Source organism: Cyrtonyx montezumae, unplaced genomic scaffold (assembly GCF_038088225.1).
Source record: "Cyrtonyx montezumae isolate F1298 unplaced genomic scaffold, pur_monq_1.0 scaffold_30, whole genome shotgun sequence".
Taxonomy (NCBI): domain Eukaryota; kingdom Metazoa; phylum Chordata; class Aves; order Galliformes; family Odontophoridae; genus Cyrtonyx; species Cyrtonyx montezumae.
This window is the reverse complement of record NW_027072035.1, coordinates 4,201,937-4,346,115: the sequence shown is the minus strand read 5'-3', so window position 1 is coordinate 4,346,115 and position 144,179 is coordinate 4,201,937. Positions and strand designations below refer to the sequence as shown.

The 144,179-nt window shown below is 39.1% G+C and overlaps 3 protein-coding genes across 5 annotated transcripts; all 3 read right to left on the bottom strand.

The window, feature by feature from the left end:
* Nucleotides 1-9,189: 9,189 nt before the first annotated feature.
* On the bottom strand, nt 9,190-11,410 carry TMEM174 (transmembrane protein 174). The gene is made up of 2 exons (XM_065744155.1): nt 10,766-11,410; nt 9,190-9,644 (listed from the first exon to the last, which is right to left on the bottom strand). The coding sequence occupies exons 1-2, from the start codon at nt 11,392-11,394 to the stop codon at nt 9,545-9,547; spliced, it is 729 nt and encodes a 242-aa protein (XP_065600227.1). The 5' UTR covers nt 11,395-11,410; the 3' UTR covers nt 9,190-9,544.
* A 6,706-nt stretch (nt 11,411-18,116) lies between these two features.
* On the bottom strand, nt 18,117-24,377 carry TMEM171 (transmembrane protein 171). Its single transcript, XM_065744131.1, has 4 exons — nt 23,766-24,377; nt 22,565-23,270; nt 20,330-20,471; nt 18,117-18,436 (listed from the first exon to the last, which is right to left on the bottom strand). The coding sequence occupies exons 2-4, from the start codon at nt 23,193-23,195 to the stop codon at nt 18,214-18,216; spliced, it is 996 nt and encodes a 331-aa protein (XP_065600203.1). The 5' UTR covers nt 23,196-23,270; nt 23,766-24,377; the 3' UTR covers nt 18,117-18,213.
* Nucleotides 24,378-41,585: 17,208 nt separating this feature from the next.
* FCHO2 (FCH and mu domain containing endocytic adaptor 2) lies at nt 41,586-132,979 on the bottom strand. 3 transcript variants are annotated; one of them, XM_065744199.1, is made up of 26 exons: nt 132,821-132,979; nt 122,110-122,201; nt 119,605-119,679; nt 117,808-117,949; nt 117,565-117,717; nt 113,221-113,325; nt 106,297-106,395; nt 104,920-105,016; nt 84,537-84,581; nt 82,191-82,263; nt 78,577-78,601; nt 71,566-71,620; nt 69,330-69,508; nt 68,796-68,810; nt 68,369-68,393; nt 67,382-67,424; nt 66,676-66,770; nt 60,007-60,110; nt 58,560-58,689; nt 54,641-54,752; nt 53,853-54,008; nt 51,933-52,065; nt 48,997-49,196; nt 46,168-46,232; nt 44,644-44,808; nt 41,586-44,438 (listed from the first exon to the last, which is right to left on the bottom strand). In XM_065744199.1, exons 1-26 carry the CDS (start codon nt 132,851-132,853, stop codon nt 44,416-44,418), a joined length of 2,439 nt encoding a protein of 812 aa, XP_065600271.1. In that variant the 5' UTR covers nt 132,854-132,979; the 3' UTR covers nt 41,586-44,415. The 3 variants fall into 3 exon arrangements, with proteins under 3 accessions (XP_065600271.1, XP_065600273.1, XP_065600272.1); XM_065744201.1 differs by having other exon boundaries at nt 48,997-49,055; nt 132,821-132,978; XM_065744200.1 differs by lacking the exon at nt 68,796-68,810 and having other exon boundaries at nt 69,318-69,508.
* Nucleotides 132,980-144,179: the final 11,200 nt, after the last annotated feature.

Genomic DNA, 144,179 nt, shown 5'->3' with positions numbered 1-144,179 from the left:
CCTCTAGATGCCTCCCCAGCTCCTGGCTCAAAATGAGGCCAACCATGTAAGACATCATCCAAGCTCTTCTGCTTAAAATTACCACCTGCACTTTTCTGCCACTTCTTTTCAACCTGTCCGACATTGTTCCTTAGTCTGCCCTTGCAGGTCAACCTTCATCACTCCCCATCCCACCAGTGTGCCCATCCCTGCACTGCTCCCAACTGCTTGACCCATCACATGCTCCATTATGCCTGCTGATGTGGGAGGGAACCTTAAAAAATGACACTCCAGGCTCCAGTTGCTCTTGGCTGCCTCAAAGATCTTATTTGCTCAGCTCACAGACTCATTACCCGTCACAAAAATTAATTCCTGGCCAAGTTTTATTCGCATGCATGTGCGCATCACTATTTTGTCTAAACAGCGACATCTCCTGACACCCAAGCTGCAGCTGCATGAGTATGTTACTACCCCTATAAAGTTGTTGTTGTTGTTACACACAATAAATGGCCTCCTGAGGGCCACCCTTAACAAGAACCATGTATGCTCCTGTGTTTTATTCTGTGCCAAGCATGCTGTCAGCACTTAACAGCTATTAATAAAAACAGAAGGAATTACAAATCTTCATGGGACAGAATAAAGTCTGCTTATAGGTAGCTCCTTCTTTGAGCTCTGTCCTGCTTTGCTTGTATACATACATTAAAATGGGATCTATTGAAGATGATGAAGTTAAAATTACCAATGTAATGTAGTTCTCAGTTTGGAGCTTTGCCAGTCATTAACTGCTAAGACTATTTCTAAAATCAAAATAAACTTTCTAAAGGAACATTAACTTTAGAATCCAGTTTTAACTGATTACCTGGGGAAAAGAATTAAGCTGGTGACAATTCATATATGTAGTTTGTTTGTATGTTTATTACAGGTTGTTTACAAGAGCAACAAGGATGTTTGTTTGGAGCAATTTCTGAAGAATATTTGATTAAATACTGGTTTGAAGAATTTATCATTGTCTTCAGCTCTCATAGCTCATTGGTGAATGACTAGGAATACTTGAAATGAAGTTTTATTCTGATTTCAACTGGCATTATTTTTAATGGGTGCACCCAGGAAACCACAGCTGAATTAGTACCAGTATTGTAGGTAATCAGCATATAAAATTCTCCATGGAGAGGTCAAAATGTATTAATGTATGAAATACGATGGGCAATGTGCAATTTTCCCCTTTTGAAACAAAAAATATATCTCAGTTCTCTGTGCCAGGCTCAGCAAAGGCAGTGAGGGGCTCGGGGGCTAGGAAACACACAAAAAAGTTGCGACTGGAAAACACGAGAGGATACTTCGTTCAAATATTTCTGTTCTTATTTGTCAGTCTCCAGCTACTAATGATAGTCATGAGTTACTAGGCTTGCCAGTGAGTATGCACATCAGCTATATACACTCTGCACCCCAAATTGCTCTAGGTGAGCACGTCTCTGAAATCACACAGGCTGTTTTCTGTCCTCATCACTCATTCTGTGCACAAAACTTGTCTAAAACACAAGTTCCACTGCAGCAGCAAAGGCTAACAGCAGAGACATTATTCAGGTTCAAGTTATCAACTTTCTGTCTCCAATGGAGATCTTCTGAAGTAGACTATTTGTCTTACTTTTCCACATTGCTTTTCATCCTCTGTTGAAACAACATGGAAAACATCAGTAAAACTATTTATAACCAGTTCCTCTTCACAGATATATAAAAACATAAAGGGTTGTGGTCAGTGGGACAGAATCTAGTTGGAGGCCTGTAATTAGTGATGTATGGGGCTCATGCTGGGTCAGGTCTTGTTCAACATCTTTATCAATAAACTGGGCAAAGGGATTGAGCAAGTGTGTTCCTATGGCCAAGAAGGCCAGTGGCATCCTAGGGTGCATTAAAAGGAGTGTGGCCAGCAGGTTGAAGGAAGTGATCTTCCCCCTCTATTCTGTACTGGTGAGGCCACATTTGGAGTACTGTGCCCAGGTTTGGGCTCCTCAGTTCAAGAAAGACAGGAAATTAATGGAGAGTCCAGCTGAGGGCAGAAAAGATGGTTGAGGCCAGGAGCATCCCCAGTATGACAAAAGGTTGAGAGGTTTGTGAGTGTTCAGCATGGGGGAGGGAAGACTGAGAGGGTATCTTATAAATGCTTATAAGCATCTAAAGAGGGAGGTCAAGTGGATTGGTCCATGTTCTTCTTGTCCAAGTGACAGAACAAGTGACAATGGGGACAAACTGAAACACAGGAAGTTTCATATGGATGTGAGGAAAGCTTTCCTTACTGTGAGGATGATAGAGCACTGCAACAGGCTGCCCAGATTGATACCGGAGTCTACCTCTCAGGAGATAATTCAAAATCCACCCAGATGCTTTCCTGTTTGACCTACTGTAGGGAACCTGCTTTAGTATGGGGTTGGACTAGGTGATCTCTAGAGGTCCCTTCCAACCCCTTCAGTTCTGTGATTCTCTGAATCTGGTAACCATAATCATTTCTCTTAGTTGTTTTATGGCACCTAAGAAAATCTCGGATTTATGTTTCTCTGTGGAAGTGTAATTTTGTTGCCTGTTAAGAAAAACTGGGGGACTTAATGCTCCCAAATACCAACATAAGCAGATTAATGCCAGATAAAATGAGCCTGAATTCCTTAAGTTACACCTGCACCAACAACACATGCTGATTATAATTTTGATATTATATTATTAGTGAAATATTATCCAATTAAACCACAAGCCTGGCTCTGATGAGGAAGGTGTGCTTATAGAGTAAAGTTTCACTATTCATTTTGAAGCAGGGGCATAGTTCTGCAGTTCATTTGGATATTTTTTCTGTACTAAGCAGATGCAGGAGTGCTTGTTTTTTATGAAAATAGTGAAAAAGTAACATAAAATACTTGAACATGTAACGTAAAACCAAAACATCTTAGCAATGCTGCCCTGTGGGTCACCACCTCCTGTTCTGCAGGGCTAAGTAAACATTAAACATTAACACATTTATTGCTTGGTTTTGATTTACTGTCAATATTAAGTGCAACACACAGAGCGCAGGCTGAGAAGGTGGAGGATTTTAAAGCAGGTAGCATCAAGTGTAAAAAGGAATTTCTTTTCCCCTAGGTTTTACCCAGTTCTCTCTTTTCTGCATTGCTGAGATTTACTTTATTTTCTTGACTTCTTCTTATCTTCTAGAAAAAGCAGGGAAAAATCCTGACTAATATTGACATAGAACTTGAACAATTCATGGAAAGGATGGTGCAGTTGCCTATCCCAGCTGGAACTGTGCAAATCTTTTTCATTTCAGTGCTCTCAGTGCTAGAGCCACTCATCAATTGCTGCGTTAGTTCAGTTCCCATCAGCAGAGCCTTTGTTGTGTGATGTAAGCAAGTTATTCTGCTCTGTGAGTGTTTTTGGGTCTGTGTATATCTGTGTTGGCATAAACTGCTGCTTCTCATATCCATACCACAAGTTTTTTTAATGTAGTGGAATTGGCTGTTTCTCAGTCCTAGGAGGAAAGCTCAAACATGTCTGTTTGCAAGAGTTCAAGAAATTTTGCTTAAGGAAGTGATCACTTGCATCATTTGGGGCTCCCTTTCCCATTACCAATTTGCCATGCTTGTTTTGTTTTCCTATCCTTCCTCCTCACTGTACATGTGTAAGAAGACAAACCATCTTATGATGGCATTCCTGCAATTCCGCATTTCTCTGTCTTTTGGCTTTTCTGTCCATTTGTGCCTTTGACCAGTGGGTTTCTTGATGCTGGATAGAATTTGAGGTTGCTAAAGTTAAGGGAAAGATCTGCAGAAAGAATTGATACTGTTTCTCCATACTTCTTCCTGCTCTTTCCCAGCATGTCCAGGTTTCAGCAGGCTGCAAACACAAACATACAAGAAGCATTAGACATTTCACAGTCCTGCCCTTACCCATTCTGTCAAGAATTATGTGATCACATCCCTCTCAAGATTTGTCACACACAGGTGAGGTCCACAATGAAGAATTACAAAATACAAGAACAACTGATTTGCAAAGACGATGAAAGTACACTTTTGCATAGGTAAAATGGTGTGCGCTCTGCCTGAGAAGAAAGGCTCCTGGTCAAAGCAGCCCTGACACAGTCCCCAAGCCCTGATGTGCTCGCCTTGCAGAGCAGGAGTGAGTGCTGTGTGCCAGCACAAGAAGACAAAGCATGCTATAAGGGCGCAGATTGCTGGCACACCGCAAAGAGCTCAAAAGCCTCTGCTTTCTGGGGAACATCTGGGGAAGGGGAATGTGTAAGCCTTATTTGAGCAAATGTGGTAAAAATAACCTTTCTTTTCCCCTTAATGCTTTATTGAGATTAGTAAAACCACAGCGTTAACGTATTACACATTTACAAATTTGGAGATACGTGACAGCGCCATTTACAATAATTTGTTTGTCCTTTTCAATCCCTTTCAATTGAAAATGCTACACTGAAATGTTTTTCTGTGGCATGAACAACAACAACAACCACCATCTTCATGGTTCTGCAAAAAATAATTTTTGCAGAAGTCCTGTTTGTTTCAGGCTGCAGCCTGCTAAGATTTGTGCTCTGCTCTTGGGGAGCCACTGGTGTGCTGTAATTGCTCTCTACATGGGTGGCCACACGGCGGCAGCTCAGTGGTGGTGGGGATGCTGGTGGCTTTCCCAGGTCCTAGATCATGGCCCACCCTGCCTGTGGCCTACGCCCTGCATCAGACCATGTAGTGGGCATGGCCAACCCTGCACCAGGCCATGAGTGTGAGCACAATCTCATGTGGGATCTGGCGGCTCAAAAAGCACCTGCTGTGTTCTAAACAAATCTGACACAGTATAATCCAAATGGTAGAGCAATAATCTCATCCTGGAACTGTTAAAAGATGTACAGCAGCTGATCTGCTGCAGCGTGTCCTGTGGTGTTTGCTAAACAGCATATGTATGTGCAATCAATTGCTCATTACAGTTATCACACGTGGCACAGATGCAAGCAGCTGTGGCGTTACTAATTTCCCCTTGACCCCGTGCTGTTGTTACATGGTGGCAGTGAGAGCAAGAATGGCATTTCCTGATTCATTGCTTGAGTGAGGGAGACATTTTGGTCTGTTCCCTAAGGAAAATACTCTCTATCGCTTTGTAAATGCTGTTCAGAAAGACTCAGGCCTACGGCATCTCAAAATCAAGCTCTGAGTGACTCTGGAGGAGGTAATACTGTGCCCTGAGATGTCCCAAAGGTGTTCTGACAGCAGCAGTAGCAAACTGGGAGAGGCTGCCGGGAGCCAGCTGGCCTGTGTGGGTCTGCCCACCTTGTACAGCATTCACAAGGTAGTGGAAGGGGCAAGGAAGGCTCTTGTGGGCAACCCCAGCCCCCAGACTACAGGGCACTGCTGGGCTGACTGCCTCCAGTCCCCCTACATTGTAGGTGGCTGCAGGTGAGACAATCAATGCCTATTGGGCAAGCCAGAAAACTGTGGGAGAATAGCTTGTGAATTTCAACCACGAGCAGGCACCCAGCTCACAGGACAGAGTCTGACAGAAGCTCTCCAGCATGCAGTGAGTGCACACTGGGCTCTCAGAACCTGGTGCCCTGCTTTTCAGGCTTGCCCAGCCGGCTCAGTCCCACCTGTTCTGCTGATGGACCTGCTGCTTCCTGCCCAAGATGGGGTGACCACAGAGATGCTCAGCATGTTCTGCTAACATTTCTTTGCTCTGACAGTTAAAGTGGAGCCAGGAGTGATACTTGCATCAGGTGCAGACTATAGCATGAGCTGTATACAAACATGCCCTAGTTCTTCACACTCAAGCTCCTCCTGCTCCTTCTTGCTGAGAGAGGCAAGGAAGAGGAGGACAGCTGCGAGAAAGCATCTCTCCCCAGGCTGAAGTCCTTACAAAAACCCATTCCTCCAGTGAAGGCCTTGATACCCTGTCCTTTTTGGTTTTACCTTGTTTTCCCCCATGGGGTATCATTTTCCCTAACCAACTATCAGTCTCAGGAGAGCTCAGGATGCTTTTCTTAAGGCTTTTTTTAGCTTTCATAGCAAAGAAGAACCTAGCCCCGGTGCCCCGAAGCAGACCGCCCGCACTCCCCGGCCGCGCAACGTCGGCTGAGGCCGCACCGGGCGGGCAGCGGCGGAGCTGGTGGCGCCCTCTGGCGGGGACCGCGCCCCGGTCGGCTGGGGACGGCACGGGACGGGATGGGGCACGCTCCGCTCAGGCGCGGGGCCGCATTGGGCTCCCCGCCGAGCTGCAGGGTGCTTGAGGGGAAGCAGAACCACTCATGGTTCGGTTTTACCCCTCCGAGACCCCAGTTTCTGAAATCCCGTTTGCAGATAACGCAGTAAAGGATTTCAGCTCTTCTCCCTTGCTCTGAGCTTTCCTCTAGTGTTACGTGTGCACGCGCGTGGACAGTCGGTGGAAGAGAGGTGAGGACATCAAGTGAAATTAGGGTCTTGTGAGAAAGCAATCGCTGGCTCCTGTCGTCAACACAGATAGAACAGATGTGACATTAAAAAGCAGAGCTATGAGTCAGATTTTATCTGAAAAGAAATTGGCAGCCTGCAGCTGCATTAGGCGTGTACTGTTCAGCACAGTGAGGCAGGTTCCTCAGATGCTCTGTGCAGAATTTCAGCTGTTAAAAAAATACATCATGCCCATCTTCCCTGCAGTAAGAGACACATCAGCACCGATTTCATGTATTAGCCAGACTATAGTGGAAATACTGGAAATGGAATTGTACTGGGGAAAATCCCAATGAACAATTGCATCAAAGTGTTCTGATCCTGTGGCTAAAATTCAAGACACATCTATCATTTTATTAAAGTGCCGTTCTGTAGTGTGCAACAACAGCACCGCAGGTGGTTTGAGGAAAGCAGTAATTTTGCTTCAAAAGCAATAGTATAAATGAAGAGCGTAGTAAGTAAAATCTCCATTACAGCTTCCTGGCTGTTCTGAGGAGTAAGTTAGTGTCATTTTTTACCTTGGTTTTACATCATCAGTTTTGCAGGTCTGGAGAAATGTGTTTATTGTGTCACTCTGTCTAAGGCAGACATAGACCATAGTGCTCAGAGGAGAGCTCATATTACTAAAAGCAATAAAATAAAATCATTTAAAAATACCATTAAGAATAAGAGTTGTTAAATTAGAGAAAACATGTAAGTAGAAGATGGAAAGAAGAGGAAGAAGAAAAGCCTTTGTAAGGTGTTTTCCTATTATTAAATAAATAGAAATAATAAAAGAAGTCAGTCAGAACAACAAGGAAATGTCCCCAGGCTGGAGCTTCCCGGATAACCATGCAGCAGTAAAACCACAACAGAATCCAGACAGAATCCACCTTATGGATCATTTTAATACATAGTTATTACAAATTATTTATTCAGCTTTCTCTCTCTCTCTGTCTCAAAAAAAAAAAAAAAAAAAAAAAAAAGAAAAAAGGAAACCCAGGAGTCTTCCAATGAGCCTTCAAAAATAAACCTTAAAAATTCAGTCCACAGAACAACCTTATGGATTTCTCATATTTACTCTGGCAATGCAATCTGATGCCATGAAAATAAACCCTCAGATTTCCCTGGGTAACATGCCATGTATGTGGGGAAAGCATGTAAAAAAAAGAACAGCAGCAAGTCTGTGGTTTCTCACTGAAGGTATTTTCTTGTTGCAAAGGAGAGAGATCAGGCAGGAATGCTGACCACAGTCCTTCAGTTGGACCCGTTGCACCTGACCTCTGTGCTCCAGCAGTGCTTCTGGACTCAGCAGCACTATGTGCTAAGCACAGGCATCTGTTCCTGGAGACCTGGGAACGTCCTGTTTGCTGCTGCAGAGGGTGAGTTCACTTCCATGACAGGGAGCAAGAGGTTTCCACAGGGGAACCTTACATTTATTTTTAGACCTTCTGTTCTCTCAGTCCCACAGAGGCAGTGTTGAGCACAACGCACCGGCCTCTCGCCAGCTACCTGCTGACACTAGGCTGCTGAAAGTCAGCGTGCTCCACATTGCTCCAGTGAGAAAACCTCATGCACGGTTTGCAGCCACTGTCTAGTAGCTGGTTCTGCTGCTGCTAATCCTGCTTGGAGTCAGTTTAAATGTTGCATTCCAAACATAGCTTCTCAGTGCCATTTGCAGCTCTTCAACCACAGATTTTTTCACTCACCTCTCCAAAGGGTTTCATAGACTCATGCAAACACAGTGTGTCTTGGGTTGGAAGGGACCTTAACACCCACCCAGTCCCAGTCCCCAGCTGCCACCCACCAGCTCGGGATGCCCAGTGCCTATGCAGCCTGGCCTTGGACACCTCCAGGGATGAGGCACCCACAGCTTCTCTGGGCAGCCTGTGCCAGCACCTCACTATCTGAGTTAAGAATCTTCTCCTAGTATTTAACCTAATCATCTCTTGGCATGCTCAAAGCATGCAGGACCGGGAGGCAGGTGTGTGCCTGAAGCTTCACATAGATGCGCAATGTTCTGGATCACCTCTCCCTTCAGAGACATGTCTTGTCATCACTAGTGAGGCTCTGCAGACACTTCTCATTGCCCCAGGGGTTAGATGGCTGCTGAGCTTGGCTTTTCAGGATCTCCACAGTGATCAGCAAGATTCTGTTGCTTGCAAACCTCCACCCATTGTTCGACCTGAATACTGATCCATTTGTAGACACAATGCCTTGAACTCTCTTGAACCTGAGCAAGAAAGTCCACTGCAGCATGCAGCTGCCATGTGGTGCTCTCAGCCTGAGCTGCCGTGCTTCAGAGCCACCTCTGAAGAATTCCCCCTGCAGAGAGGTCTCCTATGGGTCACAGCACGGACTGCTAATGCCTTCCATACTGATAAAACCACGTATTTCTGCCCAGCCTCCAGAACAGTGCCTTTTGCTTTTGTGGCATTAACCTAGTCATCACTAGGCTTCGTGGTGAGAGACAATACTTTGTGCCCTACTGGCAGGGAAAGGAACTGAGTGCAATGAACTCTGGGTCTGTGTAAAAAGATGGGCAGATATTGCTGGTTGTGTTTTCTGCCATCTGGGATACTCTGATTCAACAGGGTGCTCTGAAAATACCTATGGGATTGGGTCAAAGCAGAGGAAGTCAAATCTATGGACTGGGCTTCCAAGTGAGATACTAGAAGTAATCAGGCTGAGTGAGGACATTATGGGCATTTCTGTGGGTCAGGCATTTGGGCACTTCTGGAGTTTCCCAACCAATCAAGAGGCAAAATACACAGAGAATAATTCAAATGTTTTCTAATGATGCTAGAAGTCCAGTAGTAATAACAACATCTTGTCCATTCACTGTTCACACTGTTTCAGTGAGTCTGGAATTCAGGATTGTTGTTGGGAAAAGCTTGAATGAATTTAGATCTTTTAGTTTAATAGATTATGATATCAAACTTCATAACAAGGCAGAAAATAGCATTAGAAACAAAAGAAGGGGTTGGTTAAATATTTCCAGTGATACCGAAGCACATTTCAGTGCTAATATTCTGCTCACACCTGCATATCATGCAAGCACTAAAGGAAAAGTTTATAAGAATTAAGAAATTGGTGTCTCTCAGAAGCACGGTCTGTTGCCACTAGTTACTTTATGAAGACAGTGGGTATATTTCCTCATACGGGGGAGGTGACAAGTCTTCGCAGGGGTCTTCCAGCAGTTCTTCTGGCTCATCAGAGCTGTCCTCTAACCTGTTAATAGGAAGAGAAGCAGGTGCAAAAAAACCCAAACAATGATAATCAAACACAAAGCATGAAGTAACCTCTGTTCTGTGTCCTGTCAGCCTTATCTGGGCAAAGAACTTCGTGATCGCAGTGGGAGTTTTGTTTGGGAAAATGCTACGAGATGAAGTTTTACCATGATTCAGCAATGGGCTGAGATCTTTTTGTGAAGTACAAAAATGTCAGGCTGTGACCTTTGTTTTCCTGCTGATAGTGTCTGCTGTGCATAGTTATGAGGACAACAGGCCATCAGCAGTTTGCAAACAGACTTTGATAGAGGGACAGGATTACTTACTTTGTAGAAAGGATATAATTCTGAGTAAATTCTGTAATTTGAATGTTTTCCTTTAAACTACAAGATTATCCTGTGACTGATGAAAGCAGCTGTAATACCAGTGACGTTGTATATACCTAAGAAACTAAGAAAGTAATAGCAGCTGTAAGATTGCTGTGGGGGTGACTGGTAGGAAGAATGCCTGGCACTGCAGTGAAATCCTTCCATACTCACTAAAATGCTGTTTGTGGGCTTCTCCTGTGCTGTGATTCTGCCTGTGCAGGACCCTCTGCCTGAGCATAGAATAACAATCTTCTGATGGTAGGAAGAGAAACGCTAAGAACAAACAAACAAGTCACTGGCACCAGAAAAGCTATGGGTGCCCATCCGTAGAGGTGCTCAAGACCGAGTTGGGTGGGTTCTGGGCAGCCTGAGCTGGGAGGGGCAGCCCTGCCCGTGGAAGGATTGTGGAACAGGGTGGGCTTTGAGGTGTCTTCCAAATCATGTCATTCTGTGATTCTATAAAAAAAAAATCCACATGTACAGGAGGGTATATATGAATATCTTTGAAAATAACAAGATATTCAATAGATTGAAAATTGAAAGAATTCTTAAATGAATTTAATCTGAACAAAAATGCTTTCCATAAAAAAATATTTCTCCATATTCTTTACTCAATAAATACTCCTAACAAATAGAGAAAAAAAAAAAAAGGTCTGAAGGAGAACACACAGGATGCACCTTTTGCTTTGAAGGCATACTCAACACCTTAAAACACACACAGACCAACCATGATAAGACTTTTCAGAAGATGTACCTGTGGTTCCGTATGTTCTCTGCGTAACTGGCACAACTCTCGTCCCAGGTGAAAGAGGGGTTGTCCAGAGAGTAAGCAGGGCAGAAATGAGCAGAACTGGGGCTGGGGATGGGCGAGACCCCAGGGGAGGCAGCCCCGCAGCAGCTGAGCACAGGGTGCAGGTAGCCAGGGCTGGTGGCCGTGCCGTCCTGTGCTGGGTAAGGCGGGGGGATGTACTGCACCACTGTGGCACCATGGAAAGTTATGGGCTGGTTGATGCCGGTGAACACGAAGGACTGTCCGCTTGTGCCCTGGTCGATGTCTAACATGTTCTCCTCTCTTTCTTTGCAGGGCTTGCACGTAAGCATGTTAAATTTGCAAACAGCAATCAGGATAAAAGTTACTCCGACAGAAAGCAGGATAGGCCCTAGCAACTGAGTCCATTCCAGGTGAGTAAGGCCGTCATACTTTATCCACCCCATCACGGTGAATGTGATCCCCACCAGTCCCAAGAACACACCTGAGAAAAGCAGAGTGGCACCAGCTTTGTCCCCATCTGACACCAGGGCATCAGACCGGCTTGGTGGGTAAGGAGTGACAGAAAACACATTCAGGGAGAAATCCTCTAAATTGCTGTTGTTCTGCTCCATCACCAAGTATCATGAATCTTTCTCAGCAGAAAGGGGTTTGCAAGGTACTGTGCAGAGCATTAAAAGTCGAAGGTTCGGGTTAATTATACAAGGACACTCTGCGTGTATGGTTAACAGAGTCCATCATGTGAAAGAATAAACTTTGCTTATGAGAATAAAGGTCTGGGAAGTGGAGCCTGAAGTGACCACTAAAGACTTCTTGCTTTACCACCATTGCTTCCGAAACAGCTTCACTCTTGCATGGCTACTTATCTTCTTGTTTATCTCCTTCTTCAATTTGGCGCCCACGAATACTTCCTCACCCTGCCTGTGCCAGATGGGACAGAAAGGAAGCTGAGGTCCCTGCAGCTTATCCTGGGCCCCCTGCCAGCCAATGCATCCAACATATGGACAGCATTCATTACTCCACAGCAGTGTGGTGACTCACTCACTCTCCTCCGGCCATCCATTTGGCAGCCCAGGTCTGCAGGAAGATATGTGGCCTTCGCTGCTGCACTTCAGAGCACTGTGAAGAGTGGTGGTTACAGCCACGTCCGGACCATGCTGCAGCTAGTCCTGCAGTGCAGAGCTTCTGTGGTTTATACAAATATCAAAGGAAGCTTATTGAGAGTTTGCAGAGAGGGGGTGGTAGGGAAGTTGGGGTAAGCAAGATTAGGGTGCTGAAAAGTCTGCAGAAACTGCTGGTTGTGGGATAACTGTTCTTTACCTCTAGCAAAAGCCAAGGCTGTCTTTAAGGTAGTGTAATTATTCTGTAATTTCCCTTTAATTGTGGACATTTTTTGTTGTGGAATTGCCACCCCTTCCTCAGATTTTAGACCAAGAAAAGCCCACATACACTGTAACAGTTATGGGAAAATGTCTCCTGTAATGTGGCAGAGCAAGGGATCTTCACCTGTAGCATAAACATTGTACCCAGAAATACCCAGAATATTAATTTTTCTCCAAAATTATTTATTAGTTGGAATCCCCTTCCAACAGCATTGTGTGGCTGGTATATCCTGCCTTTTTTCCTGAATACTTGGGCCTTCGTGACCGAAGCTGGCACTGCAATAATGACAGGATAATGCAGTGTCCTGTGGCAGCAGTTTTGCACCCTGCAAATACCTGTACTGTAAGCAGAAGCATGTTCCCAGATTCTCCCACTACAGTAAATATCACAGCAGGATGGAGCTCTATGCAAGAAAGCACCAGAATTACTTACCTATCACCCATATATTAAACAGATGAATGTGAAGTGAAAGCTGAGACTTTCTGTTTCCTAATGATTTCAGACAAAAGTGAATGCTGCCAGAGTGCTCTGGTAGAACATTTCTGCATAATTCCTTATGGAGGAAAAATCTTCCACTACTCAATCTGTTTTCATTAGCATAGAAGGGAAGCACATGCAGTACAGAGATTACTCCTCAGGAGTTAGAAAGTATAATGCCATTTCCTGCTACCAACAGCCCTGGGGAAGCAAGCTTATCCTGAGGTTTATGGAATAAAAATAGCCCTAGAAAACTCACCTTCTTTCAGATTGCTTCTTCAAAACTAATAAATGTGCCTTCAGTCTACAATGCTTTAAGATTAGTTCTGAACGTGACTGCTCACCAAAACTTTCCAAACAGACACTGAGTACAGTTACTGATGTGTATTTCTCTTCTCATTTGTCAGCAGAGAGATCCTGAGAAATATTAATGCTGAATTCCCTTAAAATGTCTGGGAAATTTCCAGAGTCGTTATTATGGCTCTTCTATTATCGAGGGTGCCAATAGAATTTCTGATAAGATCACAGACCTGTCCTTCTCCCAGCACCAGGTCAGGACTCAGGAAAGGGTCAGGGTTTGCAGTGCAGTGTAAACTACAACCAAATTAGAAACTGCTGAAATATTAGATAAGCCATAATTGTACTGTTAATTATAGCTAAAACTGAAATAAACTTTAACCTTATATTTGGTAAAATAAGTGCAATGAACCTCTGCTACTGCTCTCTGTGAGTCAGCTTTTTCCATACCATGAATCATTCTTGCCTCTGTTTGCTCAATCTTCCAAGTTTTCCAACATCCTCTTTAAATCAGTCTATTACGATCACTGTCATAGTTTGCAGAGATGTAGTATCACACTCCTTAAATTGTTCAAGAACTCTGCAACTGTCATTTGCAACAGAGTTGTCCTGGAGCCCCTCCTTGGGCCTGTGGATTGGTTCTCAGATGCTTTCTGGAGTCAGACGCCTTCTGTCCAGCAACATCTCATGGGTTATGTTCCTCGTCTGTGGCCTAGGACATGGCATATTATTTGCTGAGGATGTGCACAGCAAAGCTGGAGAATGAGTGATTTCTTCCAAGACTGACTGTCACTTCAGCTTTGACAATGGGATGCTTGGTACACAAAGATCTAAATGAAAATTCACTTTTCCTTGTAAAGAGCCATCTCTTTGCTTATGAAATACAATTTTTTCTAACCCTCCCCACATTTTTCCCTGTTTCCCCAGAGAGTGCCAAATCTGCATTCAGGCAGCTGTCAAGGTCTTAAGAAATTACCAAATCATATTATTGATTTTTTAAGGCCAATACTTTCCTTTTCCAAGTAAGTGGATATTCTGGGAACTTAGTTACAGACATTGATTTACTAAACACACTTTTAACTGGAAAATCTGCTTAAAAAATGGTGGTGAAAATGGTCTGGTGAAACCCAGGAAACAGGCTTGAGTATGCTTTCTAAAATCCTTTTGATTTAATTACAGTAGAGCATCATGCAGAATATTAGTATCATCAAGCAGAGAAATGAAAGACTATATCTCCTTTATCTCCAGGTAACTCCAAGTCTGGCTCTAGGATCCGTTTTCAAAATGGATTGTTTTCAGATTTCACTGCAGCAATACTCCAGTCTGCTTCACGGACCTTACTCCTGAACTCAGCCACTGCTTTGCTTTTTATCCTTCTACAAAACTGCCTTCCCCTGCAGTGCTTGCTGTGGGAAGAAGTTTTTCTGCTGTGTCCTCTACCTTCTTGATTCTCTAACCCATTTCAAGAGTCTTCCTAAGAAATTCTGATGGGTCCTCAGGTCATCTTCCCTTTCTCCTCTCTATCTGCTATCAGTTCTTGTGTGGTTGTTCACATTATTAGCCTGTCACAGTAAGGATTTATTTTCTTACACTTCTCACGTAGAATCAGGGACTTAGCTATAGAATTTCTAGAAGATGCCACAGAATAAAGCTAAGCTTTATTTTGAAAGAGCTTTTAAAAGAGAAGGCACAAAATACATAGTACATAAAAAATACATACAATTTTCAACTGCAGCAAGGCTAAGGAGCTGGTGGCTGGACCAAAATAATTCTTTTTCCTAGACAAGGGAGGCTGTACTTGGCATTCAGTGAAAAACACGAATTACGTTAGACTATCACTTAATCATAAGTGAGCCTCATGTGGCCTGCCCCAGTGCTGAAACATACCAAACAGATCCAGTCCAGCCAGCTGTCCACAGTAGTTTCAATCTACACAGGGGGTTTATATCTCCCAGGGAATGCTGCCATGCCAGATGGCCAACCAAATCAAAGGTGTTTCTGTACACAAACACATAGATATATGTATGTATGGTTGAAGAGAGAGCACAGGTCTAGGTGAAGGCTAACACATCAGCTGCAGAAACATGGAAGTATTGGCAGAGATGTCTGCCTGGACTCAGATGTGACCCACAAACACTGACCTTAAGAGGTAGGATGAAAAAGGGATAGCAGGATATGGTGCTATAAATGACAGAGGTCAAGGACAGGGCTATCCTAATAACATGCAACCAATAAAAAAAATCAGTGTAATTTCAGTTTTACAGATGAGATTGTTTTCAGTCTTTCTGGGTGCTGATGACACAGGTTGAAAGACTTCTCCTTGGAAACTTATCCCTTTAGCTATTTGTGAATCCTTCTCATATCCAAAGGGTTGTATTGATCCAGTTAAGCAAATGCTTAAGCAAAAGCTAAGCAGTAACAGTGCAAACAGACCTTAACTTCACTTAGAGAGGGTAAGTAGTCCTTACCTCCCACTTTGCCTGTTTAAGTACATGTGAATCAGTAACCAACTGGATTTCCTTGCTAGAATTTGCATGTCAAGCACCTAAGCTAACCGTAATGCATTAAGGGGGTTATAACATCACTACTGTGACAGTAAAGTAAGTGACTTCCTCAATAAAATTGCTGTTCTGTATTATTTTAAGCTGCTTTTATAGTTTTACAAGGTATTGCTTCCTTTCTTACACCTACTCCCCACATCAAAAAATTCTTCCCAGTAAAGTTCATGCAGTGGTGGTCATCAGTGTAGGACACAGATCTGCCATCCTTTTTCTCACATTTTCTGACCCTGCTGAAATAAGTTTTGACGATGCAGCAAGCAAATACTCCTGCCCTGGTGGCTTTGATAGCTGTCAGTGTTGAGATCAAGTCATGGAGATGCACTCAGCACACCCAGTGAATTTGAAAGGAATGACCAATCAACGCAAAAATAGAAGGTGCTTGCACAGCTGTAAGATGAATTATTTAGTGGGCATCCTTCCTAGGACAGATAAGAAAATTCTGTTTTCAAGTCTCATTTTTAAGAGAAAGAAAATCCATCACTCTCAGGAAATTCAGGTGTATTCAGCTGACACTGAGGAGCTAGGCCAACAGCTTTCTTTGAAGCCCAGCTTTCAGAAATTAAGTGAACCACAGAGGAGAATCTGCAGTAGAAGATCAAAGCACAGTAACTATGAAGAAAAGTAGTAATATTACATTTCACATCCTGAGGACTCTGCTCAGAGTCATTATTCTTTCTTGATGTGCCTGATCTCTTTGATGCGTTGTGGGAAAACATGATTGAGCTAATTGCAGATAGCATACAAGGCTAATACCTTTACAGTTAGAAATCAGATGTGCTTATTTTTTTTCCTATAGGAAGAAAGAAAAGGATTATGACACAATTAAAGATATGTTTCTGTACTAGATTAAGCACTCTTTGACTTTCAACCTCAACAGAAAATTAGTGTTCATTTGTACCTAAAACAACAGGAAAAAGCCAACATGGGTTTTTGCTTGCATAAGATCCATAAAGCAAAACACCTCGGCTTCTACATTCACTATAAAATAGCATGACAGATCCAGAGACAAGCTGCTTTGACATACACAAGGTTTTATATACAGGCACATGCATATAAAGGAGCAGGACAATAGGCACCACTGTTAAAAACTGGGTTTGAAACACAAATTTAATAAAAAAAAATTAAAAGATTGAAAAGGCATCCAAGGAACAGCATCCTTGAAAAGCCCACTGCATAAAAACAGAGGGAAAGAAGGAAGGACAAAAAGCTTGCTGGCTGTGTGGCTCTTCTTCACACGGACATTTCCTATGGCTGAGACATGCCTGTTTAATCGGCCCCGGCACATTCCTTTCCATGCTTGCTCATTACTATGCATGTGTAAGTCTCTCAGCTCCTTTGCTAGTTAGGTATACCTCCCTCACCACTAGCTGGTTCTCCACTCTACTGCTGACTGAATGTAGCTGCACATCACTGACCAGTTTGTATCTGCATGTCGCTGCAAAAACTGCTGCTGAAGCAAGACTGAGAGAATAACACATAAATGGCCAAATGCATAAGTTACTAAACATCTCTCTGCAGTACTGCTGGTGAGCAGAACACATTCATACAGAATACGAGGCAAATAAATGCCTTTCCCTAGGCACAGGGAGGAATCTGATTAATTCAAAACTTAAGTGTTCCGCTCCTTGAATTCATTATGACAGGAAACACGTCCTACTGTAGTTAAGGTCCCATAGCATGCAGATATTCAGGGACTCAGCTGAAGACAGTCCACTTCTGTGAGGTGCTCTGACACCACTACAAGTTCCTACCAAATCTAGCAGAAATAGTATCTCTGTCACACAGGTATGGATGAGCCGAAACAAAAAGAAAAACAGGGAAGTGTAGGAAATGTTTCAGCAGCTATGAACACATGCTGTATGCATTTCCATCACATAGCATCTCTTGCAGAAGGTGGTAAATAATGTTTGTTCCTGGAAAATACTGTTATTAAGTGGATCTCATTCTCAAAGTTAATTGGTATTGCTTGATAAACCACAAACAATATACAACAGTAGCACAATCTCCCTAAAATCAGCCATTACCAGAGTTAAACTGTTAGACTGTTAACTATCCTAAGTGTTGCCACAGGACTCTTCTGCTGGATAAAACGGATTTCTGTGGGAATTATACTTACATAAGGACTAGAGAGGGTCTAAGTTAAGCCATGCAGTATTCACAGCAGACCAAAAAGTAATCACCTAAGCTCTCCATAACATATTAGCTTCCCATGATGTTACGTATTTTAAGATCCCTATCACTGAAGCTCTCAAAGAACATATGAAGTCAGTAACTGCAGACAAGTATTTTCCACAAAGTAATACAAAAATAAAAGCACTTCCTAATGGCTTCATCTTTGAAACTCCAAGCAGGTTTAACTAAAACTCCAGTTACAGTTAAACTTTCTACTCCAACTAGATTTAACTAAAATAACAAAAAAAAAGTCTCAACTTACTGTATCCATTATATAAAGGACTAAATGTAGAAAGTGAAATTGCAGAACAGAACAAGATGAACACTTAACATCCTTGTAGTGAGCTGAATCCCTTCTTACTACTTATCAGAAGCCCAACATTATCTCATATTTCTTAAAACCCAAGCTCATCATTTATTCTTGTTAATGAAAGAACAGACAAAGCTAGTATTACTGATTTTATTAGAAAATGTAAATAAATTTAAAGATCATAAATCTGAGTGTACAATTTAATCTGAAAATGCAGTCTATCTGACAGCCATCTATGAGCTGGTGTCAGAAGTCACTAAGGAAAAAGATGAAAGAGAAGAAGAAAGGGAATATTCATTACTTTCTACTGATGCTTTTTCTTCGTAGTCTGGAGGTGGTTCAGAGGAGAAACACCTCACTGGGGAGATACCCAAAGGTGAACTGCACCCAGAAATTGTATATATAGTCTCGTCGTCTCTAACAGCAACTGTTCTTTCATCATCTGTAAGCTGTGCTCTATAAAACAGAAAATTGTGTATTAATATAGTTCCATAGCAAATGAAATTTACTCTTGACTTACATAAATGTATACAAACTCACAACTCCTAGAAATCCCTGGAATGAAGAACTTACATAGTATGAAATTCTAATGCCTATGTGCTATTTTATGACTTAAAAATCCTATTATTTCAGCAGGAGAGAGCAAACAAGCTCCCTTCCAATTCATATCATTCAGTACTTCTAGGTATTAGCTGCTTCTGGCAGGGCAATGTTATTAAAGCCTCTGAAACGTTGCTCCTAACGCATCTTCATTTTTGTAGTCTACCACAGTCTTTTCTCCTCTCTTTGAAAAATGGTTACTAGACTTAGAACTGGATAATTAAAACAAAAATTCCTAGCTGTCCAAGATCTTAAATTACAGGTAACTTGAAATTTTTGTAATCTTTCCAGCAATGCATAAGACATAAGGAATTGCACTGCGGTTCGGAGACAGAGAATCAGAAGTAACTGGACACCACAGTGACTAAGCTTACAGGGAAAGTCAAAGTGAGCAGTCATGTACTCACAATCTTCCTCTGACCATTACAACTGGATCTCAATCAATTGCACCAACACTTTTTTTAGTACCTTCCTCATCTCACCTTAGAGAAAAGCAAAGAACTCATCCTTTATGTTTTACTTCCATAGCCCAGTCAGTCATACCTGTGTGTACAACTGTACACCCAACAATTCTGCACGAGGAACAGTAACACAGCATAGTCACCTCACCCTCAGTAACAGTACTGAAGTTATGTATTTACAGTAGAAAAGCACAAACATGGATTTTAGTAGTATGATAACAGGAGTATGCACCATTGCTAAAACAACCCTCCTCCTGTGGCATTTAAGTCTTTGAGTTTGTGTTTGCTTGTTTTGAGGGGAAGATGATAGAATTCTGAAGTACTGACATGAGGCACACAGCTGGTATGGCTGCTTGTGGAATTTACCACCTCATGTGAGCAGAAGAGTCTGGAGTATAGTGGAAAGCTATTACAGAAATGACCCTGTAGCTACTACCCAGCTAAGCAGCCTGGGGTTCTTGCTGCAGTGACAGTGCTTTACATGATACTTGTCTTGTAGACTAAGGACATCCTGATAAACAATTACTAAAAACTCACAATAAACCTCCCAAAGGATAAAGCCTACTCAATTCTGAATCATTAAGAGCAAGAAAATAAGCTGAGGGCTCTAGGGACATTGGTATCTAGCTCCTGACCTTATCTAGCTCTGGTATGTAACCTCTTTCACCCATTGCTTGGATCCCACAGGGAGATATCCCTGCAAATTCTTATGATGCAAACAACACTTCAGTCAGAAAATCTTGCTGCATAAGCTTATTGGTGGCAGCTTTGAACACGTCAACTACACTCAGGGTGTGCAAAAGCAGCTGCATGGGACAGCCATCTTCATCTTGAGACGAAGCTGGGTTTGCAACCTCCCCATTAAGCTCCCTGAAACCTTCTCTGCTCTTCTTCCACAGTATTGCACCACACTGTCACTGCATGATCATGGAAAGCCAGCACAGAACTTTCCAGAAGAGTCACAAAGAGAACAGGACACAAACTAAAGTAGCACTCCCAGCGTCACAGGGGGTCTGGATAGGTATCATGAAGTGCACTGGTTTTACAGAGGCTCCCTAAGATCTAGCAGCAAGGATATCATGTCACTGAGGCACTGCTGTGAGGAGTACCTTACCTCAGACAGTCTGTGGAAGAACTCCAATCCAGCAATATCTAAATAGGGCCACAGATTTAAGACTTAAAAGAGTTAATAGTGATTATGTAAGAATACCATCTTGGATACCTTGAAAAACCATCTCAGATTTAAAACAAACAAACAACAACAAAATAAACAACAAAACAATCTTACCCATCACTGAATATAGAGTGGTATGGTGGAGGATTTCTGCTTGTAAGCAAACCACTCGACATAAGACAGTGTGTCACAGGTGGAGACAGAGGGTCAGCAAAATAAGGTGGTGGTGGAGGTGGGAACATCAACACAGCATCACCTATATAAAAGAAAAAACAATTACTACCTCTGAAAACTGAGTTCCCCTGTCTATTTTAACAGCATATCAGAATATTTCCTGCCTTTGGAATTACAGTATCGGTACTTGTCCACCTTTTAAGATAAAAAGCAATGATCTTACATAAAGATCTGTTATACTCTGCAATAAAGAAGTACACAGAAGTTGCATTCTAAATCAGGACTACATAAAAAAAATAGCAGCATAATCATAAAAGGACTATTTCATTTTTCATTCAGAAAATACCACTAGATGGGAGGAAGCAACCCATCTAGCTAAGAGACAATGTTGATTGTCCTCAGAAACAGCAAGTACAAAGACAACAGCTCCTGATGGTGTAACTTAAGGGCAGGCAAGTACTTGGTTTTTCCTTGTACATCTCAAACAGGGATTTAGTAAGTATATCACTGAATTAGATATGGATAAAATAAAAAACATTTGAGTTATGGATAGCTCTGATTACTGAGTACACATTGAACATCTTCATCAGAGACCTGTGTGAGCAAATAGAGTGGACTCTCAGCAAGTTTGCTGATGAAACAAAGCTGGGAGGAGTGGCTGACACAACAGAAGGCTGTGCTGTCATTCACCAAGATCTGAACAGGCTGGAGAGCTGGGCAGAAAGGAATCTAATGGAATTCCACAAGGGTAAGCACTGAGTCCTGCACCTGGGAAGGAATAACCACATGCATCCGAACAGGTTATGGGATGACCTGCTGGATAGGAGCTCTGCAGAGGACCCGGAGTCCTGGTGGACAACAGGCCGATCATAAGCCAGCACTGTGCCCAGGTGGCCAAGAAGGCCAATGGCATCCTGTGGTGCATTAAAAAGAGCGTGGCTGGCAGGTTGAAGGAGGTGATCTTCCCCCTCTACACTGTCCTGGTGAGGCCACATTTGGAGTACTGTGCCCAGGTCTGGGCTCCTCAGTTCAAGAAAGACAGTGAAAGAGTCCAGCTGAGGGCTGCAAAGATGGTTGAAGCCTGGAGCATCTTTATTATGAGGAAAGACTGAGAGATCTGAGAGGGTGTTCAGCCTGGAGAAGGGAAGACCAAGGGGGGATCTTATCAGTGCTTATAAATACCTAAAGGAAGGGAGAGGGGGGTCAAGTGGATAGGCCCATCCACTTTTTGGAGGTATAAAGTGATGGGACAACGAGTACAAACTAGAACATGGGAGGTTCCATGTGAACATGTGGAAAAAATCCCTTATTTTGAGGGTAACAGAGCACTGGAACAAGTTGTCCAGAGAGACTGTGAAGTCGTCTTCTCTGGACATATTTTAAACCCACCTGGACACTTGCACATGCATCCTACTGTAAAGAACTTGCTTTAGAAGGGGGTTGGACTACGTGGTCCCCTGAGGTCCCTTCCAACTGCTATGATTCTGTGATTTTGAATGCTTTGACAGTTTCTCTACCAAATTATTCAGGCTACTACTAACATGAGTACCACAAAGCTACAGATAAATAATTCAGTTTTAAGTGTACTGTGTTGCTTATCTGTCAATTTCAATTTTGTATCAGAGGAGCTTCCATTTTTGTTTCTTAAAAATAAAATTTGTATCAGTCACCGAGCTTGAATAATTCATATAAACATTCATTATTGCCTGGCACCTCTTTTTTTTTTTTGCAATTTGTACTGACAAGTCACAGAACACAACAGATGCTGAGTCAGGCAGAGCATGTTCTAGCACAGTGGTGACTGCCATTAAGTCCCCATTCTTAACCTTTGAGTTTTACTCTTCATGGTGGAATTATGAAAGGAAGGAACCATGAGACGTGATTAGCAGTGTCAGCAACAATTTCTGGGAAAGGAGGTGAAACTGGACTCATTTGTCCCACTTTATGTGATTTCTTTCACACAGACAATTAGATGCTGCCAAAAGAAAGGTTTTCTCCATGAGAGAAAGACAACTGAAGTGATCACACAGAAAATGTCTATGGCAAAGCAGCCTTCCCACTGGCTTGTCTGGTGGCAGATGACAGAACCAACATGTTTACTGCCCAAACAAGAAAAGCTCAGAGGCAGACCCCTGATGAATACGAAGTTTAAAAGTTCTCACATTATTTACTCACCTAGTGTAACCTGAAAAAATTCAGGGCTCTGAGGATGTTCTTCATTTTCCAAAGGTTCGTCATTAAGATGTAAGTTTTGCTTCTTTTTAACATGAGCTATCACGAAGAAACACAACCCAGTAAGCACTATCAAAGGCCCCAAGATTTGAAATGACAGGAATCCACAGCCCTGGAGGTCCACATCAGAACTGCTAGTCTGGTTGAGCTGTGTACTGGGCCAACCAGGACTGCAGCCAGGGACCCAAATGCCCAGGATGCTAATTAGCATTCCACTTGTCAAAAACAGGAATCCAAAGATGAGAAACTGGGCAAACTGACAGTTTCCTCGACCAAAAAAAAGGCTACACATTTGCTCATTTTGCAACTGTCTTTGGCTTATATAAAGCCTGGCCCTTGATCTTGCAATTAAAATGCAAAACAATCCAGTTATAGCTAGCACAGGCCCAGAAGCCTTCAGGACCCCACTACAGTCACTAAAGGTTTCAAAAGGGCATGACTGTAGAGTAAAAACTGAAAGCAGGAATCCACCACAGAGCAGTATGGCCCCAAAAAGAAAAAGGAAAAAAGTAGCTTTTTTATGTTGTCCATTATTTCCTTCATCTCCTGGTATAGGAATGGTCACTGAATACATTACAACTGAATGTCCTCAAAATGATGCGTTATTTTTTTTCCTGTTAGTATTCAGTAGCAGAAATCTACAGTAGACCTGTGAATGTGAAAATATGGGAGAAAGAAGACAAACAAAGTCAAAAGAAGAAAAAAAAAATCGCAGGATGAATTACATTGCAATTTTTACTGCTACATTTCCTACTCAGCCTACTGGTATTGCTAGCTCTTGGTGCATTCTCTGTTTTGTGCTTTCTTATTGAATAAAGGGCCTGATTAAGTTTGCTGCCCTTGAATACAGATGACAGGCCAGTTACAGACAAACTGAAAACAACACAACTGCTGATGTACTACTCAATGAACTGTGTCTTTGGAAACACTGTTGTATGATTAACAGGACATTAATACCAAAGTCTGAACGTTTGGAACAAAGAGAGGCTAACATTACCCTTGAAGAAAGCTAGGCAAAATTTCTGTAGTAAAGAGTAGGAAAGGAAAACTATTGAAAGAAAGAATCTGAATGCAACTGGGTATAGTAACTACCAGGCTTTTTACCAAGCAAATCTTCCAACACACAAATCATTGTAACACATACCTTTTCAGAGTGTATAAATCTTGTTTCTCCTTTCAGAGGCACGAGAGAGTTCTCAGCTTCTCTCCTGTCAGCTTCCTGTCCTACATAACTACATGAGCAAGTACATGGAGGATTTCTGGTTTTATTCTGTAGGGGGGAAAAAAAACCAACAACAACAACAACAAAAAACATATGCAAAAGATTGTACTCCAAGTTTCACTGATCCTGCAGTCAGAGTTGGTAAGACCATTGCTCCCACACTTCCTTTCAACTTAACTTCTCCTGTTCCCAAACCTTTTGTCTGTGCTCCAAGAAAGCCTTAAAAAGAATAATAAAGGTGGTCCCAGAAAGCTTTGAGCCTATCGGCCCACGGAAGCCCAGATTCAGAAGCAAAAAAGAACAGAGACCAGTGCTGAGGCCAGTAGTAGTTTTGTGCATATGAACAACCAATCTGCTGATGTGGACATACCAGGGGCAGGGAAAGCCTTTCTGAAAAACCATGACAGAGTGCTATTCAGTGAGCTCTAGAAAAAATTAATTTCTGCCATTACTAACAAGGAAGTTTGCACTGCTCTGACATGGGGATCAGAACAATACCTGCAATCACAACAGCAATCCTCTGCACATGGAGCTACCTGAAAGCAAAGAGAAGTTCAGACTGGAAAATAGCAAGACCAGATGCACCTTGGTAAAACTTGTCCCTCGCTGACGGCAGAAGGCACTCAGGCGTGCACACACTGCAGTGTTTTAATGGCTTTCTTCTGCACACCAACAGACTCCCAAGTAGGTCTTCTTTGCTTATGACTTGGAAATATCACAAAGGACATAACTACCAGAGCAGCTTGTCACAGATGGAAATGGGGAATGGGTTTAGTTACAGCTGTTAGTTAGTTAACCATCAGCCCTTCTTCTACCAGCTTCCACTGCCCTGCACTGAGTTCAGCTACAAGTCAAGCTAGATCAACTCCTCCTTACACATGCCTCAACAGAAGACATTCCACAAGAAAAACAAAGTATTCTTTGATTTCTGGAAGCAAACTGTTGAACATGTGTCAGCCACAAAAAACTGTGTCACTTCCCAGTAACTGCAGTGCCCCACTGGGATGAAAACAAAACAGAACCATAAAACCCAGTAGTCACTTACATACATAATTATCTAATTATCTGTCTGCACTACAAGGCAATACACTGAGTCACCAGAGACTCATAGGAGCAGGGTCCCATTTCAAGAAAGGGATAAACACAGACACAAGCGATTTAGTTATTGGATCTTTTACTGCTGGTCCTCAAGCAGCACACAAGTCTTTCTGTTCTGTTTCGTATACTAGGCTTCATTCCTGCTATTCCTTGCAGAAGTTACAAAATTATTTTTAAGCAGAAGGATCAGAACCATGTAACTACTTCAAATACTGTTCACCCACAACTGTAACATGTTCTGTTTCAGTTTTCTTTTAAATCTTTTCCTCCCATACTTCTTATTTTTGATGTCCTGCTGGGAAATTACCACTGCCATTCTTGGATTATTACTATTTAATTCAGGTTACAAATTAAACCATGAATCCTAAGAGGACAAGCTATCTGGAGGGATGTCTTCCCAACTTTATTCAGTATAACTCCCACATGAAAACTCTTAATGGGCTCTGTATTCCACCTCCACCCGCCTTGTGACTAACTTCCTTTTCCATTCCTGTGTGTGTCTGCACCCATCACATTTTCTGTTCTTTATCATATCACAACTTTTCCCCTAGATCACAGCCTTAGCTTCAAGGGCAGCAGGAGCACTCTTCTGCAAGCACAGCTGGTCAGCCTAAGATAAGCTGGAGTTTACCACCTTATTCCCATGCACCTCGCTACCTCTGATGTCTTAATTACTTGTGTGTAAAGCTAGGTGTAAATGCCAACTAGCCTGATTGGATAGATGTCCAGTTTCCTACCTTCAAGTAGCATTGAAGATACAAGAGCTAACAAGTTCTGAGAGGCCAATTTGTTCTCATACATATGCAGCCTCTAATTAGTGCCTGACATTGTTCTGACCTCATATAGCATACAACTCTGACATCCCAGTTAGAAGGGTTTCCAAAATTTATGACCTATGCACAAAGACCTCTTAGCAGCTAGCAGATACAATAGAAAGAAACCCTGTCTATGTAAAACTCAGCTCATAGAATAAGGCTAGCACCGTGTGTTACAGATGGGACAATACAAGCATCTGGAGAAGTGCTGGGAAACGACTGCAGAGGGACACTTCAGAAAGCAGGATATCTCTGTCAGTCTTCAGACACGTGTACAAGGAATCCTTCTCACCACAGACTGGCAGGTATTCTATCTCACACCAGCTATGGTCCCTGAAGAAGCTGCCAACATGATCCCAGAAGGCTACAAGAGAAAAACAGCTAGAATACAAACTGGTCTACAAGCAGCCCCCTCTCCCCTCTTTGGCTGGGGTGGTGCCCTGACACTTACACAAGGAGAGGCTAAGTGACCACAGACAGGAGCCTGTAAGGTGGAGTTTAGCAGCTGGTGGGCTGAGTGCCATACAGAAAACGAGGACAGGACCACATTTAACAAGAGCTCTGCAGAGCTCTGGTGGTGGGATGCTGCTTATGTGACATAGCACACACAGGAGCTAGGGCAAAGCAGCTCTCGTTTTCTGGAGCACCTGCAGGGAGACCATGGGAGATGCGAGAGGGAGCTGAGGCCCATGCACACAACTAAAGCCACAGTCAGAATTTATTCTGGCAGGTAGCAAGGCACAATGCTCCACGACAGCTTCCAGATGGAAGATGATGGGCACCAAGCGACAAAAAGCAGAGGCAGGGAGACTTAGAACTTCGAGACAGTGACCACCAGGAAAACGCGCGACCCCCCAAAGCATCCCAGAGCCTCTTTGCACGAGTTTCTCGAGGTTGCCCTGGGGCAACAAGCCACAGACACAAACCAAGCTCCACTCTGTCTGCGAAAAGCACCATCCTAAGGGAAGTCACCGTGCAGGCTGACCTCCGAGGGGCCGGCGGGAGGAGGACCGCACCCCGAGGGCCGGGGCCGCAGGGAGCCCCACACAGAGCATCCCGAGCACCCTGCCCGCCTCCACCCCTCAGCGCGTGGACCACCGCCCGCCATCTTCGCTCCCTCCCTCGCCCTCCCGCCACTCGCTGCCCGGAGCGCTGCCCGCACCCCGCCATGGCGGCACGCGGCGGCCGCACGCACCGCACAGCGGAGCAGGTGCGGGCAGGGGCCGGAAAGCAAGCAAGCGAGCAAGCGAGCGAGCAAGCGAGCGAGCAGGCGAGCTCCGACGTGTCTGCCTGCCCTTACCCCGCCAACCCGCGAGCAGTGGTCGTCCTCCGACTCCTCTTCCCGAAAAGCGGCGGCGCGGGGCAGCACTGAACGCAGTGGCGAGGAGGCAGTGGCCCCGCCCCGCCCCGCCCGAAGCCCGCCCCGCCCCGCCCGAAGCCCGCCCTCACGCTTCGGTCGCCTCGGTTTCTCCCGCCGTTTGTCCTCTCTTGGTGTCAGTCACTCCCAGCCCTCCGTGGGTTTCCTTGACCTGGGCGGCTGCCTGCCTCTTCTGGCCTGGAAAAAGCAGCCCCTGCGTGCCCGGTGCTCCTGGACTTGGTGCTCCTGCTGCCCGCCCAGGGTTCTGTGCCACGGGCTTGTAGAGCTTGTGCCTCTGAGATCCGTAGTCTGAAAGTCTGATTGGGACCGGTTGCGTTGCAGTGCTGCTGTGACCTTATAGGCTCTGTCCAACCTAAACGATGCTGTAATTGAAAAATCATAGAATGAGACACAGAATTACTTAGGCTGGAAGTGGCCTCAAGGTGCACCCAGTTCCAAAGCCCTGAGTGGGCAGGGCTGCCCACACCAGCTCAGGCTGCCCAGGGCCTATCCAGCCTGGCCTAGGGCACCTCCAGGGACAGGGCATCTCTGGGCAGAAAAGAAAGAAAACACTTCAGCACATTTGGAAGCTTGCAAGGCACTGGATGACAGTCCTGTCTGAGGCACTACAGATTTCCTCTAGTAGTTCAGACCCTGGCAGCAAGAGGGGATGCTCTCTGTCCAACTTCTTGGGTGCAGGAAGTTTTGGAGGAGGATGGCTTCAGCTGCAGAGAAGAGAGGACAGCATTGAATAGGAGGGGCAGGATCATTGAGCAGCAGTGAACATGAAGAAAGGCAAAGAAAGCTGGGCAGGTAATGGCACAGACAGGTGGGAGAAGCTGTGTGAGAGGACAAGGAGTGGAGGAAGGTGTGCTGCTTGTAAGCACGTGCCACTGTGGCTGGGCCTGAACAGGTACCAGGTGAAAGCTGCTCCACTGGTTGTGTCCAACCTGGTGGTTGGCAAGCTGCGTGAGAAGCATGGCTGTGTGTGAGTCAGGAGAGGAGCTGAACGGTGGAGTGGTGTGAGCAGAGCAGGTGGCAGGAAGGAAGGAAGCGAGGTAAAGTCTTTTTTTATAGGGAGATAGTTTGCTAGACAAGGAGACCAGGGAAGGTGAGGTGTGTGTAGTGCCGAGAGTCTCTGGGTTTCGGTTACAACTATGGAAATGAAGAGTGAAAAAAAAAAAAAAAAGACTGGAGACTTACTAAGTGCTAAGTGTAAGAATATGTGTAGAGTGTAAGAGGAGCCTATCATGTGGAGGGCAGAAGGCTTCAAGTTTTTTAGAGCTTCAGGATTCTGGATGTCATCTTAAGTCCCAGCTCAGCTGCCACCAACTTGGGCATCAGATGTGAAGCACTTGGATGCAGCTGTGAAATGTGCAACAGTAAGAAGAGATAGGGAGGTAATGATTTCTGCCTTCAAGAAAAAGCAGGGAGAAAATGCCTAAGGAGAACAAAGAAGATGTAGACCTTTTGTTAAGAACACAAGGAGAGTATTAAGACAGGAGCATCAAAGTGCAAAATCACTATTTTATGATGTGTGACAGCAGTGACATGTGGAAATTTAATTTTATGTGACAGTTTTCTATTATGTGATTCTAGTTCTATTGTTCTTCCAGTATAGTTTTGTTATTAAAACATTTCCATGGTGTTAATTTCTGCACTGTCCTGAGCATTCTTCTGTTGCTGAGTGTAATTGAAAGGATTGCTGCTGTGTTATAAGACCTTTTTATTTTGCTATTGTGTAGATACTTCTAGTACCAATCCTAATAGATGTTAGAAATTCCACCTTTTAAAAGTTATTACTTTTTAATGAGAAGAAAGAAAAAAAAAGAACCCCAAAGAGATAAAAGTCTGTCTTCTTGACAAAATCTAGCCAACTTATTGGTTGGCATGTACACACAGTGTTTCTCTCCAAAGCTTGTATTTAGCTTTTCCCCCTCATCTGCCTGTTGGAGTTATTGTGCTCTTCAGGACTTGACACCAAATGGCTTGGGATGGAAACGACCTTGAGGATCATCAAATGATGAGAGAAGTGATTTCAAGAATAGTGTTCTTCAGGTCACGTGCTCCTGATTCAGCCTTATTTTAGCTCTCAATGGGCTGAGTGGATGTTGATTTCTGTAGTATGACTACAGTCACAAAACTGCAATCTTGGGCCAGATCTTGTGATTTAAGATAAGAATTATTTTAGCTTTTAACATAGTAACTGTCTAATAGTGAGTTATGCATATTTTATTTCCATATCCTAAGCACTAATATTTGGCAGAAATGAAGCTAAATTATTTTTCCCCATATCAGAAGGCACTCAGAGAGTTGGTGGTGCAAAGCCTGTACACAGCTGCACAACACTGATTTTAGATGTTGTCAATAGAGAAGATGAAGTATTTTGGTGTGGCATAGAAAGATACAGAACAGGAGTGTGACAGGGACAGGAGTGTGACAGGGAGCCCAGAACTATGGGAAGTCAGGAGTGCCTGTGAAAATACTAAAAACCACTGTCATTGGGGATGGTGAGCAGGGAAGCACAACTGTTTGCATTTTATTGGTTGCGAATTAGTCATGATATGATGGAAGCAATAATCTGATGAAATGTAAACTAAAATTAACTCTTTTCTCCTCCCTCCTTGTATTTTCATTAACACGCACAAATAGCAAAACCATTTCATAAGTAAGTTCATAAGTTCATAAGTTCATAAGTTCATAAGTTCATAAGTTCATAAGTTCATAAGTTCATAAGTTCATAAGTTCATAAGTTCATAAGTTCATAAGTTCATAAGTTCATAAGTTCATAAGTTCATAAGTTCATAAGTTCATAAGTTCATAAGTTCATAAGTTCATAAGTTCATAAGTTCATAAGTTCATAAGTTCATAAGTTCATAAGTTCATAAGTTCATAAGTTCATAAGTTCATAAGTTCATAAGTTCATAAGTTCATAAGGTTGGAAAGGACCTACAAGATCATCTAGTCCAACCATCCTCCTATCACTATCTCTACCCAACTACTAAATCAAATCCTTTTGCACCTCATCTAAACGCTTCTTGAACAGCGCTAGGGATGGTGCCTCAACCACCTCCTTAGGCAGGCCATTCCAGTGCCTGACCACTCTTTCAGAAAAGAAATGCTTCCTCAGGTCTAATCTAAATCTTCCCCAGCGCAACTTGTGGCCATTCCCTCTCGTCCTGTCGTTATTTATCAGGGAGAAGAGGCCCACCCCCTCCTCACCACAAGCCCCCTTCAGGAAGTGGTAGAGTGCAATAAGGTCTCCTCTGAGCCTCCTCTTCTCCAGACTAAACAATCCCAGCTCCCTCAGCCGCTCCTCATAAGACTTGTGCTCCAGACCCCTCACCAGTTTTGTTGCCCTTCTCTGAACACGCTCCAGGGCCTCAATGTCCTTCTTGTAGTGAGGGGCCCAAAACTGAACACAGTACTCGAGGTGCGGCCGTACCAGAGCTGAGTACAGGGGGATGATCACCTCCCTGCTCCTGCTGGCTACACTATTTCTAATACAGGCCAGGATGCTGTTGGCCTTCTTGGCCACCTGGGCACACTGGCGGCTCATGTTGAGCCGAGCATCAACCAACACCCCCAGGTCCTTTTCCTCTCTACATTCTTCAAGCCATTCTGCCCCAAGCCTATAGCATTGCATGGGGTTATTGTGGCCAAAGTGCAGGACCCGGCACTTGGTCTTATTGAACCTCATCCCATTTTGCTCAGCCCAGCTGTTCAGCCTATCCAAATCCCTCTGAAGGGCCTCCCTACCCTCAGGCATTTTGACACATCCTCCCAACTTGGTGTCATCTGCAAACTTACTGAGGGTACACTCAATTCCCTCATCTAGGTCATCAATAAAGATATTAAACAAGGTGGGCCCCAAAACTGACCCTTGGGGGACACCACTCGTAACAGGACGCCAGCTGGACTTAACTCCATTAACCGCTACCCTCTGGGCACGGCCCTCCAGCCAGTTCTCCACCCAGAGAAGAGTGAATCTGTCCACACCACGGGCTGCCAGTTTCCTTAGGAGAATACTGTGGGAGACCGTGTCAAAGGCCTTGCTGAAGTCCAGGTAGACTACATCAACAGCCTTTCCCTCATCTAGCTGTCTGGTCACCCAGTCATAGAAGGAGATGAGGTTGGACAAGCACGACCTGCCCTTGGTGAACCCGTGCTGGCTGGGTCTGATCCCTTTATTGCCATGCACGTGTCGTGTGATTTCCCTCAAGATCATCTGTTCCATAACTTTCCCTGATACTGAGGTCAGGCTGACAGGCCTGTAGTTCCCCGGGTCTTCCTTACGTACGGCCTTTCTTGTAGATGGGAGTCACATCAGCAAGCCTCCAATCTTGTGGGACCTCTCCAGATAACCAGGAATTCTGATAGATGGCAGAAAGTGGCTCGGCAATCACCTCTGCTAGCTCCCTCAGCACCATTGGGTGGATCCCATCTGGCCCCATGGACTTGTGGCAGTTCAGATGGAGGAGTAGATCTCTGACCGTCTCTGCTTGGATCACAGGGGGTGCATTATGCACCCCGCCCCGGACTTCCAGGTCAGGGCAAGTACCGTATGGACAACTGCTCTGTCTATTAAAGACAGATGTGAAGAAGGCATTGAGAACCTCAGCCTTTTCCTTATCATCTGTGGTTATATTGCCTGCCTTGTTGAGTAAAGGAGGGAAATTTTCCTTAGTTTTTCTCTTGCTGTTAATATATTTGTAAAAGGGTTTCCTGTTCTCCTTTACAGCAGTAGCCAGTCTAAGTTCAGGCTGGGCTTTAGCATTTCTAATTTTCTGCCTGCAGATCTTGGCCAGTTCTCCGTAGTCACCCCAAGTAGCCTGTCCCATCTTCCAGAGGACATAGACTCTCTTTTTCTCTCGGAGTCTCAACAAAAGATCCCGCTTCATCCACACTGGTCTTTTTCTCCTCCGGCTTGACTTACGGGACTCCAGGACTGCCTGCTCCTGTGCCTTTAAGATTTCCATCTTGAGGAGCATCCAGGCTTCCTGGACCCCTTTACCCCTCAGGAGCGAGTCCCAAGGGACCCTTGCAACAAGTGTCCTGAACAGGTCAAAGTCTGCCCTCCGGAAGTCCAAGGTAATAGTTTTGCTAGTCACCCTCTTGACGGCACCCAGAATAGCAAACTCCACCATTTCATGGTCACTCTGGCCAAGACAATCTCCAACCTTCACATCCCCTACTAGTCCTTCCCTGTTAGTGAAAAGTAGGTCAAGCAAGGCATCTCCCCTGGTAGGCTCTTGCACCAGCTGTGTCAGGAAGCAATCATCCACACATTCTAGAAATCTCAAGGACTGCTTCCTCTGCGCAGTATTATATTTCCAGCATACGTCAGGGAAGTTGAAGTCCCCCATGAGAACGAGTGCTGGCCACCATGCAACATCTACGAGTTGTTTATAGAACACCTCGTCTATTTCTTCATCCTGACTAGGCGGTCTATAACAGACCCCCACCACGATGTCACTCCTAGACTATCCCCCTGATCCTTATCCATAGGGACTCTACTTTGTCATTTCCAACCACTAGCTCTTCAACATCAAAACACTCTCTGATATAGAGAGCTATGCCACCACCCTTTCTTCCCTGTCTATCCCTTCTGAAGAGCTTGTAGCCATCAATCCCAGTATTCCAGTCATGGGAGAGGTCCCACCATGTTTCTGTAATAGCCACAAGGTCATAGTTAGCCTGCTTCACAATGGCTTCAAGCTCTTCTTGTTTATTGCCCATGCTGCGTGCATTGGTGTAGATGCACTTCAGCTGAGATATCTGCCTCACCCCTTTCTCCAGCACAGCCTCCTTAGGCTCTTTACTGGTGAGCCCTGTTTTATCCCCTTCCCCCATCACAGCTAGTTTAAAGCTCTCTCAATGAGTCCAGCTAGCTCCTGTGCTAGGATTCGTTTCCCCCTTTGGGATAGGTGCGTCCCATCAACAGATAACAGGCCAGGAGCCGAGTAAACTGCCCCGTGGTCAAAAAACCCAGAGTGTCTATCTCTACACCAACCTCTCAGCCAATTATTCATCACCTGAGTTTTCCTAGCCCATTCTGTGTCCTTCACCACCCCAGAAGGTATGGAAGCAAACACCACTTGTGCTCCCACCCCTTGAACTAATCGCCCTAATCCCCTGAAATCTCTTTTCATAGTTCGCAGACTTCTCTGAGATATTTCATTGCAGTCTGCCTGAACTACGAGTAACGGATAGTAGTCGGTGGGGCGTATCAAATCCGGGAGTCTTCTAGCAATGTCCCTGATCCGAGCCCCAGGGAGACAGCACACTTCCCTGCGGTTTGGGTCTGGTCTGCAAATGGGGCCCTCAGTTCCCTTTAGAAGGGAGCCACCCACTACGATCACCTTCCTTTCTTTCTTAGTAGTAGCAGTCTCAATGTGTGGAGGTGACTGCCTTGCCATTGGTGACCTCCTGCGGGAATCTTCCTGCACTTCCCCCCTTATCACCTCTTCAACATCCAATGCTGCAAATCTATTGCTTAGGGGCATCTGGGGACACTGGGGAGGCAGAGGGGGAGATTGCCCATGGTACCGAGCAGGGTACCGAGCAGGGACCCTCTGCCAGCCCTCCCTATCCCTCATATCCCCCTTCTGCCCTACGGGGACAGGTCAGGGAATCCACCACCAACTGCGGGGGATCTCCCCGGTGCCTTTCTCTCTGGCGCTCTAGGGAGCTACTCCACCAGTCAATCTCCCGCTCACAGTCCCTGATGGCCCTCAGTCTCTCAACCTCCTCTTTCAGTTCTGCCACCATGCTAAGCAGATCTTCCACCTGCTCACACCTTGCACAGGAGAACTGCTTAGCACCCTCATCCAGCAGCAGCAGGCTCTGGCACTCCTTGCAACCAGAGACCTGTGTAGCCACACTTCTAGGCAGACCTTCTGTCTGGGTCACCACAGCCTTCTTAAGGCAAGCCCTCTGTCTAGTAGAGACCATGGCACAAAAAAAATAAAAACGAAGAAATGAAAAAAATTGAAAGTAAATAAATAAATAATAGTTTATAATAATATATATATAGATATGAATTGTAATGTGATACTTCGCTGCCCTCCCTGAGCCCTTCAGGGATATATCCCTTCAGCCCTATTCAGCTGAGGGGTGTGGGCGAGGGCGCCATTACCCTGGCAACGCCTATGCCTCGTTAACGCCTCGTTAACCTCTCCCGAGAACAGCCTACAGGACTGGCCGCTCTCACCCGGTTCCCGTGAGACAGGAACCTCCCGAAACCCCCCCCTGTACCTCAATCAGCCACTGCAGCTCCGGCTGTGCCGACTTCAAAGCAGTTGATCACGAGGACTGAGCGGTACTTCCGGGTTCTGATCGTTTTAAATCCCCCGCCGTTTCCCTGGCAACGCCTATGCCGTCAGCCTCTCGCGAGAGAGAGCTGCCGGGGTCTGCTTTGGATTTTGCACATTTGTGTGCTTTGGATTTTTTGCCTAATGATTATTGTCTCTAGCAATGAAATCACAAGGACCATAAGGAAAGCTGAGCAAGCAATATGAGACTGATCAGTAAAATCATAACAGGTGGAGAAATCTTGTCTCTTTAGAGACCATTTATGTGAAATATGGAATGTGCTGATACTGTGCTTCTGTTCAAGATGCTAAATATGATCTGCACAACTTGTCTAGATGAAAATGCAATGAGAAGCCAGGCTGTACTAATGGGGCCTGATAAGAAAAGTCCACTTGGAGGCTTTGCTGTTCTGTTCTCCTGAAACCAGATGCCATCCTTGGACAGAGACCAGTGCTACTTGCTGTTGTGTCTTAAGCTGAAGGGCAGCTGAGCCCCTTGCAGACATTTGCTCACTCCCCCATAGTGGAATGTGCGAGAAAATAAGCAAAACATAAAACTTGCGGGCAGAGATATGGCTCTGTGCAGCACTGCTTTGCAACAGCCAAAACATCTCTGTATTATTAGCATTATTCTCATCCTAAATCAATAATGTTGCACCATACCAGCTGCTAGGAAGACAAATCTCTTTTTCCAGCCAAAACCAAGACTCTTGCTCTGTTTCAATGAGACCTTGGTATGCTTTAAAGCAAGAGGTGGAGGTAATGTGCAGTGAATTGTACTTCATAGGCCGTAGCTTGCTTACTGTGACAGTGCAGAACAAACTGGATGATGGTACAGAGGATGAGGGAGATCCAGTTCTCCAGCCCACAGTGATCTCTGTACTGCCTACTCACAGCAAGAGCTATACTTAAAAATACAAGGATAAAAAATAGTTTATTAGAACTGTCAATTTGTAGGCACATGAATGACAAAAAATGTTGGTCCAACAGTCAGTCAGCTTTGATCCAAACATAACCAAACCCAAGAAAGGTACAGAGGATGAGGGAGATCCAGTTCTCCAGCTCCAACAAAAAAATGTTGGTCCAACAGTCAGTCAGCTTTGATCCAAACATAACCAAACCCAAGAAAGGTACAGAGGATGAGGGAGATCCAGTTCTCCAGCCCACAGTGATCTCTGTACTGCCTACTCACAGCAAGCACGCGGTGTGCGTGTTTAATGCAAAGCTCAGCTGAACAGCAAAGAATTGCATGTTTGGGTTTATCTGAGCTCTGCTAGATTCAAAAGAGCTATACTTAAAAATACGAGGATAAAAAATAGTTTATTAGAACTGTCAATTTGTAGGCACATGAATGACAAAAAATGTTGGTCCAACAGTCAGTCAGCTTTGATCCAAACATAACCAAACCCAAGAAAGTTCTTTTGCAGCCACTTGGCAGAGAGTTACAGAGAAGCTGCAGTACTGTGCAGGCTGCAGTGGGAGGGAGGGTGCGCCTGACACTGACAGCCCCAGAACAGCATCCCGGGTGTGTGGCATTGTCCCATTGTCCTGCGGGAAGATGGGAAAGGCCCCAGCAACACAGCCAGCGAGGCCACTTTCTTCAGTGTGGCCAAGGCTCACAGCTTGGCAAGGCTGTTGCTGCCTCTGCATACATCTCCCTTCTCTGTTCCCACTGTTCCTCTAGGAGGTGTGAATGCGACAGTTTGGTTCAGTGACTTGTTTGTAAGTGAAAATGTGTAGAGAAAATTGGTGCTTTGGTTAAAAATTGGTAAAATTAAGAGGAGGTACGCAACAATCCTCACAGAAATAACTTTGTTTTGGACAGTAGAGATAGTCCAGTATCTCACATCATGATCATCATCAGCACGGGCTTCTTACCATACATGCACTCAATGTGAAGAGCGGGGCGTGGTGGTCCTCCAGCTGGTGCTACTGAGAGCCCGTGGCACTGAACAGTCATGGCATGGAGTGACGAATGAGCACAGCCCTGCATATCTGTGCAGCCAGAACTGAGCCTGAGGGTGGTGGAAAGCACAGTGTGATGTGATGGTGGGGTGGTCATCTTTCATGAGAAGAGAGAGATCTCTTCTTGTGTCCCTCTGCTTCCTTCAGGGCACACACAGACACAGGATGCCACTGAAAGTGGCACATTTCTGAAGCAGTCCTGCAAGGCTCGTAATGCTCTCTTTAAGTTCCATCATCAAAGCCATTTCCAGAAGGAAAACCAGTCCAGGAGTTGGATACATACTTAACCAGGAGTAAATGCAAGTTGATATGTGATTGTTGTGTTCAGTTAACTTGTCCATGTTGTTCTGGTCCAGACAAAAGGACTGCAGAGGCTCATTTCTTGGAGGCCAGCTTGGAGTCGTGTGTTTTGGTCTGGCAGAGTTCCCGCATCCATGAGTTGTTGTCCTCCCATAGCATGAACTCTCTTGAGCCGTAGGTGCTGGTTTTGGTATTAACTCTCTGAATTACATCAGAATTTGAATGCAAGAGAAATCCTGAACTTGTCAGACTGAGGGCAGGTCCCAGTTGGAATGTGACGTGCAGCTGGAAATGTCTATAAGTACATGATGAGATCTGATGTTTTAGGGTCTGAACTGACAAATTCTGGCTTGAATTGGATGAACTGAATTGGTTGGGATATGTCTTAGTGAAAGGATCAGAGTTGACAGAGGAGATACAGTGACACTGTGTATAACCAGCATGTAATATCAGAGATAAGGATACTCTTTTGGGATCAATGGAAAATAACATCTCTTTCAGCATTATGCAGCAAAACCTGACCAGGTTGTGTGCAGATATTACTGAGTATTTTGAGTACTTTATTTAATCTTCCTTGGTTAGCACTGGTAGGAATACACAGCATTCAATCGACTGGTATTACTTTTCAAGTTCAGTCAGTGGAAGTGGCATGCCGTTGATGTGCCTATCATAGCAGCCAAGTAATTTGAAGGAGAACAGCATGGGAGTGTGATCTGAGGCAGGCACAAAAAAGAAAGAAAGAAAAAATGCAGATTGTTTTTAAGAAGTTATAGACAGTTCTGGCTGTCAGCAGGTTGAACACGAGCCAGCAGTGTGCCCCGGCTGCCCAAAGGGCCAACCACACAGAGGGCAGTGGGCATGGAATGGGCTGCCCAGGGCACTGGGCACAGCCCTGAGCTGCTGGATTTCATGGAGCATTTAGGCACTTGGACTGTATGTTCTTAGAGGTCTTCTCTGTCCTTGGTGATTCTATGATCTGCACAACACCCTCAGACACAGGGCTGGATTTTGGGTGGTGCTGTGTGGAGCTGAATTCAATGACCCTTGAGGGTCCCTCCCACATTGAGATAAGCTGTGACTTTTTTTTTGTACTGATACACTGTTTGCTTTCTTCCAATCTTCTTATGCTTTCTACCACTCAAGAAATGAAAATTAATGGTCCATAATACAAGTTATCCATCTTCTTCAATTATTGAATGTTATCTGATCTGCAGGTTTAAAAGTATTCAGTATGAGAGTTGTTCACATTCTTTTAGATACTATTGGATTGTGAAGTATTTTCACCATGTAATCTAGGTGTTCTTATAAAATGTGACAAAATAATTACTGAACACTTCTATTTTTCATATTTTGTGTTCTCACTGATTCTGGCATTTTCAGTTAGTAAGGGTCCAGTAAAAAGATTATTGTTATTTTTTTGCAATTATAAACTCCTTTTCGTCACCTTCAATTAAACTATCTACACGGTCTTCCCTACCTCCAAGGTTTACTTGTTTTTCTTGTCAATTTCTTACAGTTTATAACTCCTGGTTTTAGAGCCACAATTAAGAAAAGTCTTCCATTGTGCCACCTGAGCTGGCTGCTTTCAGTTCTCTCCGGCTGTGGTTTAATGAGCGTCTGAGCCAGGCATACAATGTGTTGCTGCAAAAATGAGATCTTGTTCCCTGTCCCTTCTTAGATGAGGTGTTTGCCAGGCCCTGTTGCTGGCTGGTCCAGCTGGTTAGCCTAGCATTACTCTGATTTATGGCTGGACAGTGAGTGGAGTTGGCTCAAAGGAAAGTATGGTGCACATTGGACTGGTGGAAGGTGGTGGAGAAGTGTGGCTTCTGTGTTTTGGCAGTAGCAGGCTGTCCAGCTGGCACATTGTGGAGCTATAATGTGACCAAATTCAGTTGTTTTTAATTAGGGTAGAGAAGTTTGTCATGGGATTATTGCTTTATAAGCATGAACAAAATCTCAAGTTGACCTTGAACTACCACCTGCCAAAGGATTAGTTTGAACTGACTATAAACAACTAAACACAATGAAGTAATGGGACTTGTGATCTTGTAATCATCAGACTGTGCCATCCAACTGGGCAGGTTAATGCGAGGTATGATTCTATCTTTGATGCCTTCATCATTAAGTGTTTCACTTACAATTCTTGGTTTCCACAACCTCCATTCTCCAGCCTCAGTTTTGAGGTTGGGGGGCACCATAGGTGAACGTATGCACTTCGCAGCTTCAGTGAAGAGGAAAAAGATGGCTACTGGACTGCTGAACACAGTGCGAGACGTTAAGGTTCAGTCCTGAAATAATGGCTGGCAGATTTCTGTGAATAGTTGAAACAGTGAACTCATCTTCTGGTTAATACTCATGCTATGTGTTGGTATGACTGAGTGTAAAATTAGGCCTGTTTTTTTGTTGTAGTTGTTGTTTTTACAACCAGTTTTTACACAAACTGGTGTCAAGGTAAGAGTCACCAGTTTAAGAAAGATGCAACATTTTTGGAAGGTTTTCCTTCAACATGTGGCAACTGTTCACTTTTGCCAATCATCAGTGGCTTGGAAAGTAGGGGACCACACTTGCTGTTGGTGGACGGTGCTCTCTGAAACACAAATTATCGACTCAGTTTTTGACCAGAAACACATTGTTGGAGGGCTGTTTTATGTTGGATCACCTCTTGGAAAAAAGACTGGAAGGTGCAATTTGCCTCGAATCTGAATTGTGTTTCATTTTGAATTCTTCTACATGTTTTTGTGGAGTCTGCCAGAGAATGGCTGGAAAAAAGCTGCCACCCTTGAGCAGTTCACAAAGGCACAGCTTCCCCACTTCTGCCTGTAGCAAACTTCTTGTCACTCGAGGTGAAATGTGCTCCCCATGCTCAGTCAGCAGTGAGTGCAGTAATACTGCCCCAGCCCACAGCTGCATGGGCAGAGCAGCAAATTTTGCAAGGGAAGACATTCTGCTGGCTTTCCCTGTTTCTCACAGTTATCAGCTTCAGCTGTAGAAAAAGCTGGAGGTTTCCTTAAGAATTGTGAATATTTTGCATAAGGCAAGAGAATAACAGCTCTAACAGGTCACCTTGTTGTTTTATTGAATTTTCAACTCTTTTTTTCTGTTTTGAAGTTGTGTTGGTGCATGTTACCTGGACACAGTGTCTCTTCAGTACTAACAGTACCAGCTCAGGCTGTCCAGGGCCCCATGACACACAGCCTTGAGCACCCCCAGGCATGGGACATCCTCAGCTTCTCTGGGCAGCCTGTGCCAGCACCTCACCACTCTGAGTAAAGAATTTCCTCCTAACCTCTAATCTAAATCTCCCCTCTTGTAGTTCAAAGCCATTCCTCCCTTGTTCTATCACGATAAGACTGAAAAAAGTCAGCCCCCCTCCTGCTTATACGCTCCCTTCATATCAGACCTTCCAGAAGTCAGGTTGGGTGATGCTAGCTGGAACAGCTGAACTGTAATCAGGATTGAGAATGTGGCATGATCTATGGCTTGTGATTATTATCCTGTTTGCTATTGTTTTTTTAATTATTATTTATTATTTTTTTATTTTATTTTATTTTTTAATAGCTGAGGTTAGGAATGAAAAACATGCTGAGTTATAGAACAAAGGTTTTAGCAAAAAATACAACTAGGACAAATAGTAAACCAAACCATTCTTTATGTTATAATAATTAAAATAGTCACCCCCAATTTAAAAACATAAATATGAATTCAAATGGAAGTGAAAACAGATAAAGAAAATGCAGAATCTCTGTAGTAACTGTAAGTAATTCAGAAGAGGCCTCTGCTGTTTCTAAGATTATTTTATTTTTTAAAAGGTGGATACTTTCTATTGGTATTAACTAAAGGAGAACTTAAAAATCAACATAATATGGAGGTCAAACAGCATTGAGAAGGAATACTCAGTAGTGTAATAATATGCAGAGCTGTAGATAAACATCAGGTTTTCAACAGAGAGTCCTGGAAATCAGTCCCATCAAGGGCACCCATGGTAAGTGTGCTACTTGTTGCTTTAGTTCTTTGTACTGTTTTTAGCTTATTCTGTCCTTGCAGGAGTTTGATTTCTTTCTTACGTGCTCTGAAGTAAAACTGCCCTTTCATGACAGCTGAAATGGAAACTGATTATCTAGCAATGCCAAGGAAACAAAAGGCATGCAGATATTAAGATATGCATCTTAAACTTCTCAAACGTGCCAAACTTGAAATGTAATGCTTTCTGGCATGATGCAAGACCTTCCCTTCTAGTAGATGGCAAAACCCACAACACTGTAACTCCCACACAGTTCCAGCTGATAATCAAATAATTTAGTTTCTTCGAATACTCTATGTAAATGTTATTTGGCAGTTGTAAAAGTAGCCCATTATCCCCAAAACACTACCTGAGTATGCACTTATTCATAGGTTCCTAGGTTCATAAGGTTGGAAAGGACCTACAAGATAATCTAGTCCAACCATCATCCTATCACTATCCCTACCCAACTACTAGATTCACTTAGATAATGACAACCCTGCTTGAGCAGTATAAATCCAGTTCTGAGCAGTACGTGGGTGCTGGCTTACAGTAACAAGTCAACGAGTAATAGAAATGCCAGGACAGTGAGTTTAATGACTACTAGAAGGACTGAACAGAGCTGCACCCTTTCACATCCCTAGCCAATGGCTGAGGATGCTGGGTGAGTAGAAAATGAAAGGCTTTTGATGTTGTCCTTGCCACAGTTCATTATTCTGCCTTTGCTGAAGACTGAGTCCTGAGTCCTGAGCTAGGTGGGCATTTGCTCAGGCCACCGGGCAGTGGCCATAGGGCACTTGCATTCTTCATTCCTGAATTTCATCAGAAGATAATGATCAAACCCTTGGACGATTACTTTCCAGCATGACAAGAACGGCACTTATTGAAATGATATCCAGCCAGCTGAGAAAGTCAATTTAATAAGTCATTACTTACTGAACTATAAAGAGTGTGGGACTGGTGGGAAAGAAACAGGTTCTAACATATGTCTGCTCAGCTTCAAACTTCTGTTTCTGTGTTGCAGCTTTGAAGAACTATTCTCAGTCCCTGGAAACAGCAGTACTTAAATAACCTCCTGTTTTGTGGAACTGCACAGTTGACAGAACACATGCTTATTAAGGAAGTTAGGGAATGTACAGCACTTGGTAGCTCTGTTAAGAGAAAGCAGCCACAAGTTAGCTCATGTCTACAAAGTCAGTACTTTTCTGACAAACATCTCTGCAGTTTTGCCTAATCCTAATTGTTGGTTACATATATCCATTTAGTAAAGGCACAAGACATTTTCACAAGCACAGAGAAGACGCAACTCTTCACAGAAGTTATCTTTCCACCCACCTTTGTTGTGATGTTTTTTAGGCATATAGAACAGTTCATATATTATCTCTACTACATATTACTTACAGATCCATTAACATCTAACAAACATTTAGTACAGACACAGTCTTGTCATATTTTTGAATTGCTTGGAAACCCAGTGGGACTGATTGCAAAAGCATAAGCAATATAAATCAGTATTTAAATTATATATTACATGTTTATTATGGGTGCAACATTTTTTAAATTTACATTTTATGAAAAATCAGAAGTATTTACAATTTTTGCAAGATAAACTTGTGTGCTCTAATTTACAGTCCGACGTAGTAATAATCCATAAAAACTCAGATCCTTTAGAGTTGTGTTTACAAATTAACTTTTTTTCGGAGGCAGCTACAAAGGATATTGCTGTATACACAAGCAAGAACCAGCTTGCTACATGTTTGTTTTCCTTCCCCATCTGATTGCTACACGTACTTTTTACACTGCTTTTGAATTTCTTTACAGCAAGTCTATATAAACTTGTATGGCTTCAAAATTGTAACCTGCACCCAATGCAAATGTATGAATAATCACCCGAATGAAGATTAATTTGAAAGTGCTGAAAAATAACTACTTCATTTAGCTTAGTAATAGTTCATTGAGAACACCTCTATAGTTTTGGATTTTCATTAATGAAACGTCATGTTAAACATAGTTTGATTGCAAAGCAGATTACAATTAAGATTCCAGTAAAAAGACTGTACCATTTTATATAAGTTAGAAATTCCCCATTCACTAATGTAGCCAAATTAAAAAGCCAGATATACTTTTCCAATCAGGTGTAAGGTACAATATCTGCTTAGAGCTAATAACGGAAATCTCATCTGCCAAGTGTATAGCATACATTACATTTCATGTAGCCTCTCTGAAGCTTAATTTATTGTAAAGTTTCAGCAGTCCAATCCACTACTGGTTTTGCATGAATTAGCTCAAGCAAGTTTTATTGTCTTAATAGAAAATGTGAAATAGATACTGGTATTCAGAATGGTCATGTAAAATTCCCACAAGAAGGCTATTAAATTACTTTGCCCCAATACTTTTGATTTCTGTACTGAAAAAATCATTTGATAATACAAATACATTAAAAATTTTCTAAACTAGTAACTTGCTTTAAAAAATGTTACAAACCTGTCACTTTTCTGTGCTTAGGCTGCAGCAAGAGAATAGATGAGAAATATGAAAACTGCTAGTTACAGAAAAAGAGTAAAACTAGTACAAATGGCAGTACAGTCATCTTGCTGCCATAATATCCCCTTCTTAAATGATATTCCTCCCAAAGTACTGCTTACATTCACATCACACAATTCCAAAAGCACTTAATGCAGTCAATGTAAAGGGAAATGCTTGTTTTCCTTTAACAGCGCGTTACCATCCGTCAAGATCCTCACCGCTGGTGACACTGAAGTTAGTATATAAAAGTTTCAAAGTCCTGCATGATGCATCTCCCTTTACTGTGGATGCATTTATTGCAATTACCCCATCAGGGAGTAATCCACTATATTAAATCTCCTTAAAAAAACCTCCAGCTTCTGCAGATCTCCCTTTTAAATCCCCATTGAAAGAATTTTTATGAAGTTGTATTACACAAACACCACGCTTTCTTCATGGATGGCCAAACTTTGAAAGAGGAAGTGAGGCACGAGTCACAAATTGGATAGGCACAGGCTTTTTTAAAGGCACAAATGTTACGAAATTCATATAAAAATAAATTAAATCTACAGCATTAATTCAAACAATCACAACGCCCATAAAATTCACTAACTGCAGAAGTAAATCTTTTCTGTCTGTTGCAATTTTGTAACACATTGCACTTAGGAGAAAAAACACTATATAAAACAACATACCTGTTAATAATATATGATACATGGGCAACAAGTTACATTTTTTATACATCTCTGTTTTATGGCACAAGTGTATAGATTAACTACATGTAAGTTTGCCCGTTTTCTTCAAAAACTGGCAATTAAGGAATCTGAAAAATGAGTGCTATGGAAAGCTCAAATATTCTTACTTGCTCTCCTACATTTTTATGTTTAATGTTTACAGTATAACATAAAATTTCACACTTCCATTACAACTACTGATTACTATTTTGACTTCCATATAAATTCACTAAAATTTTAACAAAGTTTCCCCAATATTGCAGTTGATCATTTACAGACAGTGTTGCAGTTAACTTCAGTGCTATTATAAAGTAATACAAACTCTGCAGAATGACTTTTGAAAGTGCATTTTCTGTTCTGTAGTTTGGCCTCAAAGTAGGTCAACATTTAGAAGAAATTAATGCATTTGAAAATAGTGTTTGAAAAGTAGAGGGGGCAGAGTGAGCTTCTTGTACTTCTTTAATGCAATGACTTTCACAGGTTCATCAGCAGTCTGCCATATACCGTCCTGAAAAATACAGGGTTTTTCTTGTAGTCAGTCAATAAAACAGATTTCTGTGAGCAGTCTAACTAGGGAAAACTGGAAAACCACAAAGTAGTTTTCAGCCGTGTTTTAAGGAAAGTTAAGTATTTATGCACTTATAATGTTCTATGGTATAGCACCATGAAATATGCCATATTAACTTGAATATATAATCATGTCAGCATCTTACCAGTGGCAAATCTCTTCTTAAGCAGGGAAAGCCGATAGCCAGTGCCTACTAGCTCTATATCTACTCCTGAAAGAGTGCTTCCTTCACTTATGAATTGCACTGCAAGTGTTGCTGGTTTACTGGGCCCTTCTGAAAGTTCAAATTTCGCCCTGAGGGATCCAGAACCTATAGAAAACAGTAAGGCAAGAAAGTCTCAGTTTTCTAATAAAGACAAGATCTGATTAAATACATTTCCCAAAAAAATACAGTTGATTTTTCATAGGTAGTGGTGAAGCTCAGTTCAGGGCTGCTGTACAGTAGTGATAGTTCATGATTACTACAGTCACACTGCTGTAGGATAGCACAAGGTACTAAAAAAACCTGTTATTTCTCTCTCTTTTGAGTTCTTAAGCTAGTATTTTCTTTTCTTGCACTATCTAGTGGGAATAAAATGACATTTGAATAATAAGGAATAGTATAAGTCCATCATTTTTACTTCTTTAAAATAACTTGCTATTCCTAGACAACAGCAACTGCTAATTCATGAGGAAATTTAATGACTAAAATGTCACTAGGGTAAAAGCAAGAATTAATGGATTAAATTGTTTTATGCAATGACTTCTTGATAAAGCTGCCTTAGAGTCCATTTCATTTCTTTGGTGAGATACCATAGTTTGGGTAACTGGATACTCATATATTCAAGTATTTCAAAGTTGGCTTTGTGTTTCTTATGTCTGCAATTCCCTAACAGTATCAGTCCTTCTGTAATTTCTCATGGCACTATATCCTCACAGGGTTCTAAGTTCGAAGTATTTGTGCTCAAGAGAATGATGTGAGGAAGAGAAGATAAGGTCACAGAACCAGTCAGATTTGTGCCTATCTACTGAACACACACAAGGTGTGATCTGCATCAATGGCAGCCCTTTCTATGCTGCTCTGCAGGTGTGGAGTAGTTCTTCATCCGTCTGCATACATGCTTAAGCATTACTTCCTTCTTTTAAAAGAAGATTTGGTTACAAAAAGGAGAAAGGAGAAAGCTATCCCTACATAATCAAAGCATGAGACAGACGGCAAACAACTGTGAGGTCACTGAGTGATTAAAAGTACACTATACTACAGCAACAATCCCTGTAGATCAAAGAGCCTCACAATGCAGGTCAAGAACAATCTGTAGTTGAGGCTGTCTCACTGAGCACAGTGGAAAAACAGAACAATTTGTTAAATATTTAAAACAGTTCTTTGAAAAACTGTTCATTTTCAAATAGCAGTGATATAGTGATTTCCTTACTTAGTTTAAAATCTATTTTAGAACTAATGATTTCCCAGGGTTTCATCAGTTTTCCTTTTATAATTAACTATATGTACTTTAACATCTCACTTTTAACAGAATCTTTCAGAACAAATTTCACTGAGAAAATGTTGAACTGGTCAACAGGATACAAGATGAGATAGGGCGTATAGATGCACGAGGGGAAGAAGCTAAAATTATTACATTTTTACTGTTACCATTTTTACATAGAACAACAACAACAAAAAATCACTTGCCTCCATTCTCAGATTTCTCTGAAATGCTAGATATTTTCCAATAAGCTTTCATTTGGTCTGCATTCCTGTGAGAGAAAGGCTGGTTAGTTACAAGTACAGTTTCCCTGACTTTACTCAGGTACTTTGCAAGACCATGCATGTATAACCTACATTTCTAAATGGAGGTTTATAAAAATACTGATTATTTCAACAAAGGCGCGTGGAAAGGTGCACAAAGGAAACATGTGCACTGCACCTGAGCTTACAGCTCAGCTCAGATGTACATGCCACCTTTTCAGACAGTCACTACTGTCCTCTGCACATGTACAGTTCCACCTGCCAACTCCAAAACCTGTGTGGTCTCAAAGAGCATGGACAGGCCAAACACAATGGAAAAGTTTGAAAGCTGAGTCTTTATGCTTGATGGTGATGGTACAAGTGGGAACAATGTTGACTGCTCTCACCTACACGAGACTGGGCTGTATGAATGGGAATATTCCATTTCCATTCTAATAAAAGTATAGCTGGCATATGTGACACATGGTTTATGTTTATGACATAGTTTAACTCTTACTCTGTAGGGGGGCAAAGGAGAAAAGGGCACTAAGCAGTTTAGTCTCTGAACTAGATATAGACATTTGAACTCTTCAAGCACTTTGCGCCGTTTCATCAATGGAAAGCCAACAAGTTAAAGCTGTAAGCGACACAAACTGCTGGCAGGTCTGAAATCGTCTTTGGCTTTGCTATAGTGGGAGTGAAATGCTCATGCAAGCAGAACAGATGATAGCAGTCACACGCTGGAGGCAGAATTATAAAACATATAAAACATTTATTCTTAAAAACAAAACAAAACAAAAAAACCAACCAAAAAAAACCCACCCAAAAGCTCATCACCCAACGCTCTAGGACAAAGATGTAGGATGACACTGACAATACAGCTGTTCAGGATATGACTATTCATTTTTTTTGTCAACTTGTAAAGATCAAAATTCTAGCCTTGGGTTGTTGCCTAGGTGAAAGCCAAAATAGCTTGGCTTGAGTCCTTTACTCTGATGAATCTGCTGTGAAGCTGTCAGTAAGTGTTGAACCTTCCTAGATAGTGCTAGGTGTGCTGGGAGGCTGTTCCTGCTTTCACTTAGGTTTCACAGCTGAGGGGTTTTTGGAAGAAGCCTGGACAGGGGGAGGGGAAACTAGCTTCACCAGAAGTACTGGCCATGTTTTGCACGTGTGCTGAATCTGCTGCAGGAGAATAAGCTTAATGTGATCTGGTTGAGAGTTTCACTCTCTCAAAATACAGATCAGTTTTGGCACACTCTTTTCCACTCAAAATGATGTTGTATTACCACTTTCTCTATGTAACACAGTTAAGAGGAATGCCTCCAGAAACATCAAAACCTATCTGACAAATGGTTTATTCTTCCTCTAAATCTTGACTTATAAGAAGATCTTACTGCCTTCATCTTGGTATACTTCTCTCTCTTAACCTCCATGCCTTCCTCAGATAATAAGACCTTCTCATCGCTCTGGGAAATAAACAGTCCTGGAATTAAATTACAGCAGGGCAAGTATATAAAAATTGCGGAACTGCAGGTGCAGTGCTTGAATTCCACTCATTTTTCACTCCATGAATGTACTTCTCTGCCTGCTGCCACTTCCTTCTGCTTGTTTGCACAAATTTGTAGAAATCTAAGGCTTATGCCTCACTTTCAAGAGCAGATGGCTTGCAAGCTTAGAAGATGGTGGCAGGTTATAACCAGGACAATGATGTATGTTGTAGGAATGTCATGTGTTGCAAGATGACACTGCAGAGCCACTGACAGGTCATCCTCGCAAGGAAGCAGCAATGGCTCAAGCTAGGTTGGTGGTTGGTATCCTGGACCCAACATGCTGCTTTTGCCGTTCTAAGTGACCTCCTTGGGATGAAGCCTAAGTCACTGTTGGTTTCCATAGCTATTCTGGGAGAGGTACTCAAAATGGGAAACTAGGATCCATACATCTATATTAAGAGATGGAGAACAGGGCTGATGAGAATGTAAAAATGAATATCAGAGGATACAAATATAATGAAGTATGTGGAACATGAGCATGACATAACTGTTATGGAATGAGGGATGGAAGTACCACTGGATCTGGGTGGCATGGAGTTCACTTTCCCCACGCTGACATTGTTTACTAATGGGAAGTACAGAATGTTTTCTGCTTTGTGATTCATGTAGTCTTTATTTTTTTCTTTTCCTGTAATTAAACAGTTCCTTATCTCAACTACACATCTGTTTTCTTTACATTTTCTCCCCATTCTTTTGAGCAGGAGTGAGAGAACAGTGTCCTGGAGTTTAGCTAGCCATCAGCTGGAAACCACCACAAATCCATTTATGTGGATATATTTACACATACACACACGCATATACAATAGGTCATACAATCTAGTGGGTGACATCCCTGCCCACTTCAGGGCACTGCAATATCCCAAACCATTGTTTAGGTTGCTCTCAACCCAAGCTGTTCTATGATTCTACGATGATAACATTTAGAGATTTTGGTTTTGAATCACACTATTAAAAATAACTGTCCCCTCTGTTGGACCAAAAGAAATCAAATATTAGTAAATTCATAAAGGCTGCATTATTATTATTATACAGTTGGAATGGCTGCTTGAAGTCCCATTTCAGTTTATATGAAGTGGTTGCATGTAGACTGTTTTAGATTAGAGAACATCCTGTCCAATTTCTTTGCAAAAAAATAAAAATAAAAAATACACAAACAGCTGTTTCCTTCAGTGAAATTTTTGCAGCTCTGAAACTAATGAATACACTGAAAAGGATATGAAATAATAGAAATTATTAACATTACCATTTTGCAGGTGGAAGTGACTGCATATTCGTTACTCCTCCATCTACTGGTACCACAACCTGTACATTAGACAGCATACTAGGCACATTCATAGATTCTGGATTGTATTTATAATCCACTCTCACTTCAGTAGTGTTAGCATTACATTTCCAGTAAGTTGCAAGATTCAAGGGAGTGGACTGGATGCCGTTTGAAGATACCTTTAAAAAAATAAACCATTGAAAGCAGCTTAAAGTCTCTCCCTTTCTGAGTAGAATTACAGAATTATTGTAATAGCTGACAAAAGATTGAAACTCACCTCTTAGCTTTTAATCTCAGAATTCTGAAGATTGTTGCAGCCTACAGTAATACCCATTCTTTTACATTTAAACTATATTATTTAAAAAAATGAGATAAACTCCTTCTGGCCCATGAGACTTCCTCCTTTTTTGGCTTTCTTAAGTAAAAACAGTTTTGTTTTAGTCTTGTACTCTACCTCACACAAAGAAAGTTGCCTGTACCAAAATTAATTAATCCTTAGCAGTTACATGGCATATCATTTCAGACATTGGATCAGCAAGCAGCAAAAGGCAATACCTGTCACTGGATAGGTTGCCAGCAGAACAGTTCTTACCTATTAAAAACATCATTTTCCTAGTGCAGGAGAGTTGGCAGCTGCTGACTCTGCAGCTGAGTTCGTACTGCTGTCCTGCTATGCACCCCTATCATCTTCATAATCTACTTGAGCAACCTTCTATTTCACATTTTGTTTTGTTGGCAGCTCAGGACTCATTCCATTCACCATGGCCTCTTTATGCCTATGTCTCATTTTACTCCACTAGTAAAGACGTTATATATATCTCCCACTCTCACAGAGCTCATTTCTGTAATCCAAAGAAAAATTCTCTTCAAGTCTAGCATAATTTTTATAAATTCAGTCTGGCAGGATATTGGGAAGATATAGAAAGCTACAGTAGTATTATTAGCTGCATTGGTAGATTTTTTTTTTTTTGTAGAGAGTTGGCTCAGGAATTCAACCACCTCAACGCAGGGGTAGGAAATCCTTGTTTTCTCTTTTAGATGAATGCACCATTCCTGAATTTTTATGAAGATTTTTCATCGACGGCCAGACCATTTTCCCACAGAATCACAGATTTGCTCAAGTTAGAAGGGATCTCTGCAGAATCTGGTTCAACCTCTGGCTCAAGCAGGGCAACCTAGATCCAGTAGTCAAGAAACATGTCCACACAGCTTAGAAGTATGTCAAGAAGGAAGCTTCCACAAATTCTCCAGGCAATCTGTGCCACTGCTTGGTCATCCTCACAGTAATAAATAAGGTTTCCTAACAGTCAGGCAAAACTTCTCATTGGTAATTATTCAGTGTCTCAGCCTTTTCCTTGTCTTATCTCTGGGCACCAAAGCTTCTACTGTCCTCAGACATAACTGAAGAGAGCCTAGCTCTGGCCTCTTCATGCCCTCCTATCAGTATTTATATATATAGATGAGATTGCCCCTGAGGCTCCTCTTCCCAAGGTTTAACAGACCCAGTTCTCTCAGTCTCTCCTCACAGGAATGGTGCTCCAGACCCTTCCCTTTTCATCATCTGTGTGGCCCTTTGCTGGTCTCTTTTAAATGTTTGCATGGCACTCTTATACAGAGGAGCCCAACACTGGATTCCAGCTATAGCTGAATACAGGGCTGAGCAGAAGGGGAAGATCACTGCACTCAGCCTGCTGGTAATGCTCCTGCTAACGCAGCCCAGGATACCACTGGCCTTTTCCTCAGGGACACAGTGCTGGCTCATGTTCAATACGGCATCCACTGGGATTCCCATGTCTTCTCTGACAAGCTGCTTTCAGCTGTGTTCCCCCCCAGATGCAGGGTTTTGCACTTCTTTCTGTTGAAGTTAACCATGTTCCTGGCAGACCTCTTCTTCAGAGAAATTAAGTCTCTCTGGATGGCAGCACAATCATTTATCAATCAGCTACTCCCCCATTTTGTATCATATGTAAACTTGCCAATGGTCAGCTCCTCTACATCACCCGAACCGTTAATGAAGATCCAGATGCTTTCCTGTCCAACCTACTGTGGGAACCTGCTTTAGCACAGGGTTAGACAAGCTGATCTCCAGAGGTCCCTTCCAAACCCTACAATACTGCGAACCAAGGCACGACCAACTACTGACCACTGAAGTATGCTACTACCTACTTGCTTCCAGATAGAATTTGCACTTACAGATGTGCACCTTCTGTGCCAGCTATTCAGCCATTTAATCTACCTCACTGTTTGCTTACCCAGCTGATAATTCAACTGCTCCTCCATGATCATTGTGTGGGAGACAGTGACAAAAACCTTACTGAAGTCTAGGCAGACAACATCCACTTCTCTGCCCTCATCTACTAAGTCAGCTGTTTCACCACAGAAGGATATCAAGTTAAGTCTGATGGCTACTCCTTACCTCTCTATCTGTTATGTGCCTCAATATGGTTTCCAGGATGAGCTGTTTCATTTTATGGTGAGGAGTGAGAAGATCATATATTCTCATGTATTACATCTGATCAACAACATCATCCAAAGATTATGCAATTACAAAAGCGCACACAATTGAATCACAAACTCAAACAAAAACCTGTAGATATTTAAATTCAAGGAAAACTTCGCTTTGCTAACAAACACATAAAAGTAGAACCATTCAACATTTTCACACTTGAATTGTAGGGGAGTTTGAACAAGATAAAACAGGTCATGAATGCAAGGGAACAATGTAAGGCACAACAGGAGTGTACTCAGCTACGGTAGAGCCAATATATTGTAGACAGTGACATAATCAGAACTAATCTAGATGCAGGATAACAATTCATCTGCATGCTAACAGGCGAAGAACAGTTATAATTTCTGAACAGATATTGAATCAGCCAGCATATCTTAAGAAATTCCAAAAGGAAAAAAATGTTTACCTGATACTTTAAAACATCCACATTATAATAGGATGCAGATGGATTCTGCTCTGATAATTTCTTGAGGTAGACAGTTATAGCTTGCATGTTCATCCAAAAATCCCTAGTAGTGGAGTCACTTTGTGACTGATCACTACAAAGAAAAAGAGAGGTAGGAATCAGCAATGAAAGCTCTCATTTTGGATGTCTAAAAATTAAGAATAGATCTTTCTCCTTCGTCACTACTTAAAGCAATTGTTTGTTCTAATACACAAAGTATCAGAAGAACATGTTCTAATACACAAAGTAATAGAAGAACACACGTGTTCTTTATAACACATTCTTGTGCTTTTCTTTATATAAAGGGAAATTAACTGCTTTTGTCTGGTAAAAATGTCTCCTTCCAGTCATGGACCAGTGAGTTTTCTCCACTGACGACTGACACCCCAGGATGCAGTTAACGATAGGTTCGTATTTTGTATTCAGTGAAGTTCATTCGTAATATTACTGGATGCTGTGAGAATGTGAGGTCATGTAAAAAGGGTCTTCTAAAAGGAGTATTATCTAATCTGGATACAGTCACTGCTAAGGAGATCTGCAGAATGCATGTGCAAACTCGACAATGAACTGAATACAGAAAATATGAGCACAATGGTTTGACCCTACAACACCTGCATATCAGCAGTCTCTTTTATTTGCTTTGACTTTGGCTCTCAGCTCAGATTTGTGATTCACGCTACTTCAATCTTTGCTACAATACACATCAGCACTTACTTATCCCTGCGGGGACCTTAAACCTACTGTAAAATCATTCTGCTGCTTCACCATTAGTTGCAATCCAAAACAAATTCTGATGTTTCCACAAATATCACTCTTATAAAAATCTTCCATTTCTATAAATACTAAGCAAATGACTGCCTAACAGTATACGATGAAAAGTCATATTACTACCACATGGTTTTAACTGTCTAAGTGTCCTTTACATGCATTATTTCTAATCAGACATGAAATGTTTTGGCACAGATAAGAATACCAGACATTTTTCTATTTTTTTCAAAATACACTTTTTCAGTACAATTCACTCTAGATGCTGAAAGGTAACCGTGAATAACCAAAATGAAGTTAAATACAAAAGAAGTTATGCATACAGTTTAATTCTTTCAGCTATTTCAGTAATTAAAAAAAAATACACCATCTATGAATGTTTAACTGTTTTCCACAAAATTTCTCCACTAAAAGGAACAGAAACTACTCAGCTGTGACATAATCCTTGCTAAATAATTACAGTTTTTACAATTGCCCTGAATTTTGAAAAAGAAGCCACAATGCTATGATTTCAACTATTACTCTACTCACTCAGCAGCATACCTTACTTGAGAGTTCTAGAAAGCACACTGCTGTACACTTGAAATACATAGATACATAATTATTTTAATCCACTATAGCAATGATACAGCTTAAGAAATAAACTTGTTACCACCAAGTGAGAGTAGGCATAGCTCCTCCCATTTGGCTACTGTTTTGTTATTTAAAGTTAGCGTTGTCACTGTATACAGAAATCTATATATCCTAGTTTTGAGAATTTTTCTTCAGTAATCAGTAACTGTAATCAGTTTCACTGTTCATGTAGTTGGACTGGAAAAAAGTTTTTTTTTTTTATTGTTTCTTAAAAAATTTCATCTCTAAAATGTCTGTAAAAGCACAGCTACATTTGCAAACTACTTTTTACAGCTTCTGCTATACTCTAAGTATGTTTCAGGACCAGTGAATTACTGAGAATTTTAGTGGTGGCAGTAAAAAAAACCTGAGGTAAACAAGATTAATTCATAGGACTGAACCAAGTATAAACAAATGGACAAGCCCATAGAGAACTCAGATGTACAACAATTTACTTTTTATAAGTCATGCAATTTACTGTTATATAAAAAGAAAATACAAAACCTGTATACAAGTTGTGCATTTGGAAGAATCTGCTCTAGTTTGCTTGTGTTCTTTACCCTGAAGCAGAGCACAGCTGGAGATGGGTTGCTGGTGAAGACTTTAATAATCCCACTTGGGAATGACACTGTCATATCACCAGTGATCTTCACAATACATCTAGGAAAATGAAAACATTGTTTTTATTGCAACTCATTAACTTGCTAGTTTTAACACTGACTTTAAAGCAACCACTATACTTTAACAATATGATGAGCTGAATTCTCAACAGAAAATCAATTTTAAATGAGAATAATGTAGCACTGTAGTTATCACATGTGAAAAATGTATTATCGCTTTCAACTTGAAAGTGAGGTGAAGTAAGTGAAAATAAAAGTAGAGTTGATTAAGCATACAGTAGTCTCAGTAGGTATTTTTCAGGCTTTGAAAACATGGTACAGCTATGCTTAGGCAAGCCTGCATAGCACAGAAAGGGATGTGACAGAGTGAATGAGGTGTTTTTACAGCTGCCCAAAACTGCACACAGTACCTACGTGACTAAGACAAAAACCCTTCTCATTTTCAATATTCTCAGTGAACACATTTTTGTAAAGCAGACACATGTGAACTCTTAGCAGGACATTAGAGAGCAATGAGCCACTGCTGTCACTTACACTAGTGGAAAAAGCCTGGTGAAACCCCCTTACCAACTCACATACATTTTCCACAATACATTACAACTTATCAAAACTTAAAACTGTGTTTTCTTATTATAACTTATTACATTCAAAACAATTCACTATTTAACTAACTTTGTGGGATCTGCTCCTTTAAAGTAGGCGTTAACAGATTCAGTAAGGGCTACTGCAACGGGTAAGGTGTCCTGGTTTCCAAGGCTGACAGGGCTGGGACCACGTGAAACACCTAGAATACATACAGTGTATAGATTTAACTTACAAAAGCTTAGCAATAGATTTCATAATGGTTGACATCTGTCATTTTCACAAGACATTTCTACCATCGAGGTCACAGTAAAGCTTGAAGTAGTACTTGAACACTACTAGGAATAAACATTGTACAGTACGATCGCACCATCAAAACACTGCGTAGCAGCCTAAGAAAACAGGACTATTGATTTGACATACTGTCAATGGACAGACATAAGGAAATATACATGAGACACAAAAATGCTAAAAATTAAAATGGCTAAGGATGACACCAAAGTCAACAGATCCAAGGACATTAGACATTAGCTACAATACATTAAAAAACAAAACACAAAATCTACTGTATGCTTTTTGCATGGAAAAATGTACGATAAAATGGTCAGGGAAATATAAAGAATTCAGCTACAGTTTTTATGAACTTAAATGCAAATACATTAATATTATCCCACATTAATGAATTGTTGAATGTACTTTTAACTATTTCAGCCAATAAAGGTTAGAATTTCTGCGCAGAAATAACGCTAAAAATATTTTGCTAAGTTTTCTAACATTTATGGGAATACCTTGGAAATATCTGGACATACACAGCAGTTCACAAGAAAAGTAATTATCAGGCTTTTATCAGCCCTCATAGGTGCCTGTACATACACAACAGAGTTAAAATGCAGAGCTACAAAAACAACTCAGACCTCATGCTAAGGCTTTTTTAAAACTGCAACTGACAAAATTGATTGTCATGGGATTTTACTTCCTACTAGAGCTTTCCATGTGCAGCCAACTACCCAGTATCAACCATAATACTACAGGTTTCACACTAGAAGAGTGTGAAGAGTGTGACTAGAAGAGTGTGCACACTAGAGAGCATCTTGATCATTTTTTGTATCACTTTTGAATTGGTTTATATCACACAATACATCTATCAAAAGGGAGGCACAGTCCTTTTCCATGTCCATCTTTTTACATGACAAATTAATTTCATATAAAAAAGTAGAAACAAAATCCTTTTGTATAATACTGCCAATGGCATACTAATCCTACATACTCTAACTCAGCATCTGCACTTCCTGAGCTCTTCCATAAACAAAAAGGAAGTTGAGTCCTTGCTCTGGCCACAAGTGTTCGAAACAAAAAAATTTTCTATTAAGTAATTTATATCATGCTGTTTTGTTTGTTTGTTTGTTTAAATTTAAATGAACATTAAGCCATTTTCATTTGTTCTTCCAGTGTGCACAAAGGTGATGTTTACAGTGTTTACTTTCTCTTCCTGATATCTAGCTAAACAAGTTGTGAATCTCAGTAGTCTTAGGAATCAAGATATCACGACTTCAAACAACAACCAGATCCATTCAAGAAAGTATGTTTGATGAAATACCGAACTCCAGAAGTATTCTCCACCCAAGCTAAAATATGCACTTGATAGAAAGCAAACAACTGCAAAGCAGGTAAAAGGCCACTACGCTGTATGAGTTGTCAGACTACCTACAGATTTATCCACTCTACCTAAATCTTATAATAATCTTATCAATACCTTTACAATGATGTTTTAAAATTATGTAAAAATATTCTTTTGACTGAATAGGGAAACTCATTACGAACAATAAGCTTATTATTACATTTCGCTAGTAACATCAAATCAAATACATTTGTATATGCATTTCTCTGAGATGTATCCAAGTGACTACTTAATTGTACAGCCCTCACTCTCCAAGACCATTTAAGATTAATGATAATCTAAGCATTTTGCTGAAATCCAATAAACTGAAAGACATAACAGTTGTCTAACTGCACTCTATACAATCACTGTTTTATTGTCTATGCCTTAAAATGTAATATAGCAATATCCTCCTTCATTGCCTTCCATGTCTGCTGCAATTTCTCAGAAGGACAGGATGCCACAGGACTGTGCTCAACAGTCCGGTAGTAGCACCTTTAATAACATCAGCTAAGATGGCCTTGATGCCTTGCAAGTAGTTATAACAAGTTTTGGTGACTTTGCTAATATGTAACTCATTCAAGAAGTCGAACTTTCAAGCTGCTTTTATCTGCCATACACAAGAAATGGCTGGAGAAACTTTTTTTTTTAATAAAAAAAAATATTAGGAGCACTGTATTAGGATTATTAGTTAACATGTAACTCTGCATCTAATACTATACCTGGTGTTGTGCCACAAAGCTTTTCTACTGTAGGAAGTGTTCCAATCAAAAGATCATCCTCTATTATGTTTAAATGAAACAAAACATTGCAAGAAAACAAAATATTTCAAGCAAAAATAGATGTTAATTTACGAATTTAAATTTTCTAGAAATGAATATAAAGATGACACGTAAAAGAAATATGCCTACAAGTTCATGTGGAACACTCACTGCACATTCACCTCTCAGTTATTCAGAATACAGTAAGGAAAACACTGGATTGTGCAAAAGCTGAAAGAATATAGACAGTAGAGCAGAGCATCCTCATGCCCCAAAGTCATTTAGCATTCTGCACCCACCTCTCCAGGACTATTTAATTCCCACACACTAAGCAGACAGAAATGAGTCTGTTAATTTTTACTAGACCAGGTTAATAACCATATCAAATCCCTGTGGCAGCATACATCTCCTTACCTTCTTCCTCACACACACACACGCGTGCACATGCAGAGAACTGGAGCTATTGAGGCTGATGCCGCTAACTTCTGGTTCTTCGACAATGCTGAGGCTTGAGGAAATGAGTCTGAATGGACTTTGATGATCAAAATATCAGTTATCTTTCTATGATGGTTCTCAGCATTTGGTAATTAGTAGACACTGAATTGCGCCACTACCACAGCAGCTAGTGCTGGTCAGACCTTTCTAGCTTAGGTCTTACAGAAGGAGAATACTGTTGCACTTCCTTCAATGTGGAATACCCCCTAGTTAAGTGTGTGGATGTTCTCCAGAGATGCTGAGCCTGGCTGAGAAATTCTTGGCATCAGTAACATTTACAGATAACTGACTGTCAACTTGGAGTATAACTAAACTCGGGACTGAAGTAATAGCATTCAGGAATAAAATATTATGATTCTGCTAAAGAAGCAAGCTAAAATGTATTTAAAACAACAACAAAAGCGAACAAAACACTTCTGGAATTTCCTTACTACTTGTTATGACCAAATATTAAAACTCAAGGACTTTCTCCTAAAAAAATGAGAAAATCTTTGGAAATTTGTGACAGTATGCAAAGGCTGATCTGCTTCTAATCTTAATCTTTTTTTGATTATTTTTCTTGTTTTTTATCAACCAGCTCTGTTTAGATAATACACCTCAATAATCTGAAAAGATGCACGTTTTTTTTTGTCTTGAAACTGCAGTTGCAATCATAAAAAACAAATACAAATAACATAGAAATTCTGTTTTGAACATTTATATTCATTCAAATTTATCAGCATCCCTAAATGTTTCTGCCCTTATAAAATTCCAAAGAAGTACACGATAACATGCTAAGCTTGATGAACACATATACAGAAACACGAAATATGAAGTTATACAGTATTTCAGTTTCAAAAAATCTTTCACTAAAGAACAAGAAAAATTGAATTAATGGTATAATCTAATCTGATGAACTGTTCTGACACGACAGAACACTGTCTTGTCATTCAGAAGTAGGTATTTCAAAGGATGCTTGAGGTACCCAGACTAGACTTACACATGAACAACCAAATGCAATGAATGATTTTCCTAAAAAGCAAAGCATAGTGGTAGAATTAGGCCACCACTAGCAAGTTAATATGGTTAGTAAGTTAATATGGTTAATATAACTTACCAACTGTAGGTGTATTTGCTGCACTAAGGGATGCAGAAGAGGATATTGAGGAGATGCTCTCTGCACGTGCCAAGGGAGCTGCAGGTGGTGGACTTGAATTAGAAGTCAGTGGAGGGCTGAATGGCCTAGGCTGAACACAGGAGATCACAAGAGTATCAAAGAGATAGAAAGTCATTTAAGAAATAATTTTACAAACATGAAAGTTCTATAAGTAGAAGAGTTCCTCATTTTGTTTCACAATAAATGTCTATGTGTTTCTTAGATCTTTCAATACATTGTATATTCTATGTTCCAGCATAAAACATAGAAGATAAATTTTCCCTGGACTGTGCAATCATAGAATGGTTTGTGTTGGAAGGGACCTTTAAGGTATCTAATTCCAATACCCTGCTATAAGCAGGGACACCTCTCTCTAGGCCAGGTTGTTAAAAGTCCCATCCAGCCTGGCCTTGAATGCTTCCAGGGAGGGCACATCCACAACCTCACTGGGCAACCTGTTCCAGGGTCTCACCAACCTCACAGTGAAGAATTTCCTCCTAGTAACTAGTCTAAATCTACACTCTTTCTGTTTAAAGCCATTTACCATAGTCCTGTCACTACATGCCCTTACAAAAAGGCCCCTTTCAGATACTGGAAGGCTGCTAAAAGGTCCCTCTAGAGCCTTTTCTTTCCTAGACAGAAGAGTCCCAACTCTCCTAGCTTGTCCCTGTAGGCTTGCTAGGCCATGTAGTAGCTTGCCAATTTGAAAGACAGGAAGTGGGAGGATCTTACCACAGGAATGTTTTTTCACGTCAGTCAAACAAAACCCAAAGAATCATAATATTCATAGAAGAGATCAAGCATGGCTTGGTTTGACATGCTGCCTGAGTATGCACATTCTATGCCACACTCCTCATCAGTAGATGAACCTGAACTGCCTACAGTCAGCAGGGATGACCTCCCTCTATCCTGATAGGCAGTTACTGAAATTCACCACCTCCCTTCACCACTCACCTCCACAAAGGGCAGGGTGAAGTCATGAAGCATGGTTACAGATATCAAAACATGACTGATAATGATCTACTTTATTCCACTAATTCCTTTGTGTTTTGGCGATATTCCTACATCAATGAAGCTTTGCTAATAACCTGGCTAGAATTTAGCATTGTGAACAATTTCACTCCCCCCACATGCTATCCATGCATTTTCAAACTATTTATTTATTCAAATAAAAACAATAAACTGCTGCAAAATTTATGTTATGGACGTTCCAAGCTCAGTTAAGAATTATTTTTGTTACAGTAAGACATTTATTGCAAACGATGCCCATCCCTATCTAGCAGTGGTGAAAAACTGATAATACAATTCCCTGAGCTCTGACTGGACAGTAACAGTGTAACAGTGCAAATGAGTGGTATATCTGAAACTGGGTTATAAACAGGAATTTATTAAAAAAATCAATACATACTATTTCATTAATTCCACTAAGTTTCCCTGGAGCCAGTTTTGTTCTTGAAGCAGGCCTTGGAGGGGGTACAATGGTGCCTACAGTAAGAGGAGTTGTGGGTCTTGCTGAAAGAAAGCATACATAAGAAAATCAATATTAGAAAGGTCACACTGAACACAAACGTGTACTTGCTTGAATAAAATTAAAGGAAGCTATGTTTCTACTAAAGGTTCCTGTTTAACAGTTCTATTTTGTAAGATTCACCACTAATCAAAAATGCTTTTAAAACAGGGCCATGAGATACTCTGAAAAGTGACTCTAAAAATGGCATAACGGTATTTCTCATTGCTCTCAAATGATTTTCTACCAAATAATCTCAGACCTTTGTATGTAAAAAGATGGTTTTACCTGCGTTCATTTTTGTGTATATTCCATACTGATTCAGAATACAGGACAATCTTTCACATCTTACGATAAATTAAAAATTCAGTGGATCACTTTTGGTCCTGGCTGATAATGGCATAACAGTTAATATCAAATCATGGCTTCTGAAATTTGAATAAGTAAATGCCAGTTTAACACACAGAGTTCAGTAAATTACTCTGTTGACTGCAAGAACACAATAGCTCTTTATTATCTCTTTTAGCCAACTTGTCAGATCTTAAAAGCAGTACAAAATATTGCCCTCACTTCTCTCTAAATCTAGCAGACACAACCAACAGATGATGGCAGCATTATAAAGATGCCACTTCTACAGTCACTTTTCTGAAGAGAACTGTATTTCAAAATAAATGTTAAATGCCATCCAATGAGTATGCCAGAACTTCAAAAGTGAAACCCTAATATATAGTTATCGTTGCTGCATATCTTATCAGCTTCCTCAAAAGAGGGCAAAGTGCTGTGTCTTGATTGGAGCTATCCCAGATGTGTAGACTGAAAGAACTCCTTGAAAGCAGTCCTGAAGAGAAGGATTTGGGGGTCCTGATGGACTAACAGCTGGGTATGTGTCAGCTGTGCCCGTCTGCAGTCCAGAACTCCAACAGGATCCTGGGCTGCATCAGCAGAGGAGTGGCCAACAGGGAGAGGGAGGTGACAGTCCCCCTCTGCTCTCATTAGGCCCCATCTGGAGTACTGTGTCCAGGCCTTGGGCCTCCAGCACAAGAATGATGTGGAGCTGTTGGAGAGGGTCACCTCTCCTATGAAGGCAGACTGAGGGAGCTGGGCTTATTCAGCCTGGAAAGAGAATGCTCCAGGGAGACCTCACTGCGGCCTTCCAGTCTTTGAAACAAACCTGAACAACTCTTTACATGGGTACTGATAAAACAAGGGGGAATGGCTTTCAACTGAAAGAGAGGAGATTTGTATTAGATGTCAGGGGAATTGTTTCACAGAGAGGGTGGTGAGGTGCCAGGGGAATTGTTTCACAGAGAGGGTGGTGAGATGCCGGCAAGGCTGCTTGGTGAAGCTGTGAATGCCTTGTCCCTGGAGGTGTTCAAGGACAGGCTGGATGGGGCCCTAAGCTGGTGGGCAGCAAACTGCCTAAGGCAGGGGGTTGGAACTGGATTGTTTTTACGGTCCCTTTCACTCCAAGCCATTCTGTGACTAATCACAGAATCACAGAATTGTACGGGTTGGAAGGGACCTCTAGAGATCATCTAGTCCAACCCCCCCCCCCCCTTTTTTTTTAATTAAGAAAGGTAATTTTACTTTATATTAATGTTATGCTATTTTTATTTCCTCAGACATTCAGTGTAACTCTACCACCACTGAGGTAAGGGAGTTTCATTGCTGACCTGGGAAGAAATTAGGCTAATACTGACTACATCCACCATATGACCAGGCTACACAGAATATGCTAAACATGGGTAAGCTGCTTCAGTATCACAGCTATTCAGTGAATCATGGTACACTTGCCAAAATGCTCACTGCCTTGTTCTTTCAGTATGTAGTGTTAAAATCTACTTAACTTTATTTAAATCTGATCAATAGAAAGCCAGTTCAGAATACAACTGTTTAAGAATTGAACTGTTTATGCAAAATCAGGCATTTAATCTTTGAGATTTCACTGCTCTCTGACACACCAGAAAAGTGCACAAGTATTTCCAGAAAAGCTAAAGTGCATACAGTTAAGAAAAAGCAATGCCTTTAGAGTTAAATAATAGGATTTTTCTTCTTAAGTCAAGCTGAAGATTCATTTCAATGCCCTAAGTTTCAGTGAAATTGAAATTGGTGCTAACAAGCAATTTAGTACATAGTAAGTTAAGAAGTTAATTTTAACATTAGGTGAGCTAGAATAATGAAACAAAATATCAGTCCAAAACTTGCTTTTTGGGGTCAGTTATTAGGAAAAAGCAGTACACAATGCATGCTTGCCATACCCTTATTTGAACGAACGCAAGGAGACACTAAACTATAGTCCAGATGTGCTGAAGATGATGTGGAAGAAATTTCAGCAGCAGTGCCAGTTTCTTCAATGAATAATTGTTCATGGCATATAGTATTATTTGAAAGGTCACTTTGATCCTCAGAAGCACAGCTGTTGGAAGAATTCCAGAGCAAAGCAGAAGAGGCAAGGCAGGCATTTTCAGCATTAAAATGTAATCTTTGTTGTTCCTTCTTGTCTGTGCTTGTGTCTCTAACTGTAAAAAGTTCATCAGCGAAGGAAATCCACTGACTCTGAGACCATGAAACAGAGGGCAAAGTACTGACATTCCCTGATGATGCTTCTACACCAGATTTGCATGAAGTGCTAATTATGAAGTCTGGTGAGGATGGGCTTCCAGACCCAGAATCTGTCTGGAATCCAAGCAAAGACTGAGACACTCTACATCCAGGCAAGTCATTGGTAGATGAGGAGGAATTCCTATTGTGCTCTCTTATAGTAGCTGAAGGAAAAGGTAAGAATTGAAACAAGATGGAATAATGAAATGATAAAATATAAATCTAGACTTAGAAGATGTATTCGATATCAATATCCACTGCACGACTACTAGCCAGCTCTACTAGGCTAAAAATCACACCACTTAGAAATGAAAGAAAAAAAACCAAAACAGTCACATATTGTATTGACTTTGTTCATACTATCAGTCACATCACTTTCCATACCTTTATGCAAGACAAGAAGTAATTTACGGTGTTTCCCCTTAAGACCAAATTCTCGTGATTTTGTTTATTCCCCTAACTTCCTTTGTATCATGTTAAGTTTAACTTCCTCTTGTCCTTTTGTTTTCCTTTTTGGTGTCCTAATCCATTTTTGTTTCCTTCCAGCAGCTTTCTCCTTTCAACATCTTTCAAAATGACTTAATCAAATTTACTCTTCTATGTTCCTTCCAAACATTTATGCTCTTACCCTCCACACTTGTAATGGAAGGGCCCAATATAAATGGCTATTCAGTGACGAATATGAAGTCAGGAAGATCTGCTTCTTATTTTTCCGATAGTATTAACCCATATTTAGAGAGTCACAGTATGTATGAGGCATCATCTACCCCAGTTTATTTTCCCTCTCGTCCCGGAGTCTTAACAAGCCAGAAAACAAGAGTTTTCCAAAAGTTTTCACTGCACTTGGCTGTTGCCTCTTGCAGTAGCTGACAACAGAAGCAGCAAATGTCAAGTTAGTTATCTCTTTAATGTCTTGCAGATTGGCAAAGCTAAGAGCAATAGAAGAATGGCACATAGAATTAAAAAGAGAGCAATACGTTTAAAAGTTCAGATTAGAAGCATAGGTCTCTAAAGTTTTCTTTCTGTCATTAAGAAGTACATTATCTAAGACCAAATAAAAAGATACTTAATACAGCTTTCCCTTTCTAACATTTTTATGTATTTTATGTACTTAGGTACTTGAAATGTCATTCAAAGCCATTGAAATGCAATTATAAATCCTATACAAAAACTAGGGGGAAATGGGCAGGTTATTTTTGAAATGTCTGTTTACAAAAAAGGGGAAGATAAATATAAAAAGCACTTCTAGAATATCAGTAGATCACCAAAGAGGTATGTTGTGTTTGTTCAAGATAACAAAACTGGTTTAAATGTCTAATGAAACAGGGTTATTCATGGATGACCAAAGTTTACTTCTATGCTGCATAAAGCACAGCCTGCTAAAATAACAGAGGTTTAAGGTGTTCAATGATTAACACAGAGTTATGAAACAGTATCCTAAGAAATACTTCCACAGGAAAAAGACAAAAGTATCTATGGGATGTGCTAGATCATATTTTGTATACAACGTAAACAATTTACTATATATTTAAGCAATTTAAGTTTTGAATTGAAACTGTCAAAACCTTTCAACAATAACATTATCTACATTAACATTCAAGTTAGAAATAAAACACTGATTTCTATAGGTTTCAAAAGAGAATCAGATCAGAGTTGTGTCTTTTTAAAAGCTGCAGATTAACGAGCATCAGAGGTTAACTTGATTCAAACAACAATATGCACTACTGCAATTCAGTAAAAAAAATTACAAGTGTATTACAGCTTTGATACATTTTAGAACACTTCCTTTCTACTTAACTGCATGGATCATTTCACAGATATAAGTAGCTTAGTTAATTCCCAGAACAACTATTATTTTAGTAATTATTTAGCAGAGAAAAAGCAAAGGCAAAATACCTAGATACTTAGATATTTCTCATATCTAAAATTAACTTTCATATCTAAGATCGACTTATGCTCACAAGGAACTATATTCCACCAATTGCAACCGAACACAGGGCTTTGCACATAAGCCACTTTTAGGAGGTACAGACTCTCCCTGAAGTCTGGCTACTGAACCCAGTGATCTGTCACTGTTCCTCAGGCAGAGGCTGTTCTCTCCACAGTTCTGATGACAGGAGGGACTGTATGAACTTTTTCTAATTTGCTCTACTCTCCTATCCATTATTAGCAAAAAATCAACTGATCACAAACCAAGCTCCAGTTGGCAGATGGTCCTCCAAGTCCTAACCTTCAGGCAGTGTGTAGGCTGCTGTCTAACTCTAGGAGAGATTATCCCCTGTCCTCAAGGATAGCTGTTTGCTGTCTTGGAGAAGCTATGCCACTAAGTGGAGGAAATGAGCTGACTATGAAACATCAGAGGAAAAGGACAGAAGCTGGTGGTTTCAGGCACTAAAAGGAAAGCTCCTGCCTCTCTTAAGGACTTACAATTGAGTGGGTTCGCTGCCCTCACAGATGAAGACACATGAGCCTACTTGCAGTGAATACAGTACTCCTTAACAATGCCACATGGAAGACTACCAGAAAAAAAAAAAAAGGTCAGGTCACTATAAAGAGTGACTCCTTGCTGCACAGGACAAATGCACACATCTATCAACCTGAGCTATCAACTAGAGAGGCTTGCTTCCTGCTGGGGGCCTGAATCTGGGATATTGTGGAGGAACTGCTGTATCTGTCTGACCACTGAACACTGTCACTAATAACCCTTCCATTCTTCCATGTGAAGCACACATGATATGTCTAATTCATAATATCAGAAATAACTACAGAGTTCACCCTGGGAGCAGGAGTCAGTAGCATGGGGCATTGGATGTCTTCTCCGTCTTGCTGGTGGGGGGAAGAAAATCAGAAGGACACTAACAAAACAGGCCAGGAAATGACTGCAAACTGGTGGTGGTCTGTGAAACCTTGTATATAGATCAGCATCTGCTTGACAAAGATTGGATACACCTCACTACATAGAGCAAAGACCTTTGTTCCATTAGGACAGCTAACCTCATAGGGATGATGGGGTATGGAAAGAGTAACAACTGATCCTGCAAGGGAGTTGGTGATAGCTGTGGAGAAAACAGTGGAGGAAGAAATCACAAAATCAACAACATGGGGCTTAAGTGGGGTCATCTTCAGCGCGTGCATGTAAGCAAGGAAACACCTACAAGGCACTATCATGGAGAGATTCCCCAAGCCCCTTCTACTAACTCTTCAGGTTGGGGCACCTCTATGAAGTGCCTGTAACCCAAAGCACAAATTATAAGGAATAAACACAATGAGTTAGAGGTTTGTGCGCAGTTACAGGGCTATGATCTATGACCAAACTAATAGTATAGCTAGAAAAATAGATTATTTTGAGAAAACACAACTTCTTTTCAGCATAATTCATTCACATACACAGTTCAGTTCCTCTAAGGTGGTGCCACAAACCTCCCCTTATGATAGCCACAATCCTGCCTCTTTTCTCACACTGTTCCTCAGAATTGCCCACACATCTCATAACAGAATAATGGATTCATAACAGAAAACAGATTCTTCACTGCAAAGTGTTACGAAGGCTTCGGTTTAGATAGTTCAGCAGCTTTCTCTGTAAAGAAGAAATCCATTCCTGTTCAAAATGAATGCTTAGCTTGGCTCATAGTTGCTGCAACAACCTCCATTTAATCTTTCAGCTCCATCAGCAAAAAAAATTGACCATATTATTCCTTCAGCACAGATGATCATTTTGGAAAGGAAGAGAAGGAGGAAAAAATAAAAGCAAGACAGAATTTTCCAAAGGTTTCTTGTGTCCACCCTCTCCCCTTGCTCCTGAGCTTGAAAGACTGATATATCATACCTTCAGTATTATTCATAACACAGGATACTGCTTTAAAAATTCCTTCTCTTTAATGATTTAAACACATGCAATTACTAAAAAAGTAACCACAGAATGTCTTGAAGAATATGCAGAAAACAATTCCCTGCTATAAAATATCTTACCTGAGGAGGATGAAGATGCCAAGGAAGCTGAAGAGGAAGATTCAAGAGAACTGCTAAAGAGTGGATCCCATGCCAGAAGATCACTGTTCCCCTTTCTATAGTGTTACAATTGGAATATAAATGAAAGGCACACATAACAGTCAAATTACAGCACTGATAGTTTCATCTTTGGTATTTGTTAATCTTTGCATCTGCAAGTAAAAGCACTTAGAAACTGTAGAACTATTTTCCTTTAAGTAAACTATCTGAACTGACACCTTTATTACCCTGGTGCAACTTTGTGCATAGACATATTTCATTACACTAGTATGTACTCTCAGGAAGACAAACCTCTAAAAACTGTCTTGTTTCAGCATACATATATATAAGCAATGTATAACCTATCCAAATTTTGGGGTCATGGCCTTGAACACTTTGCAGTGGAACACTATGCAATGGAAACTAAGCAAAATAAAGCAATAATTTTTGATCACATAATTTTAAATACCAATTGAGACACCACAAAGAATAAGATGCATTAGAAAGGGAAAAGCAAGCAAACAGAAATCTTGAATGTTACATTATTATTCTTTAATTCTTATAATGCAAGAAATGCCTAAAATAGCAGTCATCTGAAAATTCCAATGACTTTCTGAGAATTGGATCAAAATAAGACCAAATCCACTCCTTAAACTCAATTTGACGTAATTTTAAAAGTTGAACTTACTCATTCGTTGGAGCTGAAAGCTTTGATTTTGTTAACTCCTCACCTAAGCAAAAGACAGAATAGTTTGACCAAAGCTATGGTACACTAAAGTACAAATATTTCAGCTTCATTATAAAAGGATAGTAAATGACTGCTGTTCAAAACTAATAATATAGAAAGGGGAAAATGCATTTCAGATAATGTACATTCAGATGCTGCTGAAATACCATCTGGAGGAAAGGGACAACATAAAGCAATGCATTTTGGAAGGAAGTATTGATCACTTGAAATGTCTTTCTCAAATTATACTGTTTACATCAAGTTTATTCAGTAAATCTGGCTTGTTTTCTCACAAAAAACAAACAAACAAACAAAAAAAAAACAACCAAAAAACTTAAAAGGACCAGGACTTGCACACTCTCTTCATAGTTAGGTTTTGTATTTTTTTTTTACAAAACAGAGTACGCTGCAACTGTGTAGATCCTAAGATGGTGGAAGGGGTCCAAGAACTTATACAAGAGTGTACACAAGAGAACCTCCACAAAGTCCCCCATCTGAGTGAAAAATCCCCTCTGAGCAAGTAACTTTCTCCTAACATTTAACCCATGGCAGGGGTGTTGAAACTCAATGATCTTTGGGTCCTTTTCAACCCCGGCCATTCTAAGATCCTACTGTTTGAGTCTAGGACTTATTCCTCACCACAGTCTCACTATCATCTGATTCCCAGCACAGGGAACAGTTAAGTATATAGAAAATGAAGAGATCTTTGGGGGTTTCTAGCTGCTTTGAAGTTTTGACCAGGTAAGCTAATTTTGTCCTTTGAATTGACTGTGAGTAGTCTGTTTGAAGGAAAGTATCAAAAACGTATACAGAATTGACAAGACAAATATTTTCCTACTTATTATACTAAAATTTAACAAGTTTTTTCTTAAACAGTAAAAAAATCTATTTTCACACTATGTTAAACAACTAACATAAACAGACTATAAATTAAACAATCACACTTACTGGATGAATTTCGATTCATTTGTGCCTGAAACAGAAGGAAAAACAAAGTTTTAAACCAATCACCAAATAAAATGCTTAATAGCCTCAGGGCTCAAATTTCCACCCAACTTTCTACGAGGTATTTTGCTTTCAATGCCACACAGAACATTCTGGAGCTTGGAGAAAACCAGAACATGAATTGCAACAGAGTAATCAATGCATGCCCACCACATGGGACAAGACAAGGCCAGAAAGAAGGCTGCAGATCTGATAAAGTCAGCAGTATCTCAAAACCCTTTTGCAGGCTAGGCCAGTAAGATTAGATAGTTCACATAGCACACTGTACATGTGACAGACAAAACATTTCTAAGCTTTTCCCAATAACACTCACACACAGTACACTCATTTGATTTTAAATTAAAAATATGAAAAGAAAGATAGTACTTACAGGACTGTGTCTCTGCTGTCAAAACATGGGGAAAAACAGAAAAAAACACCATTAATATTTTAATGTTATGTATAGCAACTTCCTTGTAATCAGACATCATAATTCTGATCTGAATATCGTATTAGATAAATTCAAAACTATCTGTAGTACCACAGCTTGATATTAAGGATCATTCTGTGAGGATCAGAATGCATACAGCAAAGCTGCACTTTACAAATTACAAATTTACATCCTTATTATATCTATTACATTACATATATTATATATTACATTATATTACATCCATATAACATTATATTACTTTATATCCATATTATATTATTTAAACGTCTGAGCATTCCTGAAACTTACATGAAAGTTAGTATCTAAGGCAGAATAATTCTACACGGCAATAAAGTGCATTAAAGGAAACTTGCTGGGTAATGAAAGGAACTCGAAAATAGAATAAATTCTGGGCAGTAAACTAAATGTTTACAGTAAAGGCTCCTTATGACTCCTCTACTCATTAAAAATACAAAGAACAAAATTACTTACAGATGTTGCTGGAGAAAGAGCAATGTTCCCTATAGAAACTTTTAATTCATCCAATGAAGGCATTGTGTATTGAGAGCTATTATTTGGCTGTACAGGTTTTATTTCTATATGGAACCTCCTGGGTTCATCATCTTCAGAGTCAGAATCACTAGATGAATAGAAATGGTTCTCTTTGATATGTTTTTCTCAGTTAAGGTGGAAATAACAAACTGGAGTGTCTGTATTACCTGTGCCAAGCACAACTGCAGAGAAAGCAGAAGCAGAAGCCACCTCAGCTTGCTATTTCCGCAGAGTGGCACTAACAATTTTACAGAAAAGGATGCTAGTTACACAGAAGGCTCTCCAGTAAATGAAACACTACTGTCAGCCTACAAAGGAATCACAAAGGCAACTCAGCCTTCAAAACTAGCAAACTATATGTAGCAGTGGTTCTTTATATGCATATAAACTCTACTGGGCAAAAGCTCCAAAAGATCTAGTCTAATTATTAAAAATGTGTTTATTTTTACAAGAAATAGACTGAAAAAATTCCTACACTCTTAACACAGAACGTTTCTTGTTGCCTGGGTATAGAACTCATTATTTATTTATTGCTTCTGTTATTTGCACCTTGAAAAAAGTCAGCCATTTCAATGAAATCTCTTCAAAGCATTCCCTGACAAACTTCAAAACCCTAAACCCTAAAGACATTCCAATTCCAATTCAACTGAAAGATTCCCTGTGATCTGGTGAAACAATATTCAGGTATCTCCATTTTAGTCTCACCATCCTCAAAAACTGATCACATCTGGAAAACACAATTTTAAAGACTAGTCTTTTTTTATTATTATTATTTTAGAAAACTACTTTGTTTTGAAAGGTTCTGAGTTTCAAGATTCATTTCCTACCTACCAGGTTGTTGTGTGCAGCTCTTGTAAAGTGGCACAGGCTGACCACTGAAGTCTATTAAATAGTTACTGGCAAAGATCAGTTTAGATATGAATGCCATGGAATTAAAGATCATTTCATGAAAGTTTTTTCAACACTTAAGACCGGCCTTACAAAGCCTGACTGCCAACAAATCATCTCAAGAGTTCCCACATGCAGACTAAATAACCATCTCTGGATGCTATTGGAAGGAAAAGAAGAAAACTGATGACTTCCTGAATCTGGCTAAGATTTTCTGAAGCTGAGGTACTACCTAGCTGACAAGGATTGCAAACCACTGAGCTTTGTCACTAGATGTACAGACTTTTCCATTTCCTCATGACAGAAAGGATAATGGAGAAAAGAATGTCTGGGTCATTATCGAAGAATGAACGTTACTCACTCCTGTCTCTATTTCATAAATATACAAAAAACATAAAGCAACGTCTCTCCCTTCCCAGAACTGAATAATAGTCTTCCACTTCTATATTAGTTCTGTAAGTAAGAAATAACATGACTGGTTTTACCAGCAATGCAATCTTCCCTGGGGGCAACAAAAGAATATTCTCCACAGTTGATAAGAGCAGAGAAGCTCTGAAGGACTGACTCACTTCAAGGTGCTTTCAACTCAATGAAAATTTTTATTATTTAAGGTAAGTGCAAGTGTAAATTTGCTTTCTATTTCTAGTCTCTTCCCAAAAAAGTGGAATACATTCCCCAAAATTAGTGATTTTGCTAAGAAGGCTTGCTTGGACCTATCACAAGCCAGATCCCAGGTCCTAAGCACTGCCTGTTCCCAATGTGAGGAAGAGGACAAAAATCTTTCTCTTTAGAAAAAGAGCTGAAAAAATAATGAGCTTCCATGATAAATGACTCATGGCAAAAACAAAATCAACTTACCAAAATAATTATTAGAATACAATAAAAATTGCATGTGGTGGAATGACTTCACTAATAAGCAGAAATTCTGTTTTTGGACTGTTGGCACTCGTAATCGTTCTAATGATGTTCCTAAGACCATGGAGAGGGTGTAGTATAGAACAGATAACTGTTTATCTTGCTCAAGATAGTTCCACTTTATAAACTCTCTGAAAACTTTTCAAGGAGAAAGATCTGTATGGCCACCTTAACATTTCTGTTCACATCTTTTGTAATGCTTTATGGTTAGACAACGAGCATCCTTTTTCCATTCCTAATACATCAGATTTAAATTTTAATATCAACACACACACAGAAAATCAAGGCTAGATAAAATTTAAACAATATTCTCCCTCTTAAAAAAAATATTACAAGATCAAATAAATTAGCACAGTAATAGTGAAAAGGATATCCTGTGTTGTTTCTGGTTTAATGCTGTATCCTTCATCGTCTACATCAGGAATGTTCTAAAAACAAAAGCAACAAATAGAGTATTGACAAATAACTAAAACAGATTTCTTATATTCAACTGGGTTATATAAATGACAAAATAAAATTTGATTATGATGGCTCATGAAAGTAATCACTATTTAATATTAATTAAGGCAATTACCTCAAGTTACTCTCTACAGATCAGAAGTAGAAAATGCAACAAAACAACCTCCACATTTCCTATTAGTTTTAATCACTTGTTTTACTGTTACGCTACCAGAAACATCAGAAAACAACAGAAGTATGTTAGGTAAATAAGCCTACAATTCTTTTTGCCCCAAATATTTTCCCAATTTCTATTTCTAGTTCTTTCGGTTAAGCCACTGAAGGCTCTGATGGTGCAGGAACATAACATTTACTATGTAGTAGTCAAAGCTTCAGTATGTGATTAAAAGCATTCCAGGTTACATAGCTTGTACATTTTCTCCCCCTTGAAAAGACAGCAAGATTGTACAGGTGCTTCAGCAAACACTATTTACATTAAATAAAAAGCATGGAAGAAACGTAAAATACATCTCCAGCACTGTCCTGGATTTTAAAAGCTAACGAACAGTCAGGAACTTCAGTTTTTCAGGTTTTTCATGTAATTAATTATAAACTGAGAAAACTACACTAAAAATCATTCCGAATGCCTAGCTGAGGACTTTGTTTCGTCAAGCATTTGGAACAGAAACTATTTTCTAATATGATAATCTCAATTTTAATTAAAATAAAAAAGTCGCACTTGTGTATATTGCATATAAATTAATACACTTATGTGGCTAATTACCCCATTTGAAACAGAAGTATAAGTGAAAAGACTTTTTGAACTGAAATGCCACACCTAAGATCATTATATAAAAAACCAGAACCCAGACATCTTCAACATGTACTGAGTTTACCAGCTTCAAGATTCATACAAAAAAAAAAAAAAAGCCATTTATTCTAATGTACCAATCAGTATATACATATTGTATTTGAAAACAGGTAGTGGGAAGCAGTCTGAATGAAAGCGAAATATACATTGTGGCCAAAATACATCTTTCTGATATAAGTCATGAGATATAAGAAGATAAAATACACTAGATTCTTCAGGTGAGCTAACAAATAGCCAGTGAATCTAAAATTTGAACTCAGGTTTAAAGACGTAATCAGCTTAAATAGATGTAGATAAGCATAAAATTGCTGTCCTTTAGAAATCACAAATGTGGTGTCTTAAATTTTACTGAGAGATTCTCTGCATATCCTTCTCAGCTTAGCAGTTGTGAATTAAATGGAATGAATTTAAACAAAATTCAGACTTTTTGCCAAAAGGATGAAGAATCGCCATGCTGTATAGGATAGGTAATATCGTACTTAATTAGAAAGCACGTCAAACTAAATACAGTAAAAATCTTTACCCTCATACAACTGAATATGAAAGATGTAGTTCCTTTAAACTTTTAAGACACAGTCTTCTCCAATATTTGATTTTAAAAAAAGAAAGAAAAAAAAGAACTGGAGAAAAAAACGTACTAAGAGTAGGATCACACGGTCCAGTACCTTAGCTCTACTTGCTCAAATCAGGGTTCTTAGCTACGCTTGACCTCAGGCCGACCTTGTTTATATGCCAAAAAACACTAATGAAACCTGACATCCAAGTAAACAGAACAAAAACATATAGCTAGAGGGTTCTTATATGTTCTTACTGCAACTTCTGTATTCTGAAGTGATTTTTGTTGTCATAATAGTAAATTTTCAATAGATCAGGATCATTCATGGTTAAGATGAACTGAAAAACTACAAAAGTCTTTAAATGTACAACATTTAGCTTTTCTTCCAGCCTGGCCATATATGTAAAAGATATTATTATTTGGGACACACAGTACAAACAATAGAGCTGGCAAGTCTGCTTGCTTTGATTTAAAATAGTGAAAAAACTCAGTATGCAGAAAATGCTCTCACTGCATTATTTTAATCTGTTCTCTAGAATAAATTGCATCTGTCAAAAGTACTAGAACCTGAAGTCCTTAAAGTATTCAATTTCTTAATATTTTTGTCTAAACTACTTAAGATTAGCAACAATATCTCTAACAAATGTTTATCAGCAATGTCACTTCAGTACACAGTTTGTATTCGTAACTTCAGGCAAAAAGTCAGTAAATATGCTCATAACAGAATTTGACTTGTAATTCTTTCTTGCTATTTTGAAATTTAAATATATAACTTAAAGTTACGGAGTTTATGCAGTGTGAACAGAACCAGGAATCATCAGCTTTATATTTCCAGGTTTCTCAGTGATTCAGATTGATCTTGTACAAATTTCTGATCAGTCTTAAAACACTTTCTGATTTCCTTTAACACAATACTGAAATTGTATTTTTGTATAAGTTATTAAAAAGGGAGGGTACTTTATACTGACAAAGACTAATTGGGTCATACATGAGTAGCATGTTACTTAAAAATCATACAAATTAATTAATTTCAAAGTTCATGGTGAACAGCTTTCCTTACTTTCTAAAACATGAGACTGTTATTTACTAATGTCATCACAGTTTTTAATAGCAGCAGAAGGCACAGCTCTTTGGGTAAACTACATATTCACAAATTTCATGCCAAAGAAGGTATTTGCATTTACTTTGCTAAGCTTCCTCCAAAGTCCTATGAAGACAGAATACACACTAGGTGTGTGTTTTAAGTACCAGGCACACTGTAGTAAAGACCTGATCTGCCTACCATGCAGAATGACAAAAAAAGCCACAACTTCTGTCTTTTCCAAAAGGCTGCACTTCATCACAAAGCAAAATCATCTTTGCAAACTTTGATTTTCCATACAAAGTAGTTATTACTATGATTAGGAATTCAGGTTTAGCCTCCTCCAAAAAAACCTCAATTTGTCTTCAGGAAAATACAAACAAACAAACAAAACAAACAAACAAAAAACCCTCAGTATGGATATGACTTGAATTCTGGATGTTTGCAGATGTAGTATAACACATTACTGACTCAGGTAATAAATATTTTCAAGTTCATATATACATACATGCATATGTATATGTACGTATGTATACATATTTATTTGTATATATAAAAACCATTGTTTATAACTTTTCCATGCTTTACTAAATTTCAGAAACTTTCTGGACTGAGGTGTTTTTTTTTTTTAAGAAATATAACAAAAGGACATAATAAATTAAAACTGCACATACAAGAAGGGGGTGAGAGCTTAGAATTCTATTGCCAAAACTAATTTTCAGAGTTTTGGTCAATACTTAATTAATTAATTAATTGTAGTGTCCCACTTATAATATAAAAGCAATGGAAGAAACCAAACAGCCATGTTTGGTAACAGTAACCATGTTACTGATTCCTCCAAGGTACTTAGGAAGTACATAGGAAAAGAAGAAATTTGAAGTATTCTGCAGTCTTAGCTACTTCCTTTGTCCCTTCATTGGCAACAGCAGCACTGCTCATAGGTCAGTCTATGGCCAAAAAACAAAGAACCTTAAATGAACTTCAGCAAGATTTCTGCCTTTTTTCTCATCTATCTATAGTGGTTATGAAAGCTTCTTATCTTCCTCAAAGTATGTGTCAAACTACTGCTGAGCAGAACAGTTCACTATTTCTTTTCTAGCCAGATGAATTTTCTGTTATTTTACTGAAGAAGAATGACTTCCACCTGTACATGTAGATGGAGAAAACTCAAAACAAAGTATGCAGTTGAAGCTTGTAGACTGACAGCTCAGGAAAAGGAGCCTCTCCACTTTTAATGTATCTGAGATGCAAATTTGACACAGATATACCCTCAAGTACAATGGTTTTAATTAAATTCTCAGCCTACTCCCTTTAGGATGCCAAATAACATACACACACAAATGAAACCCCACAACAACATGGAAGAGAGTAGCCAGACACTTTCTCCCACTGACAGAGATGCAGAAAGAAAAACACGGAACAGGAACAGGGTGTTCCACCTGCACTGTGGTCTGAAAGGCTTATATCCTGTAACAGCAGCAGCTGTTCTAAATAGGTCAGATCTAAACTTTATAAAATCTAAGAAAAGAAAAATATTGGATATAAAAATTTAAATATAATTAAGGTTATATGTATTCTCCACAAATTAAAGAGTACGATAGTTCCAAATCCAGCTGATTTTTAGCAATTAAAAGTCTATAAATCTAGATAATCTTAATTATATTATACACATGAGGATAATGAAAAGTTTTGAATGGCTCAGTGTATTTATTTTCATTGTGGTTTCCTATATAATAAAAAGGTCCAGCATTACATTCTGTGCATTTGTGACTCCCTTCTTAATTACTTTTGAACTTACTGGACAATTTCAAATGGATTTGACAGAGCAGAGGACTCAAAGATAATTGCATTACTACAGTTTTCATGAAAAAAGGCAGTGAAGTAGAAGAGAGAGATCTGCTAGTATTTCAAACAAGGGAAGGTCTGCAATCAAAACTCAGACCTTACCGGACACAAATGAAATCTTGTGAACACTTTCCCAAAAGAAAAAAATTCTGCTGGAGGTTTTAACTTCCCACAGACCTGGGAACATGTCAAATCCATGGGAAACATGACAATTAGTTCTGCCCACATAGCAGCTTGCTATGTAATGAACACATATACACAATCAAACTTCAGCTGTTATCTCTTTCTTGTATATACACTGTTAGCTTTCTACTTTCCTAATAATCAAGGCTAAACTTAATGGAAGTTACATGTGCAAACTGACACTTAACAACACAGGAATTTTTAAACTGTGCAATACATTTAGGACTGGTGAGAAGAGGCAGATGTAACTAGCTACTCAACAGATGTTCAGAGATCCAGAGACATGTAGATTTGGTAGATAAAGTGTTTAAGTCAATTCTTACTTGATCTTTAGTTTCTAAAAATACAATATATGTACCCCAGTGTGCATAATCATAAGTAATTGTAGCATGGTTACCTCTTACAACCCCTTCTCTAAAGACAAAAACAATTAAAATTCTTGACAAATTAACAAATGATACCTTTTAGAAAAGATAATATAAAGTCCAGACATTGAGATTTTATTAAGTGACCAAAGATGAAAGACACAATCTTAATCGTAACAGAGGGATACCTTAAGTAAGTTGAATTTGTTGAGAACTCAGCATTTTCTAGCAATCAAATAAAAATAACAACTATATTTTTTTCTTTCTTTTCAGTAAAACTATTCCAAGTTCAATTTCTTGAAATTCATAAACCATTGCAAAGATGTATACAAAACAATTCACATAGAGATAACAAAATGGACAGTGGTAACTAATTTTAAGTTTGAAATATGACACAGAAAGGATACCTTACCTTAAGGTAAAATACAAGAAAAAGCAAAAAATGAGTGAAATGTGACCTTCCAAATGAGGATGCCAGTTCTAAGCACTAAACCACTCTGGAGACAACTTGATTGAAAGAGGTGAGATTAATCTTGTCTGTAGCACATTGCATTATTTTTCGTAACAGTAATGGACTTTGCTATTAAAACATTCTACCACTTAGAATAATACTGTTGCTTGTAAAAAGCAGGAAGGAATGAGAGATCAAATTTTAAACTCTAGATGCATTTAAAAAAATTGTAGAATAAAAAGAAGAGAAGGCTATGAAACTGTTAGTCTTGTTAGATGCTATGAAAGATAACTTTTTAAAATAATATACAGATTGTATTTAGACAGAACAATTAACTTAAATGATTGGAACGGTCTTCCTCATGCAGCCAGAAAGAACGTCAGATTCATTTACAGTTGAATTAATTATTTTCTAAAAATGTAGAGACTAAAATGAGCAAGGAAGAAAAACACTGCAAGTCAAACCCAGTTGTGTTTCACTCCAGTGACTCAACCCAAACTGTCAAAACACATTATTTCCTTGAAAAGCCTGATAATTATAGGGATAATTCTAAATTTATTTAGCTTTAAATGTACCCAAGAAAAAAAATTGCTTTAAATTAAGATGACTTTGTACAGGATGAAACAACCACCTTATATGATGCTTACAAGGCTCTTGTAATATCCACAATATAACAGATGGTGGTATTACATGGCAGAATTAACTTTTCCTTATTTAGAAGAAAGGTCATATTAGATTTTTTTAAAAACTGAATTACTCAGAAAGTTTTTATTAGGTACCAAAACCTACAGTCATATATGGAAAGAAGATTTTTCTACAACAGGTGACTTTGGAGCGTTAAATTGCTTAATATAGTTGGCAAATAAGTGAACTAGAAACCATGTAAGTCTCTAGAAAGTCACTTAAATCATAAATTACTCCCTACTTCAGGTACAGGAAGCTCCAATCTCCATTCAAAACAACCTACACGTTTCAATAAAAACAAAAGACTTAAGTAAATAAAAAGTATTAAAATCTGCAATTATTACTTATTTTTATTAAAAAAAAAAAAAAAAAAAGATGTAGCAAGGAGAGCAGTGAAACTGAGAGCAATGAAGAACAGACCATGAAAAAAATGCATCCAGAAATACTACGCTTAAAGCAATATTTTAAAAGTATATTCCTATACTCTACTGCAAGCAATCAAGCAGAACTCCATTAATTTCAGAAAGGTTGTTCTGGGAGATAGAATAATGCAGAAGAATATGATGATGAAAAATTGGATCCTCATAAAAACATACTGAACCTTTAACTCAGAATCTATAAGCAGTTCAAACTAACTTGCAAAATAAAGGAACAAATCATTGCTGTAAGAAGACCCTATTTAAAACCTGAAATTTATAGGAAATACGAATGTATTAAAGATGAATATCTTCATGTACTGTGGTCGATTACGTTCTGAGTGAAAGTAAAATTTCAGTTACGTAAGTTAAATACTAAATCATCTATCATATAAGTAACACTTTGCAGGGGCTATATATAAGTCATGTTCCATTACACTGCAGTGCTTGATAACGTTAGCATACACATTTGTGTTACAAAAAAGTCTACTTACAACTGAGTCTGCATCTGGACACTCCCTGTTAAGAAAAATAAACAGAGTGTACAATTACAAAACACATAAATGTTTTTTTTTTTCATACTGCTTCCAGTACTTCCTTCCTTTAATACTTCCATTTAATTTGGAACATTGAGTTTGACTCATTTGCCTCACGACGCCTGTTAAAATTTTCACTATATTATCCACACATGACTGAATGAGACTTCAAAAAAAAAACACACAAACAAAGAAATACTACAAATTTATGCTGAAAACTCCACAGAAGAAAAACCCACAATAAATGCAGAAAAACCAAACTCACATCACAGTGAAGACAAAAAGAATCAGGGGAAGGCAGGAGTTGTATATTCTATTTTGGATGAATACACTTGAACAGTCAGGTCTCTGCAGATGATGTACACAGTAAGTAAAAGTTGCCAATCCTAACAAAACATTTTGTACAACAACCAGCTCTTACCACAACTCACACTATTCCTGAAGGAATTCGGATCTTTTCTCCTTAGGGATTTCACTCCTAGTTTGTGTTTGTTAAGTAGTTATAGTCAAGCAACAGAAAATGCTCGAAAAAATAAAAGTATATTCTTAAAAAACACTTGAAAAAGCATTTGACAGGAAGGCAGTGATTACAAAAGCATTGTTTACATGTGATATACTCCTCCACTCTAATCTGGATTAACGCAGTAACCCATACACACAAAAAGAGAAGGAATTACATTTACAGCATGTGGTAATACCATAGGAGTATACAGGCCTCTCTAATCTGCACTTAGACAAATAACACTATACATGCAAGTACATCTGAAAAACAACATTTTGATACAGTCAAATACAAAAAAAAAAATTACTTAACAAAAAAAATATATAATAAAATTAGCAAAACAATCAGACATTCCACACAGAATAACTAGGAGAAAAAAAGATGCAAAAGCACTTTTTTTGTGTGTTGTTGTTATTGCTTTATATACTCTACAGTAAAAGATGTGCTCATAAAGCTTAAACAAAATCATGCCACTTCAATGCCAAAAATCAATGTTAAGAACAGATTTAGGCAAATAAATTCCATATTTAAATTCCATATTCATGAAATTCAAGATAGATATCTGAGGTTGAAGTTTGAAATGTTGTATAGCTGATTAATGAAGCACATCTCTTATTTCTTGTTAGGTATTTCACTACTACTGAAGAAAAAGCTTAGCTTTCTTTATTTTAATATTGGTGCTAGGTGCACAGTTGGATTAGACGGTGCTGGAGGGCTGCTCCAATCTTGGTGATTCTATGATCCTACAATTCTGTGGTTCCCTGAAAGGTTAAATGTAAAAAAACCAGCACCTTTCAAAACAGGTATGATAACTTGCTAACATGGAAGGACGAATATAGAATTCAGTACAGCCTGTTAAGGAACTGACAGTGAGATGAAGGATTCTGTCTTTTCTGAAAGGCTGCATGCAGAAGAAAACATGAGTGAAGGAGTCTAATCATCCTATGTCTTATCTCCCCCTAGTGGTTAAGCTGAATTCACAGCAACAGAAAACACGATTTCAAAAGCTGTTTAGCAGCTTGAAGAGACAGAGTACCCAAAAGGTTCTAAAAGCTGGTAAAGTTAAAAATGGAGGACATCAGGTTTCAGACGGATGTACTTTTACACTGCTAGGTGCACAGTCTTTTAAGATTAAGGGACCAGGTCATTCTTTTACTACAAGGCAATATATTTCAGAAAATTAAGACTATATGAGGGAATCTAAGGATTCAAGCCAACAACTAACTCAAACAAATAATGAATAGCAGTGAAACATTTGATTGAACCTGTACATCACAATGTAATATAGCATACTCTGTATGACATTTACCTGTGCAAAAATACTGCTGGATACAACAGCTAGTTTAGGTGTCAACTCCTCAGAGACTGATAAACCCTTCACAATTCTGATAAATTGAAAAGCCTAGAAACCCTGAGTTACTTATTCTAGGTTTAGAAAGTGTGCTTTAGTTAAACTAGTTAAACAAGCTGCCAGTCCAATTTAATATGAGATTAGGAAAGGACTTGACCTCTGTGTGCAGAAAAAAATCTTTCAGAGTTCTATCATGCGGTGTCTGTAAGCAGATTATCAGCTGAAGGTGAAATCAAGCAAAATTTAGATGACAAATGAATATCAGAATATTTTACTTAAAAACTTAATGGATTCTCTATAACTTATAAACCAAATATTAAATAAATGATGCTCTAAGTATGTAATGTGATAAATTAGGGATTAATGCAAGGATCTCTTTAAAAAATCTATGCTGTGTGTTTATACAGTAGGTCACTATCGTGAACTTATACTTCTTTCTTATTACCCTCAGCATCTATTCATTTCTGCATTGTGAATAAAAACAGAAACAACAATTAAAATATAAATCAAGTTTCATTTCAAGCTGTTGCAAGTAAGGCAACTTATTTTCCCATTTCAGAGTGACTGCACTGATTTTAGTTGCCTGATGACATCACTATGTAATGAAAAACAAAAGTTCTTCCAGAAGGAGACAAACATACTACCTTTCAATGTTAACTATAATGTATTTGGGGAAAATGTAACTCTTATAACAGTGTTCTGACTGAAGAAAATTTCCTTTTGTTATGGGTCAAAGATATATCTGAGACAAATCAATATGGAGCTTCCGGGAACTCCAGAATAGTAACACTGAGCCTTAAATTCTCCTGGAGGCAGAGTAAACTTAATTCATTATCTGATAAAGAATGAATGGAAGGAGATGCTTGGTTTGCAAGCAAGTCAGTGACATACACAAGAGATCACCTTGTGTAATATCTCAATTAGTGATATTATTTTTTGTTGCTGAAACAGGAAAAATACAAAACTCAATCATGTAACAGTCTTCAAAACTCAATATGCAGAATCACATAAATATGCATAATCAAGTAATGTAAGGAACAAAAGGCAAATGACCACGCATACTGCTGCTCAAAGTTGCAAGTCTAGAATCCCCAAAAATGTGTAACAAATAACTTTTTACAGTGATTGTTATTTCTAGAACGTGCACAAAATATACACATATCCTCAAATATATTTATAACATTCTGATTTAAGTATTACAAACTAAATCATCAAAAAACACATACATTGTAACCATATTCTCAAATTATTGCTGACCAAATCACACGAAATACATTTATCTCAGCATTTACTTCACCATAAGAGAATACTGAAGAGAATGCAGAAGAAGGATTGTATCATAGAACGGAAATATAGAGGAATGACTTAGAACATTTAACAGCTTAAAGCCTTAACTTCATCTTCACAGCAAGAAGAAAAAATACAGTTTAGAAGCATATAACTGTTAAAATTCAACACAAAAAGAAAAAATATCTATGAGACACTTCGTATATGTAAAAAATCAGATCATAGGTAATTGATTTTTCACCACCTTAAAAATTCTTTTCTGAAAAGCTTAAATAGCTACAGAAACTGTAAATAGTGATGACATTTTCATATTGTCAGCACTCTTCTAAACTTGTTATAACACCAATTTTCATTAAGCATCAGCTCATGTCTATCACCATACTTGCACAAGTTTTCATATAAGATAGAACTTCAAGTTGGAAATATACTTACACAGATTCAGTATCTTTTTCTTTTTTCATTATTCCTGATAAACCAAATGGCTTCCTCTTCCTTGGTTTTATCCCTGCAGAACAAAGCACTTCTCATTTAAAGATCAAAGTGATGAGTATATATCTAGCAGCATCAAACACTGGCACTTAACAATATCAGTACCTTTTAAACACTGCCATAACAACTGATACAAAGAGAGCAATGGAAATTGTACCAAGTGAAACTAAGGAAACCTAAAATATCTGTAATATTATTCCTGTGTGTTGTTAAGTGATACACCAATAAAAAAATTAAATCAAAGTACAGTTAAGACAGCACATTAATAATGTCAGTTGTTATAAAACTGATTGGCAGTGTATGTACAATTCTCAACGTTCAGTACAGTAGACTGTTAATTCTTTTAAGATTGATGCACTGCTCGTTTTGAAGAAAGGGAGCCAGCTCACAGAAACTCAAGAGATACAATTTCTCCTGCTGAACAGTAGTGGATCAGAATCTCAGACAGAATAGCACTTGGATCAGAAATCAAATCTTCCCCTATCAGCAGCTGCACTTCAATATCCACTTCCATGAATAATCCTAGCAGCTGCAGGCCACTTCTCCTAAGAAGTAGGATCTTTGTCCAATAAAAAGGTGAACACTGCTTGCATTTCCTGCTTATGCTGACTTCACGATTTCCCAGTGCTGTAGCTACTACTAAGACTGTAGCCATGCCTCCCCTCTTGCCTTTTTTCCCCACTTTTAGCATGGGTACATATACTACACTAAAGAAAAATTTTCCTTCATATCCATTTAACATGCTAAAATCAAAATACATTTAAATATTCCATCATTGTCATTTGTTTCTTCACTCAGTTTTTTGCTGTAGCTAAGTATACTGTCCCACTTTAAACAAAATGTACAGCTAACTGCAAACATCAGCTCCAATGAGTCTACAGTTTTGTTTCAACTTAATATGTTGTCTACACCAAACTTTTGAGCAGAAAGGTGGAAACAAATTGGTTTCCAAAAGTTTACAACTGATAGTTCAAGGGTGTCACTAAAATAACAAGGTCTGTGCTGAAAGTAAGGCCCTCTACTTTATGACATTGTCCCATGATATCAGAGTTGGATATTGTTGCTTTGTCTGCAAGCACTGGACCTTCCCACCAATATTCTGTTACATGTGGTTGCTGTGTAACAGAACAGCAGAGGGGCAGTCTGACAAAATGTCATCTGACACGGAAGTGCGTATGAAGCAAAGGTGTGTCACTGAATTCCTCCACGTGGAAAAAATGGTAATCACTGACATTCATTGACACTTGCTGAATATTTCTGGAGACCAAACAGTGAATGTGAGCACAGTGAGGCAATGCATGGTGTGTTTTGGCAGTGGCAATGGTGGGTCATCTCCACTGGCGCAGATGTTTCCAAGTGCGGCATGCAGGCTCTCGTTCATCGGTGGTGAATGTACAGCTAATGGGGGTGACTTGAAAAACAAGTTTTCTAGCTGAGCACTTGCTCTATCAAACAGTGCTACAGCGCTCTTCATATCTGATGTAGTCTCCACAGAAATAAACAGGAGGCATTACTTTTGGAGGGACTTACATACACAGCACATAAGGAATCTCTCAATTCCTGGAAATTTTCTGGGTGAAGTAACTAAAAATTTCTGAAATAAGGTAGCTGTAAACGTAGCAGTATCTTATGTTTTTATGAGGGCACAAATAGCTCTGAAGTAGTCTGACATTCATATCCAGACCAAAACAACAACAGATAGAATACTGAAATGGTTTCTTAACAGGGCTCCCCATTATTTCAATCCAAAAAAAAGCTTTAAGTCTCAGCTGCCAATCTTGGCAACTTGAGAACTGTCTCCCAGTACAGCTATTCTGTCAACTCCTTTGTTCCAAAACTAAATACATAGTATATGCAAATAAAACGGTTCTTAACCACTTTAAACAATTCCCTAAGTAAAATAAGTTACATCAACAAAGGAAGTCTTTGTGACCATAACACTGCATCAAAATTGGTACAACTAACATGGCAACAATGGAAAGAGCCTGGGCCATATTTTGACACTTGTAAATTAAGTTACACAGACATAACTGAACCAAATCCAAACCTTTCAAAACATAAGGTCTTAGCAAAAGTACACTTAGAATAAACATTAAAATTCTCTGACAATGATGCGTTAGGCTTATAAACAATTATTGTAGGTCTTATTTTAGGTTTGTTTCTCAAAGGAACAACTGCTTTTTAGTCAGCTAGAATACTTTCAAGTTAAATAAATTCACAAACTGTACACTATTCACTACTCAGTTTCAGGTACTATCCACTGCAAACAACTGTGCTACAGTAACTCACCTTCAACTGCACTGGATGTATTACATTCCTCAAATTCAATAGGACCTTAAAGAAATTAAAATGAAAACAAACATTAGATTAAATTTAATTTCAAGTGAAAGTGAAACAGTAAAACAGTTCATCCACTGCTAATATTTCCTGAAAACATCAGATAATCTATTCAGAATTTTAAACGGTAAACCACAATGACACACTTGATGATCAAACAGTTGATAAAAACATACACATGAGGCATACCATTAAGTATTTTTACTCCTTCACAGTGAAAAGTTTTAATTCTAGTGCACACAGTCCAAGTACAATTTAATATGCTATGCTACTACACTCAGGTGAAACTACTCTGTTTCCTTCTCTCAGTTCAAATTATATCTATAATCTATCAACATAAAGTTTCATATTTCTCTTATTTTAATAAAAGAAGAGCTATGTAAAGAAAAGTCAAAAACGAAAAAAGTGTAGCTATAAGTCCTAATCTTCTGCTTCACACATTTCCTAACTCTGTTATTTCTTCTGCTTCATCTTCATAGCCAATTACTTGGAAAATTAGAAAGGATGTACAGAATCTTAAATATATCAATAAAGAAGACAAAAACTTCAAAGAAATCATAAAGTCTGAGCAAGACAAAACAAAACAAAATCAATACTGTTAAAGCACAGTATCTAAGTAAGTTCACTATTATAATTTCCTACTATATTTGACACAAGGTGAAGGACAGGTGTCATTGCAAAGGGCAATGCTAACCCCCCGTTCTTTCAATTGAGCTAAGTCTAGAATTTGTTTTGCCTTAGAACGGACCTTTTTAGGAAGCTGAGCTGACAGGAAAAGGAATGAATTTCAAAAAGATGTTGTCAGGGAGTTAAAAAGAATCCCATCAGCGCTTGTGCAAGTGTTAAGAAAGCAAAGAACAAAAAGAATAGGGTCCTTGGGCCATGATGAAATGTCAGGACGCAACTGCAACCATACAAGTGAAAACAATATTGAGCACAGTAACTGGGACAGAGTGCTTATCTTCACATTTTTTGGGAGTACACGCAAGTTCATAGGTACATGCATTACAGAACAATGTGATTCTAATTCTGTAAGACATACAATCTCTCTTTTTCAACCTCTCTTCTAATTGAAATTGCAAGAGCTACTCTGAAAGTAAATGCCTCCCACTTTGTGATGTTGGCCACTGCATCAAGATGGATGTTGGTGGTATGGCAGTAGAGGATGAACCTTCCCACCAACATTCTGTTACATGTGGTTGCTGTGTAACAGAACAGCAGAGGGGCAGTCTGACAAAATGTTGTCTGACACGGAAGTGCATATGAAGCAAAGGTGTGTCACTGAATTCCTCCACGTGGAAAAAATGGCAACCACTGACATTCATTGACACTTGCTGAATATTTCTGGAGACCAAACAGTGAATGTGAGCACAGTGAGGCAATGCATGGTGTGTTTTGGCAGTGGCAATGGTGGGTCATTTCCACTGGTGCAGAGGTTTCCAAATGCAGCATGTAGGCTCTCGTTCATCGGTGGTGAATGTATAGCTAATGGGGGTGACTTGAAAAACAGTTTTCTAGCTGAGCACTTGCTCTATCAAACAGTGCTACAGCATTCTTTGTATCTGCCACAGTTTTTCATGGAAATAAATATACGGCATTACTTTTGGAGCAAATTACATATTTCAGTACTACAAGGGAAGATAGAAACTGTTAAACTTTAAATACAGAAACTGTTTTCTCTCCTAACCTTAAACAAATCTGAAAGTAAATGCTCTATTTTATCTTTTTAACAAAACTAATGTTATTCCAGAATATCTTGGCCAGAATATCTTGCCAAAGGTTGTGCAATTTTCAATGTTCACACAAAATAAAAGGTATGCTTGCAAGCACTTTTCAGTGCTCTTTCTGGAACCCTTTTCAAAACGAATGTGATAATTCTTACTCTCAAAATAAGCAGTTGATATAAACAGAACTTAGAAGAAAGACAAAGTTTGATTTAAATAGTACAAGACAGCAAATTACTGTGCTGCAATAAGAAATGTCACAGTGAAAATAAATTAAAAAAACCCAAAACACCATAGCTATGAATTAGAATTGTGAATTACACAACTGGAATTTATTTGCACTTAATTTATGTGGTTAATTACCTCAACTGGTTATATTTGCAATGTAACCCCTAAAATCTATATTTAACTTTTGAACTGTAAAACTGTTCAAATCACTATAAATAGTACATTTTGATAACACTTCTCAAATGAAAAAAAGTTATGCTTATGCCAAACAAAATACATTCAATTGAGAAACTGACGATGTAACTCCACGGTCAGTAATGATAAACAAATTGAGTTATGGGAGATGGATTAGCTTAAATCTGTCAGGTACTTAACTTGAGATCTCACAGATATATATATTTATTGTAATAATAACTAAGCCTACAGCTTCCTTGATAGTTAAAAAAAAACAAACTGAGCGTAGAACCACCATCAGCGCAGAATCTAGGATCACCCATTCCCCATTTATCTTAATGTAGTTATTAAGACTCCAAGTGAAGCTTCTGAAAGCAGAATATCAAAAGGCCAATTTCAAATGTCAATCTTAACTGCTCTTTAGATTTAAATTAATGAAAAACTTCAAATGGTAGCCTAATTATTCACTATGACAAGAAAAAATGCAAATCCCGAACAGATCTCTCATGCTACTATGTATTGAAAACATATGGACATTTTAAGCTGCTCTTCCAATCACTTATCCTTTACTCTTCTCAAATTCATATTAAAGCAAAGTCAGTGTGCTCCACAAGTCATCAAATCTGTGTATCTTGTAAAACAAAACAACAAGCATGGAAGAAACACGGACTCAGAGCTCTGACTGCAGATGTCTACATACATAACAATTTGACCAGCATTTTTTTTTAGCTATACTGTTCAAAACATACTGAGAAAGAAATGAAGAAAAATAGTACAAAACATAGAAGCTGAAGAACAAATCCATTACTTCTTCAGTACTACAGATGATACACTTTTCATCAGTTTGCTAGAGTCAGCTGTTTCTTCTATACATATTTAATTTGGCCAGGTAAAAAAAAAAAAAAGCCAAGCCAAGCCAAGCGCAAACACTCTTTCTCAAAACAAAAACAGAAGGGAAAACTGTAAACAACAAAGTCTCAAACATTTTTTAAGAGGAAAGCAATACTAAAACATTTTCAGGATACCACCTTTCCTCGTTACTTCTCCCAGTTACTACCACTGATCCTCAGACTTTTAAGACTTCCACACTAATGATTAAAATACATAAATATTTCAAGTTCCTGGAAACCTCATTCTTATTTCAGGTATCTTTAATTTTCACTTCAACAGAAGCAGAAAACGAAGATTAATATCTTGAGTGTTAAAATGAATCAGTGTTATCTATGTGCCTAATGTTAGTTAGAAGGCATATTTTTTTTCCATCTTTTGGTATTGAAACACCTCCCCTAGTTCATGTCAGTCTTTTAACAATGCGTTCTTTCCTTATGTGGACTGTGAAAATTGATTTGAAATGTGTTTTTTTTACTTAAGAACTGTTATAGACAGTAGCAAGATAAAAGTGCAATGAATTTCAGAAAGAAGGGCTTATGATTCACAAAAATCGATATAGTTAGCATGGAGACTGTAAATGCACCTTCTTCCTAATGATCCCAATTGGCTTTATGCTCCCTCAAGATGAGATGGGCAGTTCATATAAAAATCCCTTCTCCCCACCTGCTTGTCCCTTTCCTTGCATTGACTAATTGCTTTACCACAAGAAACTTAAATATCCATCATGAAAACAGCTTTCTCTTACAAATTGTGTGAAGCAGTTCTAAATAATCTTTTAATCCTAACTTACATTTTCTACTTAATGCAAATTCCAGTATAGCCCTTCATCTTTTGAATTTTCTAAGTTCACAACACTCAACGTTATCACTAATGAGCCTACCAAATAACATATTGAGGTTACTGTTTTCCTCCAGTATCACAGGATGTTAGCTTTTTTTTTTTTTAAAGTTTGTGTTTAACCAGCTGCTGCCATGTAGTACTACTTGCTTGTAGCAAAGGCAAGCAAGGGCAAATTCACACATTTTGCTCTTCTGCACAGAATAGCGAATTCTGTAGTAGCTCTAAATTTTGCCAAGTTCTGTTCTGTAACTTCTGATCTCTCAACAGTTCTGTTCCCTATATGCCTGCTGTAAAGAGCATATTTTGCCTGGGGTGTAGTATTTTTAAACCAAAATAACATTTCAGAAATAGACTTTTTATGTGATTCTATGGTGAGCCAACTTAGAAAACAGAATAGCTGTGATGAGCCTTTGGTAGGCCACAAAATAGCTGGAGTTTCTTGTGAGCAGATGGCTTTGTGCCTGAAGAGGTAATAACACTGTCATCCAGCTAGAAAGCAGTGTGTACTGTGGCTACACTGTCTCTCACTGTAACTAGATGCAGTCTTACACCCAGCCAAAAGGTCGCAGGCAGACATGTTGCTATGGAAGAAAAGCACCACAAAGGATATCACAGCTCTCTTAAAAAGGACTCTTCCACTGTCCACTGTATTTCTGTATCTGGATAACAAAAGCATCTGTGCTACCACTGCAAAAACAACAACAACAACAACAAAAACCAAACAAACAACTTTATTCTCTGAACAACCATATCTCCACCTTTCTAATTACTGCTTTCTTAATCATTAGATAATACCCTCAAAAAATCCTAATGGGCTGGTACTAATGGAGATTTCCAAGTAGGTGTACTACATAGATGCACGTCAAAGCATGAAAACTTATGTGCTGGTATGACAGTAACCTTCATGACAGCTGCATTGAGATGTGGATGCACTACCTTTTCACCAGGAGGAAAGTAGTTTTCTTTACAGACTTGTCCCCAATTATTGAAGCACAGATGACAGGTTAATTCCAACAGGGATTTCAGCCTCAAACCCATATTAACACAGTGACTTAACAGCACTGATACTTTTGTTTACAGACCCTAACACTGCAGTCTAATCCCTGCAATTTCCAAAACAAGGATACCATCACACTTTCCATGGCGGCATCCAAAGGAAGACAAGCAGTCATTTCACATTTAACAGGTACTGGTGATGACAGGGACTGAAGCCATACCCTGAAGCTGACATTTTTCTAGAAGTCTCAGGAGTCCTTGCCACATGACAGCCCAAAGCATTGAAAAGAGCCTTCTAGATCTTACCACACTGCAATAATAATGATAATAATCTGCAGTACTACAATCAAAGCATTGAGATTTGCTTTGTTCTTTTTTTTTTTTTTCACAAAATGAAAATAATGTGAATTGAGAAGTAAACCCATTCTCAAGCATAGTCTTAGAACTAGAACTTAGGACTGTGAAAATCAAATATATATGTTAAGACATTTTAAGTAAGTAAAAAATGACTGTTGAGATCCAGCCCACCTCTTACAAAATACCTGCATTAGTGTTCTTCTTGTTTAGAAATGAGTAGATTCAGGCTCCACATAATTTTTGAGGTCTATTCTGCCTGTTGCTAAGTTGACAAATAGAATGGTAACTCAGTGACTTAAGTTCTGAAATACCTGTTCATAAACTTTAATAGCTTTATTTGATACGGTACATATAGAGGGTAGAAAAAATAGTATGTATAGTCTAAATATAGGTTAGCCTTTACAACAGAGATATGAATATCCTTGTGGGATTTCAATCACTTAAGTATACATAACTAGCCAGCAGTACTGAAGTGAGAACTTAGTTCTCATGAGGGAGCCATAAAATTCAGTAAGCTTCTCTAATTGTACATAAACGTTCCCACCAAGCATCATCCTAAAACATTTTCAAATCCAAGCTGCTACAGTTCACAGCATGCCACCAGTAGGAACAGACATAGATTGGAAGAAAAGGCAAATGGGCAATGGTTCTACAGACACATGGAAAAAAACAGCTGCTACTTGACAAGAGACTGAAGCAAATAAATCAGCAGTGGATCGGTTCATGGTTTTTGAAAATGAGGAGCCTACAGTTTGCTGTAACAGAAAATGATAATTTGAATAGATGGAGAGTTTCCATTTCGATTAATCTAACAGCTTACAGCAAGTGACACTAATATTAAGTAACAGTCTGTAGCTTGGGATGCCTCTCCTTTTTGGAAAATATAGGTGCAATTTCTTTAGAAGAGTAAGTACATGGAGTTTTCATGAAACTAAAAAGAAGGATGGCACACTAGACACAGACACTGATGTTATTCAGAGTCGATTGGAAAAAATGTAAATCGTGCTTATACAATTGCACAGTAAAGTATAATGCAGGACCTGCTGTGTATTTAGCCTCGGTGTGTGGGAACAGTATTCTCAGAGTATACTCAAGGCAACAACAGAAGAGGGTTTGTAAGTAACAACCTTCACACCTTCTACTAGATTTATCCACAAAGTAACACTAATTGTTTTGAATACAGTCATGTTCTTTCTTAACTACCTTGAAAACAGTCCTAACACCTATCCCTAGCATAGGAGGAAGTAACAGTGGGAAAATTAAGGCTTTGCTAAGACCAAACAACTGAAACCATTGTCAATTGGCTTAATAGAGGGGAAAAAAGAAAAAAAAGAAAAAAGAAAAAATGAAGCTTTATTTTTTGATTCTTAAATAAACAAGGCAGATAAAAAAGCCAACTAGTATTATCACTAGGAAAGCAAATATTATGTCATCCTCCGGTAAAGAGCCCACAGTAAGTATGCCAATGAACTGGAAAATCCTGCCAAGCTAAAAAGGTAAACAAATCAAGAAGTCAACAAATCAGTTAAAAACTGTTTTACATTGGTATCTGATTTTAGCAACAGCCCCCTTTCTGGTTAAAGGAGGCTATGCCTGACAGGAAGCAAAGCTCTCCCACTGAAGCATGTATTTTTATTAACTACATTTAATTTTTAATAACTCAAAACATTCAGGCATTTAGGAAAGTACATAAATTCTGCCCTTCCCCCATTCCAAGGAATCAGTTTACACACACGCACGTACACATATAAACGTTAATGTATCTGTTTCAATCAAGCTTTTTTTTTTAAATATATGCAAATCTGCTCTTGTACTTACAAGACATAGTTACAAATATAGTAACAAACAACACTTTTGTTTTTGATGAAAACAGAAGTTTTTCTCTTTGATAGTAAATCATGCATGAAGGGAGCACAATTTTTTTAAAACTGCATATGCTTCACATACTGCTTCTAATGGCAAAGCTTTGCGTGCCTGGCCCAGTGCCAGTTGACAGCTCAGCTGGATATCAATGCACATTCTGACCCCCCTTGCAGCGTGTCACTTCTGAATTGTTTCCGCAGTAGAAAGTTTATTCAACCTCTCTCTCAAATTCAGTGGACCGACCATCATTCTGCTATTTAATCATAGCAGAACAGGTTATTTTTCTGACAGCACTAAAGCCAGAGAGCAATTCCTAATGAACAGCTTGATACAAGTGGAATTTCGACTGTTTTAGCCTCAATTAATTCTGCTGTCAAAACAAATGACTGCTTTTAGTGTTTAGATGTTAAGCTGCATCACAAAGGTCAATTTTGTATGTACACAAACACATAAGCAATCTTTTTCTTGCCATCATCTGATCCTGATCCAAGCTTTCAAATATAGAAACCAGGAAACAACAAAAAAAAAAATTTTCAACATTACAATTTCTAACACCAGCTTTCCATTTTTACTGCCTTTCCAGAAAGAGTAGTATTTTTCTGAGAATTTTAATTTTCTGCAGAAAGTAACTCCTTATTCTAGAATTAAAAAAATAAAAATAATAATAAAAAAGTAGAGTAAAACTAAATTAAACACAGCCTATTTGTAAGAATGCATTTTATAAAGATGAATGATCTTTGAGGTAAACACCTATGTACAGGCGAAAGTAATGACTCCTACTTATTTCCATGGAAACTAACTGGCACATTAACACGTATCTATTTCACAGAGCAAATTTTCAGCTACAGAACACTCATTTTTAACACAGTCACCACCATTATCTGTGCATTTTCACTAGTGATGAAGAAAAGAGCCTGCATGCTGTGCCTGTAAATCTGAACCAGTGGAGGTAACCGCTGTTACTGTTGCCACTGACTGAGGTGATTGAGATACTCTTCATTTTCTTATGTGAGAGCTGTGCATGGCCATTTAGAATGTGGCTTGCTTTTCACGTCACTGTTACCACTGCTGAAACACACTGCTCAACCCCTGTCCACCACCTCACTAAGCTCACATCCACTGTTTGGTATCCAAAAACATTCAGAAAGCAATGACAAATGTCAATGGGTGCCATTTTTTCCACACAGAGAAATTAGATGTCACAGATTTAGTTCACACTTCCATGCCAGGCACCATTTTGTCAGAGTCCCCCTCTGCTGCCATCTGTCACATGGCATCAGAACGTAACAGGGTATTAGTGTGAACATTCAACTACTACTGCCACACCAACATCTATCGCTGATGAAGTGAGTAAACAGCATAAAATAGGAAGCATTACTTTCAGAGCAGACCTAGTATTTATCATACCAAGAAGTCTCAAGCAAATACTAGCTCTTGGATTTGGTCTGCTATACTATGCAAATTAGGATGAATTACTTAAATCAGAAAAAAAAAAAAAAAAAAAAGGCCTGAAAGCAGGCCAAACTGAGAAAATATTGAAATAATGATGGGACAGCCATATTCTTAAATCTAATTCTATAAAGAATTTACATATGGTTTTCATTACAATCACTGAATGTTTTACTAGTCTTCTTTATGTCCTCAGGCTTATGTACCAGCTTAGCATTCTAGAGTTGCTTAACACTTGAATGAAATCTTTTTTATTATTTTGCCAAAAACAAACAAAAAAAGCACTACAGTACAGCGATAGTAATTCTTTCAAAAAAAAAAAAAAAAGATAGCTGCCAATGACATCACAGATAACTATGCTTAGAAGTAGTAGCAACATGGGTAGTACTTCCAAGCAATGTCTCTTTAGATGAAGAGATTAACACTGAAGGAGTACAAACTTTGCCTGCATTCACTGAACAAGCAATCTGTTCTTACCCTGATTCTGCTGCAAGGCTTTCAGCCCTGCACCCTGTTCACTGGATCAAAGGGAAGAGCATTCATCTCAGGCTCTTCAGGTACTGTGAATACAACTCCACAAACACATTAAGCATGCTTCTCTCAGGGGGTAAGATCTCCCTGTGGCTTATACAGAAACAACAAACAAAAGAAGAATCATTACCTTCATAGTTTTAAAACCATTACTATCGATTAAGATATTTACCAGCAGAAAGAAGAGAGTAGATTTTTTTTTCTCTAAGATGACAAACATCTTTAGTTACAGTCATTTTTATTGCTCAGATAACACAGGAATTTTTAATGAGAAACAGTAAGTACACATCCAAAGCAGTTTAAAGTTTGAGATCCAACTATTCTGCCACACCTGGACACAAAAACAACAAGCACTGGAAATATCAGCAGCTTTCTGAAACTCATTAAATGAGCAGAAAAACTAACATCAGCCAGGAGAGTGATCAGCAGAATGCAACGCTCACAAGTGCCTTTCTTCACAGCACTCACCCTTGCTCACCTTCTTCTATCCTCTTGCTTTACTTTGCATCTGCACTCATGCTTCTTCCTTTATTTTCTTGGGTTAGTAAACAACTGGACCAGAGATGTCCACGGCCATCAGACAAACATACTCAGCTGTCAGCTGACTCTCAGAGTAACCAACGTTGTTACAACTGTCTCTCAATTAAACAGATGGACTAACTGGGTTACTTCCTTACCTCTATTTTTATCAAATCTCTGCAGCACATACTTTTCCATCAAATTAGGTTGAAAGTAGCAACATCTTGTGAAAATGAAAAGGCAGGACTGCATGTGCCTAGTCTATTAAGTATATGCAACACACAGTTCTGTGCCTTCAGGTTGCGGGTAGAACGTGCAGGTATACAGTGATGATAGAAACAGATATATATAAATACTATTTTTCTTAAACAAGAGTCAACTCAGGTTCTGCAGCATCAGACTTTAAATACATTAAATTGTACCTCTCATCTTTTATCATTTATTTCTAACTGTTGCACATTGCATTGTCCCTGTAAATGAAGAAGCCCAAGGCTTCTTGCTGAAGTCCTCAATTCAAACCCATGAAACTATAGGACGTTTAAGACTGGATAAAAATACAAACAAACAACAACAACAAAAAGATAGTATACAGAATTTTTTTTCCTGACAGAAAAATCATTTTCCTGGTAATTATACAACATTTTCCTGCTTTGTAGGATATATTAAAAAGTGCTTTCCTGTTTACTTGTACAGAAGAGTTAGTTACTGGAGCAAGAAAGAAAGAATGCAAGTTTAATCACCTCTCCACCCCAACCATAAAATAAGTATTGATTAATGCACAACAGTTTCCATACGTGTGCCAATAGCAAGCAAAAAAAGCACTGCTAAAATTCTTCCGTGTGTTTGGTTTTTTTTCCTTTTTTTCTTTTTCTTTTTTTTCCTACAGCTCAAGGGGAGTACATGTGACATTTCTTTGGGGGATTTTTTTTTAATGGAATCCACAGGAACAAGAGAAACAGTACTAAGGATGTTATGGTAACAACAACCCTCTTCACTCCATTTACGCTCAAAGAAAAGAGCTCCTTAAAGCAGGCTAAGTTATACCCTGAAATACGTCTCACTGCTCAAAACCATAAAATATGCATAATATTATTTTTTTGATCCTTGTATTGGACATTAAAACAAAAAAATATCATGCAAGTGTGCCAGTATCCAAGTCAGTGGTTGCAAAAGGGGACAAATGTTATGTGATAACACACGGATTTTCCACTCCTATCTATAAAATGATACAGCACTCTGCAATCCTCTGAATGTTATCCACTGCAATAACAGACCTGAGGCACACTGTGAACTAAATTACCAAAGTGTAGGAAGTTTAATGAGCAACAGAATTTTTTATACTTTATTTTTCCAGAAATGGTAACCAACGAGGGAAAATTCTTCAGAACAAATCCATTTTAATATAATACAAAGAATTCAAATTACAAACACTATTAATAGAAGACAGGAATCCCAGTGAATTGGTACAGTTAAAATTGGGTTTAGCTACAAAGAATGCAGGTCTAAAAGTCATTTGAGCAAAGAAGCAAACAGAAATGAGCATGTGTTAAACATATATACCTGCAAGAAAACAGGCAGAAATTTCCATTTTTGTAGTATTTAGCAATTTCATACATATGAATTCAGCCTGATAGGTAGAGAAGAGGGTAAATGTCTCCACAAGTAGCTCAGTTTGCTGCTGCTCAGGCATTTTTTCTATGATCAAGTAATTGTCAAGGGGTACCCCTACTCTACATTGCCAAAACACAGTAAAATCAATATCCATGATCTAAAATGGAACTGTTCATGCAGAAAGCCACTGGATACAGAATATGATGTATGACAGTTAAGAAGACAATAAGAAGATACTGAAGATGAAGCAGACAAGACTTTGCACTTTCTGACAATCAGGAAGCAAAAGGTCAAACTTAAGTAGGGAGAATTCATTTTGAAACGCCAAATGATATTCTCGATCAAGTGAGAGCATACAGAAATAGCTGACGCAGACCATCAGTTCAGTCGAAATTGTCCAGTCGTAGTATGTACTGGTATAAAGCACTTCCACGCTGCACAATGACCAACAATGAAATTAGGAGTTAATTAGAAGCATTACTGTGCAGCACAACTTACTGATCAGTGCAAGGATACTATATGCACAGCTCAGGATTTATTTCATTTTTATTAGAAATCTATCACAGTCAAAGATTTTGAGTTTAAGTCTACTTGAGTTTGCCCTGCTTGCTTCCCTACTCTTAAACTCTTTTTAAAACAAGAAGTTTGTGTTAAAAGATTCAAGATGCTCTTCTCTAACATTACAGTTTACTAAAAATGAACTACACCACAGATGTTTATAAAAAGGTTTCCAATTTCTTTTAGATTTCAGAAAGCTTCTTTTTTCTTTTCTTTTTTTTCTTATTTGGTAAACGTTATCTTCTGAAAGTTAAAAAAAAAAAAAGTATACTTCTTCCAATTTTGCTTGCTATGAAAATCAAGTTTGAAAAGGCTACTTAGTTGACATTTGTGTCCAGGAGAACCTCTTATACCTTAAAAGAGAAACGTCTCAAACAAATAAAAAACCCTCAATTCCCCTCAGTATTAATTCCATATAATGTTACACTATTTATATGACTGGTATTACTGTACTAGCACAAAGTATTTCTCACAATGTTATTTCTATTCTCAGATGTTTAACAGCCCTTTAATTACTATCATAGCAGCAGCTATCCTGCCCATTACTTCATTTTCTGAGGACTCTTATTAGTACATTTTTCGTACTTAAGTTACTGCAATGAATATTGCTTTGTTCCCACAGCCCAAAAATAGCATCCGCCTCTGCCAGCAGCTGTTTTTGTTTGTCATAGGAAAATTCAAGTAAACATGACACTTCTTCACCTTACAAAGTCCAAGCTTTTCTCTATAGCATCTATAGTTGTTTATCAGTTTCAGAGGTACATTTCATTTCCCCCACCCCACCTGCTGCTGAACATACTTATATTTCATTTCAGTGCTTGAGCTAGATCTGTGAAAGAAATCACAGAATTGTAAAGAAGTCCAAAGAACTCCTAACAACGGAATGAGCCCAAATGGAGAGGTGAAAGCATTTTAAAGCGTTATTTTTAGGTAATCTCTTACTGTCATCACTAGGTTTGTTTTGACACATCAACGAAGTACGCTTCTTTATGCTCTTCCACTGCTCTTTCCATCGACTGCAGCTGAGCTTATGGTTGTTTTACAGATTTTTTTTTTTTTTTTTTTGGCATCACATCCAGTTCCTGATTTCCCTGATTATCTTGGGAGAAGTGAATATTTATCCAACTGGATCAACTTCTCTTCCTTAGACAGAAGGGGTACAATTTTTCACACAGCAGGAAAGGATGACCCAACTTTCAAATTCAGAAGCACAAGTTATGATAACGCTATTTATCCAATGAAGAAGCTACAACAGAAATGATTACTGTTTTTGGATATGAATTGTTCTCGATTCTACTTAAAACACAATCACCCTAAAGCAAAAAGCTCAACAAACTTCCTCAGAGAACCACATTTATAGCCCAGGCTGTCAAATAATGTTAGATTTCCAGTTGGTTGACAAATTCGGTGCAATGCTACCAATCTTCCACAGGTACTGGGAGAAAAACCTGTACATTCATAATTCTCCAGACAGCCCATTTAAAATAAATAGTTTATTTTCTTTCAATTAAAACAAGTTTTCAAGTGAGGTATATATAATTATTAAAAACCTATGCTGGCAGATGAGGCTTCCTGAAGTTCACAACAGCCGTGGCAAACTTTTTGTCAAAGAAAGGACCTAGTTTTAGCAGGCAAATCAAAGACAGCCCTAGGACAGTAATGAAGACACGCTGAGCTTGCACCTCTTCCTTGAAAACAATGCTCAATCGCTTAGAAAATATATATACTTTAAAAAAAAGGCCACACAGGAGTTACTTTAAGCTTCTTAGAGTAATCCTAAAAGACATCCACACTTTATTTCTTCCATTAACTTCTGAAATAAACCACCTCCTTTACAAAGAATATTTTCCTAAATCTCTTTGATACTGTCACTGTTGAAAACTAAAGTCATTCTCCTGTTATTCTTCTGTGTAGAATTACGTATGGACACAGGCTTTGAAAAACTAAGACACTTCTGGCTATTTATGTACCTATTCACAATGGCTGTCAGCATTAAGTTATTCACAATATTTACAGGAAATATAAGGAAAATAAATTGTAAGAGCAACAAAGAAATACTTGCTTTGTTATAAGTCCTTGTGGAAAAGAAGCTCAAAGATGTCATGCAGAGCTGTTCAAAAATTAGTTCTGCCATGTTCTGTTTCACTTCCATGCACTTTGTTGTTGTTTAGTTCCCGAGAAAAGTGTTTTTATAAAAGCTATAAGCTATTATGCTATGAAGCAAACCTGCGGAAAACACCACCGCCACACCCAGCAGTGTTTCAAGTCCTCCTCTCAAAGCAGAGTTTATTATTGAAGAACATAAAAAGCTAGCAGCTTTAATCAAAGCTTCAGTACTCCACAGTTCTTATTTTGCTTCTCAATCAATGGGAACTAAATTACTTTTGAAATTTTGGAGAATACAGTTGTTCCTAATGTCATTTTGTCTACTCTTTGCATCTTGTTCACTTCTTCACTAGATGCAGCATGTAGTTTAACACAAAATACTAACAATATGAAGTTAGTCGATCTGTGCATTAATACTATGCTCGTTACTTTGCACTAGCTTTGCAGCTACTGCGCAACTCACTTTAATACTCTTGCAGTCACTGTGGAAAAAATAACTAAGTAGTGCTTCACAGGCATTTAGGTTTAAAATGTCCACATAAGCAACTGGTGAAGGCCTAATAGCATGTCATAAACTCCCACTTGAGCTTTGCACTAATCCCCACCACAGCCAATAGACAGCAACATAATACATCAAATAATCTACAACTCAGTTGAGTTAACGGAGCCAGTTGAATTAAAGCCTAGGTAAAATTTGTTTTTTAAGTGTTTACTAAATTGAAGCTTTGAAGCAATTCTGAATTCGAATACAATTCTGGTAACAGGCAATGCTGGCAGCAATAATGAGCTTCTAAGGAATCCAGATTAAACTGCTTTGATTATAATCCAAGCAGTAAACATAATGGTTTGTAAACAGTTTTGTAGTCTCTGAAATTCCCACACTGCTTTCAGCAGGAATAGCATACCTAAATAAATCATTATTTTTTAAGACTTTAAGATAGAAACTTGGCTAGCACTCCAGAATCAGAGCTGCCAGATCAGTCAAGGATCACCAGCACACTGACAATAACACTTACATACGTTTTTCTGATCTTTTTCCATCTTTATAGGTATTGAAGATTTTACCATGATAGCTGTTAAAAGTCACTCTAGACTACTTGAAAGCTTTCCCTGAGAAACATATTTCAAAAAGCTTTTAAAAAATGTATATATTCTGAGTTAATGTCTACATTTGCAATTTAAACTCCCGATGACTGGAGTAACCAGGAAACCTTGAGAACATTTTTTTTTTTCCGCACTGCTTAATAAAGCAGAATAGGTTTCACAAGCTCCAAAAAGATACAGACCAAACATTAATTTACTAGGATTACTACTTAATTACTGTCCAAATTCGGAATTTCTGGCACTGTTGAAGGAAGAAAAAGGAATGAAGAGAATACACCTGTCCTTTCTGAACCCCATTATCTACAGAAGCATCATTTAATGAAAAGACCTTACACTGTTATTCCCAGTATCTAAAAGGATGAGCGGGACAAGGAAAATGTGCAAGAGCCAGTGATGGCTGATCCACGGCAATTGTGGACAGGAAATACTCTCAATTATTTCTGTAGAAAGAGTGGATGAATTGCTTGCACCAATTTTACAATGCTTCAGCAAATGCAGTTTTCTAACACCTCTTGCCATTCAAGTTTATTGGGTGAATAGTAATTGACAGGAGAAGTATTTTTACAGATGACAAGCATTTTTATAGGCTTTTGCTTTTTTCACAGAATAAATTCTAGATGTTTATGCTGTAATAGTGCAGGTGGCTGACTCCTCTTTGTCAGATTTTCACTGTCTGCTTACAGAGGTAAGGACACAGAGTTGGAAAGAATATAATTTCTTAGCTAATTATAATTGTGCAAGATGGGTCAAACTAGCACAAGATCAATTAATATTTCGGTATGACAGTGAAGAGATGATCGAGCACATCTCTCACACTAAATAATAGTACAGCATACATAGTTAGTTGCCATCTGTGGATGATTGTTTTATTGGATGGTTATGCAGCCAGCAAGGATTTTGGCTTTCTGTTGTTCTCTGTATTACAATACAATCCTTGTTTTGCTCTTTATTCAGTTTTTAAGAAAACTGCAAAAATAAGAACAATAATTTAATAAACTACCAACAACCACTAGCAATAAGATGAGAACAAATTAATGAAAGAAGGCTAAATTTAGCTTTTGTTTGGACAATGCAGTACAGCTGTCTTCTCTTTCGGCTTTCAAAGCTAGTTTCTGGATAAAGTATGTGTTGGGCGAAAGCTAATACAAGCACAAACATACACAGTCAGTTTTGTACAAAGAAGAGCAGTATAAAAATGGGAAAACATTCATGACTATCTACAGTTATACAGGATGTATCTTTACACACAGTATATATTATCCTTACAATTCAAGGATAATATCTTGGAAGAATGTGAGCTCGTGCTTCCTAGAAGTTTCTGATTCTGGAACAAAACAGATTTTTTATAAAAGACTAGCACAATAAATAAATAAAGTCAATGATATATCACAAATCTGGCATAATATAAATAAATTATTTGCAGAATAAGTACATTCCACAAATACAGAATTTATATAAACTCCAATATCAATTTAACATCTAATTGGGTGGAAAAAAACCAGACATTTTCTGACATGCCATAAATAAATTTTCCAAAGAACATGAATCAGTAATTTATCTTCAAATGGAAAATAGATTCATCTTTAGTGGCTAGCAATGTCCATAAAATAAACATAAACACCGTGAGTCAAAAGTATCTTCCAACCAAGTTCAACTTCAAATATCCTATTAGGCCTAATAGCACCAAGAAATAAACTTCAGAAATTAGTTCAGAGAATGTATTAATTCTGAACACGTCTCACTGTTTACTCCTCACATCTCTCTTTCTCTTTGCCAAGGTTTTACATTTAAGGGATTTCTCTTTCAATTTAGATTAAAAATGTGCAACTCAATGTATGTGGCTATTTTTTAACACTGAATAAGAGTAGAAAATAAATAATGAATAGAACTTCAAATATTGTGCTCTTTTTAAAATAAATTTGAAGTAAGTTAAGAATTAGGTGATAAAGCTGAACAGGTCACTTAGTTACTGTTTAAGAGAAATGTTTGGACTAGAAAACCAGTGCATTAAACACTTCTAGTCCAAGTATAGTAAGACTTCAGGTAACAGAAATCAGCCACCAGAGGGAGCCCACATAATCTTGTATAAAGGACATCATTACACAGTGAGAAATCACATATACGCAGATGAGAATTAAGGAAAATAATTGTAATAAATAAATAAATAAATAAAACACCTGTAAATCATTTATAATTCACACAGTAGAACAGTCTGCCTATGGTACTTCCTTTTAGATTCATATTTACACTTGTGTCTGTAGAAATTGGAAAGTCAACTCTGCTGAAAGGTATTATAATTACAATATACTAAATAAACTAAAATGTTTTGTTATGCATTACATTTAATTCTAATATTCAGTATCTCAGAATGTGTCACACCAAGTAATTCAGTATACTGGCTTCAAAATAATAGGAAAGACCTACATACTACTGAAGATTATTAAACTATTCCTTTCAATAATACTGAGGACCAGAATCTTAAAATCAACTGTTATAAGACTCTTTTTCTACATTTGTTTTGTACAGTAAATACACTGATTTATCTCAGAAGCCATTGTGGGTAATGGCAAGAGTGTGAGCCAGATAGAGCTGTTAGCTATGCAACAATTTGACCACAAGCCCTGGATTCAGGCTGTGTAAAGATAAGCTGACAAGGTCGAGATAACCACGTTTGAGGAATGAAAAGAAACAGGACACTGTAACAGAAGGCGATAGGGAACTGCTCATTTAGACGACTAGGAGTGCTTTGTATTGTTATGATGTTTAACCTTAAGGAATGTAACCTTTGCCCAATCAGATCTTAACACACGTTGCCTTTCTGTGTATATAAGCTTTGAGTTGTTGCTTAATAAACGAACGTTCACTTGCAACAAGCTGGGCTCCTGCCCCTTCACTGCAGCAAATGGTGACCCCAACATTCGGGGCTTAGCATAGACTAGCTGCAAGACCCCAAGAATCCTAGAATCAGCTGCTGAAAGGAAGCAGGAAAACGGATCTGTACAATCACCTCCTCATGATTGGTAGATGAGCTTGGGTTGACTATGAGAAATCAAACATCTTGTGAAGAGCGGGATGTTTTTTATATTATGAGGGATTTAATCTCAAAAGCATGAACAGACTCCTAACGCTGACTTAAAACTCATCTTGCGGTGGGTACAGGATAAAATCCTCAATAAGGATTCTTCCACCATTTTTACGCTAGAATTATGGGATTGAGCTGGGGTTAAGTTGTGGGATGCAGCCACTCGAGGCAATTCTGATGTGCAGAAACTTTTAACCCCTTGGAGAACTGTCTTTGAGATTCTTAAATCTAAGGAATCTAAATTGTGTGCTCCTTCCCTTGGTATAGAGGGGGAATCCTCCTTTGATATGACTCCTTTGAGACCCCCTGCTTCATCTGCTCTGTACCCCCCCCTCCTCAAGCCACTCCGCTGCCGCCCTCTGCCCTGCCCATGTTGCTTGCTGCTCCCAGAGATCAGTTCGATCCTGGTTCAGTAAATCTGGTGGGCAAACAGAACTTTTTCCCTCCTGACAATGGTTTGAAGGGGACAGGAGGCAGAAACATTGCTGCTACCACAGTGTAATACGGTGCTTTAGAGAAGAACCTGGTCATGTACAAAAGGACTGCAAAAGGACTGTAAAAAGCCTAGGCAAGCTTATGCTGTTCCGGCTCAACCCTGTCCCGGGTGTGGGAAGAGGCTACACAGGGCGAGAGAATGCCCATCTCCATTCCCTGTTGCTGCACGGCCCTCTGATCTGTCGGAAAATGGGAAGAAGAGCACAAGCCTGCCTGAGCCAGCCTCTGCCTGGGCAGCTCACTGAGACCAGCTACCGCCGGAAGCGCAGGAGTGGATGTGGCCCCCACCCAGTCAGTGATGCTGACCGATACCAACGTGACTCTTATCCCAGCAGCTATCACGGCTCCCCAGTGGGAACGGGCGCAGAGCCCTCCTGTTAGGACATTCTTCTGTTAAACGGATGGGTCTTTTTATTTTACCAAACGGATGATATATTAACAGCAGCAGAACAAGAAGAGATGTTTGCAATGCTAATACAGTGAGGTCAACATCGTTTACAAATTTTACAAGCTTCTGATCCAGATTGCAATTACAGGACAAAACTCCACTCATCACCCATAACATCTGTTACTGCATAATTTGAGTGATCCATCCCTTACTAGAAATGTTTTACTTTCACATGTTCCAATACCTAATGCTGTTACTGTCTGGCTCTGGCAGGACACACCAAGCAGTGTTTGTCTGGCATAGAATCATAGAATCATAGGGGTTGGAAGGGACCTCAAGAGACCATTTGAGTCCAACCCCTCTGCCAAAGCAGGTTCCCTACACGAGGTAGGGACTGGCATGAGACTGCTACATGATAGCAGTTGGATGTGCATCGAGTCTTTCAAATTTCTGCAGTCCAACTGAATCAGAACTCCTGAAGCTCACCGTTTTTCTTGACAACTGTTTGACAACTGTTCCACACATTTTTCTTGACAAACATTTGACAACTGTTCCACACACAATCTTACCTCAGCCCACTGTGGTATCAGCATTACAAAGTGAATATGAAACAATGTTATATTTGGTCACCATTCTTAATAATTCAGTTAATTCAGAGGAACTCAAGAGCTACTCTGTTGTGCACATCCCTGCCCTGAGAAAACCTTAAGATGCTAGACAGTACTCTCAACACTACAAAACTAAATTCCTGTGTTCACACAACCTGTGATCACATACTCATGTTTTATTATTAAACGGAACTCAGTATTTTTCCTGTAATGTTATATGCACAGTCTGGAGAACTTGTCTTTTTCTGCCAGCTGAGGAAAGCCTTACACAACACATCCAACAAGTAATACTTTCAGAAAGTACTACTTAGTCTGACATTAGGTAAAGAAACAATCTCCAAGGTATAATCTATTATAAAAATTATCTATTATAAAAGAGTTTATAAGCTAACCAAACAAACCACTGCAACTGTTATAACATTTTGTAACCAACTTCACATACATCTGTTCCGAATATATCAATAAATTTGGATTACATTTAGGAAATAAAATTTATGCGTAAGGACACAGCACAAAGAAGTTTGTGTCAAGGAACAGCATAGTTTAAAAGCCTCCTCAAAGATCTACACTGAGAGACTCAGAGCTACAAACTGTTATGCTTTATGAACACAAGCCCTACAAATGCACAATAAACTGCTTATCAAATTTCTCAGAAACATTTAACATCAAAGTGAACAAATTCTGAGAATTCAAAATATAAGTACCTTACAACGATAGCACTTTATACATATAGGGTTTGACATTATTTGAGGGGCGGAAACCTACAATTTTTAAATTAACATTTCTTCCTCTGTTATATTTAATCTCTTACCTGGTCTTTCCTTGCCAGTTCCTTTAGACTCAGCAAATTTCTGTATTAAACTCTCAACTGTAGTATTTGTCATGTTATTAATAAACTCTTCATGTACCTTAAAAAAAAAACCAACAACCAAAAAACAAAACAAAACACATTTTAATTAATGTATTTTTTTACCTTAGAAGTGTTTTGTTTTAACAATAGAGTTAACGTCATAATATTTCCCTATAAAATATAACAAAGAACTTCCAAAAATTAACAGGTATTTTATTAAGGAAATCCCTTTATTGTTTTAGGAGTTGCAAATGTGTTTACAATACAGACATCACAGACATTAATGGAAAATTAAAGAATCCAGCCAGATGTCAGGTGTAAGATTTACTTCTACTTCTTCTTCCTAAGCTACTTTTCCACCATTTTCTAGATTTGTCAAAAACATGTTCCATGGCAGGAAGACAAGATGTCCCTCAAACCAGCACCAGTTGAGGGTGTGAACAGTTACTGCTCTATTATCACACGTCCCACCTGCTTCAGTAAATGCACTACTGTTACACTGTTTTTGGTCTGGCAAAGGAACAACCACATGCTGTTAATAGGAAGTTTTTCAAATAAGGCAGTACATATTTGCCTAAGAAACAAATAGCACAACCCTTGTGACTACCATTCATGAGCAAAAAACTAAATACTAAGAAAAACAGTGACTCAAACAAAGCACTCAAATAAACCTGTACTGCAACATATTAAAAAGTAGATATTTTATAAGGATTGTTAGTTAAACCAATCTGCATCTGAAGAAAATGTACTTCAAAGCTTCTTCTAAAACAAAAGACCTTTTGTACACAAAACCAAAAGTGTATGAAACATTCTTCAAATTGTCAAAATCCTTTCTGTTTTCTTAGCATAAAACTCAGTGATTCATCCTAACAAGTTTTTACAGAATACTATAAGATTTGTGATTCCAAACTTATGAGTGAAACAATAAAGCTGTAAAATTTTTGGTTCATGTTGAATTTAAGAGATGAAATAGATTTCCAGTACAGTAAACAAAACCAGAGCTGACCCACTCAGTAAGAAATTTCAGAAATGCCTGAAGAAAAATATACACATATCTCAAAGGATTTAAATAGCTATTTGACAGGCAGTCAAATTTCCTTCAGACAGCTGAAAAACAAGTTCAGCACACAGTGTTTCATACATTCAGTAAAAAGAACCAAAACTCCTTGACAGTATTTTAAATCCTCTGGTTCATTATTATTTATCTTCTTTTGGATTAAAAGGTTACTGCTGATTTTAAGATGTGATCCACAACATAGTAAAGAATGTTCTGTTTAGTAGTAGTTAAGAAAAAGACATAGCTTAATCAAAATAAACAAATGATAATATAAAAATTACCTCTCCTATTTGTAAATGGGTATCCTTTATGGTATTTGACAATGATTCTATAATCTCTTTCATATGAAGAAGATGCGTTTCTTCAATGTCTTGAAACTTCTGTAAACCAATACAAGTCATTATTGGTAACAATTACTGAAATGCTAAGCCTTAAACTACAATAATTACATATTCTAAACAACAACAAAAAATCAACAATTTTTTTCAGATCATTATTACAATTATTATGGTTTTTAACACAGAGAGGTGCAAAAATCCATGAATTGCAAAAATAATATGTTTCTTAATATACCCTTTTGGACCCATTACCAAGCTTTTTCACTGTCTTTTTAAACTTTCAACAACCTTGTTCTTTCAAAAAATCTGACCTTTTTTAACTAAGAAAAAATGGGGTTGAAGGTTGTTCTAAAAAGAATCTATTTTCTCTGTTACTTGCATTACTGAAAAGTTTAATCTGCTTTTTTATCTAATTCCAGTGATTCTATTTCCAGATCTGCTTTGCACCTCCTCAGCACCCTCTCTTTCCTTCTGGTCACAACAGATATTTGGATTTTGGGTTTGGTTTCTTTTTTTTTCCTTTCAGTTAAATCCAACTCCTTTCTTCTACTTTGCTTCATTCATTTGATCTTTAAATTGACCACATGTAACCTTTGTAATTTGTCTGCAATTCTTTCCACTGTTTCACCATACCCAGATTTCCGATAAGCATTCTAAAAGCACTGCAAACATTTTCTTTTTTGAGGACTACCATAAGGGACTTAAGGGGACTGGGGCACTTAGTGGACAGAGTGTGTATAGGACACATTTTCCTCTATCCCTCAAGTGGCGGGGAGCAATACGAAGGGGAGCAGGAAAATCATTCTCATAAATACACAGCTGAGAGGCTAGTGCAATCAGAACAATTTTGTTTTGTTGTTGCTTTACCATGGGGCAGTTTATTTGGCACCTGGCCTGATGTCTGCTGATGGGTCTCACCTTTCTCACAGGAGGAAATGGATCTTTACCCAGAAGCTGGCAGAACTTGCTGAGAAGGCTTTAACCTAGACATGAAGGTAATGGAATAAAAACAGGCCTGCTAGAGATTAGCAGAGGGGAATGATAGGATGAGGGGTGAGGTGAGAGGCTCGGCTGAAGTGCATCTATACCAACACACATAGCACGAGCAACAAACAGGAGGAGCTGGAAGCTACTGTACAGCAGATCAACTATGAATTAGCTGCCATTACAGAAACATGGTGGGATCACTCCTATGACTGGAGTGCCACAATGGATGTTGATAAACTCCTCAGAAAGGACAGGGAAGGGAGAAGGAGTGGTTGCATGGCTATGTTAGAGAGTGTTTCAGTGCCAGTGATCTTGGGGCAGCGAATGATAAAGTTGATTCTCTATGGGTAAGGATCAGGGGGAGAACCAACAAGACTGACATGCTGGTGAGGGTCTGTTACAGACCAGCTAACCAGGAAGAAGAAATTAATGTGATGCTCAGTGAGCAGCTGGCAGAAGTTGTGTGATTACCAGGCCTTGTTCTTGTGGGGGACATCAACCTTCCTGATATATGTTGGAAATACAATGCAGTGCAGAAGAAGCAGTCTAGGAGGTCTCTAGAATATATGGAAGATTAATTCCTGCTGGCAAGAGAGTCTACCAGGAGAGGTGCCCCACTAGACCTGCCATCCACAAACAGAACAGGACTGATGGGAGATGTGGAGGTTGGGAGCCGTCTAGGACAGAGTGACCACAAAACTGTAGAATTCTTGATTCTCAATGAAGTTAGGGAAGGGGACAGTAAAACTGCTACCTTAGACTTCCAGAGGGTAGACTCCGAACTGTTCAGGATGCTGACAGGGAGGGTGCCTTGGGATTCAGTCCTGAAGGGTCAAGGGGTTCAAGAAAGCTGGTCCCCCCCTCAAGAAGGAAGTCTTAAAGGTACAGAAGCAGGCTGTCCCCCTGATCCTCCAGATGTGCCTATGGGGAGGAAGACTAGTGGGATGAACAAAAAGCTTTTCCTGAGGCTCTGGGGGAAAAACAGAATGTACCTCCTGTAGAAGAAGGGACAGGCAATTCAGAAAGAGCACAAATAAGTTGTAGGTATGTGCGGGGAGAAAATTAGAAAGGCAAAAGACCAGCTTGAATTTAACTTGGCTGTATGGGTAAAAGAGAAAAATCTTCTTTACAAATACATTAACAGTCAGAGAAGGGCTACAGAGAATCTCTGTCCTTTACTGGATGCAACAGCAAATAAGACCACTAAGGTTCTTGATGCCTTCTTTGCATCTGTCTTAGAAGTCAGACCAGTTATCCTCAGGGTACTCTACCCCTTGACCTGGAAGTCTGGGATGGGGAGCAGAATAAACCTCCCATGATTCAGGTAGAAATAGTTAGAGATCTACTACTTCCACAACTCCATGGGCCTGGATGGGATACAGCTGAATATGCTGAGGGAGCTGGCAGAGATGACTGCCAAACTGCTTTCCACCATCTATAAGCCCTCCTGGTCAACTGGGGAGGTCCCAGAGAACTGGAGACTTGCAAGTGTGACTCCCATCTGCAAGAAGGGTTGTAAGGAGGATGTGGGGAACTCAGGACCATCAGCCTGACTCCAGTGCCAGAGAAGATTATGGAAGAGATCTCCTTGAGGGAGATCATGTGGCACATATAGGGAAAACGAGGAGATCAGGCCTACCCACCACAGGCTCATGAAAGACAGGTCCTACTTGACTAACCTGATCTTCTATGACTGAATGACCTGCTTGATGGACAAGGGAAAGGCTGTAGATGTAGTCTACATAGACTTTAATAAAGCCTTTACACTGTCTCCCACAGCATTATCCAGGAGAAGTTGGCAGCCTGTGGCTTGGATAGGTACACCTCTTGCTGGGTAAAGAACTGGTTGGAAGGCCAGGCGCAGAGAGTGGTGGTGAATGGAGTTAAATCCAACCGATGACTAATAACAAGTGGTTTTCCACAGGGGTTATTTATGGGGCTCATCCTATTCAATATCTTTATTGATGACCTGGATAAAGGCACTGAGTGCACCCTCAGTAAGTTTGCAGATGACACTGAGTTGGGAGAAAGGTTGAGGGCTGAAGTCAATGAGATGAGGCTCAACAAGATCGAGTGCTGGCTCCTGCACTTGGGCCACAACAACCCTAAGCAATGTCACAGGCTTGGCGCAGAGCAGCTGGAAGACTGTGTTGAGGAAACAGACCAGAGTGTGCTGGTTGATTCCTGGCTGAACTCGGGCCAGCAGTGTGCCCAGGTGGCCAAGAAGGCCAATGACATCCTGGCTTGTACCACTGCAATGTAATCAGCTCTGGTGAGGCTGAACCTTGAATACCGTGTTCAGCTTTGGGCCCCTTATTACAAAAGAGACATTAAGGCCCTGAGTGTGTTCAGAAAAGAGTAATGAAGCTGGTGAGAGGTCTGGAGCACATGTCTTACGAGTGATTGAGGGAAATGGGATTGTTCAGTCTGGAGAAGAGGAAGCTCAGGGGAGATCTTTCAGCTCTCTACAATGACCTGAAAGGAGGTTGAAGTGAGGTGGGATTTGGCTTCTGCCCCCATGTAACTAGCAATAGGACAGCAGGAATGACCTCAAGATGCAAAAGTGGAGATTCAGGTTGAATGTTAGGAAAAACTTCTCCAAAATTGTGGTTAGGTACCAGAATCATACAATCCTTAGATGGCCTTTAAAGGTCATCCAGTCCAACTCCCCTGCAATGAACACAGACGTGCACAGCTAGATCAGGTTGTTCAGGCCCTTATCCAGCCTCTCCTTCAAAGTCTTCAGAGACAGGGCATTCTCTTCTCCAGACTGAACAGCCCCAGCTCTCTCTGCCTATCCTCACAGGAGATGTGTTCCATCCCTTGGATCATTTTTGTGGCACTCCTCTGGATGCACTCCAACAGGTTTATGTCTGTCCTGTATTGAGGAGGTGGAGTCACTGCCCCTGGAGGTCTGGAGGTGCTCAAGAAACATGTAGATGTTTAATGGGAAATTCTGCTGTCAGGTGGACACTTGGACTGGATGATCTTAGAGGTCTCATCCAGCCTTGGTGATTTGGTGATTCTATGATCTCCAATGGCCCATTCCTAGCTCAAAAAGAAAAGTGTTCTAATCCTCCCTAACAGTGACCCATATTAATCTTTACATATTTCTTCACTTCTGATCTCTATTCTCCTGATTTCCTTCCTATTTCCTTAGTTGTCTTTTCAACCACATCCGAACTCTGAGCACCTTTAATTTCTCTCTATAGTTTTACAGGGTTCTCTGAAGATCATCTTTTTACATTTCCTACCTCCTTGTACTCTGATTCACAAATGTAAGCACAACTCAGGCAAATTATATATCTCTATCCTTTAAACAGTCCTTCTTTTGCCACACTTATATGCCTCTCTAGCCACCAATGAAGCAGATTAATGTTTTGTTTTGTTTTGTTTTTTCCAGCAGCCATCCTTCTGGATTACAGAAGATACGGTCATCCTCTGTAGCCCATTCTATGATGCCACTACTTTTACTGACTGCTAATTAGATAAACTACATTGTTTTGCTTTCCAAGCTATCCACCGTCTATGCCTATAATATCTATTCTCAGTCATGATAAAGGTATTAGCACTTGCATCTAACCTGATTTTCCACCCTGCTTCTATACCTAATAGTTACCTAAATTCGAAGTGAATTTTTGAGATTATGCCAACGCTGATTTCTTCATGCTAGTTTAGAGATCCACATGATACTCAGCAAAACTGACTACCACTCTCCTTTAAACACTTCTCTATGATGCATATCAAAACAACCATCCATTCAGAGATCTCTACCTATTATGTCAGTGGATAGTACTATCTCATTCCTTCTCCTCACCTCTCACAGTTCCCTTATTTCTTGCTTACTGTTCTATACTTAATAATTAAAGTTTTTGAAAGAGAAGGCATCTTGGCCTTGCAGATCACATAACACAAATGTTCTGATCAAGGACTATACAAATACTGTAATATGACTACATAATTCATATCACAGGTAGAATCATTAACAGACATAAACCAAATGGTTTATTTGCGCTTTTGAAAGATCGCTTTGTTCTGAAAGGATATAGTGGAACATTAAAAAAGTCACTTTTTTTTTCTATAATAAAAGTGAAAAAATCTTTGACAGTATCTGTAATTGTTCAATTAAGCATACACAGTTTTTCTAAGCTGTAGACATTATTTTCCATTAAGTTTTACAGAATGAAGAATTAATAAATGAACTTTATTTACATGTAGACTGCTCAACACTGAAGTTGTTCAAATAACCAACTGTATTCAATTCTAGCTAAGACATCAGGCTGACAAAAAAAAGTTTTGCATATTCATCTATTATGATTGATTCCAATAGGCTATGCAATATATTTAAATGTTTTAAAATGCAATGTTTGGAAATAAGCTTCTAACAAGCTTGCAGGAGAGATGTCATTTTTTCTTAGCAATTGCAGAGCAATTGTATAGTGCAACTACAGTTTTACTCAGAGAAAAAAAAATCTTTCAGTGTGAAGAATTTCTGTAGAATCCCATTTCTGGACAACAAACCAAACTATATTTATATCCCTCTGTAACTGTAATACAATCTTCCATGTTTATTCCAGCAAAAAAACACAACCTGCAATTCAGTCTCTCAAAATCATGCAGTACAAGTCATTTCACTTTAACACTTTAACCGGGAAAGATAATAAATAACATAAGGGAAAAATACATAAAATTTATACAAGGAATTCAGTGGAGACTGAAAGAAGAGGATATCTAAGTGAAAACATTACTACCTGATTACCTAGAACAAAGCCACAGCAATTCAAGATGCTGGCGCTTTCAGAATAAGTTTATCTGAACAGCCTAAGACACTCCTCTGCACCGGAAGAGCAGAGAATGACTCGTTTCTCATTTATTTTTTTCTAGATAGGAGTTGTAGTGAACAGCTTTAGTATATTTTGTAACCTTTCTTTATCATCTGTGTTGAGTAACTATACAGAGATCAGCAAGACCAAGTTATAATGAGTTTTCAAAGCAGCAAAGCAGTTATTAAATTTTGAAGAATACAGCTTTTAATACATCAATCTACATGTATCTTCTTCCTACAAAATCTTAATTTCCACGAAGTGAAGGAAAATACTAACACTTTTCTACTTCTACATTTACCATGCAAGTATGACTTAACTTCCCCCATAATTCCATCCTGCTTAAAAGTTAAACTTTGAAACTAAGAAGAACAAAGGATTTCCAACCAAAAATAAAATTCTATCTTGTGAAAGCTTTTTGAATCAAAAAACAAAAACAAACACAACCCCTAGACAAATAATTATGTCAAACAAACATAACTAACAGCAGAAATGGTAAGTTATGGTTTTTTTTGAAATTTGGGACAATGAGAAAATGTCTGCTATCAAGAGTTTTGGGTAAGAAATTAATAAGGAGCAGCAAGAGTAAACACAGAGAGAACCTGTTATCTTCTGTAGTATAGTGGAACTTCTTAAAATTCCAGATATTTATTTGACATTTGAGTAATGCAAGGGTTTCTGACCACCTCAGATAAGCCCCAAAGGGAAAACAGTTAATCAAGTAGTTACTGAAATGTTTTGTCAGAGTGATAACGAGAAAAACATGATTCAGTAACTCCTATGAATGAATTTTGGCTCACTAAAAATTTATTCAGAAACTCCCTCTGGAATGCTAGCATTCCAGTGTGTCATTCAAGGATACTTCCATCAAATACATGTTGTCACTGTTTGTCTTTCAAACCGATTACTTTTGACAGTACAGCTTACATCAATTTCCAGAGGAGATCATTCTATTTCAAAACAATTCTTCAAAAGCTTTTATTTAAGGCATCTTCAGAGAGATAAAACAGAACATATGAATCCATTTCAAAAGAACCTCATTTAATATAACACTTACTTGCGCCGTTTCTGTCATTTTCTGTTCAAAATCAGATTTAACTGCAGCATATTTCTCCACATACAGTTTATAGGTATCTGTAGCTTTCTTCGATTTAACTGTTGCCTACAGATCGATACAAAAAACATGAACTGTCACACACACAATCTGATCCAAGGTTTATAATATTATTATTAAGAGAAAGCCTAGAATGATCTAAGAAAATATTGAGGTGTATTAAAGCAGTAAAGTATCATAACAAATTTTTACTATGAAGCAACTTATATTTGAGCTCTTACAGATTTCTGTTTTAAAACTTCTTGTAAGGTGTGTAGAAAGGCAACAGAGTAACTACCTAACTTAAATCCTTTCTCCATATCATCTAAGACTAACTTAGAATACTTATTTTTAAATCAGTATTTCAAAGCATGTATTACTGAAATTAACTATTTATCTGACACATCAAATATATATAGATATTCAACAGAAAACCAGGAAGAAAGCCAGGATACAATATAGAATAAACAGTACAGCTCTGAAAGAATCAAACACTTTTGTTTTTGTTTCTCTAGAAGGTACAGTTCTCTGTTAAAAGTGAATGAAGGAAAATAGGAATGTGGAAAAAATAATGAAAGCAGATTAAGAGAACATATTTCAAAATAAAATTTCTGTAGAACACACTGATAAGACAGATTCCAGTAGCTCAGATTTGTTTACAGTAGTACTTCATGAGTTTACAAGCTACTGATATTTTTCACTGTTTTTTAGTAGTAAACCATACTTTTCTGGTGGATGACAGGTTGGCTGCGAGCCAGCAGTGTGCCCTGGTGGCCAAGAAGGGCAGTGGTATCCTGGGGTGCATTAGAAAGAGCATGGTCAGCAGGTCGACGGAGGTGATCCTCCCCCTCTACTCTGCCCTGGTGAGGCCTCACCTGGAGTACTGTGTTCAGTTCTGGGGTCTCCAGTACAAAAAAGACATATCCTGGAAGGAGAGGAGGACCACAAAGATGATAAAGGGCCTGGAGCACCTTCCTTATCAGGAAAGGCTGAGAGACCTGGGTCAGTTCAGCCTTGAAAAAAGAAGACTCATAGGGGATCTGATCTACATCTATAAATGCCTAAGGTGCTAGAGGCAAAGGGATGAGGCCGGGCTCTCCTCAGCAGTGTGTGGTGACAGGACAAGGGGACAAACTGAAACATGAGAAGTTTGGCACAAATGTGTGTGGGAACTTCTTCTCAATGCAGTGACGGAGCAGTGGCACAGCTGCACAGAGAGGTGGTGGAGTCTCCTTCTCTGGAGACGTTCCAGACCCGCCTGGACGCCTACCTGTGCAACCTGGGCTAGGGAGCTGCTTTGGCAGGGGGCTGGACTCAATGAACTCCAGAGGTCCCCCTACAATTCTGTGATTTTTCTGTGTACATTGTATTCTTAAAAGACAAAAGGAAATACAGGAGAATCACAATATTACATGGACAGGAAAACAACAAAATGATTCTTTCTGGTAAAAGAAGTTATTTTCAGTGTTAATTGTACAACATGAGATTACGCTTTTTGGTATCACTGAAATTGCTATTTCCAAGTTAAAAGCTTAATATTATTCTCATCACCTTTTTTCTGCCTTCTTCTTTCAGGAGGACTATTTTTCACTGAAATTTCCCACTAGTTTAAACAATTCATAAATCATTTTCAGATAATGACATCAGTAAAGACTGCATGTTTACTATTCTAGTTTTGAAACCTTCTTGCGAATGAACTCTATTGCTTCCAAAGTAAAAACAGCAATTACTACTCACTTGCACTGAGTTGCAGAGCTGACCACTAGCTATAATTTCCCAATGAATTAATACCAAGATGCACTCCAGAAGGAGACTATTTCATTGTGCAATTTCCATTGAAAGATAATTGAAAATTCTAATTAGCATTTGTTCACTGGGGAAACATTAAAGTCTATAGTATGAAGTACTATGTAATTGAGCTCTATATAAATGGGATTTTGACACCAGCAAAATATTCTCTGCCTCTGATAATCATGTTTGACTATGAGCAGAATCATGAGTGTTGTGTGCTTAAGAACACCTCCACAAAATAATTATTCAGCATGGCAGGCAAAATGAAGAAACATGTGAACACTGCATGATTACCTACTTATCTTTTCCAAAGACAGGAAGTGTCTACTCTCAGGTACAGCAATTGCTAGAATTCTATTTAGAAGATTAACACTAACTGAAAGAATAAGGATCAGTCAAGAGTTTTTTTGTCAAGTCACTATAAACAGAGAAGTTAACATGCCAGAGAACAACAGGAAATTATTACACAAGCTAGCACTGCCAGTTGCAGTAAAAATTGCAAGCTTTCGGATTTCCTTAGATTCTTCAGTCAAGTATATCTCTAAATGTAAAGTATTATGATAAGCTCTTAGCATACTGGTATGGATTCCCTGCTTTGCAATAAAGTGACTATTGTATGATTTTGATAAAAACATCTTTCATGTTCTGCTAACCATAATAAAACTATTCTCTGCCAAAAGAAAAATAAATGAAAGCAATCCTTATCATGTTATTGAAACTACAAGTGTAAATCTGAATAATGATGTGACAGAAATGATGTGACAGTCACAGTTGCTGGTTCCCAGCCAAAACTTTTTTTTAAGCATGATCTGAGTATCAACCACACCCTAATTGTTTGAAAAATAAAAAAAGTGCTCAGGGAAGATGTATAAAGCAGTAGAAAATTGCCTTTATCCCACGATGTTTCCCCTCTCTTTTCTTCTACAGCTAAACAGACATTAGTGAGACTTTCTGTTTGTTTGTTTCTGACTAGACAAGGGATTGCAGTGTTACATCTCAAGAGCAAGCCTTCCATCAGGTCAACATTTCCTACTGAAAAAATTCAATTTATTTTCAAGAGATCAGAAAAGCATACAATTTCAGTAGACTGTCAAGAAAACATCAGCGGTCTCACACAATCCTTATACATATCTAGAATCCAATATGGACTCCCATTTGTAACACAAACCAGGAAAAAAATAGGTTTTATTGGAGATAAAAACAATCAAAGCACGGTCAACAGGGTAATTTTTGTCATCAGTGAACAAATGTTATTTGTTTGTATCCACCAAGATAGCAGAAAAAAGGCACTAAGATCATTCAAGAAACAACAGGTTCCTATACAAATCAGATAACTGAAACAGAAAAAGGGAAAGGTGTTAAGATTAAAAAAGGGAAGACACAGAAACAGGGAAACACAACTACCTTCTTCTACTACTAGCTTGTCTCCTTAAAACAGCAAGAACTTTCAGTGTTCCCTACCCTCTGCTTGGTACTGGTGAGGCTGCATCCAAAATGCTGTGTTCAGTGTTGGGCTTTTCAGTGCAGGACATACTGGAGAATGAAACTAAGGGCTCCTTCCAACCTCAGCTATTCCGTTATTCTATGACATGATGAGGGAGATGCAGCTACTCACCCTCCAGAAGAAAAAGCTCAAGGGGAATCTTATCAGTGTATTTGAAGGAAGGGTGTAAAGCAGTGGCACCCAAGTCTCACTGCAGTGGTACCCAGCCACAGGGCAAGAAAAGCAACTGGCAAAAACTGTGGCAAAGAAAACACTTCTACACTGTGCCAGTGATAGACCACAAGCACACGCTGCCCAGAGAGATTGTGGAACCCTCTCCTTGGAGACCTTTAAAAGCCATGACAGTAGCCCCCTGGGCTACTGGGTCCTGGTGTGCCTAGTTGAACAGGAGGATTGCAGCAGATGACTTCAGAGGTCTTTTCAAATCTCAGCCACTCAATGATTCTGTGAATGGATCAAACTCTCCCAGGACACAAGGACAATGCTGAATACAGCACCAGGATACTTGTCCTTAAGGGTTTTGGTCCATGTAACTTAAATTAATTCTGCAACTCCTGTAGTTCTGTGAAAGTAATGCTAACTTGTTTTTCTTCTCAATGGAACAGACTTCAAATACTCTTATAATTACTTTGTCTCAGTTGAAAGGACAACAAAAGTTCCTTCTTCTTAACTCATTCACATCAAGTACAGTCATTGAGTGTTGGAATATTTACCTAAGAAAATGTGTCCAAGAATGTAACAGATGCTGAAATAATTACATACAATTTCTGTAAAGCTACTAAGGAAAATTATATTATCCAAGCAATCATGGAGTAAAGAATGAGAACTGCAGTGAAGTTAGAACAGATAAGGAAGTGTAAACAAAACATAGAAAGGCATTCAAAGAATTTACATAATAAAATAACCACAATTTACCCATTTTAAACTCTTTCAGAGCATTTTCCTTGCTAGTGCAACATGAATGTATTAGATTGACAACACGATGAATTTTAAAAAAGACTTTATAGAACTACCTTATCAATTTCTCTTGGTGTTGCCCCTTCCTTTTTCAAACGTTCTTGTTCAAGACATTTTGCATTGTAGTTTTCCTTTGACTTCTGTAACGCCTGAGTGATACTTTGAATGTTTTGCACTGCTTCTAATGTTCCTGAAACTTCTTCTTTAGTCTGTCAAATATTACACAGTTGTCAAAAACAAATAAATTTAATTTCAATGTTAATAAGTCTTTGGACAAGCATAGGAAAAAAATCAATAACCTTTTTATAAGCTTTAATTTGTTCATCTCCATACTTGTGAACTTCCTTTATTAGCTCTTGTAATCTCCGCACGAGATCCAAGTGGCAGCTTGCTAGTTTTTCTGTGGACGTTTTGAAAACATCCCAAACTGGTGCAAATGTCCTGGGTTGAGGAAAAAAAAAAAGTTCATCAGGACTTCTTCCTTAAAATCAACTAGACTGTGCTCAATAGTGCTAAAGCAGAATGAGTATCTTTATGGAAATTAAGCTTTGTTTCTAAACTGAAACAAAGAAACAAAGACACCAACAACTGCCATAAATTATGTAATTTTTAGATCTTTCAAATGTACAGTAAGCCACTCAGAAAGTAACATCCTATTTATTTCCTTGGAAACTATAACAGATATAAGGAGCACAATAACATTGTTTGAGAGGGCAAATTACAAAACACTCTTTTTCAACACAGTCACCACCATGAGCTACGCATTTTCACCAGTGATGAACATGAGCCTGAATGCCACACTTGCAAGAATTTGAACCAGTGGAGGTGACCCACTGTCACTACTGCTGAAACACACCACTCATCACCTCACTGTGCTCATATCCACTGTTTGGTCTCCAGAAACATTCACTAAGTGTTGAGGAACATCAGTGGATTGCCCCTCTGCTACCATGTGTCATACAGCAACAAAGTGTAATGGAGTGAATATAAGTGGGAATGTTCAACCTCTACAGCCATGCTACCAACATCATAATATTACTTTTGGAGCATCCTTCATACTATCAAATAACATGAGTACTTTCTGATTTTCCCTCATTACAGTCGATATAGATAAAATGTAAACGCTGGTTCACTTCTCAATCAACACATACAATGATAAATACTATTCCTAAAGAACAAGAACATTGCTAAAGAACAAGAACAAGAAGAATGCAAGAACAGCCCAAAGATTAAATATGTCGAAGTATTTTTATATGCATACTATAGTAGTGCAAAGAAACAACATTACTTGACTAGCTACACTTCTGGTTGTTGTAAACTATTACAGCTGCAAGATGAAAGAAAAAATGTACTGGCAAAGACTGTCGCTAGGAGAGATCTACTGCAACAGAATAACCATCTGGTAGAAACGGGGGACAGGTCATTCCTCAAATTCAGATTTCTTGAGCAGATCTGAAGATACCCTCCTACCTGTTTTCTAATTAAAGCCGCTGAAAAATTGGTACAATTTAATAGCCTTTAAAACACTGATGTTCCTATTCACTGAAGAGCAGCAACAAGTCATCAAAGTATCCATTGATAACTCCATATTCTAGATGTGATTATTACAAATAAAAAGAAACTTATCTAGAAAGTCTGAGCTATTGCCCTGACCTTTCTAACAACAACAACAACAAAAAGACCAAAAAAACCTTCTCAGACATTATTTATTTTGTATAAGACATAACCCAAATATAAAATTTCATCTCCCCATAATTATTAGGTTTGGAAGTATATAATGGTGAGTCGAATTCTTTATTAGGTCTGAAAAGAATTTAACCCTGAAACCCTGAACACAGAGGAGCAAACAGGCCCTCCATGATAGGTTGTTTCTGTTTTTTTTTCTTTTCCCTTCAGTGAATAAAGAATTGTACTGTCTTTTGTTCTTGTCACAGATGCACAATATCTTGCATGGTTGCATAGTAGTTGAAGGACAGTGATTTTTAAAGATGACAAAGTTATGCCACCCTCAACACCATCAATAAAATATTCAGAATCAAACTGGCTTTTTACCACGTACACAGTTAATCATTTGTTTATCATATACACTTACTTACCCTAGTTGTGTGTAATTGCTTGCTGATTTGGCAAGTTTTGTCATTGATCTTGAATATGCTTCCTCTATTGTAGCCCTGTCAAAGAAAATGATCAAAACCGTAATTTCAATTTTGAAGGTATCTGAAGAGAAACTAATACGGATTCCAAAGATGCAAAGCACAGGACTTGAGTTGAAAACTACTCCATTTTTAACAATCTCTGAAAAACTATATGTAAAAACTCCTAAGTATGTAAACAAACAAACAAAAATAAATCTGAGAACGTTGTGACAGAATGTTGGAGTGAACTGAAATAAAACTGAAAGACCTGAGACATGCAAAATATAATATTTTCCTTCTTATATCCTCTGCTTCTCCCTCTAACGTTTTCTGGTAACAGAAGAAAATCACATAATGATCACCTGCCTAATACTAGATTTATAGAATAAAAAGATCAAATGCATTTGCAACAAATCCATTAAACAAACTGCTTACTGAGCAATCATATTTGATCACCATAAATAACGTGGGATCTTATCTAATCTTTACAGTTTCAGGGTGGTGTGGTTCTTTTTTTCTTTTGCATTTTTAGGTTCTTTGCAGAGTGCCATCTGAGTTTGAAAATGAGTAATTTAACATGCAGCAAAACGTACTGTGTTCCGCTGTTTATGCTTACTTTTTAAAGAAGGATTTCTACTCTGATTTCTTCAGGACAACCCCTTCTCTACATGAAGTTTCACTACATTTTCCTGCGCTTATAACCATGTTTTTACTTGTCTTTTGGAGATTCAAAATCCAGTAGTCACCATCAATTTCCTCCTTTACTGGAACAATTGCCATGGAGTGGAACACAACATATAATATCAGTGACTGACTCCTTTCAAGTCTTCCTCCCATCAGCTTTCCTCACCATCCTATTAACTAAGTTTAAGATACACGCTTTTTAAATTTTGCACCCAAAATCGATACTCAGTAATTATGAACATACGAAGCAAAGTAGTAATAGTAACCTGAAATTTGAAGAATTTATTTAAATCTACTGAACTTTAAAATGAAAAGCTGAACAGTTAGGCAACCACCCTGAAGTTGTAAAATGCATAAGCTTGACCAGTAGGTCAAGGGAGGGGATACTGCCCCTCTACTCTGCTCTCCTGAGATCCCACCTAGAGTACTGTGTCCAGTTCTGTGGTGTTCAAAACAAGGACGCAGAGTTGTTGGAGCAGGACCAGTGGAGGGCCACAAAGATGATCAGAGGGCTGGAGCACCTCCCCTATGAAGACAGGCTAAGAGAGTCATGGTTCTTCAGCCTGGAGAAGACTCCAGGGGGACCTTGCTACCACGTAGCAAAAACACGAGAGGAAATGGCCTTAAACTGGCAGAGGTATAGACTATGTACTAGTATAGGTACAGACTAGGTATCAGAAATAAATTCTTCACTGCGAGGGTGGTGAGAGCCTGGAACACGTTGCCCAGTGATGCTGTGGATGCTTCCTCCCCAGAAGCATTCGTGGCCAAGCTGGATGGGCCTCTGACCAGCCTGGTCCAGGGAGGTGTCCCTGCCTATAGCAGGGCAATGGAATTAGATGATCCTAATGTCTCTTCCAACCCAGACCATTCTATGATGATTTTGCAATCAATACAGTTTAAGATCTCTCTAAAGCAGCACTGCACCACAACTCTGCTTGGCTTTATAACGTATTTTCTGGATGAAAAGATTCTCAAAACACCAAATTCCTTGGTCTGTGTACAGCTTTGGACAGGAACTTGTTCATCACAAAGGGGCTCTGGAGTTCACTTGTTTCTACTTAGCAGAAAGATTTTTGTAATTTTCTCCACTACAAGTCACTGTGAAACTATGCAAATATCAGTGTCACTAAGCACCTGCCAGATGCATAGTGGTGACATTTTGTTGTGGTCACTTCATGCAGAAATGAGAATTTTGATGACAAATTCCAGACAACAAAGGCTGTATTTTGGACAGCTCTTGCTGCAAGAAACCTTTACTAAAGAGGTTCTCAGCTAGCCTCTTACAAGATTTTTCCATGTGTCATCTGGTGTCAGTAACTGAATAAGACAAAATTCCGAACCAGACAGATTAATTTCATCCAGAATGGAAATTTTTGTACCCTAAGTAGCAGCAGTTAAGTCTTCTTTATAAAGTAAGACTGAAAACAGCACTAGGTCATCTGTTTAGGAAGTTGTCACACAGGCAGATTTCTTTCTTGTCCCTTCTGCCCCATAGAGAAGAATCTGTCTTATTTTCTGCATATTATTTTCTTATCCCATCATAAAACATCTCCAGAAAGAGGGGAGAGGAGAGGGGAAGAAAGTGGAGAAGGGAGGGGAGAGAAAAGAGAACTTTTCTAAACACCTTAACTGCGAAAGGACAATTTACTAAGATCATACTGGCAATTGCTGAAATGCTAGCTCTAACATCCATGGTCAAAAACAACATGTAATGATAAACTAAGTTAAAAGCCACAAACCAATCATAAGGACTCAGAATCAGCAAGGATGAATACCTACCTTTCTCTAATAAAGTCTGCTAATTCTTTTGTTGACAAATGTCCATGCTTCATGTTATGATAAAGAACATCAAAACCATTGTTCCTTTCCCCCTAAAGATTAATAAAAAGAAAGCAGAACCACAAATTAAATAATGCTAAAGCAAGTGTATAGAACCTATGCATTGTAAAAATTAAGCATGTTTCATGAACAGAATGATTTCTAACAATTCAGCCTTTTTACCAATTGTTGTTAGTTCTTTCCAACCCCTTACACATAAAATGAACTAAATTAACCTTAGCAGTCACTACCACCCTTCTAATGACAACTCTTTTATCCAATATTTCTAGGCTACACTCAAAGCCATTTCTCAGTTTCTAGAAGTCTTATATTTTGATTCCCATCTTATCAAACACATACTTAACACTGTTCACCCTCTTCACTCTTCCACATCCTTATTTTCAAGAACAGGAATTTAGACTTATGAATCACAGGATATTCTACCTATCCAATTCTTCACATATCAGAACTGCTTTTGTTTGTTTGTTTTGTTTTTTGATTGTAAAATGATTAAAAATAATGAATTCAATCTATATTTTCTTTGTCTTAAGTTCAGTTTTAAAACAAATTATTTTTGACCCAATAAGACATATCTCACTATTAAAACTGAGACACTGCCTTAAACACTGATTAATAAACTGAGCCAGCTTATCACCTTTGGCACTATAGTGAACTTCCCCTGAGCAGGAGAAAGCAACAATAAGAATTAAAAGGAAAGCGAAGCAAGGCACAGTAAAATAGCACAGGAACTATAAGACTCTTCCTGTCAACTATCCTTTCCCCTCCTCCCTTCCAAATGCTTCAGATCCCTATCACAGCTGCTAAAAACACAGTAGTATTCCCCTGGGAACGCTGCATGGATGTTTAGAGTGGAAGGGAAAGAGACTCAAGCAAAATCCTGGACTTTTCTCAACAGCAGCTCTACATTTCCAGTAAGAGGAACCCATGATCTGGTCATAAATCTCTCCAATCTTTTCTGTACTTTTTGTTCAAAAACAAAATTTGTTTGTATGGCCTTAAGGCACACTTGATCAGAGAAGTAATGCAGCTGAAAAATGAAGCTGGCAAATAAAATTAAGACTGGTGATGCAGGGTATGATGAGGATGTGAACAGCTGCACTGTGCAGCAGAAGAGGTGGCAGTAAGGAGGCAGCACTGGGGAGCTAGCAGCTTTAAGTAAGTGGCAGCAGCCGCATGCAGATGGAGGAGCCTCACAGCAGCGGGCCCATGTTTGAGAAGCATTAATGGCACTGGATCAGACATCAGTCTTATCATTAATACAGCAGGTTCCTGTAAAGGATACCAAACATTTACACAAATAGATTTGTGGAGTCCCCTGTGAGCCTTGACATCTTGAAGGTGAGCCATCTTCTCTTTTGTATTATTTGTATCCTATCTATATAGAACTACTCAAAATATACCATCACCTATACTATCTCTTTGTGAAGTACCATCCTTGGGAGTTATTTACCCTACATACCGAAACAAATAAATTAAACAAAATGTGCTGCACAGACTGCTCCTGAACATGTAAGTATAGCTGTTCACAATGTTTTTTTATATTCCCTATACTGCAGCTCCATAAATTTCCTGCCCATTTAGAAATACAGGAAGAGTAGCATAGCCATGACCATACTTCTGGCTGCAGCCTTCCTGAGTGCTGACAATCCACCAGAAATAAAACTTTGCAACTTTTGTGGAATTGCATAATCCAGAACAACCAATTCCTATCAAGAACTCGCTCCCTAAATGTAAATGAAGTTTAATCTGTAAATGCAAGGAAACTAGTTTTTCCACTTAAATAAAGGTAACTGATCAGTCCTAGTTTTTCCACTTAAATAAAGGTAACTGATCAGTCCTAGTTTTGTTCCTGCTCTCATGCTGAACAGTTGACTGCACAACAGAAAATAACAACAGTTTCTAAATGAAAAAAAAGCCCTATGAAAGCCACATCTTTTATACATTATAAGTAGTCATCAGAGGCTAAGAGTCTAAATGAAAAATACACCATGGTTTAAATGAAGCAGCAAGTTCAAAGCAGGCTCCTAGTCTTGTCTTCCTACGTGGTTTAAGTTAGACATGGCAAAAAGATGTTTTTACTTGCAAATACAAGCGCAGGGAGTCTTACCAGTATCAGGCTACACCTATAACCACAAACACCTAGACTCTGAAACTGCTGGATAAATTATAAGTGATATAAATCAAGACTTCTGGTAGTTAACCTGAGAACAATTCTCTAAATTATATCTGCTAACCATATCTGCAGACATACTCTTACCTATATGAAATAGAGAATGCTGTCTCACTGAAAAGAGAAGACACTGTTCCACTAAGGAAAGCTGTAAGGTCTACCCACAACTGCCTCATTTAGTGGCTATTTTTAAGAATGGTAGCCCAAATATTCATGTACTGAGCATCAGAGCTGAAGTTCTTTGTCCAGGATGGAGGTGTACGCTGCTGCTAACAGGATACAAATGTATCTCAGTTAACAACAAGGTAAGTACGCACATCCTACATGCATGTGTGCACACACACATATATATGCCATCAACAATGTCTCCACTTTGCTTGCTTTTCCTCAACACCACACACAGATGCTGCATAAAACTGTATACATAGCCCATTCTTCTTCATTAAATGTTTCCACCTGCTCCCTCCTGATGCCAATAGTAATAGCTAGGGTCAGCAAATGCCCAGCATGAGCTGTCTTAAAAACAAACAAATGCAGAAGACTGCAGAAAGAATCATGACCCCTGTTCAGAAGCAACGACCTTCCACTTACTGCTATGGCAGACTGCCCGTCCAGTCAGGGGCAAGTTCCTCTACAAGCTAGACCTTGGAGAAAGAGGAACCTGTTTTATCATGTGTAATATATCAGACCATACAGAAAAACAGTTCCAGATCAGTTTGAAAACTATTCTGAGTCTCATACTGGGAGTAAAATACCATCTGTTGAGAATGATCCCATCGTTTCTCAACAGCAGACAACTGGAAAACTGTGTGAGAATGCAAAACTGCAGTGGTTCTCTAACCATACAGCTCCCCATTTAATTACCCTGAAGTTTACTGTTCTCTCCTTTCACCTCTGAGCTATCAGAACACGTTCCTCAGAAATTGACATTCTTGTTGGTTTCTCGTTTTATGCCACCATAAGAGAGCTCTTTTAGACAGAGTATACCTGTCTCTTCGCAGAAGGCTGTAAGAGAAAGCAAGATTTCAAATACAAGCAAACACTTTGCTTGAGCCCATAAAGAGGAGCCACAACTGAGCAACTGCATACAAAGTAAACTGCAGCCGCAGAACCCCAGGGCAGACAACCATTCCATTTCCCTTCAGACCACCACCTGCAACGATTTTCTCATGGAAATGAAAGTAACGCCGTCAGCAATTGTGAATTCAGAATTCAGCATTTCCAGGACTTGTACAAAACAGGAAACACATTACAGGAACTCCGCTTTACTAAGCTGCTTAATAGACTTAGAAAAAATCTGAAGAATAAATTATTCACAGCACATAATGGTAATCTTGAATTTAAAGTCTTCCTTTCATAAGTTAGCCAGAAATTTCTGAGCCATTTGTAGCTGTATTTAATTCCCATGTTTCTAATCAAGATGTCTAAGTACAAGTCTTGTCTTCTTTCGACTAAAAGTGTTAGTGTTAATGAGTACAATTGTATTAGTGAAAAAAGCTAACATGCTTTATTATAAAACTCTCTTTTTACCTAATGTAAACAAATGTTTCCCAACTACCAGTGTCATAAAATCTTCTCGATTAGTCAGGTATTTACTTTCGTTTCAGCTAGTGTGAGAAGCAAGAAGAGGATGGCTGCAAACACTGCCATCACAGCAGTACTGAATAGATAAGACAATAAAAGGCACATGCGGTAGATTTTTAGATCAAACTTCAGAAACTTGATAAGACAAGTTCTGACAAAGTTTAACCTTTTCTAAGTTCAGTAAGAGAATTACTCATTTCATCTAAAGCTTTTACAACATACTTTATTAGTGGCTGGGTATGCACAGTCATCATTCAAACCCATTGGAAGTTATAAATGTAATCACATTAACGGAGTACACTGAAGGAATGGAACAAAAAGAAAACCACTTTTAACTGTGATTCAAATCGTAATCAGCTTACTCCTTTCTCAAGATATACATTTAAACTGCAACATTCTGACTTAAAGACAGGCTTTCTTTTTTATTTTTAGATCTCTAATTTACTTCAGATTATCTTGAAATTGAAAACCGATAATCTCCAAATTAAGTTTCCAAAACCTAGTGAAATCTCACAACTGCCTACAGCAAACATGACAGATCAGTGACATACACTGAATAGATGCTAAACAGGAAGAAAACACAAGCAGGAATAGAATTCGAGAAATAGAGTCCTCTGCTTCAATGTTAAGGGTGAAAATAGGAAAATTTATGTCCTCTGCCTCTCAGTTTGGTCATCCCTAGAGAAGCTGATCTGCAGCTACTTCAACAGCGTGCCCACAATATTCTTCCAGATGGGAATACTGAAAAATCACATCCTTGAACACAACATTCATTATGCCTAAAAGACCTCTCATAAAGATAAATCAAAAGGGTCTGTATGTCTTTTTAGAAGAAAAACATTTTATCAAATACTCAGAGCCACAGTTAAAGGTCAAGTGGTGGCTGTAGGTGCTCCAATGATTGGTTGCAGGGAAAGCTCAGCTCTCAGTATGGGTGAAATAATGTAGGTTGCTTTGAAAGTAATGTCTCCTGTTTATCTTCATGGAAACTACAGTAGATACAAAGAGCATAATAACACTATCTGATAGAAAAATTCTCAGCTACAAAACTATTTTTCAACACATTCTCCACCATTAGCTATGCACTTTCACCAGCAATGAACAACAGTCAACACACTGTCCTCATAAACATCTGCACTAGCAGAAACCCACTGCTTCACTCTTGCTTTAACAGCACCACTATGAAAATGTTGTCTTTCATTGACCCAACCAGATGAAAGTTAAAAGCAGCCAAACCCAAATTTTATGGTGGGTGTGGCAGGAGAGTCCAGCCAAGTCTGGCAATATGCTCCACAGCCTTCAAACTGGTATGGGGCCTGGCATTATTGCGTTGCAAGAGAAAGGTGTAGTGTTTTCTGGCCCAACTCTGGAAGTTGGAGTCCTCAGCTTAGTCAGCATTGTGATTGTAGCGGACACAGCTGATGGTTTGTCCAGGTTCCAGGAAATCCAGAAAGACCAGGCCTTTCCTATCACAAAGATGGTGCACATCACTGTACACACTGAGTACTGCAGCTTGATCTTTTTCTTTGATGAGGAATTCACGTGTTGCCACACCACGGCAGGAAACTGTCACTGTCAGCCTTGTATTGGTTCAATAGGTCCTGACAAACTTGCATATGGAGCTCCTGTGTGAGCATCTGTGGGACACGCCCGGCACAGACTCTGTGAGACTACAACTTTACCAGCATTATTGCCAAAACACTGGAGACAGCCCCATACACAGTGCCCTGGCCCTAATCTGCTTACTCATGCAGGTGATCTGATTGAGATGCTCTTCCTTTTGTGGCATGACAGCTATGCATGGCCATCAGGAATGTGACTTGTCTTTCATGTTGCTGTAGCCACAGCTGTAACATTGCCGCACTGTGCTCGCATCCACTGCCTGTCTCCAGAAACATTCAGCAAGCACCAGTGAATGTCAGTAGGTGCCATTTTTTCTTCATGGAGGAATTCAATTACACACATTTACTTCATATGCATTTCTATCTTGGATGCCATTTTGTCAGACTGCCCCTCTGCTGCCACCTGTCACACAGCAACAGCATATAATGGGATAACCATCACCTGCCTCTGATGGCATGGGCCAAGATAATGAAATGGGTTGAATTACTTCTGGAGCAGCCCTTGCGTTCACTGAAGCTAGACACAACTTCCATGAGTCTGTAACTACTAGATATAAGTTACACAGCTTACAAGATACACCATTTAGCAATTAATTTACATATTTTACTGCAACAAAAGAGTCTGTCTGTTCACTACTCCAATCCTAAATTAAAAATTCTAAATATTAGCCAAAAAACCTCCTACTCTTTGTCAATCATCTCAGATATATGCTATTTGTTATGGTTTGTCCATTCATACCGTTTACATCATCTGCTAAGACTAAAGAAATACAGCAACAGTAAAAAGCAACCTACTTCCAGGTAAATGTAAACTAATTTTAGATGCTGTGGTAAATATATTTTTTTTTTAGCAGTTACCACCTGGTGCAGTTTCAAATAACTAACATGTTTCACATGTTCCATCTAAGCAACTACTTAGTTCAACGGACCAAGTATACACAAAAATATTCCTCTGATTAATGTGATGGTGTTATACTTCTGAAAGCTAGCAACTGATCAACTGAGCGTCAGACACAGCTAGACAGAATCGAGTGTATTGAAACATCCACAGACCAGTCACCTAGTGTTGATACAGGTGGACCACCTTCACCAGTTGTACAAGTTCTGAGAAGTTCAAACTAAAAAGCGACCTGGTGATTTCAGTTTCATTCTGCTGGTTTCAATAAATCACATGAAGACCGCCATCAGAGAAGCTTGATCAACACATACGACAGAGGATGTATTTTTTTTCCTCTACATCTAGGTAATTAAAAATATTCCAGGAACAAAAAGATGGAGAATTGACAACTCATGGTAAATACACTATACACAAAGGGGGAGGAGACTGAACAAGTATTGCACAACTGCATTCCTGAAAACTCAGCATCCAACTGCATGCCAAGCATAAACATATGAATGGGACTGCAAGCATGAAAAGTCTCAGTATCAATCATAGTCCGTAAATGTAAAAATATGTCTTATACTTATTAGCTCAAGTCTGTTCACAAACCTGAGATTGCTAACCCTGCACACAGCCCACCCTTACATGTTGCAAGAGTCCCTGAAAAAAAGGGATCTTCCTCAGTCATTCTTAAAAGCTACAGGTAATGCAAGCAATTGAAAAAGGGAACCTAAGAAGAACACCAACACCAATTTAAACACGCATTTTTATGTCACAAAGCTTCCCAAACGTTTTACACGCACAGCATTACACAGAGACAAGCTTCAGCTGTACATAAAAATTCCAAAAGTTTAAACAATTTAAAGAAACTATTGGATATGTATGACAGGCTTAAAAATGGCATATTTGGTTAACCTGAAATGGTTTAACAGTCTCACAATTAATAAAGCTACAGTCTGCACCGGCTGATTTAAAATCAAAGTTATGTTGAAGCTTATGCAACACTTCCTACATAGTCTAAAGAAAGCTGCAATTCAGTTCTAACGAATGCCTTCTATTCTCTTATACCAGCATAAGGGTATTCAAAGTGACAAAACCTATTTATTTGTAATGCAAATATTGCAGGAAAGTGTTCCCTCTATATTACATCACTGTTTTGATATAGCACATACTCAGCAGCAAGCACCCAATGTTTTATGACAACATCCTATTTAGGATTTGGGAATGTTTGGCCATGTGACTTGAATGCCTGAAACTCAGTCATAAGAATCAAAGCCATTTATAGTCTGCACTACTCATTTGCAATTTCTGATACCACAAACAAGCTCTCCCAGCCCTCAAAACGTTACCCAACTGACACTGAAAACATCAGAGTGCAGCACTCTGCTAGCACAACTCTACATTTTTTCAGCAACAGTACAGGTCTCTGAACTTTGCATCCTGAAAATCATTTCTCAGTGACCAGCAGTCACCTGCAGAGAGCACATTATAGCCCCAAAAACAGAAAGAGTACATTTTTCTTATGTTCTCTTCAAAAAAAAGAAATTACAGCTATTAAATTGAGTAGTACAAACATGCAATCACGGAATGGTTTGGGTTGGAAGAGACCTTACAGATCTGTTTCCATCCCTGTGCTGTGGGCAGAGATGCATGGAAGTCCAATGACAACCTTCCGGAACTTTACAGTAAAGTTAAAACCTGTTTTATGTAAATAAACACATTTTTAAGCAAGTTCTTAGAAGACAGCAGCTAAATACAGTGCGATGAATGTACACATTCACACAGCACTCCCTTTTTCCAAATAAATCACTTAAGTTCTTCAGGTTTCCCATGTCTTTTCCTTTTAAATACCGGAAATTATGAAACAGAGGAAGTTTTCCAAAGCACAAGACCCAGAGCTCCATTTCTACAGTGCTACTTCAGCTGTGAACTGATGACAACATGTGCATTAAACAATTCAGGATTCCCCTCCATACTCGGCACTGGTGCAGCCGAACCTCAAGTACTATGTCCAGTTTTGGGCACCTCACTTCAAGAAATGACACTGAAGCCCTGGAATGTGTCCAGAGAAGGGTAATGAAGCTTGACAGGGGTCTGGAGTACAACTTTATGAGGAGCAGCTGAGAGAGCTGGGATTGTTCAGTCTGGAGAAGAGGCACAGGGGAGACTTTACAGCGCTCTACAATGACCTAAATGGAGGTTATGGAGAGGTGGGGGTTGACCTGTGTAACTACTGAAAACACTAGAGGGAAGAGTCTCAAGTTGAGCCAGGGAAGGTTCAGGTTGGATATAAGGAAAAAGTTAATTCTCAAACTGGTAAGCAATCCAATAGGCGTTCAGGCACCGTGCAGATGAGGCACTGAGGGTTACGACTGGGATGAGACGGTGGTTGGATGAGATGATCATAGTGGTCTTTTCCAACCTGAATGATCCTATGATTCTACAGTATATAGGATTTATTTCACATCAGTGCTTTAGAAAATATATTCTGTTATGTATATGACCAAACCATAAAAACAGAAAACAAAATATTTTGTCTGGTGTTACCTAGGAGGCCAAGGAAGAAGCAAGAAATTGATGACATTCTTCCAGAGTTCAATGCAGAACTCTTCCTATTTATGGATTCTTCTTTGCTGTATTTAGTCACTATGCGTTCAGTGCATTTTAACGTCTCCTACCTTCTGTGTTCAACATTTCACTATGTTGAAACACATATAGATAGTGCTAAGGATCTTCCAAAACGTTACAGAAAGAATTCTGAACAATAACACAATCTGAAAAGATGGACAAGACTCATTGCTCAGTATCCACAGACCTGTATTTATATCTCCTGACAGTAAAACAAGTACGTATCTCGACACTACTGTTGTTTTTTTTCTTGATAGTTGGCCATAAAGGCAAGGAAGCAGAAGTTTCTGCTCCTTTTTACATGTTTCTACACAAAACAAAACCGTCCATGGCATCAGAGATTCCTCAGTCAAGTTTTGCAAGTTTTAGATCCTGTCTACCGTCTTTGCCATCACTGCAAAACATGCAAGAATACACTTCTTGTCCTTCCTTATGTCAATTTTTGGAGGCCAGAAAAAAAAAAACTGTGCCAGCAGAAGAAAGCCATATTTTTTTGACACTTGTTCATAAACCCACTGTAGGAGTCAGGCAGAAAGAGAATGGAAAACTTCGAGCAGATGTCACCTGCCTTGTGTCTGTTGGCAGCATTTGTAAAGGTACAAAGAGGAAAAGAAGGTATAGAAATGGCACTGTCTTCACTGATATAACACAGTTACCTGTTGCCAAAATGAACCATTGTCAATGAAACAGTTAAAAGATCTAAAATTTAAAATTTGTAGCATAAATTATATTTTAGTGGGGAGAACTGAATACAAACTTGTAGTTTGTTCTCAGGAGGATGCACAGGCTTTTCAGGTGAAAAACTGACTTTTACATTAATTTGAATATTACTTTCACACAAGATGAAAATACGTCATGTGTTTGTTTAATACTCATCTCCCACATCAAAACCTCAAATACAGCAGGCTCGTTATACCAAGAGAACAAATCCAGGACCGCTTCATTGAGTTTTAATGTCCTTTCGAAAACAAAACTTAGAAGAGTCAGAATTAAGCAACTCTGCAAACAGAACACAAGACCAGGCTGCAGTTCTATTTCCACGCAGAGTATACTCTGTGAAGTCAGCACTCTCCAAACACTAAGAATAACCACTGTTTATGCAGAACCAGATGGATCTACGAGACTTTTTTTTTTTTGTCTTGACAAATATTTGCTGTTACGTTTCCCATAATCGTCAGCAGAGTCGCACGGTAAAAGCCGACGCGCTGCGGGGCAGCAGCAGTACCGTAAGCGGGTAGACGGCTCGCAGTACGGTTGTTGCGATTTTTCAGACCCTCTCGAATTCGTATCGACCGAGCTCCGTAGTTAGGCTCAGCAAAGATCCGAATTCATCGTTCAACGTTTTCTCCGCCGAAGCGCAGCCGCAGCGCTAAGCGCACAGACGGAGAAGGCTGACAAACCGTGTCACGCTCAGGGCCGGCCGCTCCCGCCGTCCCTCCGGACACGCCGCGGCGCCGCTACAAAGGCGGCAGGCGGCGCAGCCCGCGCCGCCAACGGGGCATTGTCCGGGACCGCCGGCGACGACGGGCGCCGGAGCCGGGGTCTCCCGCCCGGCCCCGCCGAGCACGGAACGAGGAGGAGCAGGGCACGGTGCGGCCCTGCGCCCCGCGCACGCCAGCAGCCGCCTCCCCCGCGCCCGGCCCGACCGCCAGGCCCGTCCACCGTTCCCGGGTTAGCCCCGCAGCCCATCCCGCCGTGACGGAGGGCAACCCGCGCCCTCCCACCCGCTTCGGGTTCGTGTTCGAACGGTTCGCGGCGGTTCCCTACCCAGAAGCTCTCCACGAAGTACGCCATTATCATCCCGCCGCCGCCGCCCCCGGTCCCTGCTCGCCCGGCCCGGCCCCAACCTCCGAGACTCGACGGAGGAAGCAGGCGCCGCCGCCACGCACCGCCCTTCCCGTCACGGCGCACCGCCTCCCCGCTCGCGGCCGCTCCGCCCCGCTGCGCATGCGTGTGGGCACGGCGGGACAACGGGGCTTCTGCGCAGGCGCCGCGGAAGGCCGCGCCCAGGAGGGTGTGGTGCGCGGCGTGCGCATGCGCAGAAGGCGGTTCTGGTTGCGGAGCGCTGCGAGGCCTCAAGGAGCTGTGTCCGCGCCAAAGAAATACGCAAGGGCGAACAAGGCAGCCGCGTTAGTTTCACTTGTTTCTATGCAAGCCCCTGTAACTCCTTCTGCCTTAGAAAATTACAGCTCCTTTTACCAAGAGGAGTATCATCCTGAGCTGATCTACCTATCCCTGGTAACTGTAGCTCTCATACATCACTCCCTGTCACTCCTTCCAGTAGCATCCTCCTAAACAACCACCATATACCAAGTTCCCACAGCTGCCAGTGCAAAGACTGAAAAACTCTGGACCTTCTTTGTAGTCAAAACTTGTTGCGAAGTCCCCAGTGCTGCCAGATCTGGCTATCTCCGTAGTAATACCAAGCATGCATGCTGTAATTCTAAACAATAAGAGCATGCTACACATGAGAAAAACTATGTATCTGTTGATAGAGGCAAGCCCTCTTCATGATGATGTTCTTGGCTTGAAGATATGAGCGTAGCTCTTTCCTGCACTGTGCATTGCTATCTGTAGGAATGTAAACTAGGACAAGTAATGAAGTAAAAGCCACGTGGATCAGACCTGAGGGTTTTGCTTTGTTTTTCCACAGCATGTATCTTCTCACAGGAATACATACTATGCCATGACAGAAGGAGAATCAGGTTCCTGCCTATATTCTTAAGAAAAGACTTAATCTCCCACATTTTCTAAGATGTATAATAATACTTCATCTATTGCTGCAATAGATGTGCAATATCTGTGCTTTTTACAAATTTTTAACAACAACAACAAAATAAGAAAAATGCTAAACGTTTGACCAAACTTTAAGGCATCCTGCAGCATAGGTACAGTTATCTAGAAGACCGCTTTCATAAGGCTGAAGTTCACCATCAGTGTTTATGTTCTTAAAACACACTGAAATGGTCCACAATAAAACTAATTTCTTCATAACTGAACGTTCTCTCGAAAAGAGAGAACTTTATCAACAAAGCGCTTTTTACAAAATTTATCAACTTACCTGCAGATCTCATCTCATTTAAATACACCACCTGTTTGGAGATCAGACAAGAAAATCCAATATTTTTTATTATTTGTCCTAACAAGCTGCTGAATATTATATTTTGGACATGACTGAAAAATCAACTCATGCACTACCATGTCAATATCCAGTCACTCTCTACAGGTTTTCAGACAAGCTTCTTGCCTAATACCTATCATCAAGAAAGTTAATAGCAAAAGTAGATTTGCAAGACATTGAGGGCTTAATTACAAATTCGGTATAAAAACACATTTAGTGGGGCCAGTGGGAAGGACATTTTATGTGCTGTTTCAGTAACTAGCCAGTTTACTGAGATCTTTCTGCAAGGTAACTGGACAAAATTTTCAAGGTTTCTCAGAGAAATCCATAATGGTTTACTGACAACAGAACTTAACTCTGTCACTCAATTCTGAAAGCCTGTAAATAAAACTTTGCAAAAATATTGCTTATAATTCTTATCTCTTCCCTAGGTATTGGTTTACAGTGGTTGCTAAGGAAGGATACTGGGTTAGTTAGCTGCTGTCCCAGTACAATTGTTCCTTTGTTCTTATAGTATAATGGGAGTAGACAGAGAGGAATACTATTCTGATAGCCATAACTGTAAGTGAATATTACAGAATAAAACAAATATTCCCATTGGATACTATCACAAGTTCTCATGGAAGATTCAAGTAATTTTCTGGATTAATATTATATACGTATTTAAGGTTCACAGTTTAAAGAGCACTTCCTCTCCCATTTTTTCCATTTACATAAGGTTGAACAAGTATAACAGTATGCTCCACAGTAGAAGTATGAAGAGGTGAACAGATTTCTTGGCTACAAAGCAGCCCATCATGAGGGATCACGAGCTAAGGCCAAGAGGATGAAGTTCAGCAAGACCAAGTGCTGGGTCCTGCACTTCAGCCACAACAAACCTCAGCAACAGTAAAGGCTTGGGGCCAAGTGGCTAGAAGACTGTGTGGAAGAAACAGACCTGGGAGTGCTGGTCAATACTTGGCTGAACATGAGCCAACAGTGTGTCCAGGTAGCCAAAAAGGCCAATGGCATCATGGCTTGTATCAGAAATAGTGTTGCCAGAAAACACATCATATTAGCTAAGGCTTATTGGAAGAAGTTTCCAAATAAAATACCAAAGCAATAGTGCATCTAGACTATAAACTTTATTTCACTGAAAACCAAAAATTATGTATTACATTCTACCATGGAAGAAAGTTAAGAAAGTTAATTTGTTTTATGTGTAAGCCATTTGAAAATGTTATTAATTCCACGCAGAATGACTGCATACAATTATTGGGTATACCCTTCATACATGATACTACAAATGAAGATGAAAACAGAAGAAATCAAATAAGTAGAATTAAATTTGGCAATTGTCACATTACTTAATGTCATAATGAAATGCCAAAGAGATAGCTGATACTAAGAAAACGATGTAGATAAAATGCATTATCTCACACTGCACTACTATTTAAAGAGAAAGTGAAGATGGAGTTGGAGCTATCTTATCCCTCTCAAATATATCCCAGATTTAAATACTCCTTTAGAATGTATTTGCTTTTCTTTTCTAAGAAAATTCCACTAAGTTTATAAGCAAACAAGAATTCATACTGCAAGTTCAGACAGATTACAAAAGAATATGAGTACCAGAAGGATGTATAAAAATGTCAGAGCTTTTTTTACTATTGTAGTGGAGAACAACAGATGGGGAAAGAGGAAGACAGTGAAATTGCTAGGAAAATCTCTTCCAATGGGTCATTTAACTGTGCTAAAATCTAAGCTATGTTGTAGGATTTCAAAATTAGCAGGACTATATTCTAGCTACACAGTTCTACCTGGCTGGCTGCAGACATTACCTAGAAGCTTGATAATTCATTTGCGTATGACCTAACTGTTGCTTTCGTGACTAGAGATTTATTGCGGCCTATTTTTTATTTCTTAGTACAAAAATAGCAATAAAATTTCGTAGATATTAGTTAAAGCTAGAAAAAAAATAAAAAAGAAAATCTGTTACTCAAAGAGTATTGGAAATTCTCCAACACACTCTCAATATATACCCAGTCCTTTTCTGAAATGTATGCATGAACTGAAGTTTTGGTCACAGGAGAGATTATGGCACAGATTACAATTCTAGGCAGAGTGGATGTTTCTATTATTTCTGAAATTAAGAATAGTTGTTTATGCACAGGTATAGATCATCACATTTATTACAACAGGAAATCAGCCGAATGGTTTTGTTTTTCAGCTTGTGGTAATGGCTCTTTCAAAACTAATCGTGACTTTTTGTGCTCTGTTGAACCATTCACTAGCACGTTTCAACTGCACTGCTTTCAGCATTCCTGGAATGATGTATTCCATTAGGCTGGCATCATCTGACTCACTGTATACTTAAAAGTGCTCCTCTATTGATCTAGTCACCATGCTTGTTCACATCCCATTCATTACTTCAATTACTTGAATTATGAACCCAACAGCACTGTTGTAGAGTGAGTCACTGAGTACCAATACTCTACCAAGTCTTCTACTTGCGCTGCCAAAATCTTGTTTCATCCAATCAGCTAAATCTGATGGAAGCATTATTTAACACAGTAACTATAAACTGCACTTCAAGGGCTGTAAATTTCATTTTGACTCTCTTCTCTAGCCCTGAATTAATAATTTTGAGTGACTTCTAATTTAAAGATGTGTATTACTACAGATTCACCATATACTGAGTTTTCTCATCTATATTTTCTGCACTGTGGGGCATAACAATGCTGTGATACTGTCAAGTATGTAACATTGCATGCATTTTAAGCACTTACCTGGAAAATACGCAGCTTGCAATCCAGTGAAAAATGACCTACATGAAAAAGACTAAATTGTTTAAAACATCTGAGTTAAAAGTAAAGCAAGCAAATCTGAAGTACTTAGTGGGGCAAGTTCTGTGTAATCTCACTTCATACAAAATGCTCTACACACAAGCAAGCTGTGGATCTTCAAGTCAAAGATCTTCCCTAATCTAATTATGAAATACAACAGAAATAAAAAAGATAACTTGTGGTAGAAAACTGGAAGCTCTACTAACATTACACGTTATCTCAGGGAAGTGTTCTTAATGCAGTATAGGTTCATAGGTTCATAAGGTTGGAAAGGACCTACAAGATCATCTAGTCCAACCATCCTCCTATCACTATCCCTACCCAACTACTAAATCAAATCCCTTAGCACCTCATCTGAACGCTTCTTGAACAGCGCTAGGGATGGTGCCTCAACCACCTCCCTAGGCAGGCCATTCCAGTGCCTGACCACTCTTTCAGAGAAAAAGTGTTTCCTCAGGTCTAATCTAAATCTTTCCCGGCGCAACTTGTGGCCATTCCCTCTCGTCCTGTCGTTATTTATCAGGGAGAAGAGGCTCACCCCCTCCTCACCACAACCCCCCTTCAGGAAGTGGTAGAGTGCAATAAGGTCTCCTCTGAGCCTCCTCTTCTCCAGACTAAACAATCCCAGCTCCCTCAGCCACTCCTCAGAAGACTTGTGCTCCAGACCCCTCACCAGTTTTGTTGCCCTTCTCTGAACACGCTCCAGGGCCTCAATGTCCTTCTTGTAGTGAGGGGCCCAAAACTGAACACAGTACTTGAGGTGCGGCCGCACCAGAGCTGAGTACAGGGGGATGATCACCTCCCTGCTCCTGCTGGCTACACTATTTCTAATACAGGCCAGGATGCTGTTGGCCTTCTTGGCCACCTGGGCACACTGCCGGCTCATGTTGAGCCGAGCATCAACCAACACCCCCAGGTCCTTTTCCTCTCTACATTCTTCAAGCCATTCTGCCCCAAGCCTAGAGCATTGCATGGGGTTATTGTGGCCAAAGTGCAGGACCCGGCACTTGGTCTTATTGAACCTCATCACATTGAGCTCAGCCCAGCTGTTCAGCCTATCCAAATCCCTCTGAAGGGCCTCCCTAACCTCAGGCAGTTTGACACATCCTCCCAACTTGGTGTCATCTGCAAACTTACTGAGGGTACACTCAATTCCCTCATCTAGGTCATCAATAAAGATATTAAGATAGTGGAATATGAAACTTTTTTTTGCAGTCTAGTAAGAAGTCACTAAGAATGCTGTGAAAAAGGTAAAAATAAACAAGTGCAGAAACTGAAGTAGGGCTGGATGCTAAAGATCTGAGTGGCAGTAGTGGTCAGGATAGGCAATTAATGGGTTGCATTTAGGAGGAATTCATGCTATATGAAAATTCAACCCTGATTTTTTACAGCACTCATAGACAGACATTTCAGCACTTACCAACGTGATCAGCTGGAAAACAGACTTGAACTTTGAATCATGAGAATACTGTGAGAATAACTTGAGCAGATACAAGCTGAAGGATAGGAAGCTGGCATAAATGCAAGCTCAAGAACAAGGGGTTGGACTTGATGATCTCTAGAAGTCCCTTCCAACCCCTAAAATTCTGTGATTCTGTGAAATGTGGAGGATGCAAAACGTGTTGTCAAGTGAAGATAAGAAATAGATGCCTGTTTTTTGAAGGTAAGATGGCAAAACAGATGCCTCAGCTCAACTTTAACCAGTTAACGTTAACTGGGAACCAGTTTAGGCTACCCCCCCAAGTAAGGTTGGAAATCTACAGCAAAAATGACTATTGGCTTTAATCCCACCCCCACCAGAGATGTCAGTCATTCCTTGCAATTTCTGCCCATATCCTTGGAATGTAATGGATGTGTACGTGCTATGCCTCTAATAAGTAGTTGTTTGTCTCTTCAGTGTGCACGTTTGGTGAGCGATCCCCACGCACCCAGCATTCTAATAAAGGGAATACCTGCTTGACATAACTCATTGGCATGTCAAGTTATTTTGCCAGCTTACTCGGCTTTAAGTTCTTAGTGTTCTTACCACCTAGATTAAAAATCCTAAAGCCTAAATGTTTAGGAATATGTGCAGACTGGTATTAGTAATAATTTACAGGGTCTCCTGTGTCCACACACATTGCATAACATCCTGCTGTCATTTTTAAAATTATGAAGGGGCTTTTTTCGTGTGTTTGCTCAAGAGCATCTGTGAGATGCCTATGGCTTTTAATTAGACAAAGCTCTGAGTTATACCAGTGGCCAACTACTTGCTTCTGGCCTCTTCAAATCTCCATACACCCTTTTAATTCGAAAAAATTATTTGTACCTGAAGCTACAAAATAGAATGCTTAAGTGTTCATTTTAACAATTAAAATGTAAGCCCAACAGAAACAAACAAAACCCGAGCCACCAAAAAAATAAAACCCAAAACCCTTAAGTCTTAAGAATTTGAAAGGCTGTATGATTCCAAAGTAATTCCTTGGATGTTATACATACTAAGAAAAGCATGCAGCATAATTACATCTGTTTTCCTTAAAGCAGACTGATGAGTGAAAAAAGCATCAAGTCTACCATTACACAGATCAATATTTGAGCATCTTTTGGAAGTATATATTACTTGTTTTACGTAGAACAAGGGTAGAAGCCTCTGAAAGAGATGGGCTTGACGTATTAATAACTTATATAAGAAGCATGCTTCATTCTGAGTCATGCTGGGCTAACAAAAGCTAACAACATCTATTCTCTGAGCATTTCATACTTGAGAAAATACTTTATTAATGGAATATTCCTACTGAAATGCTTTATTGTTCACTTAGGAAAAAAAAAAAAGAACAGCGTGACAGATACTGAAAATCCTTTGCATTGTTGCAATCTGACTGCAAACAGTCATTTCTTCTAATCAAGATGCTAGTACTTACTCTGCTCAGCTCTTGTCTGTGTAAAGAAGTAGTCATTTAGCCCAGACTCAAAATTAGAAGCTGTAGCTAGACATCAGGCTGAGTCAATGCAGATGAATACTTTGTGCACATACCTTTATAACAAGCAGGGTTCTACCAGAGGTACCCTGTAACAAAAGGAAAGGAGGGGCTATTTGACAGGAAACACTCCTCTGTCCCATCCACTCAAAAAAGTCTTAAATGCACTGAGTCTTACAGCTGGAAAGAATTAATCTCTCTAATCAACTGGACACTAAAAGCTGTTAATAGCTATTCCATGGCTTTCTTTTCTCTTTGGAGGTGGAAATCTATCCCCCTATGTTAAACAGAATTTTAACATAAGCTAATTGCTGCATACTCAGCTATTTTTTTAATGTCAAAACAACACATTTTATTGAATTTAATTTTAATGACTATCAAAGCTGTTGCTGCCAAACATGCAAAATTAAGCTGCCAATATGTAAACTGTTAAATATTGAGCATGAGTTGTTAAAATCAACCAATATGGATTTTGCCCCTTCAAACATCACTGTAAGTCTTACACTTTCTTCTTACAGACTTCCATGTCAAAAAGTTTTGGGTGTGGTTGACCAGATCTTTAAATTGTTTGTATGATCACATTCCTATAAAAATAGGTTTTTTTGTTTGTTTTAAGATTTTAATTTTTTTATTAAGATTTAAGACCACAGCAAGGCTTAGTCAGAAGTCTCGATTAACTTATTATTAATTTTTCAATTTTCTGCTGATTTTACTCAGACTATTGGATAACATGAATCATTAATTCTTCCCCCCCCCCCCTACACACACTCCCTTCCTTAGCATCTGCTATTTCAAATTAAAAAGTGCATTCACCTCATAATTTCTCAGCAGTAAAGCAGTTAACTCTTATGACCCAGAAGACACTAATTCAAGCAGGTAAGCCTCTTATGTCTACACTAGGCAGCAAGAAGCATTTAAACTGAATCTACCAAAACATACTGAATAGACTGGATAAACTGAAGATCCACCTAATTAAAGAACAAATTTCAGAACTTACATATCTCAACCAGAAGAGTTCACTAATGGCTCAGAAAATATACAGTGAAACACGAATTTTTCATTAAAAATTAGAATGCAAGATCTATATTTAAACAACTTTATTAACATAGTCAAGCAGTGATTAACATTCACATCTATTATGTCACATCATACAAACGTAAATACAAAATTACTACAGTACAATATATATTCTCTGCATGATCCAAAATATTTGGTGGCCCCAAAAACTCTTTAAAATTCAGCAGCTTATCAAAAATTAAAACCATATTCTATTCAAAATGAATTTTTTGTTAGCACAGAGGCAGACTTCAAGAAAGATCACTCAATTTAGTACAGTTTGAGAAGTTGCAGGATATGTTTGAAGGAAACATTCCAACATTGTGGCTGATACAGAAACATCAGATTTAAAGCTTTCAAGCAAAACATACAACCTAAGTTGTCAGCAGAAAGATCCAGTCATCTTTCACTTTAAACTGTTCATATACTGCATCCAATTTAAAATTCTGGAAGTGTTTAGTATTAGTAAGTCAGACAGCATACAACATATCTACCTATCTATTCCCATGAAAAAAGATAATATTACACTAAAGACTTCACCAGCCAAATATACCTAGTCATACTAATATTTGTAAATATCCCCATAAAAATCACCCAGGCCTTCTCTATTTTGTTTCTCACCTAACGTAAGTGAAGAGATACCTAAGGTGAAAGTAGCACAATAGAATTGATTATAGAAAAATGATACTATAAGTGCTGAATTCTTAGAGATGTGGATTTGGCTTACTAAAAAAGTATACTGTAACACCACAGAGGGATACATATTTTATAGAGCCATTTTAACTTCCCTCACATACATACATTCAAGTGAGTAAGCATCCTTATTATTTTAACAGAATATACTCCATAAGGCAAGCAACCAGAGTACTCACCTCAGAGTTTCCCCATTTAAAATAATCTAAAACTGGCTTGCTCCAACCGTAAGTGCAAAGAACAAGCACAAGTGACAGACAAAAAACAGCTTCTATTGGAGAAGAACACCTACTAGAATGATGGAAGCAAGTCATCTGGAGAATGCATAGGTGAGTGCAATACACAGCAACTGATCAAGCTTCATCTACTCAAGATGAGGTTACTGGAAATATTTATGTAATACATAACAAATACGTATGCAAATTACATCAGCATCTATGTCAGATAACTGCAAGACGTTTTTTATTTTTGTTATTTTTTAATTTATGGCAGTCATTTCACTGCAGAGCTTAACCTTTATCTGAGATAAAAAGTTACTCTTCAGACCCTATATAGAAGCTTTATGCGTCTATTATCCCCATGAAAGTACTGAAGCAATTAGTGTTAAGTTGCAATTTCTTTCCTTGACAAAATCTGAAACAGAAGATTTCCAATACAATGTTGCATTTAAAGCATTTTTCAAGAAATATTTCAGTTGTTTGAATATGGATGCATTCTCCTCAAGGGAAGAATGTTTTTGCACCTTTATCTGTTAATACATTCAATATGAATAAAATAGGTGAAGCAAAAGTCATTATCGCCCCACAGTAGAAGGTTAATTTAGAGTAACTTTAAGACAGAGAAGCTGCCTACCATGAAATACATGAACTGATATAATTAAGACATTTTTATAAGCATGTGTTCTGAACAAAAAAGGGTATAAGAGTATTCACCTGAGATAAAGCTAGTAATTGAGTGTTCCTAAGTAGCAATGAGTTTCGCTTGAGGAAAGCCACTTGAAGTTTTAAAATATACATTTTACTATTATACAATATATGCAGTTTAAGTAATTCAGATTGATGCTAACATAAAAGTCCTAACAAAAACAAAAAACAAAACAAAAATCACAGTGTGTATCAATATTGTTAGTTACAAAATTTATGCTACTCCATAACTTTAAAAAATTATGATTATAAATTTTTAAACCCATTCTCCTAGAAGTGTATCTTCTGAGTACAAGCATTAACGAGCAATAAACTAAAGCATAAGAATTAGCTCATTACAATTTAACTATATACATATTCACTGATTTAAAAAATAATCAAGCTTTGGAGAAAAATTACAAAATTGATTATTTTTGCTTGCACTGGTTAAAATAATGAACTATTATGATCTTTTTTTCCTAAATGGAAAGAGCAGTTTCCTGAATGTGTAATGGAACAAATTTAGTATTGAACTTCACTTAAGAATAATTTAATATCAATTTAGTACTGCCAAAAAGATGCATTTGTAAGGATTTTAAATACACTTTCTGTTACCAACTTAGGTTGATCAGCAGCTTTTGTTCATTCTCAGAATCCTTCAAAAAGGGAAACTCAAAACAGGAGAAAGGCATATATAAAAACAGTAAACACTGACCTCCTGAGGTTTCTACAACAAAAATATTCAAGTAGAAAATCTACACCATTACTTAGCAGCGGCTATTTCTGTAGTTTAGCACACTAACAGCACTTTATTCAGTGTGTAAGGAGCAAATTAAGTAAGCCGTGCTTTTAGCATGCCAAGAGGCAGAAAACACTGGAATGTAACAAAGACAAACTCACAATTCTACCAGTATAAACATTCAGTCAACATTCAAAAACTGTCAAGACTACACCACAAGAATTAAGATGTTTTTTAATATATCCCATGATGCAATAATGGAATTATAATTGTTAATGCAGATTCAGAGCTTTTCTTACCTCACATTATACCTTAAATGGCTTCTGTGAATTTCTGCATTATATTATGCATAAGGAATTTTATTTGCTTTCAAGATACCATGAGAGAACTTACTGATACAAAAGCCTACTTTGCCAGTAACATTAATTTCTGCCCTATTTTAATTACTTTACTTGCTGTTCTGCCAGATCAGCTCACATCTGTACAAATACCTATTAAAATATGTACGTACAAAAGTGATATTCTAAATGAATCTGAGATGAGGTGATTATATTTGGTTAAAGGGGCTTTCTGAAATTTAAGAACCTTAACTAAACTCAGATTCCAGTTGTAATGCTATGTATTACTTAGATGTCTTTTATTTTATGAAAATTTTTAATGTCATTTCTCTGAAACTCGTACCTAACACATAAAGATGTTCAAAATTAAAGCAAGACAGGGTCTAAAATAATATCCCATCTTGCTAAAATCTTCTTCTAGAATTGGGTTTTTAATTGTTTTCAGTGACTAAAGCTATTTCTAATTTACTTCAGTTATTAATTCAGAAGAAATTTAGT

Excerpts from the sequence above, each read along its gene's own strand:
- FCHO2 (XM_065744199.1), bottom strand. The coding sequence starts at position 132,853 with ATGATAATGGCGTACTTCGTGGAGAGCTTCTGG. Across the intron at positions 117,950-119,604 it reads AGCAATTACACACAACTAGG|GACATTTGCACCAGTTTGGG; the intron begins GTAAGTAAGTGT and ends TCCTCAACCCAG. Across the intron at positions 113,326-117,564 it reads CACCAAGAGAAATTGATAAG|GCAACAGTTAAATCGAAGAA; the intron begins GTAGTTCTATAA and ends ATCGATCTGTAG.
- TMEM171 (XM_065744131.1), bottom strand. The coding sequence starts at position 23,195 with ATGTATTCAGTGACCATTCCTATACCAGGAGATGAAGGAAATAATGGA. Across the intron at positions 20,472-22,564 it reads ATTTTTTCAGGTTACACTAG|GTGATGCTGTGTTGATGTTC; the intron begins GTGAGTAAATAA and ends TCTTTTATATAG. Across the intron at positions 18,437-20,329 it reads CACTCTATATTCAGTGATGG|AGCACAGCTTACAGATGATG; the intron begins GTAAGATTGTTT and ends TCTGTTTTATAG.
- TMEM174 (XM_065744155.1), bottom strand. The coding sequence starts at position 11,394 with ATGGAGCAGAACAACAGCAATTTAGAGGATTTCTCCCTGAATGTGTTT. Across the intron at positions 9,645-10,765 it reads GAGAACATACGGAACCACAG|GTTAGAGGACAGCTCTGATG; the intron begins GTACATCTTCTG and ends TCCTATTAACAG.